Source organism: Puccinia triticina, chromosome 2A (assembly GCF_026914185.1).
Source record: "Puccinia triticina chromosome 2A, complete sequence".
In the NCBI taxonomy this organism is placed as follows: Eukaryota; Fungi; Basidiomycota; class Pucciniomycetes; order Pucciniales; family Pucciniaceae; genus Puccinia; species Puccinia triticina.
In genome coordinates, this window is record NC_070559.1 from 3,816,690 (window position 1) to 3,959,085 (window position 142,396).

The 142,396-nt window shown below is 48.3% G+C and overlaps 14 protein-coding genes across 14 annotated transcripts; 8 read left to right on the forward strand and 6 right to left on the reverse strand.

Annotated features, from left to right (window-relative positions):
• Positions 1-6,722: 6,722 nt before the first annotated feature.
• PtA15_2A387 (uncharacterized protein) lies at positions 6,723-6,968 on the reverse strand (the record flags this gene model as incomplete). Its single annotated transcript, XM_053166403.1, has 1 exon — positions 6,723-6,968. The coding sequence occupies one exon, from the start codon at positions 6,966-6,968 to the stop codon at positions 6,723-6,725; it is 246 nt and encodes an 81-aa protein (XP_053017629.1).
• Positions 6,969-10,935: 3,967 nt separating this feature from the next.
• On the reverse strand, positions 10,936-11,207 carry PtA15_2A388 (uncharacterized protein; the record flags this gene model as incomplete). The annotated part of the gene is made up of 2 exons (XM_053166404.1): positions 10,936-10,963; positions 11,041-11,207. The coding sequence occupies 2 exons, from the start codon at positions 11,205-11,207 to the stop codon at positions 10,936-10,938; spliced, it is 195 nt and encodes a 64-aa protein (XP_053017630.1).
• A 15,640-nt stretch (positions 11,208-26,847) lies between these two features.
• On the reverse strand, positions 26,848-29,741 carry PtA15_2A389 (uncharacterized protein; the record flags this gene model as incomplete). Its single annotated transcript, XM_053166405.1, has 3 exons — positions 26,848-26,945; positions 27,023-27,236; positions 29,733-29,741. The coding sequence occupies 3 exons, from the start codon at positions 29,739-29,741 to the stop codon at positions 26,848-26,850; spliced, it is 321 nt and encodes a 106-aa protein (XP_053017631.1).
• An 8,893-nt stretch (positions 29,742-38,634) lies between these two features.
• PtA15_2A390 (uncharacterized protein) lies at positions 38,635-40,918 on the forward strand (the record flags this gene model as incomplete). Its single annotated transcript, XM_053166407.1, has 4 exons — positions 38,635-38,763; positions 38,888-39,061; positions 39,249-40,640; positions 40,709-40,918. The coding sequence occupies 4 exons, from the start codon at positions 38,635-38,637 to the stop codon at positions 40,916-40,918; spliced, it is 1,905 nt and encodes a 634-aa protein (XP_053017632.1).
• Positions 40,919-42,451: 1,533 nt separating this feature from the next.
• Positions 42,452-43,952, forward strand: PtA15_2A391 (uncharacterized protein; the record flags this gene model as incomplete). Its single annotated transcript, XM_053166408.1, has 5 exons — positions 42,452-42,685; positions 42,766-42,886; positions 42,971-43,442; positions 43,556-43,745; positions 43,824-43,952. 5 exons carry the CDS (start codon positions 42,452-42,454, stop codon positions 43,950-43,952), a joined length of 1,146 nt encoding a protein of 381 aa, XP_053017633.1.
• A 6,458-nt stretch (positions 43,953-50,410) lies between these two features.
• On the forward strand, positions 50,411-52,653 carry PtA15_2A392 (uncharacterized protein; the record flags this gene model as incomplete). The annotated part of the gene is made up of 10 exons (XM_053166409.1): positions 50,411-50,672; positions 50,756-50,999; positions 51,093-51,213; positions 51,289-51,591; positions 51,663-51,750; positions 51,821-51,954; positions 52,035-52,142; positions 52,227-52,339; positions 52,414-52,482; positions 52,575-52,653. The coding sequence occupies 10 exons, from the start codon at positions 50,411-50,413 to the stop codon at positions 52,651-52,653; spliced, it is 1,521 nt and encodes a 506-aa protein (XP_053017634.1).
• A 2,240-nt stretch (positions 52,654-54,893) lies between these two features.
• On the forward strand, positions 54,894-57,104 carry PtA15_2A393 (uncharacterized protein; the record flags this gene model as incomplete). Its single annotated transcript, XM_053166410.1, has 10 exons — positions 54,894-55,173; positions 55,274-55,517; positions 55,618-55,738; positions 55,815-56,114; positions 56,198-56,285; positions 56,369-56,502; positions 56,577-56,684; positions 56,768-56,880; positions 56,945-57,018; positions 57,091-57,104. The coding sequence occupies 10 exons, from the start codon at positions 54,894-54,896 to the stop codon at positions 57,102-57,104; spliced, it is 1,476 nt and encodes a 491-aa protein (XP_053017635.1).
• Positions 57,105-65,764: 8,660 nt separating this feature from the next.
• Positions 65,765-68,483, forward strand: PtA15_2A394 (uncharacterized protein; the record flags this gene model as incomplete). Its single annotated transcript, XM_053166411.1, has 10 exons — positions 65,765-66,032; positions 66,091-66,212; positions 66,276-66,292; positions 66,376-66,985; positions 67,052-67,176; positions 67,249-67,316; positions 67,407-67,902; positions 67,975-68,145; positions 68,273-68,399; positions 68,463-68,483. 10 exons carry the CDS (start codon positions 65,765-65,767, stop codon positions 68,481-68,483), a joined length of 2,025 nt encoding a protein of 674 aa, XP_053017636.1.
• A 10,929-nt stretch (positions 68,484-79,412) lies between these two features.
• Positions 79,413-80,259, forward strand: PtA15_2A395 (uncharacterized protein; the record flags this gene model as incomplete). Its single annotated transcript, XM_053166412.1, has 2 exons — positions 79,413-79,825; positions 79,917-80,259. 2 exons carry the CDS (start codon positions 79,413-79,415, stop codon positions 80,257-80,259), a joined length of 756 nt encoding a protein of 251 aa, XP_053017637.1.
• A 1,115-nt stretch (positions 80,260-81,374) lies between these two features.
• PtA15_2A396 (uncharacterized protein) lies at positions 81,375-83,028 on the forward strand (the record flags this gene model as incomplete). The annotated part of the gene is made up of 4 exons (XM_053166413.1): positions 81,375-82,197; positions 82,290-82,446; positions 82,564-82,894; positions 83,014-83,028. 4 exons carry the CDS (start codon positions 81,375-81,377, stop codon positions 83,026-83,028), a joined length of 1,326 nt encoding a protein of 441 aa, XP_053017638.1.
• Positions 83,029-85,438: 2,410 nt separating this feature from the next.
• Positions 85,439-86,161, reverse strand: PtA15_2A397 (uncharacterized protein; the record flags this gene model as incomplete). The annotated part of the gene is made up of 3 exons (XM_053166414.1): positions 85,439-85,531; positions 85,631-85,764; positions 85,903-86,161. 3 exons carry the CDS (start codon positions 86,159-86,161, stop codon positions 85,439-85,441), a joined length of 486 nt encoding a protein of 161 aa, XP_053017639.1.
• Positions 86,162-87,123: 962 nt separating this feature from the next.
• Positions 87,124-90,911, reverse strand: PtA15_2A398 (uncharacterized protein; the record flags this gene model as incomplete). The annotated part of the gene is made up of 17 exons (XM_053166415.1): positions 87,124-87,257; positions 87,348-87,374; positions 87,463-87,523; positions 87,604-87,732; positions 87,817-88,126; positions 88,216-88,659; positions 88,771-89,038; positions 89,164-89,216; positions 89,283-89,385; positions 89,459-89,468; positions 89,549-89,662; positions 89,767-89,819; positions 89,943-90,060; positions 90,129-90,175; positions 90,258-90,373; positions 90,463-90,628; positions 90,743-90,911. The coding sequence occupies 17 exons, from the start codon at positions 90,909-90,911 to the stop codon at positions 87,124-87,126; spliced, it is 2,322 nt and encodes a 773-aa protein (XP_053017640.1).
• Positions 90,912-139,860: 48,949 nt separating this feature from the next.
• PtA15_2A399 (uncharacterized protein) lies at positions 139,861-140,304 on the reverse strand (the record flags this gene model as incomplete). The annotated part of the gene is made up of 1 exon (XM_053166416.1): positions 139,861-140,304. One exon carries the CDS (start codon positions 140,302-140,304, stop codon positions 139,861-139,863), a length of 444 nt encoding a protein of 147 aa, XP_053017641.1.
• Positions 140,305-141,329: 1,025 nt separating this feature from the next.
• On the forward strand, positions 141,330-142,278 carry PtA15_2A400 (uncharacterized protein; the record flags this gene model as incomplete). Its single annotated transcript, XM_053166419.1, has 4 exons — positions 141,330-141,425; positions 141,495-141,911; positions 141,969-142,121; positions 142,180-142,278. 4 exons carry the CDS (start codon positions 141,330-141,332, stop codon positions 142,276-142,278), a joined length of 765 nt encoding a protein of 254 aa, XP_053017642.1.
• Between the last annotated feature and the right edge of the window lie 118 nt (positions 142,279-142,396).

Sequence of the window (142,396 nt, forward strand, 5' to 3'; positions counted from 1 at the left end):
TGCAGTTTTTGTGAATTAGTGACTTAGCAAGTTCTGCTGTTGGCTCCCAGGCCCACTTCAGACAAGCTGTATCTGATCATAACCATTCAGGGTGTCTCAGGAATTGGGTTGAGGGCAGAGGGTGGAGCAGCCGTGGATCGCTAGTAGCTTGACTATGATTCACAACGGCGGGGCCGAAATTCTGACCTTGTCAGCAACGGAACAGTCCCACAGCAACCACCTGTCACAGAAGTCTACCATAATGAACGGCCGGACATTACGGTGGACATAGACGAGGTTTCCCCCCCCCCCCCCCCCTGGCCTGCGTTTGTAGGGATCAGGTGAATATGAAGGACCTGCAGAAGTTGGCCTATGAAAGGATTGCGGGGCCAACAGGCAATCAGGGCAGTTCAACCCTTCCCCAAATACGGACATACATCAGACCATGACACCATTCTTCTTTCGCGCTTGGCAGGATGTGTTTGGGTGAGTCAAAGGGTGGTGGGGACGTATCCTCACTGTTTGAATGCAAGAAAGGGGAAACATCTCCCAGATGACGTACATGGGTAAACAGTGAGCACAAGATGCTTTCCCTTTGTTTCAGTTCCAAGGGCATGATTGGCCAACACCGGTCATATGACTCATTCTGGGCTGATGAATCTGCGACAGTGGTCCTCTCTGTTGTCTCCCTGATCTGCCTCACTGGTTTGGTTCCTCTCACCCTGCGACATCAATATCCTCAGCATGATCGAGCTTGCCGGCAATATCCATATGTCAAACACAAATCAGGATGATATACGTGGTGTAGACAATGAGATCCATATCAAGACTTGCATCGTGTCTTATCAGCTCCCCTCCGATGTCGTCAGGTCGGCGCACCAACAGTACAACGTTGTGCTTAAGTCAACTTCAGCCAACGTGCCAGCCATTCTATACGACTTCTGCACTCAAGTTTTCTTCAGCGGCCAACTCATCGTTCATCCCGATTCGAGGCCCCCCACGATTCTAGTCGAACGTTTCAGATGGCAGGTCCACCGGGGACACTTTCCACTCGCCCATGAATTTGAGGATACCCACGCCTCTGGTACAGCTTATGTAGTTAAAGTCCATATGAATCCGATCGTCGGTTGTGTGCGGTTCTTTGAAGTTTTTAATCCAGAAATGAAGGTGGTAAGTGTGCTTCTCTTGTTTAGTCAAAACCCTCTGCATTTCTTTTGCTCTTGTTGGCTAGTTTTGATTGCAAGTCGCGGGCACTGACTTGGAACTATAGGGCAAGTGTGGTCACATGAAGCTGTCGGCTACAAATGCCCTGGTACACGAGCGCTTTCAAACTCTTCGCCGGGGGGATACTATAAGGTTCGGTGGGATCACAGCAAATGAATCAAGTAACGGAAGCAGATTACTGGCCATAAGGGTACGCTGTATACACCCGCGGTTTCAGTGCCTTGGAAGGAGGACTGACATATTCTACAGGTTGAGTGTGCCTCAAAGCTTGAAAGAGTTGATAAGACCACCTACCAATTAAGAGCCAACCCAAAGAGACGTTTCAACCTCCGAGTAAGCGATTGGAACAGACCTGCAAGGACGAGACGAGTCCAGCGGAAGAAAATCCATTGTCCTTGATTCCAGGCTCTGGATCCGATAGGCCACAGTAGATCATATCCTGAGTTGCACACATATGCCCGAATACTCCCTTCGCACCCTTGGAATTTGTTCCTGCTCGTCCCGACCCTTGAGATCCATCTTTGTTTGTTCTCTAATTGGTGGCATGTGTCGGCAGCAACAATCACACTGCTGGCTGTTTGAAATTAAGCTTGTGTTGTTGGGCAGCTGCATCTATGTTCTGCTCAATTGTATGATTGAGATCAAGCTTTGATCCTCTGGAGCAGTGCAGTGTCAACTTATGTGAAATAGTATTTGAGCAAACCTCCGCAGGGCAACACCAAAATCATTGGCACAGTGGGTTTACATCTCTTCTGTGTATTTTTCATATCTCACGGAGAATGGGTGGGTAAAGACAGCATCAAAAGAAGAAATTGTTGCCTTATTTACAATTCAGCGATGTGCTCCTTCAGTAAGAATCGGGACAAAGATACATGCGCTCAGGTGCACTCGCAAGTTCTAGTTAACAACATAGGTTTATTTACGTGTAATTTGATGGGGGGTGTGTGGCATAAGAAAGGGAGAAGTAGGTTTCAACGTATTCCAATGATTAAGGAAGTCGGTAGTTATTGCCTGGGCAAGCTGGTATCAGGTGGGGACTTGGACCGAGGCAAGAGAGCAAAGCTTGTCCGGAGACTGGAAGACAGGAGCGAGCATCTTGACCAGAAGTGCGGAAAGGCTACGCCAAATGGTTTCTTTGCAGGTGTGTGACGTTGAAGAGTGCTGCTTGATGATAGAGATTGCCTGAATGAATGACATGCACGTCAACACTCCAGCTATGCGATGATCCCGTGATGTAATGAAGAGTCCGCGAACTCCAGCAAGGATGAAGTAAACAAGGGGCTGGAAGTTCTGCTTCTTCTGATACTTTTGGAGCTTTTGGACTGCTGCTTCGGGGAACTGAGTGTGAAGACCCCCGCGACATTGGGTCTTCACACGAGGGGTTACGGGATCACCTAACCCTAAACCCCCTGCGAGACTCATACATAGACTCGACCCCGCTCTCCCCTAGTCGAGTAGAGATCTGATCTCTCTCGACTAGGTGAGCACCTTTCCTTCTTCTCTTTGTTTTCGATCTGTTTTGTCTGTGTATCTAGCCAGAGAGATCTGATCTCTCTCGACTAGACTTTGAAATACTAGTTACACCGTTTGGAACTAGAACTCAAACGGCTCTCATCTTGTCATCTGCGCCCGTTCTTTGTCGTCTTCAGTGAGGGTTCACAGAACCCTTACACTTTTTTTTTCTCGTTCCAAACAACCAGGATCATTCGGATCCCCCTTCAGTATCGTTACTCGCCGGTCAATCGTGACCTCTTGTTCTCGAATCGTGACCTCTCGTTCCCACACCCGGTCAATCGTGACCTCTCGTTCTCGCACCCGGTCAACTGCGACCATCGTATCGTGGGCGCTCGGCTCCCAACTCATCAATCTTCCCTCAGATCGTTCCCTCTTCTATCGCAACGGCCGGACAGGCCCATGACAACCTGAAACACAAACAGCGAACCCCTCCTGCCCATTACGGACCCCGAGGAAATCCTGCGAGCAGCTCGCCGCCGAGCTCGCCTTGACGCTGCGTTAACTACGACGAACCCTATTTCGGTCCCTCTCCCCTGCTCACCACCGCAGACTCACGCCACCATGCAACACCAGCCGCCAGGAGGCTCAAACTCACAACCCCCACCCAACCCCCCAGACTCAACGGACCAGGGGTTAGAAGGCGAGATGAGCATCACTGAAGCCTTTAAGGCCCTTTTGACCATTCAGAAGAATACCGCTGTACAGTTTCAAGCGGCCCAATTCCAGGCCGAGCGAGCGCAGGCCCGAGCAGAGGAGCAACGCCGTCTTGATGCCGAACGGCTTGCCGCTGTCGAGGAGCAGCGAAGACTGGACAACAAGAGGTTCATGGAGCAACGCCGCATCGATGCCGAACGGATTGCTTCCATCGATGAACAACGTCGACTCGACAACAGCAGGTTCGACGAGCAACGCCGCATCAATGCTGAGAAACTCTCACTCCTGGAAGAAATCGCCAAGAACAGCGTCAATAGACCGGAACAATCCCAAATCTCTGCCACACAGGCAGACGGGCGCATCGACCTCACTTGTTTTCGAACCTCAGACGGCCCCCAATTCAAAGGTCCTTTCCAAGCGGTTGAGCCATTCCTAACCTGGATGCAAGGAGTAAAAATTTTCTTCTCCACCCGCAACGTCTCCCATTCGGACGATAAACGCTTGATCCTGGGCGCACTGATCTCCGAGACTAATCTTCTATCCTACTACGCCAATGTATCGGCTTTGTATGAGGGCAAGACCTGGGACGAATTCAGGAGCTGTTTATTCAAGTTCTGCCTGCCCAAGGACTGGCGCACAGAGCTCCGCCAAACCATTCAACACCTCGAGATGTCGAACTCCGAATCCTTCATGGAATTCAGCGGACGCGCCCGCACTCTGCAAAGTTTAGTCAACTTTGAAAAAGACTCCATCTCCGATTTCGACCTCGCCAAATTCGTTATGTTTGGATTGCCAAACACTCTTAAATCTAAGGTCAAGGACTTTCAACTCCTTGCGGCCCAGAATTTCAGTTATACCAAATTCAAAAGCCGCACAAATGGGTTTTATGCCACGCTTCCACGCCCTAGACCTTCCACCGGCCGAGGACCGACCACATTGGCCTCCAACACATCGAACCAACTGGACCCCAAAGCCTATCTCTGGAGACTTTTCTCGTACCTCGACTCGGTTGGCAAATGCCATTTCTGCAAGAAACACTGTGGGAACTTAGCCGGCGCATGCCCGGGGCCCCAAGAACGACGCATCTTCATTCCACCCTCCTTTGTGGTCCCACCGAAACCGGCGAACTACGTCGCCCCCCGAGCCTGGAAGAATGCCCAAGGACCATCGATTTCATCCGCTGGCAAAGCAACGGGACGACCAGCAGGAGTGGCCGCAGCGAGTGTAGAGGCCCCAGCTCTTGATGAAGCTGGCATATCCGCCGTCGCCATGATTGAAGGACACATGGAAGCCGAAGCACTTAACTATGGGGACGATCCGCTAAGCTTCATCAAACACGACAGGGAAGATTCGGAACCCTCGGACACCAAAGATACCCCGGTAACCGCCGAGACTCTTTCACTGGCCGACGTGCAAATGGCCGACTCCTCGCAATCGGGATATCATGAGGGACTTCTTGAGTTCTTAGACAACCCCTCCGCAGCAGAGGTAGACAACAATGTGTAAACCACGACCCCCCTATCAACGACCACCATCGCCAACCCGGTACCAGCAATCCCACTCGGGATCCTCAATATTCATTCCCTTACACTCCTCTATTCCTACATACCTAGTCTGTTTTAACTCCGCGACCCCGACTCAGCCAACCCCTGTTCCACAAGCCTCCAAACGACCTAACGCCGGCAACGCTGACGGAGGCGTAGGCACCCACAAAAAACCAGCTCCTCAACGATCAGCGGCCTCAACTTCCCATAAATACACACTTCACTCGACACATCCCCTCCGGCGCCCCCCTGTTCATTATCCTCGACCGCCCCACTCGCACTCGACCTCAACCAACCGCTCCCTCCTTTTTATAGGGGGGGAGATTGTGAAGACCCCCGCGACATTGGGTCTTCACACGAGGGGTTACGGGATCACCTAACCCTAAACCCCCTGCGAGACTCATACATAGACTCGACCCCGCTCTCCCCTAGTCGAGTAGAGATCTGATCTCTCTCGACTAGGTGAGCACCTTTCCTTCTTCTCTTTGTTTTCGATCTGTTTTGTCTGTGTATCTAGCCAGAGAGATCTGATCTCTCTCGACTAGACTTTGAAATACTAGTTACACCGTTTGGAACTAGAACTCAAACGGCTCTCGTCTTGTCATCTGCGCCCGTTCTTTGTCGTCTTCAGTGAGGGTTCACAGAACCCTTACACTGAGTCAGAGCCGATGGATCCGGCTTGGTAGGAGAGAGTTGTTTGTCTGAGTTGTTGGTGGAAGCTTGATTGGCACGGGTGTTTGCCTTCTTTTGCGCTGCCGTCAAGGGAGCCTCGCTCAGGGAGTGCGTTTGCATTATGATATAGGCCATCAGAACATCTATGATAACGTTGCGGAAGTCATGAAGGAGATCAACGGAGTGCATGCGCTGGTTGGGCTGAAGAGAACGGTTGCTCTGATCTGAGGGCGGGTCGAAGGTGGATGATGAGTTTTTCAAAGTGTTGAGGTAACGAAGTGCTTCGACGCCCCTTGTGACGTGATCGTCCGTTGGTTGGGAGTTGATTGGTGGCGGGATGAAAAAACTATCAGCCATCAGTTCAACGGAGGCGGCAACAACCTTGGCCCATTCGGCGGTGACGTATTGGGGGGGGTAGTGCAATCGGTACAAGCAACGGACAAGAGTGGACTCCGGGTGTTGAGTTCTTTTGAAAGGGGGAATGAAGGAGCCAGGCGCGAGGTCATTGTTCTTATTGCCGAACTCAGTTAGCAGTGGGAAGTCGAGCAAATCCGGGCAATACCACTGCTCCTGATGAGAGGGGCTGAGGTAGAAGGAGACTGTCAGCTGTTGTAAATCAAGTCGCACCATCGACCAGCAGTCAAACTCACCCAGAGATGTTATTGTCTGGATCCAAGAGGAATAGGAGCAGGAGATGCGTCCCAATTGGAAGGAGGGAGCGGCCAGAGGTGGATTGTGCAGACCCTGGGCGCAGTTTTCGAGCAAATGGGAGAGAGAATTCCAAGTGGCCACATACTTGGACCAGGACGGTTTCAATCCAGCCCACTCCTGAGTGATAGAAACCACTTGTGCTCGGATCTGGTCAGACTTAATGATCGTGAGTTGAGGAAGTGGAGAGGTGGCGGTCTGTTCGGATGATTCAGTTGGACGCTGATCAGTATGAGTTGTGGTCGAATTCGAGGGACTTCTAGCAGCAGGAGTGGGGCCATGCTCAGCCGTAGGAAGCGGGAGGGATTGAGGCTCCCCGGATGTCTGATTCGCTGTAGCGTCTTTGTGAGGCGCGAGGGATAGGGATTGCTGGGGGGCCAAACCGTGTTCGGAAGTAGTTGATCCCTCGGCGGTGGGATTGCTCAATCAAGGGTGTGTGGAAGCGTCTGGTTGCGCACCACCGGGCAGTGTGACTTGAGATGGGTCGTCGTCAGGTCTGGCAAGACGTAGATTTTGGCTAGTTTTGTCGGCAACGGCGTTGGGCTGCTGGTTGCCGAGGGCTGCCCGAAAGGATGGCTCAGCGCCGGCGGGGACCACGTCTTCCCAGGAGAATTGGTCCTTGTCCAGCGAGTCGGTAGGTGGGAGGCCGGCTAGGGTTGTCTGAGGAGTCATGATTGGCGCTAGGGAAGTGCTGGCCGATGCTGGGGTCTTGTCAAGGAGATTGACCACCTTAACCGATTTCTCCTTTGGTCCTCGTTTGATGGGTGGCCGCTTGTGGAATGGCTTCCCCATTGAAACCGCTGTGGTTGAGGGGCTGGTGGGTTGGGCAATTCCGATATCCTCGTCATTGGGGACAATGCCGGTTTGTTCCCATTCTGTAGGGAGAAGGTGGGTGGTGAGTTGCAAGGCATTGAATTGGTGGATCATGAGGATACAGGACGACCCACTTTGTCTGCTCCGTCTGATGGAAAATGCTAGATCTTGAGCTTTGCGTTTGCAGCTACGGGGTAACTTGAGGGCAAGGATTGCTAGAGCTTGTTGCTCGGCAGCTCCAATGCTGCGATCAAACTCATCCACGGTAATCTCCTGGATCTCGGTTGACAGAATGGATTCTTGAGGTTCAAGGGAGGCGGAGGATACCGACGGGAGGTTCTGAAGGGCAAACTGGGAGAATGAAGGTGGGGTGGTCGGAAGCCCCGGATAGTTCTGACGGAGGTCCTGTTCAGCTGATGCAACGCCAAATCAGCTTTGGCACGGCAGGACAAGCAGAAATGGCTGAGATTTGACTTACTGGGAGGTGGAGTGGCAGACAGCCGATCACTGGTAGGAGGGGTGGGTGTAGACTGGTCGGACGGGTTTGATGGAGGGCGATCACTCATGTTGGTGGGTGTGGATTAAATCTGAAGAGGAAGAATGGGTTTGAGAGTGGCGGAATGTGAGGAAAGCAGAGGACAATGAGTGGGCAAAAGAGCGAGGGCAGGGTCAGGAGAACCCGGTATTTATGGGCGACAGAAGAAGGGGGCACTTGTCCTTTGTGGGGCCCCAATTGTATGGGAGCTGTGTGGGGTCACTTTCAACTTCTCCCTTTGAGAAGATGTACAAGAATGTTGGCTTTGGGTGACCAAATACCCCGCTGCTGATGATGGCTTCCCTTATTTGCACATGATGATATGTAATTGGGCAAGCGTGACGCACGCTGAGCATGGGAGATCCGTTCCCACCCCCATGCTCAGCGTGCACAATGTGGCTCCTCCCGGTGATAGGCCAGGGAGAGATCCTTGATCAGGGCAATGATATTGCGGGGTGAGGACGTGACTTGGTTCAAGGGCAGCGCGGCCGGATCTGTGCTGTGGCAGGGTAAATGTAGGGGGAGGACTGAGCATGTATGTAGCACTCGGTGCTGCATGCTCAGTCTTCCAGATGTTCTACCAAACGTCACAGTGGACAACATAGTTGCCTAGATTATCCATAGTGTGACACCTTGGCAGCGTGGCGACGGCTTGGGTCAGCAGGTGGATAGATCTTGAAGTGGTGAATGAGCTCCCTGGGCAGGCGTTGACGGTGGGTCCTGCAGTTGGATCCTTCGGTACGCGGAGAATAGCACAACTTGGGTGTCGAGATGATTCAGGCACGCCTGAAAGCTCATTGGGGTGGGGCCTTGGTAGGCTTGATCTGCCACATGGTTGAGACATCAGGCCCGGCTGATCATTTGGCATTTGTCCACCCTGACGTTCGGCCGAGCGTCATGGTGTGCATCAGATGCCGGCCGGCGTGGACAAGTCACAAGCACATATCACAACCCCGCCACCGATTGTTGGTGCTTCAGCCGATCTCTGTATAACTCTGACGGCCCCACATGACCCTATCAATGCGCACCCACAGCATTATTGGCAGCGGTGCTTGGGTTTGGGAGACACGTGAAGCCGACCCAACTGCATTGCGGAAGGAGCGATGATTGAGCGCAGTGCCTCTGGTGGTGCTTATCAATCATTACTGACACCGATGCGAGACAACCAATGAAACCAGAGGGTTGTGCACCGCACACATTGTGGGCTCCCCACCCTCTTCAGCCATAACATGACCCACCAGCTAGCCAGGAGGTCCCATCTTGAGCGTGTTTGGGTAGAATAGGAAGGGCAGATGAAGACTGGGAATGTGGCCCCGTGTCGGGGACCAATGATTGCTTGTGCAAGCAACCTCACTCCGGTGGTGAAGGGCTGCCCCGGCCAACACCCCAAATTCATGAACCCACACCTCTCGCGTGGCCTGTAAACGCGTGCGCAAAGGAGCAACTCCATCGGCTCTTGGGTGATGAGATGTCATTGCTGTAGGCAGCGAGGGTGATAGGTGCGCCGCAGGAGGGGTGACATCCTGTGCTTGTCCACCCCGACCTTTGGCCAATGGTTGTGGTGGACAGCGTATAGGGCAAGAACCCGGTCATGCCCACAGTGCCCACATGGTTGTCTCCCCCAACGTTCGGCCGGACGTGAGGGTGGACACAAGCAGGGTGGCCTCGGAGTCCTGCCTCTGCCCGAGGGCCATGTAGCAAGGATGGGTGGAAAGTCAGCCTGAGCCTCACTCAGGGGTGACGCGTGTATTGTCATCGTCTCTGAGGGCACTCATAAAGAGGTTACAACTACAAGATTTATATAAAGGGAATTATGAATTATACCGCTTCGTGGAGGCTCCATCCCTGCATGGGACAGCCCTTCAAGTGTCCACCTGCATCATGCCCGTCGATATCACAGCGGGATTTGGAGCTGACCCACTGGGCCCCGCCGGTGGTAGGCCGGTGGAATTTGGCGCTTGGGCGGATGAACTCGTGCCAGTGGTGCTAGTGTGTTGGAAGCAGATATCTTCTAGGTTTTTTGCGATCGTACTGAGGTCTATTGCTGCTACCGTCGACACAGTCTCCTGCTCATAAGTGCTGAGTTTCGACCAGTATTCTTTCCTATAGCAATTGAGCGGCAATCCTCGGGCGACTCCAATGATTCCCTTTGTTGGTTTGAAGTTGCGTCGTGAGCGAGGATACATCTTGGCATGGGTTGCAATCGTTTGGCGGTGCTGTGCCTGGGCTTGGACCATCTTGTTGATGCAGTGGAGGATTGTCGTGAGGTCGTCGCTCCGCCATTCAGGCACAAGGCTGATCGGGTGGTTATTTGGGCCGCCATCTTCTATGTCAGAGCCGCACTCTTTCTGCTCCACGATGTGTGCCAGCGCGATATTTTTGGGAAACAGCTTGTCTACTGCTCCGCATCTGTTTTCCTTGATCTGCGTTTTGCGAGATGATGATTGGTCAATATACAGATTTGCAAGGCCGGGAAAATCTCCTCTCTGGATCTCGGAGTTACTTACCTTCTTCTTCCAGCGTTGGTATTGTCCCTTCGCCGATTTCTCGCCCTTCATCTGATCGTACACGTCAAGCGGCATATCCTGATAGTCCCGCAGCTCTCGTGCTTTAGTCTGGAGCCACCGATGGATGATCGCCGGGGCTTCGCCGGCTTGCGCGTCACTGACTTGGGTTGTTCGGCGAATCCACTCGACAGCCTTGACAGCTAGTAGCTCAACAACTGCTGAATTCCATCCAGAGCTGTCCCCCGGTCCCTTCGCCCATTCAAAGGTCATCCTACTTATGCCCGCGAATGCCAGGGACCTTTCGACATCAGCTTGGGTTTGGGGGCTGATTGGCTTGCAGCCTTTGGCTGCACGTTTGACAACAACCGAAGTGAATGGTGGTGAGACCGCATGGCGCCGTATCTCTTTTTCGGCAGTGGCAACAAAATGGTTGATTTCCGCGGGGCTCTTGCCGGATAGTGCTTCACGAAGTCGATCAAGCTGGGTTATTATAGCCTGACTTCTCTTTTCAACCCAGTATAGATTGGCTAGTCCTTTTTCAGTAGGAGTTCGGGGGTAATCTTGTGGTTTTTCCGGATAGCCAAGGAAAAACTTGACAAATCCTTGGATATCCCGCGAATATTTGTTGCAGTGCTTGGTGAGCGCGCCCTTTTCAGCTATTCCTTTCGCACGACGCCCGGATCGTCGTTTGCCGTTCATCTCCTCTGCTTCCATCCTCCCTTTCCTAGCATTCTCCACTACAAACTTTGGGTCCAATCGTGAGCTATCGCCGACCTCCACTGGTTTATTCTGGGCCTCCCCACGACCACCACCTAAAAAAGAGGCAACAGATCAGCTGACTCGTGCTGTAATTTTAATTGCTGGGTACATTCTCAGATAGGACCTCGACTTGCCCTCAGCATCGGTGTTCATCGCGGATTGACCCTCCGGATTCGTGGCCCTATCTTTAAACTCGGGGACCAGACAATCAACCAGGGCAGAGATCCATTGGACGTCTTGATCAGGACTGGGGGGGGGATCACCCTGCTGATCAGCGGGAGTGGTTGGGTTATTCATCTACGAAGTGTGTATGGCAGTAGTAGGCAGGGCCACCAGAGGCTAGTTCGATGGTGGTGAAGAAGGCCGTGGGATGGATCTGCTTGGGGGGAATGTGTGCCTGTTGTAACTTATAATCCAACCTGAAAAGATCAGAAACGAAGCTGGGGCCCAATGGGGGAATAAATATGTTGCAACTTAGGCGGAACAATGCAATATCTGGATAATTATAAAGTCAAGACACAGTTGCAGCCGAGATACAACAGAAGAAGGAAAGAAGTTGGTCTGGGATCGGGTAGCCCTCGGGAGAAGAGGATGACCTCTTGAAGGCGCCCACCCCTTCTAATTGTGCCCTCCGCGGCTGGCCAAAAAACCTTCCCCGCAGACGCAACTGCTCCCCTTGATCCCTTTCTACAAGGAGTCTTCGACGAGGCTCTCCCAGCCCTTCGGGGACCCACACAGGCACAAACAATCATGATTAGGCACTGAGAAAACAACAAACAGAGGCCATTCATGCAAGGTCACTCACCGCGGTACCCAATCCAACTGCACTGATTGTCTTTGCGGCAATACCGAATGTTCCCCCTATGTTGCGCGTCATAGCTGCATGCCCAATCACCCAATTTGCCTCGACTACCACAGACGCATCATGATCGTCCCTGACCAGACAACAGTTGAGATCGGGATAGTCACCGTATGGATCTTTGAGTCTTTGGAGTTCCTTGAATGGGTTCACAATGAACCACCTCTGCTGAGGTGTTTGGTCAGATTCAAAGATGTGCTCTATCTGACCAAATCTTTGGTCCTTGCCCAAGTGAAACTCCACCATGCTGTTACCTTCATGATGCTCAACTGCCGTGAAGGTCTTGCGGTTGATCTGAAAGCTTTGGAGCACTTCCACCGTGGGATCGAGGTTTTGCATAGCTGGAGTCAACTCAAGTTTGGCTCGTGTGCCTTCTTTTCCGCAGACCGCACGTTTCCACTTTTGCAACGTAGGCTGATCCAGGGTTAATTTGACCGGTGTTTCTGTATCCTCCTCCACACCTTCGGAGGAGTGTAACCCCTGTGTGTTGCGGCGAAGCAAACACAAATTTGAGTTGATATGCCACTTGTGCAACAACGTCCTGGGAATATTGTCTGCAAAACATCAACAGTACATCAGGACCTGTTCCGCGTAGTAACATCGACAGAAATTTACACGAACCAAGGTGATGATTTGTGGTTAACCTCTGTAACATCCCGTTCACCCGCTCCTGCGCCCACGCCGCGGTTGATCGGGGAGGGCCAAACCTCCTGATAACATCGGAGAAGTGCTGGGTAAGATGCAGATTTGGTTTGCTGGTTTTACCAGGCCATCCTTTCTGCAGACAGTTTCGGTAACTCAATATCAAGCTATCAAGCTCTCTGAGATCTCGGACGTGAATGCTCGGAAGAGTCAGGAAATGGGCAATTTTACCCAGTGTGGAGGTTGATTCTAGCAGGGCCAAGATTCGTTGTTCGCTTTCCGGCGTAGCAGCTTCCCCGAGAGACTTTACCCAGAGCGGAATGAGAGCAACAGGATAGTAGACCTTATATAGGATCAACCACTCGGCTGCCTTCAGTGATCCGTGAGTCGCAGAGCCCAAATTGTGAGGCACTCAATCAATCCACGACGGCAGAACAGTATGTAGGATGGTCCTTTGGACAACATCTAGTTCCTCTGGCAGAAGCTTGGGGTGATCCTTATCTTCAGCCGCTGCGACTGAGGCGAGAGTCCCCCTTTGCATACCTGTGACAGTGTAGTCACTGCCGGTCTCTTCATCACTGTTGCTCGGATCCTCATCTGGATTCAATTCGTAAAGTGCCTTCTTCCTTAGGCGCAGCGAATAGGAATGTGTTGATGCCGAATCAGAGCTTTCCCCGGGCCGGGCTCCGGAGGTGCCAGAGGAATCCAAGTGACTAGGAGGGGGGGCACTCGGACCAGCCTCATGAGGTGCACTTGAACGGCTCTTTTTGGTAGGTCTTTCGGCTCTTGGACTTGCGGTTCCCGAATGATCTAGCTTCCTCTTCCCTTTTGACTTTCTCAACACACCAAACCGCTCGTTGAAAGGAGGCTCAGTGTAAGATTTACTGTTCTGCCATGCATCGTCTAGCTCTTGCATGGACTTGAGTTGTGCCCCCGCTGCGGGCAGAGACAGGAACTGCATGCTGTGGTCTTTCAGATCACCCAGGACCAAAGCATGCATCAGTTCCACCGAGCAGTGTTGAATGGGTCGCCAGTAGGGCAACTCGTTCAGGACACTCCACCGCGCGCCCTTCTCTTTGGAGAACCGCTTCCTTTCCGTGAAATTTTCCAATTTCTGCCACTCGGAGGCGTTTTGGAGGTGAACATCATCCGTCCGACGAAGAAACTTGTCGGGATCCTTCTCATCTATTGCTGATTTTGGTAGCAGACAGAAAGAGCAAAACAAGGTCACCGCGTGACTTCCAAATCCGGCAGTCTTACGAAGCGCCGGTAGATCTGCAATGAGCGGGAAAACCGCAACACGGATGGTCCTCCCAACAACAGGAAGACTGGCAGACTGCAATGCAACCCCCTTCCAGAATTCCTTCAGCTCATCAACAAGAGGTTGCAAAACGTGGTTGAGTTGCTCCTGTCTAGGTTCCTTGGGGCCTGGGATAATTCCGAAGAGGAAAATGTTTTCCGGTTTGTATCAATGAGTTGCGGGTAGATTCAGGCAGACTAAAGTGATTGCCCCAACGGTTGTGTGTTTTCCCAGATTCGAGCTTCCTTCCGGGCCAAACCAATCGAGATATAAACTGAAGACAAGGTTCCCAGAAGTTTGTGTAAATTGTCCAGTGCCGTCATCTGAGTTGGGAAATTCGCGCCACACACAACCGTGCCAGACATCTTCCATGGGTTGATCTTCCTGCCAGTTGTTTGCCGCCAGACTGAACTCTAACAAGGCCTCAAAAGAAGGTTCCAGGAGGCGTTGCCGTAACCAAGACTTGAGAGAAACGTAGTTGAATGTTCGAACAGGCGTTTCGTGACTGCTCTGATTGATCTTGTAAAGCGGCTCGTCACAAGTTGGAGTGAGTTTTTGCGACTCAGCCCACTTGCAATAACCTTGTTTAGGTGACAGGTAACGTTCTGTACATTGTTTACCCTTCCCATGTACGGTTGCCATTGGGTACAATTTGAAACAACGTACACAACATACTTGACTGGTCACCTCAGGGTTCAAGCCAAGCCAATGGAATACCGCCTCCTGCGTCTTTGGGATTTGTCGGACGATTGTGCTCGTGTCAATTTTTTTCCGAAGGGCCGAGCTCCATATCTTGCCAAGCAACACAACGTTTTCACGGGCAGCTTGTAAGAAATCCACCGCCCCTGCCTTGCTGAGCCTGTTGGAGAATACCGATGACGCCATTTGGATCATCACTTGTTTGCAAAAGGCCTCATCCAGATAGACTAGTGTTGGATTTGGGGTGCCTCCTGAAACAGAAGTCGAGGCCTGCGGAGCACCCTTCAAATGTCCCCAGGTCAGCTGCCCAATCCTCAACGTCGAAGTCTCGGCAATGCTGATTTGGATTTCTACTCACTAAATCTTGGTTCGAGGGTCCTGAGAAATCTGCTGGTTGAGCCACGGTGCGCCTGGACAGCTCCAGGGCCACTTGCATCTGGTGCTTGTCAAAAACCCTTTTGGACACGACCCTGCCCGCGACAATGACTCCGTCTTCCTCCTCGTGTTGCATGGTCTTGCACCCGGCGGGTTCACAATGACAGACATACTTGGGTGGGTTCACCATACTTTGAATCTATGCTGTGAGTATAGAGGTTTGGAGGGTAAGTAAAATATTTTGACTTGAAAAATATCACAAATTAAAGTCACGCCGGACTGGGATGACCACTGCTGTACTCCTAAAACCACAGTTAATACTTCGGCCAATGCATGTGTGGGCTGTGTTGTAGAAGATTGTACAACCACCACAAACTGCCTAATAGCCACTCAATATGCGCTGCTATGGCCAGCTCCACGGCCTCCGCAAATCTTCGATTCACAAAGCACCCCTGCCCTTGGTCCATCATGCCATTGACACACAGCCAAGGCAGCCTATCTGATGACTTGCTGCCTGCCCGGCTTGGCACATGATTGTGCTCCTCATGTCTCAACACAAACACAATTAAACGTGGGGAGATGAGTTGCACTCGTGTCATCGCAACCTGTCTCCAGGCCAAAACCGCCTTTAACTCCACCAACTCGTCGTTGGCCACTCAACATAGTTGAGTCGCGATGACGAGATTCAGGCCCACTCTAGCTCCCCCACTTGTCCCGGCATTGAAAAGCTGACCTTGTGGAACCCTTGCCTATCGTGTAAGTGTGCTGGACCCGTTCTGATAAGGACGTAATAGGGGTTATGGAGCCAGAGGCGTTTATATTCTCCCGCGCACTAGGGCCTTGTCCCAACATCAGAGAAAGCTCATTCTGCCAACACCAATCCATCACCCATCCACCGTGCCTCTCTACTCATCAGATCGAACTCAGGAAATGAACAACCCTTCTGTGTTCAATCCTAGTCAGCTTCAATGGCTTCGAGAGAAGCAGAAACTTGTTGACTCAGAAATGGACCGCGTCGAAAGGGAATCAGCCACCAACAATAACAACTGGACCAATTGGAACCTTGCTTACCGATTTCAAGGCAAGTTGTACGCAGATGCGCATGGAATGAAGATCCCCCAATGGGCAGTTCCAAATGTGACAGCAACCTGGAACGCAATCAGGATGCAAGCCGGAAGAGGTATGTGCAGCAGAAGACCCACCTCTTCTCAGTGACTGACAGAATCTTCACCCATCCACTTCCCGCCTCCAGGTCCGGTTAACTTTGAGACGGTATCTGCCCCTGAGGGAGTGACACCAGGACGCAGTTGAAGTGTCAATGAACATTTGGAACACTAGGGTGGGGGTGAAGTTCTTTTGTTTATCCAGAAGCAAAGTCCCGCTTTTCTCACCACTTCAAAATCCCCATACAGTGCACAACTGCAAGCAGTCGATAAATTTGTCAATGGGAACCGGAATTAGCGTTGGTTGAATAATGACTTCAAGCATAACATGTCACAAACTCCTCATGTCGCTGCTACATGTGCCAACATGGTGTAGTGCTTGCCAAGTTTCATGTTCACAAGTGATGGAGAGCAAGGCAAATGCATATCTGCAACAGTGTCATGACCAGGAAATTGTATTCTCTATGCTCTCGTGCAGCCGCCTGGCACCCAAGGTGTGCTACCCGGCAACAAGCGAGCTTGTTGTGGTGCCATCGGCTACTTTGTCCCGCTTGGCCGTTTGCCTAGTCAGCTGCGCAGAAGAGCTTGTTGCAGCACTCCACCTGTGTTGTACTTCTCCCCGCCACACAACCTACATACGCATGCCGCACAGCTATCTCAAAACCCAGGCCCATGGGATTGCATTAGCTAAGCTGGCTCCCCTAAGCGCGCGAGCCAGGTCCAGGTGATGGCGTGCATTGCTGACCGTTGGCCTGATCAGAGGACCTTTTTTCAGATCTGACGATCACTAGCTTCATAACATAACCTCTCTGCTTTGAGCTGACTGATCACAAACGCAGGAACCCAACATCTTAAGACAGGTCAGGCAGGGAAGGGTTGTCGTAACCCAGGAGTCCCAGATGCTAGAGGGAGTCCACTGGGCTGGCCGTTTGAGTAACAATTGCCCGACTTCAACAGGACTATGCTGGGTTTCCGGCATGGCTGGGCTGGAGGGCCACTTGTTCAGCTGGGTCCGGGCTTCCAGCGGTGTCTTCTGAAAGGACTCATGGGCAATGTGGAAGAAACAAGAGGCTGCCGGCCAAGGGACTTCCTCTGTTTCAATCTTCAGGTCCAAAAGGCCATAGTAGTTACAGCACAAAAACACGAATGAGCCAACAACAGGTTTCAGGAGCGGTTAACAAGGGCGTGTCCGCCGTCATGTTCGGCCGAACTGGGCGGTGGACATCTGCCAGGGTGCGACACCTCATCAACAACGGCATTCACCGGTTGGTTTACATATTGGGCTGTCACAGTTGACAGTACGCCCATGGTGGCGTGCCCCTGTGTCCACCCTGATGTTCGTCCGGGCGTCAGGGTGGACACCGTGGTACCACTCACCAACCAAGCTCTGCATGCCGGCCGCATGAGGCCAAATCATGACAAACTCCCCCCATTGTGCATATTATGTATGCCTCACCCCTTTCAGTGCTCAAATTGACCACCATCCCTTGTTCCCAACGAGCTCGCACCTTGCCACAAAAATATGATAAATGCCACCTTCCTTGGGGCGTTCCTGCCTCCATCGAATCACCTGCCCTCAATGCCACCATCCAAGCGCAACTTCCTAGACGGCAAGCCCGCGCGTGGAGTTGCTAGATTGAATGCCACGTATTCGACCATCCTCCCAACCTCCAACTCTCCTTGCGCTCGAAGCATGTCCGCTTTCCTCCGAACTCTCCTGAATTTAGTCACTTCCCCTTCAAAAACACCCTCAGTCGATTGGAAGGCCCATCCGTCCGCCCACAGCTTCCACGTTGGGTCTAACTTGCCCAACTCCGTCCTTGTCCACGACATAAACCCAATTCCACCTGAAGCTTTACTTACCAAAACTCAGACTGTCCACCCGACTTTTTGCAAGCTCTTCCATGAGGACCTCTCAAGATCTGAATTCCCCGTTTCTTCTTTTGTCTGGGATCTTCCTTGGGACGGCCACTGGAATCAGCTGTTTGCTCAATTCATCCTCAAGCACTGGCGCAACGCCTACCACGCAGGGGCATTCAAACAGTTCTTTATTGATCCGGCGGAGGCCACAAGCACATCCATCCAACTTGGTCTTCTGCATCGGTGGTTCATTGGTAGACAAGAAGGATTCAGGCTCGGCAAATTTTCTCCAGAAATGAAAACGAAAAAGCGACACTCTGAACACAAGTCCAAGATGCGCATGCAGGTATGCCTCTGCACCTACTCAGGGTTATATTTCTATTAACCTCGCATCTGCTTCATTATAGCTTCAGCAACATCGTCAAGAAAACCTTCATACACTTCCGGTTCTCCCCGCAGTCAAAAACCTTTTTGACAACATCAAAGCTACCTCTGACACCGAAACGACACCCACCAAGACTCTGGTAAAGGTGCCCCTACCTTGGCGATCAGATCAATTTACCGATTTTGCTCAGAAGTTGGGTAGGATATACACCCAGAAGAGGATCACCACTAATGGACGGATTTTTGTACATGCGGTCACCCTCAAGGCTCAAAGACAGCCATCTGGCCCCGCCTCCTCAACCAGCGTCAGAAATGTACCGCGTCACCTCCCGGCCAACTGTTATTCCCCAACATACTGGTCCGCACTATCTGAATCGGACATGCAGCTTCTCAATCCACAGGCTCCGGTCGAATGGCCACACTTAGAAACCATTGGGTAAATTCTGATCACTCCAGTGAGTTGAATACATACAAATCATTCAAGGAGGTTGGTCATCAACATCTGAGCACATTCGTACTGTTCATTTCCTCCAGTTGGTACGCTCAGCCTGCCCCCGCACCGCTACTCAGTTCCACCCCTCTGACAGCGAACCAAAAACAGGAAAACAAAAAAACTTACAACACCAACTCCCCTTTCCGCCTCTGTACCTGAAATATGTTCATCTCCAAAGTTCCTTGAACATAGTAACGATAAACAAAAACCGGATTCGTCTGGCCCAAGCGGTAGAGTCGGTCAATAGCCTGAAATTCACTCGCAGGATTCCAGCTTGGTTCCTGCGACCCACATGTATATTAGCTTGGCCCATGTTCAATCCATTCAATTGTTATGTACCATCAGGTACACATTCTGTGCACATCGGAGATCAATTCCTACCCCTGCCGCTCCGAGGGATGCCAGTAAGACATTGCAACTTCCGTCTGACCAAAATCTTTCGAGGTTCTCATCACGTTGTTGGGGACTCAACTCTCCATTGAGCCAAGCCAGTTGGATTTGATGATTGCTGAGAGCGTGTTCGATGCTGTGAAAAAAGAACTATCATAGTGTGTTACATTACCACTTGTGATGACTGTCCGCTCACATTTGAAGAAATGCCACAAAGTTGGAAAATACTACTGCCTTGGGATGTCGAATTCCGCGGTCTCCGGTTAGGAATGATTGCAGACTGTTCACTAGATGGACAATCTTTCCGGAATCCTGCCATCTCCAGGTCGGTTGGAGCAGCATTGTATGTCGGGCGAAGATGGGATGATTACAGAATTGGTGAATCATTGCCAGTTGACGGAAGAATTCAGAGGGGTTCCACGGCGTCTTGGAAGTCCTCAGCCTTCCGAAACTCTGGATAAAGCTTTGATGCAGTTGCTGTGAGACTTCCTCCCATTGGGCACTGTTCTGGACCAGTATGCCGTTTTCAACCTTTTCCGGCAGCGTCAGCACCACAGCCTTCGTTCTCCTCAAACAGATTGCTTGCATCAATTTTGTCAGACTGTTAATAGCCTCAGGTTCCCCGGCCGCGATTTTTGGTATCAGGCATCGTTTCCAGATTGGTTCTTGGTCCCACGGGGCACACTTCAACATTGCTATCAAGCTTTGCAGGTCGGCCAGGCGGTTTTGGAGTGGTGTCCCCGTTAAAAGTAGTATAAACTGCGCCTGCAGTTGCTGGATGTGATGCGTCCAATGCGAACTTGGATTCCTGATCAGGCTAGAATCATTCCAGGCAATCAGTTTCTCTCCACAGTTGGCAATGAACTTCTTACGCACTGTGCTTCATCCAGTACAATCCTGAACCAAGACAGATTCTGGGACTGAATTGTGGACTGGTCTTGATTCCCCCTCCCTCCAATCATCTCGTAAGTTGTCAGAACGACCATCGACGTCTGCAGATCCGTTCTACTTAGCTTCCTCCGGTTGGGTCCATGGAAAACACAAAAAGAAATTGTCGAATCTGAAAAGTGGATTTTGATTTCATTCTCCCAATTTGATAGGGTGGCAAGGGGGCAAACAATCAGCGTAGCGGCTGAGTGATTTTCCCAGTCGGCCCAATGAAACTCGGCGGCCAAATCGCTCGTCAACAGCACGTAAGCTAGAGTTGTCAATGTCTTGCCGAGACCCATGTCATCAGCAAGAATCGATCCTCGGGATTTGCATTCTTGCCAGTCCCCCAGGTTCACGCGACATTGATGCATGAAGTCACGGAGCCACGCATTAGCAGGGTGATTCCAGAGTGATAATGGGTCAAATGCGGAGGACTCGTTTTTTCTTATGAAATCGAGTGCATCAAGCTGATGCGGCTTCAACTGGGTTCGGCATTGTCGAAGAGCTCCTTCGGCCCATGCTCTTTGTGCTGTCGCATCATCCGCTCGCTGGTTGATGACAAGATGCGGAATGTCAAAGAACACAGCTGGGTTGTAGTTCCAGATTGGTATGAGCTGAATCTGTGCTGCTGCAAAAGCTCGTTGAACCCGGGTGATGTGTTCTTCCCGGCTGAAGACACAACCACGCATCTCGGCCTGGACACCGTTGTTGACCACGAAAGCGCGCAGCTTGATGAGGCCAATATTGGTTGGTGGTATCTCGTTGCAGTTGACGGGAGTAGAGCAAGTCGACACGGGCCCAAGTAAATGACACAGCTGCTCGCTTGCTATCTGGCTCAAATCTCCTATGTATAGTTTTGGTGCGCAGTATACGTGAAGTCGGTGTTGACCTTGTTGAAGAAAGCTGGCTTGTGGTACATGACTATGCGAGGCCGGCAGAGATCCAGATACCGGGGTGATGAACTGGCCGAGACAGAAGGTCCTACTCATTGCTGAGGCACGACGGGATTGCTTATGTCGATGATTGATGAGGATCAGAGCAGGTGGAATCCAATCAGGTTTTTGGTGTGGCTTTGTGATGCCAGCGAAGATCCGACCACTTCCCCAATATCCAGCCCTCACCCAGATACCACAAGTGTGGGCCCACAACCCTTGCATGTTACGGTTCCTTTGAAGCAAGCTTGCAGATATTGATATCCCATGATGTAAGCAAGAGCTGAGTAACATACAGTGAGATATGACTTAAATTCTACGCACACTGATACAGATGGGGGCTCTGGGACTGGCTTTGCTGTCAGGAGTATGGTCAAATTCACCTTTGTCAGGAGAGTCAATCACCCAACCTTTCCCCTCATGTAGGAGCCTAAACAACAGAGCAGTACATGGAAATGAATACCATGGTATATATGTAATTGGTGCTGGGGCAGGGCTAAACTTGAGGAGAGGGCCGCGGAGCCTCATCATAGCGTCCGGTTGCATTTCTGACGGGAGGTACTCAACACCGGTTGATATTGAAAAACTCCTTGTTGGCTATGTTGAGCACAGTTGTTTAACCCGACTGCTACAATCTGCTACAAATTACTTGGCCTAGAACCAACCCGCGACCGCACAGAACCCGGGTGACATATCATGCTCCAGTGCTGTCTTGCCCTCAGAACAGGCGGGCAGTAGCCACAATCCATTGGATGAACACTACATCAGCCACTCAGAAAGTGGCAGATGTCCATGGTTTGGGTTTAATGAATCTTGGTATTGGGTTGGTGTTCATGGGGCAACTCGGGGGTCAGCACCCCGACCTGAGTGGGGTTTCTTGTGGATATTCATACCTCTGGCTGGTCGGCCTAGGGTATCGTGCTGCAACTGGGTTGAGATCCTCAGATATCTAAAAGATTTCAAACAACTGAAAATAATAATTTCTCCGTTTAACCATTTGTATTTACAAGCTAATAGTTAAAGATGAGAAATATAATAGGACAGAAGCTTTTACCTGAAAGCAACACTGGAGGGTGCTTGCTAACACTGGAGGGTGCTTGCTTAGGGCTCTTCTGTCCGGTTGCTTGAGTCTGGGTCTGATGGCGTTAAACGTGAGATCGGGGTCTGTCTGGACGTAAATACGATACTAGAGCCGATCTCTCCGTTAGCTCTTGATCTTACGCCACGCTGCGCTGTTCTGTGTCTTGTACTCACTGAGACAGAGACCAATCAGCGTAGCAGCTTGGTCTTATCCTGTCGGAACGGATGTTCTTGTTGTGAGTCTGTTTGTTGATTGCGCAACGTTCTGAGTCAGTTTTCTTCTGTCTCTTTGTTCTGTCTTAGCTGTGTTTCTTCTGCTTACCGGGCGCTTGGGCTTCCGATAGTCTTACAAGTAGGTCTTGTTTCTTTCTGGGTCCGAGTTGATCCGCAAGAGTTCTATGGCAGAAAGATAAGATCTAGTCAGCCTTATTTCTAAGTCTTCTATAATCTAGCTCTTGGAACATACAAGGTTGGTCTTTCTTGTTTATTTGGCTGGGCTTTGACCTGTGCGGTTCTTGCTGGTTGATCCGCGGCTGCGATCGTCACTACGATGTTCGTCAGCTTATGGTCTGGGGCTCTGTGCTGCAAAAGGGGCTTAATCAGCTTACCTTTCTTAGCTGCTGGGCTTGGTCTGGTTGCGAGCTTCCTTGCGGAATGCTGCGCGTCTGGGGTTAACCGCGCGAGCTTCCTTGCGGGTAGCTGCGGGTGGGGGTCTGGGTCCATAATCCTACAATATCAAGTTGAGCGGTCACAGGAATTCAAAAAATATCCAAATGATAGAGGTAGTGTAACCCCTGACAGAAGCGGTGGATAAGCTGGAGTTTCTTGGAGTTTGTTCTTTCAGGGAGTGTCTCAAAGGTAGTTCATGACCTCTCCTTATTTCTTGGTCAAAGACGGGTCAGCAGTTGAGCTGGTGCCTGTATTTTAGAAATTCTTGGGAAGATTATACTTACAGGATACAGAATTCCAGATGGCTGCATGGGATCACCATCATCTATTTCTTGAATTCTCCCCATGACCACTTAAGCGCATACCATAAGTATGATCCCATCATGCCCTTGATCCAAGTTACACATCAGTTCAACCTCACTTGGGTCTTACTTACAGGTCAACATCAAACCCAGTTCAGACATAAACCATGACAAAATTATAGCTTGGCACTCTCCAGAGAGTGCCACCAATTCCCCCCTGGTGACAAAGACAAAATTTCCTTCATCTTCTTTCACATTGACAACTTAATTGTAGTCGGAAACGTTGAAGTATTTGAGAGTCTATTTTTGCTTCGGTTTCCAAATTCTTCAGCACACAGTCCGGACACACTTCTTGGGATGGACGTTGTGATTTCCAAGGATTCCATCTCCTTCCATTCCACTGTGCTGGGCATTCCTAGTGCTGTGTGCAGTTATGAGTAGCCTGAGTAGTACTCAGGCTAATTTCTCTCTTGTGGGATTGATCCCCACTTTGGGCTGACCCAGGTGCTACCCCTGTAGCCCTCAAGTCACCCCGGTATGGGCTGAGGGGAGTTAGTTCCCTTTTCTCTCTCTTTGCTCCTTTCCCTTGCAGAGGGTTAGGGGCTCCTGGAGGATTAGTCCTCAAAGGAGAGTAGGGTTTGTCTGAAGGGGAAACTGGTTGTTCTTCCTTCAGGCCTTGTAACTCCTAGATAATGTTAGTTTTTCTGATCTTACAAGACCCCAAAAGCTGGAGCCCATCCACAACTGGGCGGGTGGGTGGGGCGAAAAATTTCCTCCGGCTGCTTGACGGCGATCGTCCGGTGTTGAGCTTGAAGCACGGCGATCTGGAAAGCTGCCTGAGTTCCGGCCCGGGCCCTTCTGCCGGTGTATCCCTCCCCTGTGGGTGGGTTTACTGCGGCTGCGCCTCTCCGCGCTTTGTGCGCCGCCTCAACATCACCTCTGCCTCGGAGCGGTGTGTTGCTGGTGGCAGGTTGGGAGTCATTGGGCGCGCCGCTCCATGGACTACGCCCCCATCCACTGCGCTCCTGAAAGCAACCATCCATTCCACTGTGCTGGGCATTCCTAGTGCTGTGTGCAGTTATGAGTAGCCTGAGTAGTACTCAGGCTAATTTCTCTCTTGTGGGATTGATCCCCACTTTGGGCTGACCCAGGTGCTACCCCTGTAGCCCTCAAGTCACCCCGGTACGGGCTGAGGGGAGTTAGTTCCCTTTTCTCTCTCTTTGCTCCTTTCCCTTGCAGAGGGTTAGGGGCTCCTGGAGGATTAGTCCTCAAAGGAGAGTAGGGTTTGTCTGAAGGGGGAACTGGTTGTTCTTCCTTCAGGCCTTGTAACTCCTAGATAATGTTAGGTTTTCTGATCTTACAAGACCCCAAAAGCTGGAGCCCATCCACAACTGGGCGGGTGGGTGGGGCGAAAAATTTCCTCCGGCTGCTTGACGGCGATCGTCCGGTGTTGAGCTTGAAGCACGGCGATCTGGAAAGCTGCCTGAGTTCCGGCCCGGGCCCTTCTGCCGGTGTATCCCTCCCCTGTGGGTGGGTTTACTGCGGCTGCGCCTCTCCGCGCTTTGTGCGCCGCCTCAGCATCACCTCTGCCTCGGAGCGGTGTGTTGCTGGTGGCAGGTTGGGAGTCATTGGGCGCGCCGCTCCATGGACTACGCCCCCATCCACTGCGCTCCTGAAAGCAACCATCCATTCCACTGTGCTGGGCATTCCTAGTGCTGTGTGCAGTTATGAGTAGCCTGAGTAGTAATCAGGCTAATTTCTCTCTTGTGGGATTGATCCCCACTTTGGGCTGACCCAGGTGCTACCCCTGTAGCCCTCAAGTCACCCCGGTATGGGCTGAGGGGAGTTAGTTCCCTTTTCTCTCTCTTTGCTCCTTTCCCTTGCAGAGGGTTAGGGGCTCCTGGAGGATTAGTCCTCAAAGGAGAGTAGGGTTTGTCTGAAGGGGGAACTGGTTGTTCTTCCTTCAGGCCTTGTAACTCCTAGATAATGTTAGGTTTTCTGATCTTACAAGACCCCAAAAGCTGGAGCCCACACCCGTAACTCAGGTGGGGCCTGAGCCTGGCTCCATGCCTAACAATATCCCTCAGCGCGGATCCGTCTTTGCATTGCATCCTCAAACTATGATTCTACTTGAGTAATCAGCTCTTCTAAATCTCTTGGTACCGCTATCACCAGCTGGTCACGGCTCCTGTGTCCGTCTCGTATTCCTCTTGATAGGGCGTCCTCTCTGTTCTCCGCTGACGGGACGCGTTTGGCTACTAGGTTTATCTGGTGCTCAATCAGCATCTTCTGTATGATCTTCCATTCAGAATTCACAAATCTATTGCCTGATTTCCTCCTGTGGATAACCGATTCGGTCGTCAAATTGTCCGTCCAAACTATGAAAGTTTTGCTCCTTTTTGCCCCGATTTTGATTAGCATCAGTAAGCCGAGCCGCACCGCAATAGTTTCCAGGCGGGATCTCCTTTCCTTCTCTGTTTTCTCTAGCAAAACTTCTTCCAGCTTTTCAATAGACCTTAAACGGAATTGGGCCCACTTGCGGCCTATCAGCACGCCTATCCCGAAGCTGGTAGACGCATCGCCCACCCACTCAATTTCGGTCGGGTCGGGGTTAGAGATCAGTCTCGTGGATTCAAACCTGAGCAGGGTCGAGAGCCACTCGTGAAGGTCTTCGTTAACGTCCAGTGGGACCGGGCGGATTGATTTCCGGTCGACCCATTCCATCAGCCATTTATAGAGACTGCAAAGGTAGCAGCGGAGCTGCGGCAGGGCGTAAGTGACGTGGTTCAGTTGTCCAGCTAGTATCTCGACCTGCCCGTATTTGAAACGCGCTCCGAGTTCAAGAAAACTCTCAAGTTGTCCAATACGTATTTTGAGCTTGGCTTCAGGGAGGCGTACTGTCTTCTGGACTCCCTTCCAAATGAAGCCGAGGTATTTCTGCTCGGTTAGGAACGGGGCAAATTTCTCCTTATTAGTCTTAACGCCTAGCTGATCCGATCGTATCACCACATCCTTCATCTCTACCGTTGACCGTGCATCCTTAACGAAGAGGTTGTTGTCGACCCATCGGAAGATTGTGATGATGTCGAATTCTTTCATCATGATTTGCTTCCATGCGTCAGCTGGTCTCCCAAACGAGCCGCAACCCGCTACGCCTCCAAAGGTAATGCGCGTGTTGAGTAGAATTTTGTCGTCGAACGTCCTTACCATCAGGTACGGCCATTGGTCCGGCGCCGTTGGGATTTGCCGGTAGGCTTTTTCCCAGTCGAATATCGCCAACAAGACGGGGTGTTTCAGCTCTCAGATGAATTTCGCCACCGTGTTGAAATCGTCCCAGGTGGTGGTGAAGTCATCCGCGCTCACAAACGAGTTCACTGAGGGTATGTCTTGTCTGCCGTGGGGGAAAGACAAGTCGTTGATTGGACGCAATGATCCGTCGCCGTTTATGACGGCACCCAAAGGGTTGGTACGGAAGAACGGGAAATGTTGATTCACTTCCTCACGGCTGAACGGCCCGAACATCCGTTTGGCGTCGAGTTCCTTCTTGATTGACTCCTCAATCTTCTGTCGCGCTTGAAGCGCCGACTCGTGATTCGGTGGGGTGAAGAAGGGATCCGGTGATTTCACCGTGTGCTGGGGGATGCCCTGGTTGAAGCCATGCACAAACCCGTGCAAAACGTCCTCGAACTGAGGAAGTAATTTCCACTTACTTAGAGTGGTGGTCCACTCAGGGACGTTCATCTCACAGGACACCGCAGTCGGCCACTTTGGGCTAGGAGTCATGGGACTCAAGCAAGGCTTCTTAGCGCTCGAGGGCATCAGGGGGCTATCATTACCGTGGGCCGTCAATCTAGTGTAATTACAAGCGGGCGAGAGCATGATCAGAAAGGTGGGCCCTAGTGACAGCTACTATTCCCAGCGCCATGATAGGGCGGTGGGGTCCTCCCCCACGGGTGACTGGGGGTGGTGGTGGGGGGGCTCAGAACAACATGGAATATGTATGTGGGGGGGGGGGGGGGGGGCGGGTAGCCTACAAATTCCTTCCTCGATGGTCCCTCCTGGTATTGCGGTTGTCGTATGCCGGGTCGTACCGGTTTCCTTTGTACCCCTGGGTGCGAGGGTATCGACCGGAACTTGGGCCGGAGCCGCATTATCCGGCGGGGAGTGGCCTCGTTGCTGTCCCTTCCCGGCCTGTTTGTGCTGGCTGGTGGTCGATTTCGCGGCCTGACTGCCTGTTGTCCCTTGTGTCTCCGGTTTCGAGCCGTCAGTGCCTGTGACAGGGTCCCAGGTCTTCCGAGGGCCGCCCTTGATGTATGGGTTCTCCGTGAAATCCGTTTCGTCAAATTTCCTGCAGCGCGCGATCATCTTCTGGGCGATGGTGTCGTTGAAGACGGAAATGTTGCTGATCGAGATGGATTTGTTCGGCATCTCGATCCGGTGGGCGAATGCATTGGTCCTCACGTTGATGTCGTAGCGGAGTCCAGTCATAAATCCGTGCTGCGTGACAAGCCGGTCGCAGTGTCTCTTGTGGAGGAGGAGCCACCCGGCGAATTTGGGGTAGTTCGCAATCTGGATTAAGGCGGCGTAGAAGCCTTGATGGTTTATCGACCATTCCGCGTATGTCTGCGTGTACTCGCAGGGGTAAGGATAGCCCGTGTACCGATCTTTGTCGACGTTGGTTTCGTCCGCTCGACTTCTCTTTTGAGAATAATGCAAGATTGCTTTGTCTTGCCAGACCTCGTTGAAGATGGTCAATGGGAGGGGGGCTCTGAGCTCGATGAGGTTGTTTTTGAAGAACGGTGTGAATCCAACATTGTGGCTCGCCGGCCTCGCGTCGTCGTCAAAAACTACGCCTTTGGGTGTCGCATCAGTTGTTCTTGCTTGACCTTCCTTGCCTGTCAAGTCGAGGGCTGGGGAGATGATCGCGACAGGGTCTCGACTGGCCAACAGCGTGGGGTGTGCATGTGTCGTTTCGACTGCACGTGAGATAGCTGCTGGTGGAATCTTGGGCTTGGTCAACCCCTCGCATATCGTAAAATAACGCTTGGCCAGCGCTGTATTGCCTGCGTCCTCCGCCGCAAAGGCTCGGTCGGTGAGCCGGTCGATCTTCTGCCTGATCAATTCCTCAATGCTGGGGCCCCCAGTGGTAGTGGGGTGCCCCGCTGCGTCGGCGTCAACCGGATTTGCAGCTGTGTAGGGTAAACAACAGCGCAAACTCAGTCTCGCATCATTCCTCTGGATCCTGGTGTCGGCTGGTTTCACTTACCGGTCCCGTCTTTGCGTGGGTCGTCGAACAGATCACTGCAGAGGCTCGCGAGTGCGTTACCTCCGCTCGAATGGGCTTCCTCACGATTAGCCAATGGGCCTTCCTTTGGGGTTGGTTGTCCTGTTAGAGGCCTCGATTCGGGAGGGGCTTTTGATGACGACCTTGTCGTACGGTTGGTGGGGGCTGTGACCTTGGCCTTCTTCTGCTTCTGGGATTTTGAGGTCAAGGTCTTGGCGATCTCGCGTTGTATCAGTGGCTTGTCCAGGTCGGGGGTGTCTTCTGCGCTTGTTTGTGCCAGTCGTTTGACGTGGTCGGATGCTTCCTTTATCTGGTCCGTCATAGCGAGAGGTGTGACGAAAAATGGCGAAAAATTTCCTCCGGCTGCTTGACGGCGATTGTCCGGTGTTGAGCTTGAAGCACGGCGATCTGGAAAGCTGCCTGAGTTCCGGCCCGGGCCCTTCTGCCGGTGTATCCCTCCCCTGTGGGTGGGTTTACTGCGGCTGCGCCTCTCCGCGCTTTGTGCGCCGCCTCAGCATCACCTCTGCCTCGGAGCGGTGTGTTGCTGGTGGCAGGTTGGGAGTCATTGGGCGCGCCGCTCCATGGACTACGCCCCCATCCACTGCGCTCCTGAAAGCAACCATAACGCAGGAGAAACTCATTGAGAAAGGACTAAACCTGATAGGCTTGTCATATTGCAAACCCGTCAATACTCCTCCATCAATAGCTGTACAACTCAAGCCGGACAATCAACGTGAAAAAGATGAGTTTGCTAGACTTAACATCAACTATTGCACATTCACCGGAATTCTCAACTACCTCTCCTCCTGATCTAGCACCTGCGGTATCAATTCTCTCAAGCTTCAATAACGACCCCGGCATAAACCACTGGAAAGAGGTATTACACTGCTGGAAATATATCAAAGGCACTAAAGATCTACATCTCACACTTTGACCAGATCCCGCGCTTTCAAAATCACTTCAACACTATACCAATGCCACATGGGCGGAAGACCTAGAAACTCGCCTTTCTCGCAGCGGATCAATCTGCTTCTGGAAAAACTGCCCAATAGCATGGAACAGCAAAAGCCAACGCAACATTACCCTATCATCGACTGAAGCCAAACTCAATGCTCTAGCGGATGGAGTACAGGAAAACCAATGGATCAAGTTCCTTGTTGAAGAATTATGGAATGAAACACTAGAACCGACCAACTTTCACATTGATAATAAGGGCCTAGCCAAGAAGCTCAAAAATTTCGGATCCAACTCAAAGACAAAACATCTTGACATCAAGATGAAATGGCTCCGAGATCTGAAAAGCAAAAATGAAATATTGGTAACTCTCATTTCCTCGGAAGACATGATAGCCGATACTTTGACTAAAGCTAGCAACGCGCAGTCACTCCGTCGACTACACACAAAATGCTTCACGGTGCATTACTCACCAAGTTGAGGGGGGTGTTGAAACTCGCCTTGACTTGTGACATGTTCATTCAGTCCGCGCTCTCATTCTGCGCAGTCTGCGCCGCATCAAGTACCGTCATCTTTGACTCATCAACTAAAACCTAATCTTCAAAAGTCTACTCTTCTCTTGCTTCTCCAGATCGCGGGAGATCATCAACATTGAATCGACTCTTCCGCTCATCGGTCCGCTCTTACACTTGTCAATCCTCTACAATCTGCGCTCTCAAAATCAAACAAGATCAAGATTCATCAAGACTTCAATCACTGTCTCTCAACAAGACTCCGAAAGCTTTAACTCGGACAGCCTTTGTAGCTTTCCACTTGGTGAGAAATGCAACTCTGCGTTTCCGGAATTTGATCTGCGCTCTCATTGGTTTATCCTTTGGCTAACTCTGCTCCTTCTTCATTAGTTGACTTCTTTAGATCTTAGCGCTTCTCTTCTTTAGTTCTTATATTGTTGTCCCTAACTTCCTCACTGGGTTTGTCTTTTAATTGTTGTCATTCTCTACTTTCATTCCCCACAACTAATCCTCCTTCTCCATTTCTCAGCTCAACTCAACTACTCGTAACTTCTTCTTTACTCAGTTGTTCTTCTACAGATAGCCATCTGTCTCAGGTTTTTGGTCTTACTTTCACAGAAATTTAGTCACCGGTTCTTTAGACACCACCTCCTTGACATAGATGGACACATCAGTTTCACTTCCGCCCACAATTAATTTGAGTTTCTCAGACTGCTAAGACTCACCCTCACATGTACATACAAAATTTTGTGGTCCGCTCCTCACAATGCCGCGTATTTGGTAATAAAAATTTATTCCTCCCCTTTCAAACTTGGTGTAGCAGAGGTGCAACTTCCTCAGTGCAAAATTGTGCCCCAAGTCACCAAGGACATACAACATGTTGGCTGGTGATTCCCTGTTACCAGCCAGGCGTGAGAATTGTGTGAGTCATGGTTACCAGAGTGGATTTGCACTCTCAACATATCTGTCCCACATCTTGGAGTGGCGGGCAATCTTCCAAAAGGGAATATAGGCGCCTGTATCTAGGTGGGGTTGCGGGTAGTGTCCCCAAGATGACCTTTTTATATTTCTACCATCTTTCTCACTCACCTTTCTTGCCTTTTTTCCCCCACTTGCATCCTCTGTAGTCCCCCAGACCACTTCCCTGTGAATCCAGACTTGATCTCACCACACTTTGTCTGCTATGGGCAATTTCAATAGGTGTGATGATAGAGTATTCAAGCTAGTACAGGATTGGCTTCAGCGATCTAGATGAGGAGCTTCTGGTGTGGACGGCCTGCCAGGCAAAGGTCCTCCGCTTCGTCGCCAACACTTTTCCGCTGCCACAGACACCTATCCTTTGGCGTGCCTTGCACCATACCCAGTCCCATCATTGGGCCGGCTTCAACCGCGTCAACCAGATTGGCCAGCTCGCCCAATACAACATCAACAGGATCAAACACGTCAACTCCAGCCTTGCACCCCGCCTGCGCATTGACGAGTGGGGTCAGCTCCTCTCTCTCTCTCCCTTTACCTTCTCCACTACATCCACACAATTGACCCTCTCTCTCTCTCTCTTCTGATCCCTCCACCCCAAAGGTGCCCTCATGCTTAATACAGATGCAATCTCAGATGTTGCCTAACGCCAAGGGAGACCTTCACACCAACACTAGGGTCAGGGCGCGCATTGCTTATCTGAGGATTCAGACAATTTCTCACTATTCCCATTGGATCCAGGGGAATATTAATCGGCAATGGGCTTTGATTGACAAGCAACTTCAGGACATCCAGGGACGGTGTGGTTCTCACAGGCAAGTGTGAGTGAGCTTTGGAACATCATGTGCTTGTATCTCTACTGAACCATGACTATGTACAGTTTTTCCAAGCTCATACTCAAGCTGGATTCAAACTCATTTGGAGATCAATTCTTCTCTTGGCTTGAGGTGGAGAATATCTGGCCATCCACCAAGCTCAAAGTGATGGCCAAGATGGTGATTATTGCAGAAGAAAATGTGACAAGACCTTTGCCAACGGCCAGCACTGGTTCCCATCAAGCATGAATTTGCAAGTAGTTGTTCCTCAAGTGTGCCTATTTCCCCCAATTTGTACATGTGTAAATAGTTCTTCTCATTGATTCTCCTAGTTTTTGTTGTTGTGACACATCACTTTTGCATTATATTTCACATGCTATTTTACTACAGATTATGTATTTATGGGTTTTGTTTTCTCCCCAACCCAACTATGTACATACACTCATCTATAAATATTAGTCCTCTAGAAATATATTTCCCCTTGGGGGAGTTTTAATCTCATTCTCGCCATATCCTGATATCTCAGCTCTTCATTTGTTAGTGTGAATAGTTTATTTGGTGTAGTGTTTGTTGGGCATGTGTATACTTTTTTTTCCCCCAATGTGTGCGCAATACCAAACCCAACTCTCATTACATAATTGCCAAGATATTCCATGAACTGGGATTTCCTTGCTCTACACGGCGCATTGCAGTTTGTGCAGCAGGATGCCGCGCCTGTGCCGTGCAACAGTTTGCGCAACGTGTGCTTAAAAGAGCTCTGGGATATGGCCATTGGTGGGGAGTGCCCCGTTTGTGGGCGGGCTAACGTCGTCTGCTCCCGTCTGGTGACGTGGAATTAGGACCGTTGGAATTCTTGAGGGGTCTCAAGACGGCTGCATGGTGCTGTTGCAAGGCCTGGCATGGGGCCCGTGTATGGGCGGTATATTGTTGGGTTTCCCCGTCCCCAGACGTGCGGGTGCGCCTGTGGTGTATTATCTTGACTACAGCCATTCCAAAAAAGCTTGGCTCTGTTGGAAGGAATTTTTACCCAAACTTTGTCTTGGATTTGCCAATAATCACTGGCAAGGTTGGACATATGTATATTCATGCCCACCTCATTCTTATATGCAGGGTGCATATACAGCAGCCAGATGCCCTCAATCATCTCCTTCCTTTCATTTTTTCCTAATTCTGAGTTCAGAATCAAGTGATTTGGCTGATTTTACCCTGGATGGCATACTGATCCTGTTCGCAAGGTTGGATGGTGCTGGTCCCAGCGGCCGGCGTGTTTTTTTCCACTACTGAACAGATTGATTGGTGGGATCCTGCAAGCAACTGCGCTCGCAGGTCTGGATATCATGTGTCCAACCTTGATGTTGGATGCACATGCATTGGCAAATCCAGAAGGAATTTCCAGCGGAAATTCCTTCCAAAGAAGCCAAGCTTTTTCGGAATGGCTGTACATGCACTTTCCTCTCCTCTCAGAGCATCTCCAACGGACTCGCTAAAGCGGGACTCGCGACCCCAATTTAGCGAGTCGGGCGAGTTTTCGGGGTCCAACGGACTCGCTATCCGACTCGCCAAACGCCTCCCGAGTCGCCTCAACTCGCCACAGCCCTCCACTTGTGGCGAGTCTGCTCCAACCCGACACTCGGCCCTCGTGGGCCGCACCTCGCACCAGCTCGCACCCCACGCACACTATACCGCACGCTACCTCACCTACCGGCCGATCCTCTTTTCATTCAGTTGGATCTCGCTGCCGATGACCGATCATCAATAGGATGACCGGGCATCGATGCCCATGACCGGTCATCAATAGGATGACCGGGCATCGATGCCCATGACCGGTCATCAATAGGATGACCGGGCATCGATGCCCATGACCGGTCATCAATAGGATGACCGGGCATCGATGCCCATGACCGGTCATCAATAGGATGACCGGGCATCGATGCCCATGACCGGTCATCAATAGGATGACCGGGCATCGATGCCCATGACCGGTCATCAATAGGATGACCGGGCATCGATGCCCATGACCGGTCATCAATAGGATGACCGGGCATCGATGCCCATGACCGGTCATCATTGAGACCGATCACCGGGAATCAAGACTGATGACAGGTCATTGAGACCGATTACCGGGCATCGACACTGATGACCGGTCATCGAAGCCGATGCCCGGGCATCAAGACTGATGACCGGTCATCGAAACCGATGCCCGGGCATCAAGACTGATGACCGGTCATCGAAACCGATGCCCGGGCATCAAGACTGATGACCGGTCATCGAAACCGATGCCCGGGCATCAAGACTGATGACCGGTCATCGAAACCGATGCCCGGGCATCAAGACTGATGGCCGGTCATCAAGACCGGAGACCGGGCATTACGGAACCTCTTTGACTGGAAGGAAGGCCTTCCAGTTGAAGAGGTCACAAAACCTCTTTGACCGGAAGGATTCCTTCCAGTTGAAGAGGTTACAAAACCTCTTCAAGCGGAAGGATTCCTTCCAGTCAAAGAGGTTACAAAACCTCTTCAACCAAAAGGATTCCTTCCAGTCAAAGAGGCTACAGAACCCCTTTGACCATAAGGAATCCCTCCGGTCAAAGAGCTTTTGTAACCTCTTCGCCTGGAAGGAATCCTTCCGCTTGATTTTGAGGGACAGGTACCCGCTCTGTCCCAGTCCGTGGGTGCAGGTGTCCTACTTGGGCTAAAAACAGCTGCGGGTACCCGGGTGCGGTGGGGCCATCTCTAGTTCAGTAAAGGTTGGACTGCGGTGCCACTCTAGTTTGGCTAGATATCCTCTCCTCCTCACAAAAATGATCTGGTTTTTTTTCTTTTTTTGCTTTTCAAAATTCACATGTGCACATGCAAGTGAACTTTTTCACACTTTTCTGATAGTCACCCTGATGTACGCGCATACATTGATGTGGGAATATCACAGGGTGGGCATTTCACAGCAACATGAAAAGTAAAAACTTTGTGTTGAGACGCCACTTGTCCCCCTGATGCACATGGGTACATGAGGGAGACAATATCACAGGCTGAGCCTTTGAAATCTCCATGAAAAGGACACACTGGTCATGGAGCCAAGAAAGGCCTATATTCTGGGTGGGTTCTGGATGAATTCTAGATGAGTTCTGGATGAATTCTAGATGAGTTCTGGATGAATTCTTGGCAAGTTATGGTTTATTTCAGGATAATTTCCAACTGATATCCACAGCTGACTTCCTGTCTGTTTCATACCTATCCAGTATTTTTTTACCAAAGGCCTCCAGCAGGGTTATGGAAAAAAGTTACAGTAGGGCACTACCTGGGGAGTGGAAAAATATCTCCCCTGGTGTCAGTACTTGACTTTTTCACTCAAAGTTTCTGCAGCTATTGATATGAGACTGACTGTTTTAAATTGTTATTGATGTTACTTAGGAGTTGTACCAAGGGCTATATGCATTTATTGCCACAAACAACTTTCAGCAGAACCATTGTCAGGAACAAACTATCTGCATCAACATTCCAATTGCTGTATTGCAGACAATGGAGCAGTCTTTCAACTCAGGCTTGTTAGATTCAACGGCTTGACTAGCAACCAGGCTTGGGTATTTTCTCAAGATACAACTCAAGAGAAATTTGTGAAAGCAATTATAGAGCACAAATATTCATTTGCAATGGCCAACCACAAGGGATTCCAAGAGTTCATGCAATCAGCCCAGCCCAGCTTTGTCATACCCTGACGCAAGGCGGTCTGAACTGATTGCATTAGCATTTTCAATGAAATTAAGCAAGCTGAAATGGCAAAGATGGCCCAGTCCAATATGATCTTGTTAACAACTGAAATGTGGATACTTTGGATCTCCCCACTTATATGGTAATAACTGCCCACTTCATCACCAAGAAGTGGGAAATAACCAAGTGAATCATCAGCTTTTCGCCCATACCACCTCCGCACTCTGGCCACACAATCTCTAAGCAACTGTTCCATGTTCTGAATGAGTGGAAATGCTTGAACAAGCTTGGCTTTGTAACTCTTGATAATGTGTCAAATAATACTGCAGCTATGATCTGATTGCAGTGATTCCCGGGGGCGCAACACTATTGCCCTCGGGGCGCCCCATCCGCCCCGGTGTATAGGTCTTTCTCTCTCTCTTTTCTTTTCTCTTTTCTCTTTGGTTTTCTTTCTTTATTACAACGAACATCCTTCCATGAACTCACCACACTGTGTTCTGCTGTTCGTTGCAACACGCCAGCCCTTGATGTACCATGTGTACCATTAGTTCCCGGGGCGTACAAGCGAGCGAAAAACCATCGGACCACCGGTATTTTTCCTGGCTGGGTTATTTTTTGTAGAAAGACTACTTATACCGGCTAAGGGCCCATGGTGGGAAGTACATAAATATTTATGCAGTGGAGATGGTTGATTCCTCTTGACCACAGCCGGATCAAGGAGGTCTTCATCCAATCACAGCGGGAAGGAGGTCATCATGATCCCGGAGATCCCGGTGCTTTGTGTGCTAGAAACCTGAAGATTAGACAGCAGCTTTGTCAGGCTTTACCTGGCTTTACCTCGAGGGCCCGAACTATGTACACAATAAAGTGAATGTATATTCCTCTTGATGACCGGCCGGTCCCGTCATCGAGAGAAGAATATGCACCGCTGGATGACCTGTGTATGTATTTATACCGGCTATTGAGAGGGAGCCGGAGGGTGGAATTCGCCGGCCGACTTGAGATGCGGGATGGCAGGGGATGGCCGCACACTTCATACGAGCAAGCTTTACGTGGTATGTATTTCGCAGCGTCACGGGTTGAGATTCAAGTTCGGCTGCCTCGCCTTGCCTATTTGTAGCCTACCCAGCGGTTATAACAGGTAACATAACCGCTGGGCATCTCGCTGAGAATGACTCGTTTATCTGTACATATATCTTCGACTCCCGCGTGACCAAGCTAGCCAGGATCGGAGCTTTCGGATATGATGGCCGGGGCTTGGCCCGAGCCAATGTTCAGATATGTACTTGGCTATAAGCGAGGACCGGTAAAACAAGCTCAAACAATCCCCTACGGCCCCCAAGACCAGACAATATGTTGGTCATCTGGCAGAGTAAGGGGCTTACAACGGCTGCCTTTATCAAGTCCGACAACACAACAAGTTGACCAGTTCGGTCAACCTGCCGTTGGATGAGCGGTCGGGGGTCTGCGTGCGGGGTTGCCGGTAACGTGCGCCCCGGGGCCGTACTCACATGTCATCCCCGCCGCCCGGGATCGGAGTCAAGCGGCGCGAGTACAGCATAACCGCTGTGGCAGTGCTTCGAACTCCGCCCGTCGTCTATAAATAGACCAAAGCTTCGGTCTCTGATGAAGCTATATGCCCAGGTTGCTAGTTTCTGGACTCTGGTGTCTTGGGAAGGGAAAATATGCAAAAAACATTCTCTTCAATAGTTGGTAAATCTCGGTAGGAACTACAATAATAAGTCGGCGTAAGATGGATATTGGCCAGACTGGTACAGCAACATAGACCTTCAAGCCGCTTGAGTTATCTATCCTTTTAACGGTCTAGATGTTCTTTGTCTTCGATTGGGGGAAGCATCGTCCCATCAGCTTCAAAGACGGGCTGCCGAGCTGGAGTCAAGAGCTCCCCCTCCCCAGAAAATCTGGGCCATCTCTTCCGGGCCGATATCCTCCATCCTTTTGTCTTTCTCCTTGCCCATTCTCAAATGAATTCCCATCCCTTTTTCCTCATATAATATCATCTACAGTCTGTCATCAGTTAGCTGCCTATCTTCGTTTATTATTCCCATTGTCTTCGCCTTTAAACAACCCTGAGCCCGTCATCTCAATCCTCCAGGCCCAAGAAATTGGACTATAGTCTTGCTACTTTTCCTTCGTCAGTAACCTGTTATTTGAAAAAGATAGTATGAGCTATGGAAGCTGAAGGCCTCTGACATATCCCTTCATTAAACAGATTGTGCTCGACACGGCTAGGACTTAGACTTCGCGACGCTGCTAGGACTTTGGTGAAGACTTCACAAGGTAAACCATCACGCTGCCCTTAGTCTTCCAGTCCTCTTCCGTTTCAATCTGGCATCGAATACGTTTTCTCCTACAAATGGTTCGGCTCGCTTCCATATTCCGTCCCCATAGTATATTTACTTAGTCCATCTTCAAAACGATCACAAATCCCCACTTGGCGCTAACTGGCGCTAAACATATGGCTTCCTGTCACCTGCCTGCCGCTTCCAAATCGTAGCTGAGGAATCCGCTAGGGTGATGCGGATATCAGATCTCACTCCCCAGAATCACCTCATTTTCTTGCTTCCTCCCTATCGGCTTCAAATCCCAAACAGCCCCACGGCCACCATCGACTTTCCCTTTGCCTCATCGCTCAGCTCTGTTCAATTTAGCGAAGGCTCAGTCGGGCCAATCTATATGCGTGTGGATGGATGTTCAGCCAGACAATTCTGGATTTAAAGGTACATCCCGCTCCGAGTTTCGAGGTGACGAGAGTGTCATACATATATCCCGGTCACTGCAACATATAAATATGTTTGTTTGTTATGGAGAAGAAAAGCATGGCCACACTCCAGAGCCATTCACACGCATCTTGTTTTCCTTGTCTTTGCGCCTTTTCGAGCACGTGGATTGGCTGCAAAAGACGCATTTTTACAGCGCAGACCGTATATCTCAAGAATCTTAACTCTTTCCATTCGCTGCAGTTTGAAGTTATTTTTATGTACAGCGTGATACGTAAAAACTATAGACAAGAAAAAGCGTGTCAGCCAAGATATCGCTGGATTTTGAGTTAGTCTAGTTCAGGACTTGCTAGCTCTCATGATGGAGCTATGAAGACACTTGGACGATCACGCAGATATTTGTCTTTTTACTATTTATGTATGACCCAAATTCTTTGCACCGGATCGTGCGATGATGTTTATCAGATGAACCGCCGGCTGGTTTTTCTTTGTTTTGGTGTTTTCCTGTCGACCCATTATATCAACGGGCCAAAGTGCCTATCCTATTGGCAATCGTCACATTCGGCCGGTCGCTTCAGCTACTTGATTTTCTCAATCGGTTGCCACCATAGTTCCATCGCTTTTCCTGCAGCGCTCTGTTTCCCTTTTTCGCCTGCGTCTGATGTTTTGGAGATCTATCGGACAAGACCCAGGCATTTTAGATCATTCCCCTAGTCTAGCCCCCAAAGAAATGTGCCGTATGAAAACTTCATTGAGGCTGTTACTTAGTAGATGGCTGGCCAAGCCATCGGTAGATCACTATTCCTCCTCTTTCTTCCTGGGCCCTTTCCCCTTACTGAATGATTGATCCTATTACTTGAGTGTTAGAGAACTGATGTGGATTTTACTATTTGATTGTTTTTTTGCTTCATCAGATGCACCCGGATCAGCACAGGGCCATAGACAACAGCGACTTTGTGGAGTCGATTCAAGAACCCAATCACTTCCCATCTGGCCGGTCCAGCCGAGCGACTGCTGCATCTGTTTGCACTGACTCTAGCGTCACTGAGCATTGTTGTTCAGAGGAGTACACTCCCAAAGAATCAGAGGTAAGCAAATGTGGCTGCACTTTTTCATCCACAGGGATCCATGCTCTTTGAGAGTGCTGGTTGAGAAACCCAGCAAACTCTGCTCCGACTGCCCTGCCCTCCCCGGGCTTGGATAGACTTGGCATTGATTTTCTTCTTACTCGGAACTAATTAGACTTTTGTTTCTTTCTCATCGGAAATTTTGCAGAAAAAGCTGAGGAGTCTTGTCAATCAGCGCTCGAGATCAATCAAACGTTTCCTTTGGGATGAGCCGCTGGGTCGACCGGTGCCGGCGCGGAACTCGATCGACAGTAAGTTGACCGCCGTTGAGTCGGTCTGTTCCCGGACCCCGTCCGATTCGGCACAGCTCAAGCTCCGATCGGCGCACCGGTCGATCTCCCCGTTCGCTCTTGCCACCTTTGCCGCCGATCCTCACCCGATCTATTCTCAGCCTCCCCAACCACCCCCGACGTGCCCCTTGCCATCACTGCCCGTTGACCTCCCGGCGTCGTCCAGTAATAACTCACCCTCCCCGGCCCAGCCGAGCTTCTCAGCTTCGGCGGCCAGTCTGTCGTCGCTCTCCCGCGGGCCCAAGCCTGCGCTACACTTGCCTCCTCGCCAGCAGTATCCCAGCCTCCCACAGCTGCACTCTCAAGCTAGTCTCCAGAATGTGCATCCATGCATTTCTTACCGTCAGGCTCACCAGCCAGCCGAAGATACTTTCTACGATGATGACCCGTTCGCGGCCGAAAGAATCGTGGTGACCGGGCCCCGTCACCGCCAGGCCAGCTCGGGATGGCCTGATGACGAGTCCGTCGATCCGCTAGGCCCGGTCGCCCGCCACAGCAGGCCGAATTCCGTCTATACGGCTGCATCCGAATCTTGTTATTCTGTCAACACCACCATCGACTCCGGAGTCGTCCCTTCACCCTTTGGTGGATATGTCTTTGCTACCACGCCCCGCACGCAAGGTCCACCCACCTCAATCTCTACCAGTGGCGAAAGTCAGGAGGGAGTGATCACCCCAAGCATCTCCGGCGAAGATGATGAGCTTAGCCAGATCGGAGTACCCCAGCTACACCGACTGACTATGACCTCTCCTGAGGTCCCTTCCCCCAAGGAGCTCCACATTGTCCCCTCTCCTCCTCCGCTTGCCGAGACTTTCAGCTTCGGATTACCCAGTCGATTTGACGGGTTTTTCTTTGGATATCATCGGCGCCCCGATCCGAAGTACCATGCTGGTCCGGCCATGATCCTCAAAGTATCTCCACCTATCAGCTCGACCGCCTTCAGTCCGGGAGAATCAATCCGATTCAAAATCACACTTGCGAACCTTTTTGATCATGTCATCGTCAGTTTTGTCGGCGAATCCAGACTCCTCGGTGAACATAAAATCAAATCTCATCGGTTCCTTAAACATGAAGTCGACCTCGATTCTCCCGGGAAATATGGCTGTTGGGAGGTCCAACGTGGTGTCGACCCTAAGGAATGGCTCGTTCATTTAAAAATCCCGTCCATTTCTAATTGCAACTGTAAAGAGAAATTGGACAAGAATCACTTCGGAGAACTAGATATACCTTCGAGTACGATTAACAACAAAGTGAGGGATCAAATGCCTACAATTCAAAAGGTCGCTTTTTACTGAAACAACAATCTTCACATTTTTAGATCTTTATCGCTTATCATCTGATCATCCGAGGAATCGGAAAACAGAAGAAAGCCGAGAAACCAACTAAGAAAAAGAAGAAATCGAAAGGGGAAGAAAGAGTTAGATTGACAGTAATGGTCAAAAAAGAAAAAACTCCTTATCCAGCAACACTTCCTGAAAAGGTCTGGGTTGCTGGTGAACACAATTATTCGTGTGTATCAATCGAATGAAGGTCTTATGAATTAAACGACTTATAACTGTCAGCTTGTACCTGGCTTGTCTCTTGTTTGAAGAAGAATCTGCATTTGTCTAAAAAGAAGAAGATCACTCGAGGGCTAAGCCTTCAACTGATTGGTTTTGTGATCTGTACCTTCGTCCCAAGCGGTTCTTCTCCATAAATACTTAATACTTGTATGCTCTGTGTCTTCTTTTGGTTTGCATCTCCTCCAGAGTTCTCCCAAATTTCGAAAGAAGAAACGCATAATTTCCCCACTTCAAAGGCACCCTCGTGAGGGGTGATTCTGAGACTCTGGAACCTGGGCATTTTTCTTCGTCTGACTCTGCAGTGAGAGACTGAGACAAGAGCTGCAAGCAAAGGCGCCTCTTTACTGCAGATGCCGCACTTTTGTTCAAATCCTAGCCTAACTATTGTCTTTTTCAAAAACCTTGGTCACTTTTTTGTTCTTTTGTTTTGGTAGATCCTTGCAGATCCCATATTTTTCTTATATACTTCTTGACAGGTGTCAGATGCGGCCCAAGGCTAAATCTCACCTCAGAGCCATTGTCCTCCAGAAGAAAGTGAAGGAGTTGACTTCAGTAAAAAGCGAGTTCATATTTGGAACCAGAGCCAAAATAATACCCCTCCTGCCCCTCCTCATGGTGCTGGACAGCTGCCCTCCGCCTGAACGGAGGGGCCGACGGAGCCCGGGATCGTTACACCAGCTGCAAGGACAAGAGAGATGTGGGATAATTGAGCCCAAAGTTAATCTTAAAACTGAAAATAAACCCATACAATGAAACAAAAAAGAAGAAAAAGTGACCAAGGTTTTTGAAAAAGACAATACATAAATCTCTTGAACGGAGGGGAGGGGGGGCCCTTGTCTCAAATTGGGACGTCAAAACGGGGCCTAATTATAGAAAGAACTATGAAAAGAGAGTTGGTGAGCACAGACCCATTCAGTGCAAAATTCAATGTTTCAGTCTTATTAAGGATTTTTTCTGGAGTGGAAGGAGTTTTGTGAAATGACTCAAATCATGTAGGTTGGACAGGCATATGCTAGCCTTTGACCTCAGCAATTTTATTCCAAAAAATGTTGTTGTGGCAAGGAATCACAGAGGTTTGAATATTCCTCCCAGCCAAACTCAGATTCTTGGCACGCCAAAAAGGGGCAATAGCACGCAAGTCCCTGAACTTTGTGCGGATAGCTCAACAGAGTCAATACTTTTTTTTTTTTTTTAAGTGCAGTTTGTTTTGACATTGCGCACTATGAGGTAAGAACAAGAGATGCCACTCAGGGCTACAAACTTTCCGACCAAAATTTTCAACGTGTTTAAATCATAAGAAAAGGAGAAATGAGAGAGTCAATACTTGCATCAAGTAGAGAGAGAAAGAACTACATGAGTCTGTGACAGGTATCGTAGTCGAGTACAGGTACTCTAGTGGTGTCACAACAAGTCCCTCGAGACTTCGGGCCCCCGGGGGGTAGGCTGAACTCGAGAAGCGAGCCTTGCCTCCTGCCGAGGGCTGTCGGAAACAAGATTTGATGGCCGAGATCGACAGAATGGATGAGCTCGAAGCGATTACGAACGCGCTGGACGAATACCAATCAACGAAACTATTTTCGCTTGATGTAAGACGCGACTTGATTGGCCAAGAAGCGTCGTTTGATAACTCGCAAGAAATCGACACCAATGAGGACCTTCCTGAAAACGTGAAACAGATGGAAGTCGACGAGAAACTGCTCACTACTTTGGATTATGATCTGATTAGTTACGAGGTACCGTTATATCTCCCTCTCTCAACCGCGTTCTGCGACGTGTTAACATGTCGTTCTCATTCCCAAACACTTTTACCTAGTCTTACCTCTCGGCAGTCAAATTCAACTGGGTCGAGGCCGCTGCAAAAGAAAAGTTTATCGCGAGCACGATATTTGAGGAAAAGGGATGGAATTGTTCATACGACGAGATCCAAAGACTGAGTGAGTTGAGCTTCCAGCATCATCAATTTAAAACTGAAGTCGTGCCCCTTAGCAAAAAACCAGTTGAAATTTGATCTCTTGTAGATGTGACCAACTCGGAGTATGAGACTACGCTCAAGGCTTTACAAGCAGCAATTGATGATGATGAAAGCAAGATCTTAGAGATGGCGCAGGAGCTCCAAGACCGATACACGGACGCACAGGCGACGTACAAGCTGAACCGGGCATTGACGAACGATATAGCGGACTTGGAGCTCGAGCTGAACGAGCTCAAGATGAACCAGAAGGAGGACGACATGGAGCTGATGACGATCAGCGAGGCGACTGAGGCCGCCGGAGATTTGGAACGTCAGCTGATGGAATTGGCCTCCAAGCTCTCGGAAAATCACCAGCAGATCCCCAAGTTGAAGGCCCAGTATCCTAAAGAATTCAAGCTCGTCGACCAGCTCAGAGTCGAACGGAACGCGCTTGATAAGGCGGAAGGTGACCGTAGAAGAACCCTGGGTGGAAAGACCAAGAGAAGTTCGATTGCTAAACTGGAATCCGCTCGAACATGGTTCGTTTCAATCCCTGTTGTTAATGTATTTTATGTTTTTATCTGTGTTTTTTTTTTTCAAAAAAAAAAAAAAAACCTCGCTCACTCTATGATTGTGTGGCTTAAACTCTCAGGTTAACCAGTACCACTCAAAGTTACAGGGCCGCGATGGGGATACTATCAATTGACATTTCAGGCTCAAATCCACTATTTCCCAGCAAGTTACACATCAAGTTTGGTCTACGCCATCCGCTAACCGGGACGCTTGTGATTGAATTCGCTGGGTCTCCTGCGCTTGGGACCCTGACCATCTCATCCGCCTATGTGAATGACCGCGCACCATCCTTATCTCTCTCCTGCATTCCAAGCTGACCATCCCATTATTTCTTGTGGTCTGGCTAGCTCGACCAATCTTCTCAGGATATCAGCTCGATTGTCGACCCTCATGTCCGTAATGATGAACTCATCGCTTTGATTATCTCCGTCCAACTCTTCCTGGCCCAGCTCCAATCTTCCCTCCCCGAGAATTGATACACTGCGAAGTACAGATCATCTCTTGCTCCGCTTCGTGATGTACTAGTGCTTTACCCTCTAATACCCTCTCATAAGCTATCCTTATGGATACGGCTGTTGTTACGCTGAAGTCAACCTACTACCATGTATCAACTTCCTCCTCTTCCCCTCTCCGCATCTCCAAGTTCCGTGTTGTAGTTCTGCGCTTACCTCCATAATCACTTGTATTCTTGAAAAACCCATATACTAATGACAATTGTTTCTGGTGTTGTGCTATGTGAAGTGATAACCATCCAAGATACATATTCTATCTGGTGTTGAGTTTTTCCTGTCACATATTGAAGCCCCTCCCCCGGCGTTCCCGAGGTACCATAATGCAGAGGTGACGGGACTTGTGATAAATAAGGCTGCTGCCGACAAGCGCTAATTCTAAATATTAGTCACAAACTTCAAGAGGAGATCCAAGACCAACGCATTAATCAATGACGGGATGCAGAAAGTCTTGCCGTCTTTGGAAGGAAGCACGTTAAGCCCGTTAGGTGTCGCGATTTATTCACTCACACAAGCTCTTCGCGACCCCGAAAGTTGAAACATGCTGAAGCTGACTGCGTATGTTACATAATCCCCCAGCGGACAACACGAACGTTGAGCCTCGCACGAGTGACCGTTAGCTTTCTCCGAGCGGGCTGTTGATTGGTTTTTGACGGTAGATTTTCGGTTAGAGTGCAGCTTGTTGTATTTATTGAGATCTCTTCGCATCGGATTGTGTTACTTTCGCTCTCGCAATCCTGCCCACTGGCGACCCCCCACCCCTCGACCCCCCTCCCGGTATCCGCTCTGAATCGGTTCAGGTCCTCTCGGACTCGATTCACAACCCTCGAGACGCGCCTGTCGCCAACGACGCGTCGCCTGACATCGTCATGACCTCCGCACCCGAACCGAGTCGGCTCCTCGAAACCCGTCTGCCAGCGCCCCCTGCGACTCCAGCGACCGAGGCCACGTCGGCGTCATTCCTCCGATCCCTTCTGGCCCGCCCAGAAAACCAAACCCATGACGGAAAAGTTGTTATGGACACGATGCTAATGTCCTTACTACTTCAGCTCCTGGACAGCGAAGCCGAGCAAAAGCGCATGATCTTACGTACGATGGAAGAAATGCGCCAGACCATGCAGGAGATGAAACTCGCGATGGCGGACCTTCGCGAGCTACCAGGACGCGTCACAACCATCGAGGCAGGACAATTGACGCGAAAACAACCCGCAACGGTCAAATCCTACGCGTCGACTGCAGCTAAGCCGAAAGCCCCGCCCCCCCCTCCGACCAAGACTGAGATGACAGCGGCTCGGCCGGGCCTGACAATCATTCACGCCCGAGCGGGCACCACACCACTGAAGGAAGTAGACGCTGAAATCGTTGTCCGGAAAGCGAACGAGGTCCTCGACAAGATGAACGCCAACGTCCAGGGCGAGAAGGTTACGGTTAAGGCCGTCCGGTTCCTGCCATCTGGTGACGTGTCCTTCTACTCGAAAAACCGCCAACACAAAGAGTGGCTGATGCGCAACAAACATGAGTGGAGCAAGCAGGTTCACCCCGACTTAGAAGCGTCGCCAAGCACATATTCGGTCCTGGCCCACGGGATTCCCCGGACATTCAACGTCGACGCGGCAGCGAGTAAGATCGCCATCGCTGCGGACAACAACAATTTTGGTTCAGAAAAAATCTTCAGGATCCGATGGCTGGGAGGCTCCAGGGACCCGACGGACCCTCGGCAGGCCGGTACCATTGTTATATCTTTCACTGACCCTGCAACCGCTGACCTATTGGTTAAACAGCGAGGATTATTTTTGAGTGGCTGCTTTCATAGGGCCGAACGATTCAAGAAATTGCCGCCGCAGTGTTTCAAATGCCTGGAAATGGGCCACTTTGGCAAATGGTGCCGGGCTGACCCGAAGTGCGGTAAATGCGGAGCTAAGCACGAGACTCGGGACTGCCAGGAGGCAGCAAGCTCAGGAGGAAAGCTGTGTGTGATCTGTAAGGACGCCGGCAAGGGGAAGGGAGTTTGGGAAACCCACACGCCTTTTGATAAGGCGTGTGAGGTGAAACGGGCATGGCTACTTTCTAAAAATCACCTCCGCAATGAATAATATAGGCCCAATACTAACCCCTGTTGTTCCTAGTTCCTCAGTTGTAGATACTCATCGTTTTGTGCCAAGCAATAAAGACTTCGTGCCCTCTTCTATTGTGCAGTTGAACTGCCATAATAGCCGAGCAACAACCTACAGTATTCTCAACACTGAGCTTAGCTCGGTGGTTTCTCTTATTATTCAAGAACCTTGGGTCAATCCGCTGACTTGTCTTCCTCCCGACCACGAGGCTTGGTGGACCTTTTGTAGCCCGGAACATCGACCAACAGATCTCAAGGACAAGCACCGGACGGTGACTTACGTTCGGAAGTCAATTGCCTCTCAGGACATTAATGTCCTGGGAGGCAGCGGTAAGTTTTTTATTGCCTTAGAGTTAACCTTGCTGACAGGGACCCGATTGAGGGTTTTGAATGCGTACAATCCACCAGGCACAACCGAGGGAGTCGACCGGATCAGGAGCTGGCTGGAAGTCGCCAACGACCGGCGCGTGGCATCGGTCATTGGTTTGGACTCCAACCTCCACCACCGATCTTGGAACCCACCGGGCTACACACACGCCCATAAAGAGGCGAAGGCTTTAGTTCAGATGTGCGGCAGACATGGGTTTAGGCTGATTTCTGAAAAGGACGCCCCCACATTCATTTCCAGTCGGGGATCGAGGACTACTATCGACCTCACGTGGTCAAATTTCCGCGCCTCCCAGTTAATCCTCCGTACGCTGACCTCCTCGGACAACCACGGGTCAGATCACCAGAAGCTCATCACGGAGCTACGAGACTCCCCACCGGCACCGGTATACCGGGTGGCGGCCCCCAGGCCGGCGGAGCTGGACCGAGAGAGTTTACGGGAAACGGCACGGGACACACTCAACCGGCTAAGTTCCCTTTCACCACATCTAAGCATTGACGAGACTGAGGAGAGGCTGACTTCGGGGCTACTCGACGCCTGGCTGGCTCAGGGAAAACGGAAACGAGTCGACCACGCCAAGATCAAAAAATGGTGGGACAAGGAGATCCTCGGGCCCTTGGTTAAGATACGAAATAAGTGCCGGCGCCTTTTAGTCATGGCCCCTACACAGGTCAATACTGACCGTTTCAATTATTGGAACGACAGGTTCCGCGGAGAGGTTAACAGGCTCAAACAACAGCATTGGCGGAACTTTCTGGCTTCGACCAACGCAACAACGGTCTTTCAGGCCCTACATTTCACCAAACCAAGGAGCGGGGGAGGCGTTCTCCCACTGCGCAACTCGATCGGCGGCTTCACCTCAAACAAGGAGGAGCAGGCGGCGCTCCTCTTCGCCGGCACTTCGGTTGTTGAAAGCACATGTGATCTGTCGGATGTTCCCCCAGCGGAACCCTCCTCTTTTGTGGTGTACCCCCCCATCACGGGCGAGGAGGTGGCAGGGGTCCTTAGTAGACTGGCAAAGAAAAAGGCCGCAGGCCCGGATCGCATCCCAAATGAAGTTCTCACGATTCTGGCACCCAAGATTGCTGACCCCCTTGCTTCCTTCTTTAATAGGTGCATCAGGGAGGATTGCTTCCCCACCGGGTGGCGCACCGCCACCACCGTCATCATCCGGAAATTTGGAAAGCCTGACTACACCGTTCCAGGGGCGTATCGACCAATTGCCCTACTCAGTTCCACCAGTAAGGTGTTCGAGACCGTCCTTGCTGACCGTCTCACTTTCTGGGCAGAATCCAACACCATCATCCCCGACGGACACTCCGGAGGTCGTCGAGGGAAGGGGTGTGACGACGCGCTGATGGCGCTTACAATGTGGGTGAAGAGAAAGTGGAGGGAAGGTAAAACGGTCTCGGCCCTCTTCCTCGACGTGAAGTCGGCCTATCCATCGGTCGACCCCCGGCGCCTCGTGCACTCTCTTCGACGAAAAGGATGCCCGACGTACCTTTGGAAGATCATAGCACGATTCTTGGAGGGTCGCCGCACAAAGCTGCGGCTGGCGGACTTTGAATCAGCTGAGTTTAAGATTGAGAAGGGACTCCCGCAGGGTTCCCCCTTATCAGTCATTCTGTACATACTTTACAACTCTGATTTACTGATCAAAGAGTTTTGTTTTGACAGGGACGAAGTCTCCCTGGGCTTCATAGATGACGTGGTCCATCTTGTGGCGGGGAAAACTGCCGAGGGGGCCAGGACGGGTCTCATGACGCTAGCGGAGGCTTCACTTCGGTGGGGCAAAAGCCACGGAGCTATTTTTGACAGCCGGAAAGCTCAATACGTGGCTTTTACCCACGCCAGATCGGCTAAGTTACCTTTTGTGTTTGACGGTCAAATCTTGGAGCCCCAACGGGAGGTCAAATGGCTGGGCCTCTGGCTGGATGAGAAGCTGACCTTCAGTAGACAGCTAACTCAGGTGAAAAAGAAAGCTGACGACACGATGGGACAGCTTCTGAAAATAGGCAGTTCGTCCTGGGGGGTGAGGGAGCAAGAGCGAGGGCTGCTGATCTCGGCTGTCCTTGTCCCTAGGGCCCTCTACGGGGTACAAGTCTGGTTCACCTCCAGCAATAAGGCGAAAGTGACGGCACTGCTCGGGCAGATTGAGCACTCGGCGGCCCGGTTCGCGTTGGGGGCATTAAAATCCACGCCGATTAAATATCTCGATAAGTACCGGCCTTTTAGGAGTATTGTGCAGACGGCCACAAATCGGATAAACAACTTCTTCCTCTCGAAGCTAACCAGGTTTGCGTACAGACCTTCGGCGATTGAGCAACAGATCAGAACGGAACTGGCGTGGCAGGCTAGGTCATTCCCCAGCCCGGCGCATGCGGCCATCACGCGCGAGGCCTTGGCGCCCTTGGCGACAAAGCGGCTTGAGGAGATCAACTTCTTCTTTGAATCCCACCCCCCTTGGAGTCTAGGACGGAAATTGGAATTGGTGGTCGACAGGGTCAACAAACAAGAGGCTAAAAGATCGATTTCTTCTATGCTCAACTCATTGAATCCTAAGTCTGACTTGGTTATTTTTACGGATGGATCAGCCCACCCGGAGGAAGGGTTAGGAGCGGCGGCAGTGACGGGGGATGGCTTGTCGAGCAGGCTCGCTTTCTTGGGCCCTCAAGGCACGGCTTCCAACTTCGAATGCGAATTGGTGGGCATCAGGCTTGGGCTAGAATTGGGGCGCATGGCACAACTCCCGATCTCAGGCGCTCGGGTTATCATTTTAACGGACAGTCAAGCCGCGATTGAACGGCTAAAGTACCCTAGGGCCCCCAAACCGGGCCAATACCTTGTTTCTCAGATTCAGGAAATAGCTGACGCCATCCCACCGTCGACACAGGTGGTGATCCGATGGTGTCCGGGTCACATAGGGATTGAAGGAAATGAGATGGCGGATAGGAAGGCGGCGGAGGCCCGGAACCCCGTCTTTCTCGACGAATCCATCAAGGGCAGCGCGACAGCGGTAAGATCTTCGCTGACCCGGAAAGAGAAGCTATGGCGGAAGTCGCCGCGCACGGCCTTCGACGCTCAGGCCGCTCTGCACCAGCTACGATCAGGTCACGTCCCACTAAACGCTCACCAGTTCAAATGCAAGAAGGCTCCATATCCGATATGCTCGACGTGTGGGGTCGTAGAATCAGTTGATCATTATCTTGTTTCCTGTTCCAGGTTCCGCGGGGCAAGATCGAGTGCAAGAAGGATCCTCTATGCTGAAAGGATCAGGGAATTGTCGGCCAGAACCCTCCTCCATGACGCGAGAGCATTTAAGGCAACAGAAACATTCATCCGAACCTCGGCCAGACTCCCCCAGTTCCGCAGGGTAGAGGACGCCGAGGGAACCCACCAATGATCTCCTCAAGACGGCAACCTCACCGAACCCCTGGATCTTTCCTCCCCCCTTTTCTTCCCTCTTTTTCCCTTTTCTCATTTCTCATCTCTCAACACCATACATTAAAATAAATGGCGGTACCCTCCACAGAAATTTAGTTGTTCTTCTCCTCTCTATTTACATAGATACTGTTGTCACTCTTCGACAGTCTTTGTCAGTCAGATGAATATGCATAGTGCGCAATGTTAAACCAAATCTGCACTAAAAAAAAAAAAAAAAAAAAAAAAAAAGACCTACTCCAACAGCACCCCTGCAAAGACGAATAGTTTTGAAGGTTCAGGACGCCGATACATACATTGCATAAATACCAGTACCGAACCTAATTCCTATTTGAAATTGACGCTGAGCGTGAGTGATGTCTGATCAGGTCTGATCTATGTATCACCACTAAAACAAATTTGCAGCCTCCAAAGTCCCCCCTCCGAGACTGTTTGAATCGGATTATCAATAGTTAAATCTCGAGAGACTTGCAACCAGACCAGATGAGGCTCATCATCGGCGGGATCCCGTGGTACCTTTTGGTTTGCCTGCATGGCAGTTATGTCGCGGCTGACACGGCATCCTTACGACAGAAACTCGCCGCTTTGAGAATTGATGCCGTTTTCCCTCAAGACCCAGATTATGAAAAGGTTTCTGCCGCTTATAACAAGAGATTCACTTACAAGCCGGCTGCTATAGTATTCCCCCACAACGCGACCGAAGTGGCTAATGCGGTGAAAGTCGGTGTAGCAGAAAAGATACCTGGTAGAGTTGATTCACATCATCTATTCATATCCTTTCAAGTACCTTTTACGCTCACAATCCTGAATCTCCTCCTTTAAAAACAGTATCGCCTCGCTCGGGTGGACATTCATATGCCGCATATGGTCTGGCCGGGAAAAACGGTGCTTTGGTCATTGACCTGGAACGGCTCAAACATATTTCCGTGGATAAAGCGAGTGGGCAAGCTTTGATTGGTGCGGGAAGTAGGCTTGGCGATATTGCCCTCGGCTTGAACGATCACGGTGGACGGGCCATACCGCATGGGACCTGCCCCCACGTTGGACTGGGTGGTCATGCCGCCTTCGGAGGGTGAGTTGTTGATATATATATTTTCCCCTGGAAATAGAGCAAGCAGAATACATTTTGGTGGGTGAAGACACCTGATTATTCCTCAATCTTCAGCTATGGTTTCTCCAGCCGAATGTGGGGCCTGACACTAGACCAAATAACTGAGCATGAAATCGTCTTAGCAAACGGCACAATTGTTACTTCTTCCGCAACAGTCAATCCGGATCTTTTTTGGGTTTGCCAGGTGCTACGTTATGCTTCAGTCTAAACGATGAAGCTGATGTTTTTCCATCCCCGTATGTAAATTAAGGCTTTGAGGGGCGCGGGTTCATCTTTCGGGATCATGACCGCAATGCGTTTTCGCACCCAACCTGCCCCAAGCCAGGCCACCAACTTTGTCTATGAGTGGACCTTGGATGTTGGAGAATTCAGCAACGCGTTAATCCAACTACAAATCTTCTGTATGTCCGAATTGCCCGCTCAACTTGGCTTAGAATCCAATTTGGGAAAAGGTGAAGGTGGCTCTGGTAAGTTGTACTTGGATTTGACAGGGGTTTGGTACGGGGCGGAAAATGTCCTTGCCAATGTTATTCGACCTTTCCTATCTCAGATGGTGAGCCGAAATTTTGGATGATGGAAAAAATGCATGACTATTTAATACGATATGAACTTTTTTTTATGTAGCCCACTCCGGCTAAGAAGTCAGTTAAAACTACGAGCTGGATTGCCAGCCTCAAAGGGACAGCCGACGGCCAACCTCTATCTACATCAGGCATGCTTCCAGAAACATATTCCATTCTGATTGCAGGGGTCAATATTGAAAATTGTTTGGGTCTGTGTAGGTGTGGACCTCAGAAAAGAACATGATATGTTTTATGCCAAAAGTCTAACAACCCCTCAATCGACACCCATGTCCAACTCTTCGATCCTTGCATTCTCCAAGTATCTGGCCAATCAAGGACACAAATCTAACACGGTGAGAAGATCCCATGCTATCGCATCAAAAGGTTACAAAAAGGGCAAAAGCTCATGTGGTCACTGGTCCAAATTCCCTAGGACTGGTTTGTACAGTTCGAACTCTATGGCGGCAAGAATTCCGCGGTGACAGCTGTTGGAGAAGATGAAACCGCTTTTGCTCAGCGCTCAATCCTGTTCACAATCCAGGTCAGTCGTCCCCCCGCTGTTCAACAAGCTTCACCACTTGATAGTTATGGATATTTCAACCGTGCCGCCATCTCCATCGATAAGTTTTACGCCTCGTCCAAAAATGCTTCTCTACCCTACCCCGCAGAGGGGTTTACTCTACTGGACAACATGGTGGATATCATTGTGAACAACAACCCCTCAGGTTGGAGTTACGGGTAAGTCGATGCTAAGTTCACGCTTCCAATACATGAAATTCAGTTTGTCTTTCTTGCTCAATATTTGTCTTTAGGGCTTATGCAAATTATGTCGATGATCGACTTTCTTCTTCGCAATGGAAATCCCAATATTACAAAAAGCAGTTACGTATCATGTCCAGTTCTTGGCATTTTCAACCTTTTCATGAGAGCCTGCTAACTTGGTGATATTGTGTCATTGTGTTTCAACGATTAGTTATCAACGTCTAACACAAATCAAACGTGCTTATGACCCTCGAAATGTTTTTTCTCTCCCTCAAAGTATCACGGAGTGAATATTATTCTGTTTATCTTTGTACAACAACCATCGAGCTTAACAAAGCCTCACTGTGAGAGCCCCGAAGGGGCAGCCCCGCAGGGTCTCTGTCTCACAGAGAGGGAGGTCGCACTTCGTGCGAGGCGCTTCGCGCCCCTGCCCCCCGGCAGGCGGAGGGACTTGTGCTAAGCTCGAACAACCATAGATCCGCTCAGTACTCAAACAAAAAATAAACTCCAACAATAAACGCATATTGTTCAGTGAGAGAACTGAGAGAACTTCTTCTGGAAATTGTATTCCAGAAAATTCATTAGGACTTTTGAGCTAACTTTGAAAATTGGCAATTGAAACAAAATAAGAAACACTTCTATCGATTTGGACGCGGGTATCGGTTGGCGCACGGGGACCTGGTCGTTTTTCCCCCCCATCAACTTCCTAGTGCCGCACCCGGCACCGCCTGGTGGATACCAGCGGTCCTTAAGGCTGGCAGTGGTACCACAGGTACCGCTGGCGGTTACCGTGCTACATGCACTGGCCGAGGCAAACTTAACACAAGTCCCTCCCTGTGCTTGTGGGGCGTAAGCACCCCGACCCACCCAGACGCTTCGCGCCTCCTTGGAGAGGCTTAGACAAGCTCGTGGCCGAGGCGAGTGTGTTGATGCACGCCGTCCGGTCAACAAGACTGCACAGTCATCATAGCCAGAACCTCTTGTCGATGCATTCTTCCGGGCCATCTCCATCTTCGAAACTTTCCGGCCATCCAGAGGGCTGCGCACTCCGACACTCGCCGCAGTCGCGGCATCGACCTTCCGGACGAGAGTCCGGGCGGAGACCGGGTCAATCCATAGCTTCTTTGTCACTCGCACACCTGGGTCACAACACTGACCGTGCAATCTGGGAGCCCCGCGGAATCATGAGACCCGAAAAAATACTGCGCCGCGCTCTCAACGGCCGCGATCGAGACTACAGTGACCCCGCCATGTAAGCATTCACGATGTAAGCATAATCACGATGTAAGCATAGCATAAATCTAGATTTCCCGCAACCATTCTCTTGGTTTTGCTGGGATTTTACCTCGATAAGAAGCATACTGCGATGTAAGCATAGGATTTTTGTCCACCATCCTTATGCTTACATGGCGGGGTCACTGTACAGTGACCCCGCCATGTAAGCATTCACGATGTAAGCATAATCACGATGTAAGCATAGCATAAATCTAGATTTCCCGCAACCATTCTCTTGGTTTTGCTGGGATTTTACCTCGATAAGAAGCATACTGCAATGTAAGCATAGGATTTTTGTCCACCATCCTTATGCTTACATGGCGGGGTCACTGTATTCAATCTCGATGGCGTCGAGATGGCCGGGAAGAAACCATCTCGATGGTCGAGACGTTCCCGCCATCGAGACTACAGCTCTGACATCGAGTGCAGTCTCCATGGCTGGGGCGGTCCTGCTTTTCGGCCAAAACCATGTCCCTAGTACCCGGCCGCACTGCCGCGTGTGATACATTTCCTTTCTTGAATTGAGAATGGAAACGACCGGAGTCACATTTCCCCCCACCTTTCCACCCAAGTCATGACTGACCATGGCGCCGCGTCGCCCATGTGTTGCATTGCCTCCCCCGACCCGTGGCGATGCTGAGGAAATGGTGGTTGTCGAGTGTCGAGTCCAGACCTTTACACCGCCACAGTATCATGAGACGGTCACTTCGGCACCCCAGACCACTGAGATCGCAATGCATGTACATTTGTTTTAAAAAGTGAGATTTGACCTATGGCGTTGCACTAAAAACATCACACTGTAAAGCCAACAGGCCAAAACACAACTGCGTGAAACGTGTACATAGAACGGTCACCGGCCTCGGCTTGCCACCTCTCGCCACACCTCGGAATCGAACATGGTGTTTATGTATTGCTTAAGTGTTATGTCGTTTAAAGTTGACTGATGGAATCCGTGGGACAAGTGTTGAGCCCTTTTGAGCCATGGCTGGCATGCTTGTTCTTGGTATCGTGTAAGTATGTATTTATCGACAAGGAGTATACACATGCTCATTGCCCACGATGAGACCGACGAGGGATCTCATTGATTGCCAATCTCTTCTTATAATGGGCGGGTTTATACAAACCCTCCTACATCAACCCATCTTGAGATCTCCGCTCTTCATTCTCAACGTCAAAGGTATTAACTGAGCAGTCAAAATATTCTTTCCGCATACAGATGCTCGCGCATTTCTCTGGTGGATATAAATCTCGGGCAATGAATCAGGACCGAAGCCGGCTGGTGAAGCTCGCGATCACGGCCTGTGTTGTCCCGGCCTACCTGGGTGGATATCTCGTGACAGCGGACACGGCCTCCTTGCGGTCGAAATTTTCCACTCTGGGGATCGATGCCGTCTTCCCCGGCGACTCGGATTACGACAAGTTTGCGGCTTCCTTCAACCGACGGCTGTCCTACAAGCCGGCCGCCATCGCATTCCCCAACAATACTGACGCCGTTGCTAGCGCGGTCAAACTGGGTGTCCAAGAGAAACTACGTCGTAAGTTTGCAGTTGATCAGCATGTGCCATGGATTTGTTTCGAAATTTGAATAGTCAATGTTTGAGCTCTAAAAGTCATTTCCCTGTGCTGTTTAACCAGTATCTGCCCGCTCTGGTGGTCATTCATACGCTGCCTACGGCCTCAGCGGGACAGATGGCGCACTGGTCATCGATCTCCAACGAATGAAGCAGGTTTCTGTCGACAGCTCAAACGGGGAAGCCGTGATTGGAACTGGAATCAGACTCGGGGACATTGCCCTCGCTCTAAATGACCAGGGCGGCAGAGCTCTGCCGCATGGCCTGTGCCCGTTGGTCGGTCTGGGTGGTCATGCCGCCTTCGGCGGGTAGGTGTTTTGACAGTCTACTTCAATGATGCTCCCAAGAAAAGAAGGAAAAAACAATCGTTAAGTAGAGTCTGAAAATGCGCTATTCAACCATTCCCAGCTACGGCTTCACTAGCCGACAATGGGGCTTGACATTAGATAAAATTATTTCACATGAGGTTGTGTTGGGCGACGGCTCGATCGTTACTGCTTCGAAGACTTCCAATCCCGACCTTTTTTGGGTGCGTATGCCTATGGAAGTTTTTTGTCAGAGGCTTTCCCCCTGACACTTCCATGTGGCTTGTTGGTTGATCGCAGGCTCTCCGGGGATCCGGCGCATCCTACGGGATTATGACCGCGATTCGCTTCCAGACCGAAACGGCGCCTAGGGAAGCTACCGACTTCGGCATCCAATGGAACCTGAACGAGGAAGACTTCGGCCAGACATTGATAAAATTGCAGACCTTTTGCATGTCAGATGTGCCTGCCCAACTCGGCATGACCGTCAACCTTCGGAAGAGCAAGGAAAGCGGGAAGCTGCTGTTCGATTTCGCCGGCGCTTGGTACGGCGAGGCTAGCGCTTTTGCCGGTGTGGTCCAGCCCTTTTTGTCCCAGATGGTAAGCTGAAAATTTCATCAAGCGATGGCTCAGCCTCTAAAGTGCTGGATCTAACGGGATGGATCGCCCTTTGGTCTGTGAAGCCTCCACCCACCCACAACTCAGTTAAGACAACGGATTGGATCACGAGCTTATCACGGATACTCGGGGGCCAAGCTCTCTCCACAGCAAGCAAGTTCAGAAATCCCGATGTCTCAAGACACAGTGAAGTCAACCTAACTCCATTTTTTCATCTTAAAAATTGTGTGGTGCAGATGTGGATCTTGCAGAAGAACACGACACGTTCTACGCCAAGAGCCTAACAACCCCTGCATCAGCGCCAATGTCGAACTCGTCGATCGCCGCATTTTCCAAGGTCCTGGCCACTCAGGGCCTCCAATCCAAAACGGTAAGCACCCTATTCTAGTACCACAGCCCGCCAACTGCAAAATACACGAAGCTTAAGTAGCGGAAATACGACAGGACTGGTTTGTGCAATTCGAGCTTTACGGCGGGAAGAATTCGGCGATAACTGCCGTTCGGCCAGATGAGACGGCCTTTGCCCAGCGTTCAATCTTGTTTACCATCCAGGTGAGGCGGTCTTCTCACCGTGTACAAGAAGCATGATCAGTCAATACTCATTGTCTTTTTTGGAAACCATCTTGACACTTAAGTTTTACTCCCGGTCCAGTAATTACTCTCCGCCCTATCCCGCCGAAGGCTTCACTCTGCTGGACAGCATGGTGGACAGCATTGTGGCCAACAATCCGTCGGGGTGGGGATACGGGTCAGTGGTGCTCCTGCAAGTTTCCCGATCCGAGGTATTTGGGTGCTGACGAAGCTTCCCATAGGGCCTACGCCAATTATGTTGATGAGCGTCTTTCTCCCTCACAATGGAAATCTCAATACTACAACAACCAGTTCAGTCTTCCCCCTCTTGCGTATGGTTGGATAGCTGATTTTGCATGCTGACCCCCTCAATCCACATTCTCCGTAGTTATGAACGTCTGACTCAAATCAAAGGGGTCTATGACCCACAAAATGTATTTTCGTACCCCCAAAGTATCACAACGTAAGCCAGATTTGAGTATATGAACACACGTAAATATTTATCTATCATCCAAATGGACTATGTACTATCCTGTGTGACCAAAAATATTCAAATGTCTCTGTGCAATGTCAGCAGAACACCTCCACCCAACAGTACCAGACGGAATGATTCCAGTAAACTCAAGAACAACGTCTTTGGGATGCTGCTTTATCCATGCTTGTTTGTGATGCCGTCTCTGTTCTGGGGATGATAGCACCATGGTAAATATTTGTTTGAATTTGGCTATTGTACTATTTAATTTCTGTGTATGTGAGCAGCATTTGTACAATTGAATTCAAGAGTCTCACTGACTCAATTCAGGAGACTGTGAATTGATTGGGCCCACCCCCACATGTGAGAAGTAGTCAGTTGACATGAGTTGAGATGGAAGTTCTTTTTCTTTTCTCCTCCTGCGGGGTTTACAGTGCCCCCCACGACTTCTCAACTACCCCGCACCTGCAAAAAAAAATTTGAACTTTGAACAATGTGTTCAAAGTCACCAGACATGTATCACATGTAGACTATACATTTTTGAGCCCTGCAGACGTAGGAGAACTCAAAAATATAACTTTGAAGTCTATGCAATGCCTCAAAAAAAAGTTTAATTTTTTTCAGATGCAAAATTTGGAACAGCTGGTTTTAAGACCATAGTATGTGGTTACAGACATGTACTATGGACTTATAGAATATTTATTATGTATTTAGAGATTAAATTATCTATGTACATACATGCTACAGGTGTAGGTATTTATGTGAATACAAGGGGAAGCCCCCAAATTTGGGGTTCCAGAGGGTGTTAAAGTTATAGGGGTTTGTAAATCACAGGAGGTGAAAGGCAAAAGGGTAATGTGACAGCTCATAGGAAACGGATTAAATTTTTCAAAACTTTGATGTTGCAATTCCTGGGTGACTGTCTGCATAACAGAAACCAAAATTAGTGCAAACTGGTGAAATAAATTCAAGTTTTTTGAAGAAACCAAAATTAGTGCAAACTGGTGAAATAAATTCAAGTTTTTTGAAGAAGAAACAAAATTTGTGCTGGAAAGACAATTGTTGGGGAAATATTGATGAGGGAAATTCATAAACTCTGAACATGAGAAGAAATTGATTTCAAATGCGCTTTAAAGGCAGTCCAGACTTGTCTGGGTCAGATAAGAAAGGAATGTGAGGGATAGCTACAGAATCATTAACTCTGTTACCTGATATGACTCTTGCGTGAATCACATTTGGACCCAAGTTTTCCACAATCAACCTGGTTCCATTACAAAGTCCCATTGTCCAATCAAGGTTCCTGAGCATTATTATTGGCACTCCACATTTCAGTTGAAGAATATGAGGTGGGGACCCTGAGATGTTCAACCCTTTGATATACTCTTGCAAATATAGGTTTTGGGGATCATCTTGCACAGAATCAAAGCTTGTGTAAGCTCTTCCCTGAGATGGAATGGATTCTAGAATTCTAGAGTTGATTTGTTTTAAATAAATATTCTTGCAGTCTTATGAGATGATTCAAATTTTGCTCCTGAGAACCCCCATGAATGACCATAGAAGTAGGTGGGTTGATTTTGCTGTTTTATTGAGTGATACCTTCACATCTCCAATGGATAAAAGAAAATTCTGAAATTGAAGATCACCTGATGCACACATATTGGCTGGAAGTTAGATGATATTTTGTTGAAATTATCTCCAGCAGTAAGAGTTGACAATGCTTGCATCAAAAATCTGGGGACATGTTCCCTTCCACACCACTGGTAAAACCTGATGTAAATAACCTCCAAGTACAATTACCCTGCCACCAAAGGGTTGATCTGAATCCATCAAGTATTGGAGTAATCTGTCTCAGTGTTTACCAATTCAAGGGCATTTCTATGTGTCATTGGGGCTTCATCCCAAATGATAAGCTTTGATTGCCTCAACACATCAGCCTTTTGAGAATGTTTTGTGATTGAATAAACTGAATTTTGCAGAAGCTTTTGAGGAATTCCAAAATTCAACTGAGCAGTCCTGCCGTATTGCATTTTCATAGCTGCAATTCCTGTGGGTTCAGAGAGAATACAAATTAAGATGGTATGGTTGGGAAAATGAGAGCTCACCACTTCCTGCACCTGTGATAGCAACTATTTGGGTTGATCTGAAATTTTCCAGTAAGCAGTTGTATCAGAAGGTCTTTCCAGATACCCCTGGACCATCATTAAAGAAGCAAGCAGGTTGTTCTGAATAACATGCATTGATGATCTGATCAAAGGCTGATCTCTGCTGATTATTCAAATGATTTGCATTGTCAATTTGAGATATCCACATGTTGAAGACCATTTTGTAAAAGGATTGGATTGATCAATTCAATCATCTGATTTGTCATGAGTGCATCATCTTGAAATTCCTGATGGATCTCCAGTCTTCAGTCATGTAAGGAAGAATTCCATAAACACAGAGGGTATGAAGGTTGAAATGTTGCTATAAGTATGCCAAATAAATTTTGCAAATAAGTTGGCATCATTGTTTCATTTGCTTCAGCCATTGTGGCTTTCAAATAATGATCATTTTCCAACAGACCCTGGGCCAAAGAAGCTGAACAAAAACTGTTATAAATTTATCTTCAAAATTTACAAAGATCCTCAAGAGAGGTTGCACCAGTGACATGATTGAGTATTAGCCGTAAATGCCATCTTTCTGAATCAGAAGGATAAACTGCAGAAATTCTACCAATTCAAAAACCCCTCTGCCTTGGCTTCCATTCTTTGCTTGTGGGGTGCCATGTATAGTACTGGACGTCAAAACAAATTATAGAGAGATAAGTTGCAGATGGTTTGCAAGAGAAAATCCTCCAGCATGCTTCTGGAGCTGCTACCCATCAAGAATTTCTGAATCTAGTCACCCCATCAATATCTTCTTCAACATCCAAGGCTGATTTATCAGAATATTTGTACAGGTATTTGACTGCACAAATTTCTACATTGATGTGACAGTGAAATTTGGCAGATAAGTATGAATTGGAGGGCATGACCCAGCAGTTGTCAATGATAAAGTGGTTATTTCCTCTTGAGATTTTTGGTTCATTGTAAATTATCCTGTAAAACTGGTAAGAATTTTCATTCATTAGAATTTCAGAGGTGTTGATTTTGGGATTGTTGTTGTGGGTGTTGTTGAAATTCCATTTGATTTGGTTTTCTTGCATAATGTTTGGGAAAATGAAAATCTGGATTAGAAAACCCTCTTGAAAATTGTTGTGATGGAATGGGAAAATGAAAATCAGGGTTATAAACCCTTCTTGAAGTGTGTTGTGATGGTATGTATTCTCTAAAGTGGCTGGTCTGATGATTACCAAAGTGGCTGGTCTGTTGATTATCAAAGTGGCGGGTCTGTTGATTACCAAAGTTGTTGTCAAAAATTGATCCTGTCCTGGTAGTTTTGTGTACATGAAGATTATTGAGATCATTATAAATATGGGAAATATTGTTAAACCACCTCTTTTTTGGTATTGTGAAAAGAAAATGAAGGGTAAGAAGATGCTGCAAAATGATGTTGTGTTTCTCTGAATCTAGCTTGCTGTTCCGCAGCATAATCTCTTCTCAATTGTTCATTTTATTGTTGCATTTTTGCGATGAAAAAAGCAAAGGATTATAATCAGAACAGGGAAGTTAATTGAGGTGTGATGAGGAGAATAGTAGTGGGTGGTGTCTGATGAGTGGATTGGTTGGGGGGAACTAACAGCACATTGTGTTGATTTTTTTGTTTATATAGTGTGTTAAATTGAAGGTTCAGATGGGTACAATCAGCCATTTTCAAGGTTATAGATGTGTAACCAAGTCTGATGAAGCTGATTGCTTCAACAGACTTAGTTGTTGGTGTGAAGCCAAGTCTGATGAAGCAGAATTTTTGTGGAAGTGGTTATCAATGACATTGAAGACAATTACCCAGGTGTGGATATCTGTCCAAGCAATCTGCACATCCCCAAGGGAACACTGAACAGAGTCAAAGCAAGTCCGTTGAACGGAGTCCAGGGATGGAGTATAAATTTATGGGGTCCTTCCAGCAGACTTGGAGTTGTCCACTCAGTCTTGATGGCCGCAGTCCTCCAGAGAGCGCAAGTATGCCTTGCTGAGGAGGTGTGAAGCGGCTCCAACTTCCTTCGCCCAATGGCTGGTATACACCCAACAATCTGCTTGAATGGACTGGGTTATAGATGTCTCACCCTGTCTGTTCAAGCAAAAAGAAAATTGACACCGGCGTTACATGCATACTGACACCCGCGTTACTTGCATAGACAGATTTTGTACAGGATATCAACGCCGGCGTTACTTGCATAGACAGATTTTGTATGGGTTTGTTTGGCCCCCAGACCCTATTCCTTTAGTTATATGTAGATAATGAGGATTGATAAGACCCCTTTGTATGGCAGCCTTGTTTTGTGCATTTTGAAAAGAAAATGAAAGGGAAGAAAATGCTGCAACAGATCATTTCCTTTCTCTGAATGTACTTTGCCATTATGCTGCATAAGCTCTTCTCAAATGTTCAATGGATTTTTGCATTTTTGCAATGAAAAATGAAAAGATTTGAGAATCAGAATAGGGAATTTAATTGAGGTGTGAATTGATGAGTGGGACAGTATACTCATCAAAGTGGGTGGTGTCTGATCGTCAGTTGTTGGAGTGTATGTAGCCAAGCCTGATAAAGCAGATTGCTTCAACAGACTCAGTTGTTGGGGTGCAGCTGAGTCTGATGAAGCAGATTTGTAACAGAAGTGGTTATCAATGTGTTCACTTTTACCGGTGACACATCTGGAAGCAAGTCCGTTCAAGCATCCGGTGCTGAACGGAGTCTCTTACACCAGGGAAGAAAGTGAGTGCCAGACCGTAATTTTTGTCTTGAAGTCTGCCAGATATGAGCCATTTCCCCATGTGCAAATGAGTTGTGGGTTGGCCATGTGTTTATACTCAACTAATACTGATCTTATCTGTATCAAATCTTGTTGGATTTGGTGAGTTAGACTTGTATAATGGCTTTCTCCACTCCACCACCATTACACACACATATTCTCCACTGACTGGTGTGTACCGGCCAGGAATTTGAGACAACCTCCAATTGATTACTGTGTTGCATGGCCATCAAGTGGAGAAAACCTCCGTGTAATGACTGGTTTAGATGGCCATCAGGTGGAGTGATTCCCAACTCCATGATGCTGTGTAATGGCCATGAAGTGCATCCATCCTCCAGTTGATGAACATGTATCCCAGCATTTGAGCAGAGACATCCTTCACCCAATGACTGTTGTGTATGGCCATTGAGTTAATGGATTCTCATATCAAAAACTGGTGTATACTGGCCATTGAGTGGAGATGTCCTCCACTTGATTACACATTAATGGGCTTTGAAACACCCAGCTAAATGACCAGTACATGATTTTCATCAAGCAGGGACTTTCTCATATTGAAGAACCAGGAAGAATTATATATTGCGCTGGGGAAGTCCCGGATCAATGCTCAGTACATGCTGATGCTGGCCATCCAGCTGGGCTTTGGAGAGCTAGGTGGCCATTATATACTGCCTCGCGAGCTTGGGAAGGCCTGCTCAATGACCAGTATGTGCTGTTCATCGGGCTAGGGCCTCTATGTGATGACCATCAGGTACTGGTCATTGGATTTGGGTTTGGCGAGGCTGCAGATTGATGTCCACTGCAATTGTCCACCATAACGTACGGCCGAGCCTTGCGGTGGACAAATTACAGGGGTCCCCGAGTCGGGGGAGCCCTATTGCGATGACCAGCACTTATTTGGCTTCGGGGACGCAGCAGATTAATGTACACTGCACTTGTCCACCGTAACGTACGGCCGAACGATGCGGTGGACAAATGAAAGGGGTCCCCGAGTCAGGGGAGCTCTATTGTGATGACCAGCAAGTACTGATCATCGCGCCAGCATTTCTGATCTTTTGAGGCAGTACACACTGCCCGTCAAGCTCAGAAAAGCTCAAATGGATGGCCAGCATGTGGTGGCCATTGAGAGGCAAATTTTCCAGCGCGATGAACAGCACCCACTGTTCACATTGAGTCTGGGTAAATGTGTGATATTTTTGGAAATTTCCACCCCAACATTCGCCCAAACATGAGCGTGGACATTAAAACAGAAAAAAAACCCTCACCTGGGAAACAGGGGGATGCTAAGCCAATCTGTGTTTCCCCACGCGTCCATAGTTCAATTGTGCCAACCTTCAAACCCACATACACAAATTGTTTCAACACTTTTCCTCGCAAATTTTGTGGCACTCCTGCTGGCCCATGACCAATCATTTTGAGTGGTCTGGATACAGCCTGACCGCAGTGCAGAAGTCTCAACTGACAGCAGGTGCTACATCAGCACCATGTTATGAGAGAAATCAACACCATGTTGTTGCATCATAGACATGGATACCTGTGATGAAATAATGCTACACCAAAGAAAATTAATGGAAAATGGTTGGTGAAGAAAAGATACAAGATGATCAATCTACAAGACAAATGGTTCTAACCACACTGGGATATGCATGGGGATTTAAGCATTTATTGGATGACTTCCTGTCAAGATCTGCGGGTCTCCCAGAAGTGATCTAGAGCCCAAAAATCTAGACGCTCCTGCAAAAATTCAGAATTTTTGGGTCTAACTCAAAAGCTGTGAAGGTTCCAGATGTGACAGGAAGTCCTCCACTGTTCACTTTTGAGTTCTAAGACCAGCTGTTGAATTATTTTTCCAGCTTGTTCCAGAAGCAAGGGAATATTAATGCACCTGTTAATATCCACCAATCTACCCCTTTTCCCTTCAGAAGCTTTATTTAGGATTCTAGACAACATTTTTTGGTCAGTTGTAGTTAAATTTACAAAATTGTACTATTTTTAGTCATGTACTAGGCAAGATGCATATTCCAAAATGAACAGCTATCAGCTATCGGCACTGAAAAATTACAAAATTATGTTTCATCCCTTGGTAAAAATGGTAGGGAAAACTGAATCCGCTATTTTCACATTTAATATTGCTTGGAGTACAATTGCATATGAAACAGGTCTTCTTAGCTTTGGTGCGGTAAGGGTTTGATACTTGAAGAACAGAAATATTATGTCAAACCACTTTCCTCCCAATTTGATATGGGAATTGACATGTCAGAAATATGCCACAAGGATTCATCCACCAGTGTGCAGATCCTCTGAATTTGCTATATCTCACAAGTATGTTCCATAATGTGATTTTATGTGTGTTTTGAATGAAAAAATCTGCAATTCAAAAAAATACCTGGCAGTTGGCTAAGGATATGTTTGAGGATAAAGATTCATACATTCTTGGCAAAGTTTGTGTGCAATGAAGATCACTTCTGCAATTGTAATAATGATGAAACAAACACAAAACTTCGACAGAGAGATGCTTGTGGGTTGGCATTGAGTTATAGATCATTTCACAAACACTTGACCTACAGTTACACTGGTATTGGGAAGAAAGTGAACAAATAATTAAATTTAACATTGAACTCACATCAGACTAACTTACATACAAAATTACGGCCTGGCACTCTCTAGAGAGTGCAACACTTTCTTCCCTGGTGTTACAGACATGCAGTACGGATGGGTTGAACGGATTCTGTTAAACTTACAGGCACGCCGTACAAAGTTGTGGGCGTGCCGCGTTGCCATCCCGTTCCAGAAGACTGGCACACATATTTCAGAGACACAAAGCTGGCTGCTGAGCCTTGAGGGAGTCCGTTCAAGCAGTCTGATTTGAACTGCAATGGTGATGTCTCACCCAAAGCTGCTTGAACCTGCTTGAACGGACTCCTTAATACAAAAAGAGCTTTGACGCCGGCGTTACATGCATACCAACGCCGGCGTTACTCGCATGACATAAATTTGTACAGGATATCGACGCCGGCGTTACTCGCATGACAGATAACTGTACAGGTTTGTTTGGCCCCCAGAGGCTATTCCTTTAGTTATATGTAGATGTAGATGTACCTCCTTAGTTATTGATGATTGCCATATCCATCAGTACACTCTTTGGAATGTGGCAATGTGAAGAATATTTCTTCATTGCTCTCTTGGCAGCGAGTCCAGTGAAATTTCAATGACTTTGGACTATTATCATGCATGTTACCAGGTCTGGTTGGTGAAATGTGACATTTGCATCAAAAAATGGGCCAAAAAGAGCCCAGCATCAGCCCACTTTTAAAAGAACTTTTGGAAAAAAAATCTCGGAACCCCCCTGTAGGGGTAGTTGAGAAGTCGTGGGGGGCACTGTATTGCCAGGGGGTGAGTTGATGTGCTCCGAAGCCCGCTGTGCAGCCTGCCTGCACCCCTAGCGCCCCGGGGCGGCTGCGGACGAGACACTACTTGGCACAGCCCGGCCGGGCAGCGGGATCCAAGGAGGAGGATGATGTGGGAGTTGCGGGATGCCGATGGGCTCTGGTTTGAACTTTGGTGTCAGTGGGTTGGTGCATTGACTGCACAGAATCAGACGGCTGTCAGTGCCACGCTATTTTTATTTTATTTTATTTTTTGCTTTCTTCACTTTCCCATCCTCCTCCGATTCCTGCCTTTCCCGCCGACAGCCGAGCCGCCGCCGCCATGCAGGCCCTCCAGAACATCCTCCACCGCTCCAGGGAACACTCCGCCGGCCAGCCCTCCGAGCCCCCGCCGAAGACACTCAAGCCACCGATGCCCGCCTACGCCCTCGCCGCCGAAGCCTCCTCAGACGCCTCCTCCTCCTCCTCCTCCCACAATACCCTCCACGCCGTCAAGGTCGTCTGCCGCCTCAGACCCCGTCTGCCCGACGAATCCACCGCCGACCAGTCCGTCGTCCAGGTCCTCAACAACACCCAGATCAGGATCACCGGTCAGTCCTCATACCACCCACCACCCTGTAAACCCTCTGCTGACCGCCGCCCCTGCAGACCCTCTGAAACATCTCGTCAACCGCTTCGATTTCTCCGCTTGTTACGACGAAAAGAGCGGCCAACATGACATTTACGCCGGCCAAGTACAGGACATGGTCAACAAAATCTTCGAGGGCATAGTCAGTCACCCATCCGCTGTTGCCCACATCAAGAGACTGACGATCCTTTTTGTAAACATACAGACTGCGACAATCTTCACGTTGGTCAATTAGAAACTTCCTTGTTCCTCTGCCGACAAGGATTGCTGATATGATTCCTGAACATGGTGCGCATCCCCTCAAGTTTCGGATGCACGGGATCGGGGAAGACACACACACTGCAGGGCTCGGCGAGCGACCCGGGGATCACGCCACGCGCGGTGCGGACGATCTTCGAGCGGGTGGAAGCGCTGAAGACGAGTGCGGGGAGCGGGACGGGGAGCTACCAGGTCTCGATCTCGTGCTTCGAGATCTGGAAGGACAAGGTCTGGGACCTGCTGGTCCAGGGCGGCACGGCGACGACCCGGGATGTCGGCCGGGGAGACCTGCCGATCCGCGAAGCCGCCAACGGCCAGATCTTCATCCCCCATCTCCGCCACGTCACCATCAAGAGCATCCCCCAGTTCGAGAAACTCTACGCCCAGGTCATGCGCTTCCGCTCCGTCTCCAGCACCAAACTCAACCACACCTCCTCCCGCTCCCACGCCATCCTCTCCATCCATGTCGACCATCTCCCCCCCGACGGCGCCCCCCCAACCCATCTCGGTAAATGCGTCCTCATCGACTTGGCCGGCAGCGAAAACAACAAGAAAACGGGCAACGAAAACAACAAAGAGCGCATGAAGGAATCCGTGGAGATCAACCAGAGCTTACTGGCCCTGCGCAAGGTCGTCCGGTCCCTGAACACGGGCGACGTGAGCTCCTCTGTTCAAAATCTCCAAGCGCGAACATGCTGTTGATTGACCTCGCTTTGGTTGCAGCATCGGATTCCGTATCGGGATTCCAAGCTAACGAGGATCCTGAGCGATAGTCTGGGAGGCACGTCTGCCGGCCTAGTGATCTGCAACATCGCCCCGGTGGCCTCACAGTACCGAGACACGATCAAGTCAGTCTTTTGCCCCCGCTCCCCGTGCTCCTGCTTTTCCTTATTGACCATGGCTTGTTTTGCATATTACAGCACCTTGACCTTTGGCAGCCACTCGCGAAACGTGGAGAATAAAGTGGCCCACCAGGCGCTTGAAGCCCGTAAGCACAAATCCAGGTTTTCTTTTCAAGAGACATGCCCGACCAAGCAGCAGAGAAAGCTTACAAGCGGAGTGATGGGCGATCATCCAGTAGACCGGAAGTTCCTGCTGCCCTCGATCTCGCTCTACCAACACCACTCGAAATCCGTCCCGAGTCTATCGTCCACGCAGCCGGGCACGACGGAGCCGATCCGGAGCCCGATCAAGCTGACATGGGCGCGGCGGCCGTCGGTGGATGCGTTTTCGAAGCTGCCGTTCCCGCACACGCCCTCGAAGCCTTCCTCGAAGACGCCGAGCGGGAATGCGGGGGTTGGGGCGGTGAACAGTCTGAGCGTGCGGACGCGCAAGCTGTCCGGCTGCTTCGCCTCGCCCGCCAAGCCCGCCTCCACCCCGCGCAAACTTAGCTTCAGACCCGCCCAGCCGCCCGGCCTCCCCGCCCACTCGCCCCCCGCCGCCGCGTCGACGCCTGAGCGCGCCCTCCTGCTCGACGCCGACCTCGACAAACGCGTCGAGGAAGCCATGCGGAAGAACCTCGACTCGATCGTCCAGAGCCGCGTCGACATCCTCCTCCAAGCAAAGCTCAACGAGTCCGTCTCTCCCTCCCCTCCCCTCCACACACACACACAAACACTCACCACTAAGTACCTTCGTTTTGGCAGGACGAGTCTGGCCTCCGCTCGCCCGCTCCTCGACGCTTCCACCCTCTGCGACAGCCCGGGCCCCGCCGCCGGCTCGCCGACGACAACCCTCCAAGGCCCCCATCCGCCCTACCACAAGCCCGAGGATGGCGACGGCCTGGAAGAGCGGATCTGCCATCTCGAGCAACAGTTGTCAGTCATTCCTGCTCCCCCCCTGACCCCCCCCCCCCCCCCCCCCCCCCCCCCACGCGATGCACGTCTGGATGGAGGAGAAGCTGACTGTGGGCTGTTTCGCCCGCCCCGTCTTCGGTTGGCATAGGCAGCGTGAGCATCAGCAACTTACTCCAGTCCGTCTCCACCTCTTCCCGCCCGAAATCCGAAACCAAAATCCCGCGCCCGTCGGTCCAGTAGCCCGTCGTGTCCCCGGCCCCTTCTTCCCGGCCCCCGTACGTCCGCCTGCCCGCCTTCGGCCTCCTACTCGCACACTCATCCCCTTCTGTTTTGGCCAGGGCTTGGTCGAGGCGTGCTGATTCTTTGCCGCCGCCCTCCCCCGTCTCGTTCCCTGTCCGTCTTACCTGGCTGTTCTGTTGCGCCCTTCTCTCCCGCATCCGGCGCTCTTGTGGCCCGTTTTGCGCCTGCTCAAGGGGCAAAGGAGCGGCCAGTTTGTGCATGTTTGGGGCGGGTCGGGTTGTGTTAAAGTGTTGTTTATCGTCTCTGCTGTCTGTGCTGTGTCTGTCTCGCTGTATTTGTCTCGGAAGCTACAGCTGTGTCTCTCTTTTCTGGGTCTTCCGGTTCTGCTCTCCTTCCCTGCTACATTCCCTCCCGCTTCCTCCCCCCATTTCGTCCTTCTGATACACATACACACACGTCCTTGCTCTGTTTGTCCGCTTTTTTGGGGGGCACATGCACATCTTTCTCTAAACTTTGATGATCGTTTGTCTAACCAAGTGTGTTTTGTTAGCTGTTGTTGTTTAGAAAAACTCGGACATTAAACTTTCATCTTGTCTTTAATAAGCTCCAGTCTCATTAGATAATCACGTCTCGTCTCTCATTCATTATTAATTTGTTGTTATGTATCCACTGTGGACTCTTTTTTTCTCTGGGGTTTTGGGTGTTAGGGTCTACCGCTTATAATTTGGCTCGCATTTCTATTAGGCTACACCCATAGATGCATAAATAGATGCATAGATCTTATTTTGATTCATATGTATTTGGTCAGCTAAAATCAGGTGTTTAGATTTAGACAAACACGAGCAATCATGCATAGAAATGATAGAAACACTCTCATGCTTGCAAGCTTGCGGTAAGCCTATCCAATTACAGAGGGTCTGAAGTTAAGTTAGCCTTTGGCCCAGTAGCCGCGAGGGACGTGGTTAAAGTCTGCCACACTGGGAGATACCGGGTCCCCCCTGACTTACAAACAAAGGCCCGCGCGGCTATTGGCCGATGGCTTGCCGGACATCGGAGTGTGTCCTCGAGAGACTCGTGTTAAGTTAGGGAGGCTACCATTAGCCTAAGTAAGCCTCTCGAACGGAGGGACCCCCACGTCCCGAAGGGTTCGGAGGTCGCGCTTCGCGCCAGCCCAGGCTGTTGTACCAGGGCCCTCCGGAGTCCGAAGTGGGGGACTTGTGTTAAGTTAGGGGATAACACTAGTCCCCCATTCCGGAGGGCCCTGCACAGCCTGGGCCGGCGCAAGCGCGACCCCTCTGCCAACGGTGGGCCGCTACGCTAAACTAGCGGTAGCGGCCGCTATCTGATAGTGTAGTATCAGGTAATTTCCAGAGATATTTGGGAGTTTCAGTTGAAGCTGAAATAATCTAAATTACTGGAGAGTTCAGTGGTTTTTTCTGCCTTGAGATTCATGGTAGTTTTAGCGTCAACTACAAGGCGTTAAACTGTTCCTTAGCGTAGAATTTTTTCGCTATCCAAATTTTCTTTCCATTTCAGCTCAGTTTTTTTCCTGCTACACTACGCTACACTTGCATACTTTACTCTGCTACACTTGCATACTTTACCCCGCTACACTGCAGACTGAACTACGCTATACTGACTATTGTAGTTGCTCTAACTTACCAATCTAAGACCCGCTACCTCGGATTCAGCGCACAATGTATCAGGTGCTGTGATCTCCGCAGCGGGCACATGCGGGTGATTAAGAATCGGAATCGAACCCGCGTGTCTTCAAAAGGTTATCATGTCAGAATCACCCGTCCTGACTGCTATGCTATGTCAACTTGCTTATCACTCCAGTCACTCAATTACGAACCAATCGTCTACATGATTCATATCAGTAGTTGTGTTCTGTGGCTCAAATTGGGTATGTACGTTTGTACATGTGTAGATACATAATATTCCATTCCCACTTAGCCGCTGCGGGGAGGTCTGGCAGGGGGTTTCCAGCATGCGGTCCCTTGCGGGTTGCGCGTGGCTCAATGCACCACCACACCTTGGTTGACGCTGCGGAGGGCACCGCAATGCTCTCTCTTAGTCATCTGCTCACTATGGAGAGTCCTGGAAGTCAGGGAGTAACTTCACCAGACTCTTGTGTGTGGTTCGGGGGAGGATTGGTCCCCAATCCTTTGTGCTGCGCTCTTGTGGTTCTTCTCTTTTTTAAAGTCCCCTGGGAGTGGGGAATCGACAGGGAGAAGTTCCTGAGGGAGGAGAAGGCAGTGGACCGGATCCTCCCGGAGCAGAAAGTCCCCGGAGGGTGAGGGCAAAGGCGCTAGACCCCACGCGTGAGCGTGAGTGCCTAGTCCTCGTTTAGACTTGTGTAGGGCGGGTGGGCAGTCGCGAAAAGGCTTTGATCCAAGAGGGGTAGACTAGAAGGGACTCGGGAATGGGAGGCTCGGAGAGGAAAGAGCGGGCTCGAGGAGTCTCAGACCCCGAGAGTTCTGAGGGGATGCAGGCAACCTCCCCAGGTCCCTGTAAAGCCCTGTACGCCGCTATCTCCGCCGTCGCTACATGTACATGGCCGCACTACGTGCTTGTGGCTTGGCGTGTACAGGGAGGGGCTGGACAGTTCGATGGACTCCACCGACCTCCCGTGTAACAAGAACAAACCAGGGGAGGCCCCTGAGGCTGACACACGAATGGAGTGAAAAAATAAGTGCGCAAAGCCAGGTTTGCTCACCTTGTTCTCTCACCCCTTCGCTCACCTCGTTCTCTCACCCCTTTGCTCACCTTGTTCTCTCACCCCTCTCGCTCACCTTTGTAAGCTGTCAAGTAGAGCTAACAACTCGCTTGAAACCAATCTTGCAGGCAAGAGATTCAAGAGCAAGACCCGAGAAGCAGCAGCAGCATCAAATCGAAAGACTTCAAACAACGGTAAGCAGATAGACAACTCAAATTCCAAGTGGACTGATCACTGACTTCAAATGACCAGACAATATCGGCGACGCTCTCCTATCGCATCATCTAAGCTAGGCCAAATCAAGGTTAAAAACCTGGCCCAAGTATCAAGTAAGTTATCATGCTATTACCACTGTTAGCGATGCAGCAGACCCGCTAACAGAAAACCCAATTGTTCAACTCCGCTCGCTCACATCTCCTCGTTTACCTCTGCTTGCTCACATCTCCTCGCTCACCTCCGCTTGCTCAAATCTGCTAGCTCACCTCCAATCTCTCAAGTCTGCCTGCTCACGTCCGTTCGCTCGACCAGCTAAGGTTAAGTTCATTGAAAAACTTGCAAACTGCTAAACTCAAATTCTTTTCTTATGATACACTGCTAATGGCTAGCTATTCCCTTCTTGCAATTCACCTCATCTACTGAATCTTAGAAGCAAAAAAGGCACCAAGACCAGGATGACGAGGGCCCACAACAAGCGGTATGATGTACTTTTCCTTACTTACATCAACAAGTTGCTGACTTACCTCCTCCCGTTTTCTTCTTCTACTTTGATCCATTCTCTGCCAATTGTTTTTGATACCATTATTCTACTTGGTGGTATGTTGGATGTCGGTGGTTGAAAATCCTACTGGTGACCGGCATATCACACAGGAACCATAATGCTTCAAAGCGACTGTCAAAGAATCGGAACAAAGCAAAGAAAAAAGCTGAGGAGCATGCGGCTTTCCAACAAAAAGCTATAGGCATTGATACACCCGAACGACTCCACAATGCATTTCGATGGCAGCGTGTCAAGTTCCGGCTTCTCAATCTTTATCCTTTGATCCCACTGGACAAAAAAAATGATCCAACTCGTCCACCTACCAACAAAGAGATCGCAGCAGCCGCCAAAACCGTCAGGGATTCCTTCTTTCTCTTAAGATCTGGCTGATCGGTGATACGGGACCCCTTAGATAAAACTTCACTTATTGCTATAATTGAATTCACGCCTTGGAATGAGTTAACCCCTGAAGAAATCGACAACTTAAACTTCCTTTCCACTTTTCTACACAACTCAAAAAAGTTTATAAACAAGGTTTCTTCTTCTAAACGATTCTGGGGTGGCCTCATGTGGGCCATTGGCTGGAGGAAATCATATGACTTCATGCAAATCATCGGCAGATATATCAAAAAATTTACTCCTGCCAAAGCAAAAGCTTATAATGCTCATTTTGAACAGTCCTCCCGTGCTGGAAAGATTATTGGAGACTATTTTAAACAGCTTGGTTCGGTTCCTTTTGCATCAAATCAAGATATCATGAAAAAATACAACCTTCCTTCTTTTGACTCCCTTTCTTTCGGTGAAAAACCCAAGGATTCTGATTGTTCCCCCCATATTACTTTCACTACAAATGGTTTTTTCAATGCTCCCCATACCGATAAAAAAGATGTCTCTGAATACGCCTTTGCCTTATTTCTTCCTACTTTCTCTGCTACTGGTGCTTTAGCTCCTCCCAATTCTCAGTATGATGTTACTTCTGGCCCTTTTGTCTTTCCCAATTACAAAATTGGTCTCAATTTTGATTATCAGCATGGTATAGTTAAAATGATATGGAAGGCCAACCGATATAAACATTGTACCTTAAAGCCTTCCCCTAGTTCTGTCTTCACCCGCCTTGGAATGTCACTCCAAATTAACTTTCAACTTCTAAACGCTTGTAAAAAGAACATCAAAGGCCATTACAAAGATTTCCGTCATTACTTTGGTGATCATTTTTATTACATGTTCCGTAGTTTAGGAAAAGCTGCTTTGTTAGCTACTACTTTGTTATACTTCATTCTTTTTTCCTTCATCAGCATGTTTCCATGAAAAATTTCACATTATATCTCCATGAAAAATTTCACTTACTATAATTACTCATTGGTTCAACTTCAAGTTAACACAAGACACACAAAATAAATCCATTTTGCAAATTTGGGCTGAAGAGGATCAACTTAAAACTTGCTTTGACCCAGTTCAGTGAAAACTGAAAGGGTTCAATTTGAAAAGGCTGGAATATTGTTGGGGAAATTTGTTTCTGTTTGCATATCATTCAACTCATTTTAAGATCTTTTGATTTGTATGTATGCTTTATTTGGGAGGAAATCAATTGTGGAACCAAACTCTTGGTGGTACTGAATTGGATCAGATTGATAATTAATTTTGACAATGATGGGTAACACCAATACTGGTGTCACAAATCAGCAAGAAACAGAAGACATATAAACCAGAAACAAAGTCCATATGTTTCTTCAATAAACTATTGTATTAATGCTCTTTAGGCTGAAAATTATAGCAAGAAAATGGCTAATTTTTTGGTGTGGTAAATAAAACCATAATTTCAGAATCTGTTGACTCATTTCATATTATTATTTCTTTTGAAATTTACACAACTTCCTGAATCCTGATTATTGTGCCAAAACAAGATAAATAAAAATGGTTCATCAGATAAATGAATAAAGTGGTTGAACTCATGGAAATCTGGTTTTGTGGATGAACTCCTGTCAAACCTGTGGGCAAAGCCCAATTTTTCTGCAAATATCTAGAGAAGAACTATATTGGTAAAAATTTAATGGAAAGAATTTTTTACATAAAACCATAAACAGCAATTTTGGCTGGGAGATTTCACTTTAAGTTTTATGCAGGCTGACATCTCCCAGCCAAAATTGGTCTTATGATTTTATGTAAACCGTGACATATGCAATTTTGAACATCATAAAGGTAACCAGATCCAATTGAAATTCGATGTAGAATGGATTTCATATGCATGCAGCATGCATATTCTGGCTTACTTGGTACTTACCACTCATATGGGAACCCGCACAAACATCCAAAAAACCATCCAACAGATAAAAAACTTTGTTACCCAATACCATCCCTCGTACTCTAAAAATACTTTATAACACTGAAAGAAACATTTGATCATTAACAAAACAATCAAATCCATATTCTCTTGAAAAAATGTCTAAGCAAACAACTCCAATCCCAACGTCAAACCAAGGAGGATATCAAAGTGATACAAGCCAGCAGTTAACACGTCGTTCCTCAAGAGTTACAACTCCTGTCCAGCGGTCTGGAATGGTCCGGCAATCCTCAGATTCACGTTGTTCAATCAACCAAATTGGTCCAAATATTCAGTCGAAAAAGCGAAAGGATCCTCAATCTGATTCCAAAGGTGGCTCCCCAAGTGCACCTGTTTCTCGAAATAAAAAGGCCAAGACAACTACAAATAAAAATCCGGAAGCATCCCAGTCCTCCGTGAAAAGTACAGCCGAAACGTCTAAGAATAAGCAGCCGGTGATTGATCTTGCTCAAGACTCCAATGGCGAAAATTCTAAAGCTCGGAAGAAAGGAAGGGACAGCACCTATGACAAACCACTGCTGTTTTTTGGTGCTCCTTACCGTCTCCCAAACGATGTAAGTCCTTATTTAACATAAAAGGTTCAAAATTATATCTAATTATCATCATTTCCAGAGCGCCGATGAAGGACCACAAACGTATGACTGCTTGTGGTGTAAGAAGCCTATCCGAGTCTCCCGGGGTACCTTGTCGAATCTAAAAACCCACTGTGACAGATCTTCTCAAGAAGGAAGGTGCCCAGTTGGATGTCGAAATCGCCATAAAGCAATTGCTGATGGAGATAAGCTTCCACCAACAGTGGATGAGTTACGGATACAGCACAAAAACAAAAGGAAAACTGGAAAGATTACCAACCATTTTGCTCGAGTAGAAAAATTCAATAATGTTACGCTCAACCAGATCATTACAATGTGGCTTGTTCGTCAAGCACTCCCTTGGAATCGTGTCGAAGACACATATCTCCGTGCCGCATTCAACTACTGTGAAGCATCGGCGATCTTGTTCAAGCGCAAGTGGGCAGCTACTTCGGCAAGAGAGTTATACTTGGAATTACAAGATTCTATGTTGAACCGCTTGAAAGTGCGTATTTTATTCAAAGTTTTCCCTTTTCAAGTTGGGATTGTGTATTGAATCTTTTTGTGATAAATTACTAGGCTTCCAATAGCAAGTTCAATCTGGTACATGATGTATGGACAACCAAAGGCAACCGCCATGGTTTTATTGGTGCTTCTGTTTCATTTATCGACAATCAGTGGAATTATGTAGTACTCCATTTGAGTATGAAATTAGTTGCCTGGCATCATAAGGGAAGCTTGTTGGCCGAACCAATTGTCAACATCTTGAAAAAGCACAATCTTCAGAATAAAATAAGTTCTTTTCAACAGTTTTCTGCTGACGTATAAATGCAAAAAAAAACTAATTTATCTTCTTTGCATTAATTTACATGCTTTGCCAGACTACAGATTCAGGATCAAACAATAATACCATGGCCGAAAAGATGCACAGTAAATTGCGCCTCATAGGGAGCGATCTTGAATGGGATTATGCAACGATGCATATCAAATGCTTTTGTCATAAGATGGCGTTGGTGGTCAATGCGGGTTTGTGGGAGTTGGGTATTGAAGCTCCACCTCCACCAAAAGTCAAGAAAGCGTTCCTTGGTTCTTTTCCCTTTCCCGATATAATGGAGAAAATAGCGGAAGAAGATGAAGAAAACGCCAACGATGAGAATAAGGTGGTCGACAGCGAATCCGATGGAGAAAACAATCCAAAGGAGCTTGACGAATACGAGGAAGATATGGTTGATGAAGACGATGAGCCAGATGAGCAAGAGGAAGAAGAACAGACCGATCCAAAGTATATGTCAAGAAATAAAAATACAAAATCAGCCGCTAATCAAAACAAATCTAACGAGTTGAACGAATTAACCAAGGCGGTGAGAATACTTTTCAATTTTATGTATAAAAAAAACTGTACTGATTTTATTTTTGATACTAGTTGGATTTTGTGATACTGAAAATAACTGGCTCTAGCGCATGGAGGCAGGAATTTGAGCGACGTGCTGCTGGAAAAGGATTGCAAACTCTGATTGCTGGTTATGGGATTCGTTGGAATATCAAGTATGAAAGTAGAAGGCGTGCATATGAAGCAAGAGATGTATGTCATAAAACTCAGACAGATTTGAATACTTTATTCACATATTATTTTGCAGGTTATTGATGAAATGCTCCGTGCCAAGTATGTCAAATTTCAAGAGAAAATTGCCCGAGAAAGCCATAAAGACAATCGCAAAAAGTATGGTCACTTCAACGAGATACAATTTGCCAAAAAGGAGTGGCTGCTGATTGCTCAATTAAATGACGAGTTAGAAGTGAGAAATTTTTCAACTCTTATCCAATTTACTTAGTTTGTTTTGTTGATGTTATTTTTTTTCAGCCTTTTGACCGTCTTACAAAGATGATGGAAGGTGATGGTCCTACCGGTCCTTATGTTCTTCCAAACTATTTTCAAACCATTTCTGATTTGAAGAACAAGGATGAGCGATGTGGGCGAGATGATGCATTGCATCCAATGTACATCAAGATGATTGAAAAATTAAAGGTTTACAAAGACGAGGCACTAGGATGTGAAACTTTGGTAATGGCGACTCTCCTTCACCCTAGTTTTCGGTTAAAATTATTATCCAAGTGCTGGCCGGAAAAAAGCGGGGAGGCTCAAGCTTTGTTGGAGCGACACTTTGCGGCGAGGGAAGCTTTGTTAAAAAGAGAAAGTGACGACATTGAGGTTTTGGACGAAGATAAAGAAAAGCCCAAGGAAGTTGTTAACAAAAATATCTTTGACGAATTCAATTCTACTGCGGCGGCTGCAGAAAGCAAGGAACTCGAGCTCTACCTCAAGAACATGGATTGTTTTGCAGCCCCAAATTCCAAGGATCCCGTGAGTGCTTTGATATGGTGGAAGGTATGTTTCTATTTGAATTTACTTGATTTCAAAGTTTTACGACTCATGAAATTCCATATGTGACTTTCAGGATCATTCAAGCACGTTCCCTGTCCTATCATCGTTAGCAAAGGACTACCTAGGTTGTTCTGCATCATCTTGCGCGGCCAAGCGTACATTTTCTTCGGCTGCCGATGTCTGCACCAGTGGTCGGGGAAGATTGATACCACGAACGATAGAACAATGTGTCAGTAGTCATATGTGGCTCAAAGCGGGATTGAAAATCACTGGAAAATTTGAAAAGGCGCAAAACATTGTCACGGCTTTCACCAACCATTTTGATAAAGATCTATAGAAAGCAAGTAAATGAATTTTTCATTTTGTTTTTGCTCAATTAATCAAAAAAATAAATAAACATGTGCTTCCTATTCCTAATTTCTTTCCCATCTCAAAAAATACACGATATCACACATTCCCTCAAAATCTATCACATATACACGACTTAGATTACCAAGTAGAAAAAATATTGAATACAACAACTATACGCCTTTGGCTTTATCAAATAAAGTTATTCAACTTTCTCTGTCAAGTTCTTGACACTACATCTCCCCCATGACAGAACCCAGTGAACTGATGCAAAAACTCCACTGAATTGCGCTACACTTCCGCTAAACTGTGCTAAAACTCAGCTAAACTATGCTACACATGAGCTAAACTGACGCTAACTTGGGTGCTACATTAATAACTACTGTAGCTGAAAAAAACTACACCGTTTTTTAGTGTAGCTGATGATTGTGCTACACTGAAAGGTAGCGTAGCTGATGATTGCGCTACACTGAAAGGTAGTGTAGCTGATGATTGCGCTACACTGAAAAGTAGTGCAGCTGATACCTACGCTACGCTGACTAAACAGCATCTATCGATGAAAGATGTTAGCGTTAGTTCTCTTATTTAGGTCTAAACTAACGCTACGCTACCAGTTTTTTTTTAAATAATTTATTTTGTTAGTTTTTAGTTGGCTAAAATTGGCGCTACAGGTAACTTTTGTGTAGATTAGCGTAAAAATACTACACTAAACTACGCTAAAAACTAAAAGTAGTGTAGCGGCCCACCGTTGCCTCTGCAGTGATGTCGAAAATCAATTTTCCAGCTAGGAGTAGGTAAAGGAAAGAGGAGCATTGCTTTCAAAACTTGAGGAATCACGTTCCGGTCAGTGTGACCAAATCAACTCACTGTAGTTTTAAATGTCCACCGCTCGATCAATCCGCATCCCTCGATCAGTCCGCTCTTCCAGTTCCTTCAATCGGTGCTTTTGGCCTTGGTCAGTCGCCGCGAGTACAAACAGTTTTTCGCTCCGCAGGATTGTCAGACGACTTTCGGACTTGCAGGTGCCAGAGTTGCAGTAGCCTACTTGAGGCCCATAGACAAACGTAAACATCACACTTCACATGTAACTTAGGGTCTTTCCTTTTTTACATTCTGATCAAACGAAGAGTTATGATTGTCTGCACGTGGCCATACCTAACTTATCCAATCCCCACCCTCCTACCCGTGGAGTGGTAACCGTAAAACACTGGTCGCAGTGCGCCGACCGGAGGCGGGACAGCGCCCCTCCTCAAAAAAACAGAGGGTCGTTTATGTTAACCGCTACGACTCCGAGGAAGGGAGAGACTCGCCGAAGTTATTGAAGCCCCCAAAGCTGCAGTGCCACCTCTTGCCAGGGCTAGCGGCGATACCAAGCGACGCATCTTACATGAGCGGCAACCGCATCGCACCCGGTTAATCGTGTTACCTGTACATACACGGTAGATTTTGTTGCAAACTCTCTTTCGTCTCGAAAGCTCCATAATTATTTGTTTCTCTTTTTTTCTAAACCTGGTGGAGTTTGCGCATACATAGCGCCGGCTGCTGGAGCCGCTCGCATTAACGCAGGCAAGAGCATTTGTTCGGGGTGGAGAGATGTTTACTACATCGTCCAGGAAAAGTCTCCAGCTAGGACTGAGTGGAACGAGCTGAACCTTTGGTGGGCGTTTGTACGCGCTTTCTTTCCGAGACCTCAGCATCGCCAACTCGCGACTATTTGTACTCAATATTGGGGAGAGCAGCACTGAGTCCTGTATGGCTCACAGGCATTCTTATTTAACAGCGGTGCTTCCCCCTAGAGTAGCATTCGCAATCATCCCTCCCCCATCCCTAGCAGAGAATACCACTACAATCTCCGACAAACCCTTCGAGCCTCTCAACCCCCACCTTCCAAGTTTCCCTTAGCCTCTAGCTTACAATCTCCGCGCTCCATGACAACCTCTAAGAAAGACGTGAAAATCGCGAAGAATTTGCCTTCGATGAAGGGGAAGATGCGTAAGGTCCAGGAGGACGAATCTGACTCAGACGAGTCCTTCCACTGTTGCGGACGGCCTGAGGATCTGCTTGAAGATGCGCGCTCCTTAATGGAAAAACCTGAACCGCAGACGAACGAAGTTCATGTGCCAGATGACCAAGCCTACTATCTCTATTCCGCTGGCCTTGAAAGGCTGAATTCCCCCAGCGGCAGCAATGGTCCCAAACGGCGATCCCTCCCATCTATTCACGAGTCCGAAGCAACTTCATCGGTCTACTCCGCGGATACCGACTCCACCCGGATCGGAAGCCCTCTCCTCATCATCAAGACTGGCGAGGTAGTCGTGCAACCCTCTGTGCCCGAGATAAGGTAAATAATACGCTAGCCCCTCCCGCGTGGGGCATAGCCCACCGACTATGTTTTCGAGATTACTAACCCGTTCTTTCGGGGATGTCAACAGTCCTCTTCGCTTGGAATTCGCCCACCCGAATAGCCCACCTACCGGCACGGTCAAGCCAAGAAGCAAGCCGAAATGGACGATCCAAATCCCCCGGCCCCGAAGCTTCATCAGAATGGCGATCAGTCCCACCGACGATTCTCCGCGAAGTCCCCGGCATCCTTTGTCAGCCCTGCAAGCCTCCTCAGCCCCCCTCACGCCACCTACCCCGTCCCCACTCCCATCCATAATCTCTCGTCGTCGCCGCGGGATGATCCTCAATCCGAATAGCCTTCCCGACGAGTTGAAGGAATTGGCCGAAACTCAATGCTCAGATCTAGTCCTCCAAACCAACAACCCAGCTTGAATTATTTGATTCTTTACTCCTGGCCATCATCTTAACTCCCAGCTAAATAACTTTCGGCTTTCTGTGCCGCTCACTTTCTTCTCGTCATCACGCTAGCTTCCTTAAGATACATTACGTCTTTCTGTTCCGCTCACTTTATCATGGTCATCAGGTTAACAGTCAGTTACCTAAGAATACTTTTCGTCTTTCTGTTCTGCTCACCGTACATCGTGTTCGCCACGTATATCTTCAATTCGTCTTTCTGTTCCGCTCACCTTCCATCGTGTTCGCCACCTAGATCTTGAATTATTCCTTCTGTTCCGCTCACTTTCAAATCCACGTGAAAGATATTCCTTACATTATTCATAACTGCATATTTATATCTGTTAATTATCGAAATCTGTGCAGCTTAAGCTTGAAAATGCATGTACCATCAGCTTCACAGGTCATGTCGTCAAGAAATAAACAGCAAATCCCTCAGAAATTTGAGCAGCTACATCAGCTTTATCAAGTAATCATCAGTAGTCCCAAACCCGCCATCTCTCTTTTCTTTACCTGTAAAGGGTCATCGCATATGGTAACAAGGAAATAGTGTGTCTTACGTTCTGAATATTACAGTCTAGGTATCATCAATCAACGCCATCTAGGCAGAGAAATCTTGCTCTGGTCACAAGAGTTGCTATCTTTCCAGATGACTGTGCGAGAACTTGTGAGATTCACACTCCTCATTTCTATCCAAGGAATCATGCATTGCAAGTTGAAAGGAGCCGTAAAATATTATCAGCACGAGGCCAAGACCTCGTGTGCCAGAGCTTCCAACGTGAACCTCCCAATACATTTTGAGGAAACTCGCTGAGTCTGAAAAAGAAGATTCCAGACTTGATTTTTCAATGATTATTGCAATGCAATCTGTGGACAGCTTCATTCACAGTTTGGATGACTGCGTAAGAGCAGCTCCTCCGCGTTTGGTGGGTCAAAAGAGGAAACCGAGAATCGCCCCGAGACACCCGAGATCGTCGGAGTCGGGTTTCTAGGCCGTCCCTCTCCCCCCGTGGCTGAAGTTCTGAAGTGTGTTGATCGAGAAGAAACAAGCACCACTTCCGAGCGAAACACATCTGGAGAGATGACTTCCAAGGATGGAAAGGGTCAGTACCTCCTCCACGTCTAATTCACCTCCAGTAGCCAGACTGACCGGAGGGAGGCCTCTGCCCAACGAACTCATATCCGTAGAGATCGAACTAACTCACCCCGAGGACGCGATCTCAGCCGTCAAATTCGACCCAACTAATCCAGACTTGCTGTTGGTTTCATCCTGGGATAAGACCGTCAAGCTATATAATCTCTCAAACGCATCACCCACCGAGCCAATCAGCGTCTATCCCCACCCATCTCCTGTGCTGGATGTATGTTTCGGCACGGGCAAAAACGCTGGAAGAGGGTACACGGCTAGCTTGGACAGAGGAGTCCGAGAGATCGACCTGCAGCCGTCTGCCCCCACGCCGAACCCTGCAAACCCCAACTCGATCCCCAATTCAAATTCCAGACCGAACCGGGTGATCTCAACACATCAAGATGCAGTGAAATGTGTACATTATTCCTCGGAATTCGATATCCTGATCACCGGATCATGGGACCGATCGGTCATGCTCCAAGACCCCAAAGCATCCTCAAATAAACAATACCCCAACCAAATCTGTAGCCTAACCCTGCCCAACCTACCCGCAAAAGTCTACAGTTTGGATTCTTCCAAGGACAAGTTGGTCGTCGCCATGGGTAATCGCAGGATTTGGATTTGGGATCTAGCTAAACTGTCTGAAGCGGTTGAGAAAGTAAACCAGATCAACAAAAATCCTAATCTTGCTGCCACTGAAACTGTCATTCCACCACCCCCTCTGCAAGAACGAGAAAGCTCATTGAAATTCATGACTCGCTTGATCAAATGCATGCCCCCTGGAGATGGTCAGCATGCATTCTTCACCTTGAACTCAGTCCTCCCCAAGTTGCAGAGGACCAGTCTTAAGTATTTCTTTTTCCCTTCTCTCTAACAACAGGTTACGCATCAGGTTCAATTGAAGGCAGGGTGGCTGTCGACTTTTTTGATACCTCAGCAGAGTCACAGGCCAAGAAATATGCTTTCAAATGTCATCGTCAAGCGATCGATGGGGTCGATACAATTTATCCGGTGAACGCACTGGCATTTCATCCCACGTGAGTATTCCTTTTTTTCAGACCTAAAACACTTCTGTTGCCCTAACGTATCTAGAAGCTCGGAAAACGAATACTCGCCTGATTCCTTGGTTTCTGTGACCGTATGCCCGGGAATAGACACGGAACGTTTGCGACTGGAGGAGGAGATGGAATCGTATCCATTTGGGACTCAGCAGCAAAGAAGCGGCTTAGACAGCTCCCGAAATACCCCGGTTCGATCACCTCACTCGCGTTCAATTCGGATGGAAGCAAACTAGCGATCGGGTGCTCGGTTCTCGAGGAGGAGAATCCTGCCAACAACCCTGCTGCTGATGACGATCACTCCAACGAGAGGGGCGCCGATCTTGAAAATAAGGAGGCTTCTCATAATCCTGATAAAAAGAACAGCTCTCATTTCAACTCTTTGAAAAATTGCGTTTTCGTTCGGAACGTTATCGATGATTGTAAAGTAAGCATCCTACCCGCCTCCTTGACCTGCCAGCTCTTGATCTTTTTACTGATGAATACTCCCCTTCACCTCAATGTTTCTACTGTTAAACTCTTATCATCCACGCGTCGTCATAAAAGCCACGAACCAAGTAATCAAACACGACACTCAAACCGATGTGGAACTTGATTAACACAGATAATGAACACAAGCAATGACATAGCATCCTTTCTTTTTCTTGTGTGATAATCAAGCAAAAATGTTGTTTTTGAACAAACGTGGACACTTTTGCCAACTTGGTTCTGTAGGGGAAAGCTAAATTTTGGGTGCCTGGGAAGCTGTGGTAGATTGATATGACAAGAATCAGTGGGTGAAACCAACTTGGGAACACATAAAGTGACAGTTGATATGTTGGTGATGGAAAGGGGATTGTCAAACTGTCTTAACTTTTATAATAAGCATAACATGTTACATGGGTTGTGTTTGAAATTGTGGTTAAACTGGAACCCATGATTTAGACTCCCAATTAGTTCTAAATCCTAAACCTTATCTGGTGATGAAAGACTAAAGTTGATTGCCATAAGTTTTACCATACAATGAAATTTGAAATTAAGCTTTAGGCAGAAAGCAAGTTGGAAGTAGTTTCTTGCGGGTTCTTGTTTGCTGGTGGAAATCTAATCTCAATCTGTTTTCACCAAAAAGGCTTGATCCTTCCTTCCGCAACCAGCAAATAAGGTTTCACTGCAAAAAAAACTTGGTCAACTGCTTTCAGTTGACATGCAGAGAACTCAAGCCAAGCTGCCATTGTAACTCCACCTGAATGCACAAGTGTCTTTGTTGGCACAGTCACTGTGCAAGGTGCACAGTGACTGTGCATTAAAGCTTGGGTTGAGTCAAACCTTGAGTAAGGCTGGTGTAACACCACAAGCTTCCTCAGAGTTACCACATGTCAACTGCTCACAGTTGACACAGTTTTTTTTGCAGTGTTTAGGCTGTCCTTCTTTAGACAGAACCAATTTGAGCGAACAGGAAGTATTCCAATGCAGCCTAAACCTTGAAAATAGCTTTAGATTCAGCTTTCACCAGGAAATAAGGTTTAGGAATTGCCTCCCAATCAACAAAAATTCCAATGAAACAGCATCCACATTGATTGAAGGAGAAGGCTTGCTTCTCTGAATTTCTGCCAGTTACTACTTTCCTGGCACCCCCAAATTGATAGTTTCTTTTTTTGAATAAATCTTCTACAGAATTCCTGGCCAGCAGTGACAATACTTTGGTTTTGTCAGTACTATGCTAGTTAGGGCCAATTTGTTGTAGCACAGGAGGCTTGTATTGACAGCCACCTTTGAAACACTGTTTCTGTGAGAAATGGGGCTTCTGTTAGCATCCAATGCATCCTCAGTAGGTACACAGTCTCATTAATGAGAGTTCCAATCAACCAACACCAATATGATTGATTGAATTTTAAATGAAGCATACATAGCTGGTTTCTCAAGCTTTTCTCCAGCCACATCATTTCTGTATTAATATAACATCAACCATGTTGAGACTCCCTGCCCAGAATTTGAAGCAACTAAACATAACTTTACTGGACATGACATTGACAGGTTTATCTTACCCCAGTTTGAAAAGGCTTGCCCAAAGATGTGTTTACATCTTGAATGTTTCTGGACATGTCTTGAGAAGAAGTATATCTGTAACTTTAAGCGAACTTAGCTAAGTCCCTCAATTGGAGGCGCGCGAGCGCTGTCGCAAAGCAACCCTCCAAAGGAGGGACTTGCACCCTACCTTGCAAAACAGTAGGCAGCAGAAATCCCATTCGGCTGGGGAAAATTTTCAAAATCTTCAACTCTTGATGTCTTGACTCAAGTAAAAGCCATTGAAAATCTGAGCAGACAGATTTGTCCGCCTACATCTGCCCTTTCACTTTCCATCTTCCTGAGGTCGGATCCCTCCAAAAACACTCTTGAATCCCAAATGAAACAAAAAGGAGTTCATGGGTTTTGGGAGGGCATTGTTCAAACAGGCCTTGGTCAAAGCCATACTTTTGACACCTGTCAAAACCTAGCAGCTCTTATTTTTTTTTAAAAAAATCAAGCTCATGTGTTACAGGTAAAAGAAAGATACCAGCAGACAGCCATGCTTCTTGGCTATCTCTTGAAGCAGCTGACTTGGCCCCAGCTGTCCTTGCGTATCCTCAATGGAGGGACAAGAAGGCTGAACAGACATCTGCTGCCTACTCTTTTGCAAGGTAGGTCATAAGTCCCTCCTTTGGAGGGTTGCTTTGCAACAGCGCTTGCGCGCCTCCGATTGAGGGACTTAGCTAAGTTCAATCTGTAAGCAGCTTTGGAAGTTAGGGTTGAGAAATTGTGAAGCATTCTTTACAAAGGCTGTATACATGTGAAATCATCTTTTGTTTTACAATTTTCACAAAGAGAAATGGACTATTTATACAGGGAAAAAATATTTGTGGGTACATGTAAAAATGCTCATGGATTTGTGAAAGCTCAACAAATGTGGTCTACCACAGCTTTTGAAAGGCAATGCAGTTCCTGCAAGGTTTCATCAATTATTTCTATTTGGATTCCTGACATTTCCACAGCGGTTCTTTTTGTAGTCAGCAAAGGTTTGTATGGAATAGCTGTTTGGCTTTACTGGCTGTTGACAGGTGGTAACAAATACAGAACATATGTAGGAGTTAGCATTGCCAGAAACACCTATTTCAGAATAGCTCAATAAGAGTTAATCAAAGCCTACCTTTCCAAGCTTGTACTTTGCGTCACAGCATTGACCATTCTGTGCAATTTGCCCATCAAATAAGAACTTATCACAGTCATAGGTAGGCGTGCGATTAGCATCACCAGCCGTTCCCCTAACATTGGCAACATAAACTACACAAGGATGACCAGGATGGAATAATTAGTAAACATATCCTCATCATTCAGATTGTCAGTTCAAAGAAGCCACACATAGACTCTTGAACTCATAGACTCTTGAACTGAACAGACAACTGTGCCTGCACGACTTACTTCCATATTGGTCTACAGTGGCGCCTTTTGGCCGCGGTTGTATTAATCTTATACAAAAACCTGCTGGTCCAAACCTGGGGTCATTTTTAGGACAAACGAAGGGAGGTGGTAGTCGAACTTGAGGTAAAGGTTTGACGTTTCCGTGAATTCCATTCGCATCCGGATCCGTCACCGGCGTGAAAGCATCCGCTGCGAAGATTCCCCTGAAAACGGCGAGCGAGTGTACCATGAAAGCTATCAATAAGGTGGGACTGTGCATGGTGAGGCCTTAGGAGCACTTGGTAGTATTGATTTCGAGTTTGTATATTCAGAAATGAAGAGGTTAGGTTGTGAAAGCGAGAATAAGAGTAGATGTTGCAAACAGGCTACAGCAGGTTTTATCGCTTGGGAGATGAGGATGATAAGCTAACCTCGATGGCTCAAAACAGTCGTCTTTTATATTCCCGATGGCTACCCTTGTCTCGCCCTAAATCTAATGGGACCTCCTGCTTTGTTGTCAGAAACGTTATTCACAGTACTTAGTTGCCGAAGAGGGTTTTGTCTTCGTCAACCAGGTTACCAGAGGTTTACTCCACCTGCGATGTCGCGGTCACCTATTATTGATCTAGAATAAGCTTTCGGTTGTCCGAACTTCGAAGCTCCGACAGGATCCCCAAAGGAGCCGGCGGTATTCATCGAGCCGTTGCAGCTACTTTACCGACGAAAGACCCCGGTTGAGATGTTGTTCCAGGAGTTCCCGGTCGGCATTGCATCCACACCAGTTGATGTAAGAAATCTCCTACCGAGGTATGTATCCAACTTCTTGGGGGAAAAAAACACAGCATTTCCCCCACTCAAGGCTACCATAATGAGGCTGAAACTCGGGCGCCTTGAACAGTAGGGACTTGTCATATAGTTGTGCCAAGTCCGATGGTGTTTACACATTGTGCACCATGAGTTGCAATTGCACTTGACGCTATGAAGACACAGGGCGCAGACTCGCAGTACCTTCCTGCCTTTCCGCCATACACCCGCGCTAAGAATGCTCATTGGCGTCGAGATTGTGAGTGTCTGGGGATGTAGCTTAGTGGCCGGAGATAGCCTACGGAAAGGCCTTATAGTTGGCGGTCCAATCAACGCGCAAACAACAAGACAAGAAGGGATCAAGAAAATGGATATCAAAACAATCCGAGGGAATCAACGACCTAAGAGAAAATACACGGATGGGCGTCTGCCAAGAGTTTATCTCCGATGTCGGCTATCCTGGGTAGGACCGCCGGCAGCACTTGGCCCTGTTCTTCGTTGGACGTCTGAAGCCTCAATTCCCGCCTCCGCTTGTATCCGTTCAATCTCATCTAACAGAGGTTTGTATTCGGCTGCACAACAAACATCCACCACACAAAAAAAGGACGACAATGGGTCAGTTTCCCCGTACCCTGTGAGCGGCTGTAAGGTCGGATACTCACAATATCTGTCTTCGGCATGCGAGAACCCTAGTGAAGTCACAAACGTAGATCATTGAACGGCGTTAATAAGGTCAAGGAGTGAAAAGCACATTCTGGGTATCAGTGCGAAGCTTACCGTCGCGTCGGAGCTCCTTCCCACGATGTTGAGATGTTTCATGCGCCTTTTGCGTCCAATACTAAGTTCAATTAGGGGATGGATAGTCAGTGATGATATGTTGACGATTCAAGTGTGTTCAAGTGTGACCGAATCATGTACCTCGCGCGTCCGATCGTAGAACAACTTCAGAGTTTCTCCCGGAAGCGGCGTGCTCATGACCTCTTCGGCAGACCGTTCAGAAGACTTGGCCACGCCCATAAAAGCTTCCACTTTTTTCTTCAGCTCTTCCTAAAAGAAATAAAAATGGAGACAAAGCCGATAAGCGACCGGGAAGTGATGGATCTCTCTTCTTGTCCATGTGATCTGCTTAACTTGTTCTAGTTGGGTTGCAAGCACATCAGCAACCTCTGCAGGATCTTCCACGATCGGAATCTGCTCTTGCTCGCGTTCAAGTTTTTCAAGGTTCTCGGCCTCTTCACTGTGGCTCTCACTCTCACTACTGCTTCCCTCCGAGCCTGAGTCTTCATCGTCGTCGCTTCCACTTTCGGACTCGTCAAACCATTCGTGGTTATGGATATCATCGTCGCGCAGACAGCTATACCGGTCCAACTTATCCAATGCTAACGAGTAAAATGATTGGAGGGTATATTCTTTATCTCCTGATTCGTAGATCCCGCCATAGCTTTTTTCGACCAACAATGGAGGATATCAGGGATTAGGTAAGATTGGTGCAAAACCCCGTCAGTGCGAACCCATGTAAAAAGACTCAACATATATAAGGTATTTTTCAGGATAGCTAGCATAGGGTTGAATCTTGCCAGTGGGATTGTCTTGTCAGGATCTTCTTCATCGTGTGATGAATCTTGAATCTCTGCTGCGCCGACAACTTGATTCTCAACAGATTTGGTAGGTTCATTCGATTTGGTGGCTGTCGAATTGGCCTTCAACTTGGATCTCGCGATCTCATCTCTGATAAGTTGTTCAGCTTTCAATCTAGCTTCTTCGAGTCTGTCTTCTTCGTCCAGTTCCATGGCTTCATCGTCCTCTTGGATCGCTTCTACTTCCATACCGTGATCGTCTCCCTTTTCATTAATTTGTTCTTGGTTTTTTGCGCTCTTTTTCTTTCCATTTGCTCCATCTTTGCCCTTTTTCTTTTTGGGCCTTTTCAAATTCAACGTCATCCATCGCCCGGTACCTGAGAGTTGGTAAGCATACCTGGCCAACAAATAAAGATGATTCCGGAATTAAATGGGTGATTGCAACATGAAAGCTCAAAACTTTGGCGTCGGGCCAATCTCAGAGCAAGAGAAGGAAATAGAGACCAACAGATCATTGTAAAACTCGCTAACCAGACCTTCTTCGTTATCTTCTAAATCCAAGACACCGCCGAATCCAACAGCCATGGTTTTATTGACCCAATTGACCATTGTTGAGCCACTCCTTAAGCTGGGCACCTGACCCACCCGTTTGCGTTTTTCCCATTTCAGCTTTTTTAACCAATCCGGATTGGTGGGATCCAGCTTGAGGAAGAAAGTATCGTCGAGTGCGACTCCTTTGGCCTTTGATTTAGTAACATAAATCTTCGAATAACCCCCTATAAGCAAGTTCAGAGCTCATTGTCAATGATTGTACATCCAAAATGCTGTGAGATCGATGTTACGACAGGTTGCGCAGTTTAAATCCCGGTTGGCAAATGATGTAATGGGGATGTTGACTTGCCGTGTAAGATAATTCCTTCAGGGATCGAAAGTAGTGAGAAACCTGAGCGGGGACTGAGAGAAGGGTAGGATCATCAATTACTCAAGAACGCTTTGACTAGAAAAGGTAGAGATAGACACCTCGGCCATCGCTCGTTGTCGCGCGATGTGATCTGCTGCCACTTGTATTCCATCATATCGAAAAACCACAGATCACTGAGATAATTCGTCCGAACTCCAACGTCTGATTAAAAGCACAATGGATCAATGCAAAGACTTGAGGAGGTGGCCAATAATGTGTGCCACACGTTACTTACCATGAAAGCCCTACTTGCTCAGAGAGATTCACAGGTCTGAAAGGTTAGCGGGGCCCGGGAGCGGGAAGCGGACAAATTCAAGTTGCTTACGCCGACAAGGATGATCCATTGTTTCCATACGACCATCCGATGTCCACTTCTTGCTGACGGCTGCACTTTAGTTTCGATTCTTTCCCATGAATGACTCGTCAGGTCAAAACACCACTGAAAGACGGAGGCGTATCCCAACCGCACAAAACAAACGCGCCGAGAGGACTGGTTAGTTTCCAGTTTGACGACTGACGCGAGTAGATCAAAGGAAGACTTGCCATGTCTCTGTAGTGATGAAACGTGGTTTGGTTGGACGATGCGAATTCCCCGCCTGGTTAATTCCGCGTCCACATAATCAAATCAACAGTCAGAATACGTCTCTGGGCGCAAAAATCTTGGTTAGAAATGAGCATAGGAGAATAGGCATGAATAGATAAAAAAAGGTTTGACAGACCGAAAAGCCATAGTTTCCCACCACCACCAGGCGTGGCGACCATTTGGTGAGTTGATCTAGGGCCTGGAAAGGTAGGAGAACTGTACCTTCTCCATTCATTTTTGTCAGGAGAATACCTCTGAATAGAAGAAATTGTTGCCCGTCAGCAGCTGGTCTTCATCAGTATCATTTAAATCTTCAACTGACATAAAGATCATTGTAGAAATGTGCGGTGGTGCCGTTAAAGAATTCCCCTGTCATAGAAAAAGAATGGGTTTAGACTGTTCCGTTTTTTAATATTTTGTTCGTTCAGCTAGTCGTGTGGATAGTACATACCGCCGAATAGCCAGATGTAAGGTTGATTTGGATCGGGAGTGAATGAAGCATTGGCTCTTCGACTAGGCGGGCCGTCGATCACGTCTTCAGTGACTTTATGTTCTGCTTCCCATTTCCTATTCAAATGGCAAACAACAAGTCCATCAGACTCGTGTACACTTTTTCGAAAAAAAAAACAAAAGATCGATTGGAGGAATTACTCAACGCTCTGAACTCTTCTAAGGTGGTCAGAAGGTCTTCCTCGTCCGCTGCAGCCTCGAGCGCCAACTGTTTCTTGGACTTCTGCTCGACTTTCTTTGCCTGCTTCTCCTTCTTCGACGCTTTCACCGCCGCCTTGTTGCTGGCCTTGGCTTTCTTTGCCTTGCCCATCTCTGTGATGTAAGAAGAACCAAAATATCGGCTGTCAGTCTTCGGTGGATTTTGTCACACTCGTCTCCTTGATCTGACCTTGTGGTTTCACATAATCATTGATGATGATGGCTTACCGATATGAAGAAATTTTCCAAGGCTGGTCCCCAACGCGGAGTGTGACAGAGTGTGACCAGGATGTCCTGGTGGAGTGGGTGGGCAGAAACTGGCTGTCACAGCTCTGTCACTCGGGAAATTGGGGAAATCTCCACCTTTCGAGCTTGATCTTCCAACCGATTTATCCATTCGACTACAGTATCGACAATCACTCCTTTCGTCCACCACGTTCCGAACCTTCACCGTCCATCCAATCAATCAAACCAATCCCTTTCGAGTCGCCGTACCGCATCGCTAAGCAAAATCCAGCAAACCCATGAGCAGCTCTTTTTCAGGACCTTTCAACCAATCCTAACCAGCGACATCCTTTTCAGTTTCCTTATCGTTTTTCAAACCAAGTTCTGGCAGATCCAAACGTTGTCTAGCCACGTCTTGGGGTCCAATCGTATTCGAACATAGAATTTTCACATGTATGTACAGCTTGAACCAATTTTTGTATTGACCACCTTTGGGTTTTTGACTTTGTGAACAGCATGAAGCAAACAATTTTGTGTATGGACCATTGACTGAAATAATAGGGGGTTTCAAAGTTGGCCAGATGCGACTTGCATGCACTTTTGCAAGTTGGTGTTCAAGTTCATTCTTGAACACCAAGTTTCAAAATTGTATGCAAGCTACACTGGAGGACTTCCCTTTGATTTAGTACAGCTGTGTAAAGTCAGATTTGGCCCTTGTAAAGCCAGATTTTTACACCCTGGTTTTACACGCACTTTTCAGCGGCTAGATCAAACCAGAACATCCCTCTCAATGGCCGGTACAGACCGGTCATTGAGAGTACACAACCCTCCCAATAGCTGGTCTGTACCGGCCATCCAGAGTACACAACCCTCTCGATGCCCGGTACAGACCAATTGTCAAGGGGACTCAACCCTCTCAATGCCCGGTACAGACCGGCCATCAAGAGTACACAACCTTGATTCCCGGTCTGTACCGGTCATTGAGAGGATTCAACCCTTGTGATGCCTGGTATAGACCGGCCATCAAGAGTACGCAACCCTCTAGATGCCCGGTTGAGATTGGTCATCAAGAGTACACAACCCTCTTGATGGCCGGTATAGACCGGTCATTGCAAGGACATAGCCCACTCGATGACCGGCCTGTACAATGAGAGGACACATCCCTCTTGATGGCTGGTACAGACCGGCCATCAAGAGAGAGGGCACCACCCTCTGGCAGATCTGTGCCGGTCATCAAGAGGACACAACCCTCTCAATGGCCGGTACAGACCGGTCATCGAGGGGGTACATCTGTACCAGCCATCGGGAGGCTTGAGTCCTCTCAATGACCGGCGTTGTGTCCTCTTGATGTCCTACCCACCGGTCATCAAGAATGACTGGTACAGAGGACACATCTGTACCGGTCATTGAGAGGACAATGTACCCTCTCAATGACCGGTCCGTACCGGCCATCAAGAGGAGTTGGTACTCTTGATGACCAGTCTGTAACGGCCATTGAGAGGGATGTGTCCTCTCGAGGTACAGGCTGGTCATTGAGTGGGCTGTGTCCTCTTGATGACTGGTCTATACCAGCCATTGAGTGGGCTGTGTCCTCTTGATGACTGGTCTATACCGGCCATTGAGTGGGCTGTGTCCTCTCAATGACCAGTCTATACTGGCTATTGAGAGGGTTGTGTACTCTTGATGACCGGTTTAACAATGAGGGATGAGGCCCGAGTTGCTGGAATACCTGGGGTTGTAAGTCTGGCAGGTATTCTGGAATCTCAAGCCTGAGGAAAAGCTTCTAAAGCTAAAAATTACAAGGTAAGTCAGATCTGGCTTTACATGTGCCAGATCTGACTTTACACGGCTGTGTAAATCAAAGGGAAGTCCTCCACTGTACTACATCCCCTAAGCCTGGTTGAATGTTTTTTTGAAATTTGGTGTTCAATAAAAGCCTTGAACACCAACTTGCAAAAGTGCTTGAAAGTTGTGCATGGCCAACATTGAATCCCCCTTTACTGACTGATCAAATTCTTTCACCCACAGCTGCTTTTTCAGGACTTCACCGGATTGGTCCACAACTAAGCACACACTCAAATAATTCAACTTGCAATTCTCAAGACAATTCACAGCTCCTTCTTGTTCAGCCAATCTCACAGCTCAAATCCTTCCACTTGAATTCAATCACTAGTCCTCAAAAAATCTGCTTCACAGCATGTATTCCTTCAACTAACTATTGAACCAATTGTCTGATGTAGTCTTTAGTGTAAAAAGCTGTTCTTTGCCTTTGATTTTTGACCATCAAATTCTTAATATCACCAAATGTAACCAAAATGCCCACCAAGTTTGAACAGAAGGTCCTATGAATCCCAAATCTACATTGCAACTATTTTTCCAGAAGTGTTGAATTTCAGTCTTGTTCCTCCTCATCCCCAAAATCCCTACACTATTTCCTCACACCATTCCATCCTTTTTTATCCTCCTCTATGGGCTTGTTTTCAGATCAAAGTTATCCAACACTTATGTTGCCCCCTTTCTATGTGGTCTGTCTTTTATTCATGGTCATTCTTCTTTCTTACTGATCTTGTAGACTTTGATCCCTGCTCAGATTAGACTGTCAGCTTTCCTTGTTTACTGCTTACTAGCGTTTAAGGGCGGCTACGCCACCCCGTGATCGCTGGTGTAAATTCATTCACCATTAACTTAAGACACTTCCTAAAACGTTGCCTTTATGGTATGCCAAGGTGGCATCCTCCTCCAACCAGAATACGCGGATCGCCGGAGTTGGATTTTATAGAGCTGGTCGGATAGGTGCGCAGAGGGCGTTGATGAAACTTCTGAAAAGAAACTCAATTTCCCATTTTTGTGGGATCAATTGCGTCCGGGAAGACTCGGAGGCACGCCGGAAAAGGTGTCAGCCTGGAGAAGAGCTAGGGAAATGGCTCGGGGTGATTTTAAGAGTTCTGAAAAGAACCTTAGGTAACCGTTTTCAAGTGATCGATTGCATGTGGAAAGATGAAAATGGAAGAAAAAGGGGAGGGGGATGTGGGCGAAGGTGGGAGGGGAAAAGGAAATTAAATAACAGAGTCTGGCTTGAATTGAAGTATGGGGAAAAGTATAAAAGGAGGCAGCGAGTCGATGATTGCTGGTCATTGCTTGGCTCTTGCTCGGCGCCAATTGCTTAAAGAGCCAAGCGATCCAGGTGCATTGGGACCTGTATTTTTTTGGGGGGGTGGGGGAAGGGAGAAATGCTGCCTTTTTTTTTGTTGGTGGGCGCGGCGGTCCGCTTAATGTTAAACTGTTAATCCTCTAGATTGCGCGCATCTCTGATGGGGATATCAATGTACCTTTTGACATGTTACACTGAGTTGAGAAGTTTCAAATTCATTATTATTTTATTCATTATTATTCTCAAACCACAAGTTGATGCCATGTACATAGTCTATTTAACCATAGCCTAGTCCGAAGCAATCAACCCATTGGTTCTCTCCCTCTTTTTCTGCCCTTGAGCCGATCCAGTGAGAAAACCCTCCTCTCACTGTCCAGCATATTCTTGCCGCATCTCCGCCCCCTTTTTGGGTTCTCCGGTGTGGTGGACAAAACGGTAGTCAGCTTCAAATTTCGAGATCAGCCCTCAAGATCCTCAAGATCAAGACCCAAGCTTCAAGGCCCAACCCTCAAGATTGCCTCAGTTTCTCTCAGATTCCTTTTCTTCCTCCTTTCCCACTCTCTTCATTTTTCACTTCCAACTCCTCCCCCTTCTCACTCACTTATCTTCACATTTCTTGGTCCTAACACAGATTATCTGTGGGTTTATTTTGTTATTTTGATTTGCTTGTTTTTGTTTCTTCTGGCTCTGTTTCCCTCTCTTTTCCTCTCTGTCAGGTTTTTGATTTTTCTGGATTATTTTCTTCTCTCACTCTTCCATTTATCATGTCTCACCTATTTGTCTGTTTTCTGCTTCATTTTTGTGTTGTGTTTCCTTTCTTCTTTTCTGTTGTCTTTGGTGTGTGCGCGCGCACGGCGCGCGAGGAGATGATGACATGCTTGTGACAGGCCTCCAGGAATCCAAGTTCCCGGCGAACTTGGAGGATAGGAGGCCATAGCATCCTGTTCTGATCCAAGTCAGGGGTTATCAATAAGATCAATCTTTTTCCCGAGTCCCGAGTCCAAAGAGTCCGAATCCCAGAGTCCCTACCAGAATCCACCTTCCCAACAAACCCAAACCGCCTCCGAGGATCCAAACCCCGGCAAAACAAATCAAAACCACTCCACAACAGCTATCACCTCGAATCAACGGTGGGCCGCTACGCTAAACTAGCGGTAGCGGCCGCTATCTGATAGTGTAGTATCAGGTAATTTCCAGAGATATTTGGGAGTTTCAGTTGAAGCTGAAATAATCTAAATTACTGGAGAGTTCAGTGGTTTTTTCTGCCTTGAGATTCATGGTAGTTTTAGCGTCAACTACAAGGCGTTAAACTGTTCCTTAGCGTAGAATTTTTTCGCTATCCAAATTTTCTTTCCATTTCAGCTCAGTTTTTTTCCTGCTACACTACGCTACACTTGCATACTTTACTCTGCTACACTTGCATACTTTACCCCGCTACACTGCAGACTGAACTACGCTACACTGACTATTGTAGTTGCTCTAACTTACCAATCTAAGACCCGCTACCTCGGATTCAGCGCACAATGTATCAGGTGCTGTGATCTCCGCAGCGGGCACATGCGGGTGATTAAGAATCGGAATCGAACCCGCGTGTCTTCAAAAGGTTATCATGTCAGAATCACCCGTCCTGACTGCTATGCTATGTCAACTTGCTTATCACTCCAGTCACTCAATTACGAACCAATCGTCTACATGATTCATATCAGTAGTTGTGTTCTGTGGCTCAAATTGGGTATGTACGTTTGTACATGTGTAGATACATAATATTCCATTCCCACTTAGCCGCTGCGGGGAGGTCTGGCAGGGGGTTTCCAGCATGCGGTCCCTTGCGGGTTGCGCGTGGCTCAATGCACCACCACACCTTGGTTGACGCTGCGGAGGGCACCGCAATGCTCTCTCTTAGTCATCTGCTCACTATGGAGAGTCCTGGAAGTCAGGGAGTAACTTCACCAGACTCTTGTGTGTGGTTCGGGGGAGGATTGGTCCCCAATCCTTTGTGCTGCGCTCTTGTGGTTCTTCTCTTTTTTAAAGTCCCCTGGGAGTGGGGAATCGACAGGGAGAAGTTCCTGAGGGAGGAGAAGGCAGTGGACCGGATCCTCCCGGAGCAGAAAGTCCCCGGAGGGTGAGGGCAAAGGCGCTAGACCCCACGCGTGAGCGTGAGTGCCTAGTCCTCGTTTAGACTTGTGTAGGGCGGGTGGGCAGTCGCGAAAAGGCTTTGATCCAAGAGGGGTAGACTAGAAGGGACTCGGGAATGGGAGGCTCGGAGAGGAAAGAGCGGGCTCGAGGAGTCTCAGACCCCGAGAGTTCTGAGGGGATGCAGGCAACCTCCCCAGGTCCCTGTAAAGCCCTGTACGCCGCTATCTCCGCCGTCGCTACATGTACATGGCCGCACTACGTGCTTGTGGCTTGGCGTGTACAGGGAGGGGCTGGACAGTTCGATGGACTCCACCGACCTCCCGTGTAACAAGAACAAACCAGGGGAGGCCCCTGAGGCTGACACACGAATGGAGTGAAAAAATAAGTGCGCAAAGCCAGGTTTGCTCACCTTGTTCTCTCACCCCTTCGCTCACCTCGTTCTCTCACCCCTTTGCTCACCTTGTTCTCTCACCCCTCTCGCTCACCTTTGTAAGCTGTCAAGTAGAGCTAACAACTCGCTTGAAACCAATCTTGCAGGCAAGAGATTCAAGAGCAAGACCCGAGAAGCAGCAGCAGCATCAAATCGAAAGACTTCAAACAACGGTAAGCAGATAGACAACTCAAATTCCAAGTGGACTGATCACTGACTTCAAATGACCAGACAATATCGGCGACGCTCTCCTATCGCATCATCTAAGCTAGGCCAAATCAAGGTTAAAAACCTGGCCCAAGTATCAAGTAAGTTATCATGCTATTACCACTGTTAGCGATGCAGCAGACCCGCTAACAGAAAACCCAATTGTTCAACTCCGCTCGCTCACATCTCCTCGTTTACCTCTGCTTGCTCACATCTCCTCGCTCACCTCCGCTTGCTCAAATCTGCTAGCTCACCTCCAATCTCTCAAGTCTGCCTGCTCACGTCCGTTCGCTCGACCAGCTAAGGTTAAGTTCATTGAAAAACTTGCAAACTGCTAAACTCAAATTCTTTTCTTATGATACACTGCTAATGGCTAGCTATTCCCTTCTTGCAATTCACCTCATCTACTGAATCTTAGAAGCAAAAAAGGCACCAAGACCAGGATGACGAGGGCCCACAACAAGCGGTATGATGTACTTTTCCTTACTTACATCAACAAGTTGCTGACTTACCTCCTCCCGTTTTCTTCTTCTACTTTGATCCATTCTCTGCCAATTGTTTTTGATACCATTATTCTACTTGGTGGTATGTTGGATGTCGGTGGTTGAAAATCCTACTGGTGACCGGCATATCACACAGGAACCATAATGCTTCAAAGCGACTGTCAAAGAATCGGAACAAAGCAAAGAAAAAAGCTGAGGAGCATGCGGCTTTCCAACAAAAAGCTATAGGCATTGATACACCCGAACGACTCCACAATGCATTTCGATGGCAGCGTGTCAAGTTCCGGCTTCTCAATCTTTATCCTTTGATCCCACTGGACAAAAAAAATGATCCAACTCGTCCACCTACCAACAAAGAGATCGCAGCAGCCGCCAAAACCGTCAGGGATTCCTTCTTTCTCTTAAGATCTGGCTGATCGGTGATACGGGACCCCTTAGATAAAACTTCACTTATTGCTATAATTGAATTCACGCCTTGGAATGAGTTAACCCCTGAAGAAATCGACAACTTAAACTTCCTTTCCACTTTTCTACACAACTCAAAAAAGTTTATAAACAAGGTTTCTTCTTCTAAACGATTCTGGGGTGGCCTCATGTGGGCCATTGGCTGGAGGAAATCATATGACTTCATGCAAATCATCGGCAGATATATCAAAAAATTTACTCCTGCCAAAGCAAAAGCTTATAATGCTCATTTTGAACAGTCCTCCCGTGCTGGAAAGATTATTGGAGACTATTTTAAACAGCTTGGTTCGGTTCCTTTTGCATCAAATCAAGATATCATGAAAAAATACAACCTTCCTTCTTTTGACTCCCTTTCTTTTGGTGAAAAACCCAAGGATTCTGATTGTTCCCCCCATATTACTTTCACTACAAATGGTTTTTTCAATGCTCCCCATACCGATAAAAAAGATGTCTCTGAATACGCCTTTGCCTTATTTCTTCCTACTTTCTCTGCTACTGGTGCTTTAGCTCCTCCCAATTCTCAGTATGATGTTACTTCTGGCCCTTTTGTCTTTCCCAATTACAAAATTGGTCTCAATTTTGATTATCAGCATGGTATAGTTAAAATGATATGGAAGGCCAACCGATATAAACATTGTACCTTAAAGCCTTCCCCTAGTTCTGTCTTCACCCGCCTTGGAATGTCACTCCAAATTAACTTTCAACTTCTAAACGCTTGTAAAAAGAACATCAAAGGCCATTACAAAGATTTCCGTCATTACTTTGGTGATCATTTTTATTACATGTTCCGTAGTTTAGGAAAAGCTGCTTTGTTAGCTACTACTTTGTTATACTTCATTCTTTTTTCCTTCATCAGCATGTTTCCATGAAAAATTTCACATTATATCTCCATGAAAAATTTCACTTACTATAATTACTCATTGGTTCAACTTCAAGTTAACACAAGACACACAAAATAAATCCATTTTGCAAATTTGGGCTGAAGAGGATCAACTTAAAACTTGCTTTGACCCAGTTCAGTGAAAACTGAAAGGGTTCAATTTGAAAAGGCTGGAATATTGTTGGGGAAATTTGTTTCTGTTTGCATATCATTCAACTCATTTTAAGATCTTTTGATTTGTATGTATGCTTTATTTGGGAGGAAATCAATTGTGGAACCAAACTCTTGGTGGTACTGAATTGGATCAGATTGATAATTAATTTTGACAATGATGGGTAACACCAATACTGGTGTCACAAATCAGCAAGAAACAGAAGACATATAAACCAGAAACAAAGTCCATATGTTTCTTCAATAAACTATTGTATTAATGCTCTTTAGGCTGAAAATTATAGCAAGAAAATGGCTAATTTTTTGGTGTGGTAAATAAAACCATAATTTCAGAATCTGTTGACTCATTTCATATTATTATTTCTTTTGAAATTTACACAACTTCCTGAATCCTGATTATTGTGCCAAAACAAGATAAATAAAAATGGTTCATCAGATAAATGAATAAAGTGGTTGAACTCATGGAAATCTGGTTTTGTGGATGAACTCCTGTCAAACCTGTGGGCAAAGCCCAATTTTTCTGCAAATATCTAGAGAAGAACTATATTGGTAAAAATTTAATGGAAAGAATTTTTTACATAAAACCATAAACAGCAATTTTGGCTGGGAGATTTCACTTTAAGTTTTATGCAGGCTGACATCTCCCAGCCAAAATTGGTCTTATGATTTTATGTAAACCGTGACATATGCAATTTTGAACATCATAAAGGTAACCAGATCCAATTGAAATTCGATGTAGAATGGATTTCATATGCATGCAGCATGCATATTCTGGCTTACTTGGTACTTACCACTCATATGGGAACCCGCACAAACATCCAAAAAACCATCCAACAGATAAAAAACTTTGTTACCCAATACCATCCCTCGTACTCTAAAAATACTTTATAACACTGAAAGAAACATTTGATCATTAACAAAACAATCAAATCCATATTCTCTTGAAAAAATGTCTAAGCAAACAACTCCAATCCCAACGTCAAACCAAGGAGGATATCAAAGTGATACAAGCCAGCAGTTAACACGTCGTTCCTCAAGAGTTACAACTCCTGTCCAGCGGTCTGGAATGGTCCGGCAATCCTCAGATTCACGTTGTTCAATCAACCAAATTGGTCCAAATATTCAGTCGAAAAAGCGAAAGGATCCTCAATCTGATTCCAAAGGTGGCTCCCCAAGTGCACCTGTTTCTCGAAATAAAAAGGCCAAGACAACTACAAATAAAAATCCGGAAGCATCCCAGTCCTCCGTGAAAAGTACAGCCGAAACGTCTAAGAATAAGCAGCCGGTGATTGATCTTGCTCAAGACTCCAATGGCGAAAATTCTAAAGCTCGGAAGAAAGGAAGGGACAGCACCTATGACAAACCACTGCTGTTTTTTGGTGCTCCTTACCGTCTCCCAAACGATGTAAGTCCTTATTTAACATAAAAGGTTCAAAATTATATCTAATTATCATCATTTCCAGAGCGCCGATGAAGGACCACAAACGTATGACTGCTTGTGGTGTAAGAAGCCTATCCGAGTCTCCCGGGGTACCTTGTCGAATCTAAAAACCCACTGTGACAGATCTTCTCAAGAAGGAAGGTGCCCAGTTGGATGTCGAAATCGCCATAAAGCAATTGCTGATGGAGATAAGCTTCCACCAACAGTGGATGAGTTACGGATACAGCACAAAAACAAAAGGAAAACTGGAAAGATTACCAACCATTTTGCTCGAGTAGAAAAATTCAATAATGTTACGCTCAACCAGATCATTACAATGTGGCTTGTTCGTCAAGCACTCCCTTGGAATCGTGTCGAAGACACATATCTCCGTGCCGCATTCAACTACTGTGAAGCATCGGCGATCTTGTTCAAGCGCAAGTGGGCAGCTACTTCGGCAAGAGAGTTATACTTGGAATTACAAGATTCTATGTTGAACCGCTTGAAAGTGCGTATTTTATTCAAAGTTTTCCCTTTTCAAGTTGGGATTGTGTATTGAATCTTTTTGTGATAAATTACTAGGCTTCCAATAGCAAGTTCAATCTGGTACATGATGTATGGACAACCAAAGGCAACCGCCATGGTTTTATTGGTGCTTCTGTTTCATTTATCGACAATCAGTGGAATTATGTAGTACTCCATTTGAGTATGAAATTAGTTGCCTGGCATCATAAGGGAAGCTTGTTGGCCGAACCAATTGTCAACATCTTGAAAAAGCACAATCTTCAGAATAAAATAAGTTCTTTTCAACAGTTTTCTGCTGACGTATAAATGCAAAAAAAAACTAATTTATCTTCTTTGCATTAATTTACATGCTTTGCCAGACTACAGATTCAGGATCAAACAATAATACCATGGCCGAAAAGATGCACAGTAAATTGCGCCTCATAGGGAGCGATCTTGAATGGGATTATGCAACGATGCATATCAAATGCTTTTGTCATAAGATGGCGTTGGTGGTCAATGCGGGTTTGTGGGAGTTGGGTATTGAAGCTCCACCTCCACCAAAAGTCAAGAAAGCGTTCCTTGGTTCTTTTCCCTTTCCCGATATAATGGAGAAAATAGCGGAAGAAGATGAAGAAAACGCCAACGATGAGAATAAGGTGGTCGACAGCGAATCCGATGGAGAAAACAATCCAAAGGAGCTTGACGAATACGAGGAAGATATGGTTGATGAAGACGATGAGCCAGATGAGCAAGAGGAAGAAGAACAGACCGATCCAAAGTATATGTCAAGAAATAAAAATACAAAATCAGCCGCTAATCAAAACAAATCTAACGAGTTGAACGAATTAACCAAGGCGGTGAGAATACTTTTCAATTTTATGTATAAAAAAAACTGTACTGATTTTATTTTTGATACTAGTTGGATTTTGTGATACTGAAAATAACTGGCTCTAGCGCATGGAGGCAGGAATTTGAGCGACGTGCTGCTGGAAAAGGATTGCAAACTCTGATTGCTGGTTATGGGATTCGTTGGAATATCAAGTATGAAAGTAGAAGGCGTGCATATGAAGCAAGAGATGTATGTCATAAAACTCAGACAGATTTGAATACTTTATTCACATATTATTTTGCAGGTTATTGATGAAATGCTCCGTGCCAAGTATGTCAAATTTCAAGAGAAAATTGCCCGAGAAAGCCATAAAGACAATCGCAAAAAGTATGGTCACTTCAACGAGATACAATTTGCCAAAAAGGAGTGGCTGCTGATTGCTCAATTAAATGACGAGTTAGAAGTGAGAAATTTTTCAACTCTTATCCAATTTACTTAGTTTGTTTTGTTGATGTTATTTTTTTTCAGCCTTTTGACCGTCTTACAAAGATGATGGAAGGTGATGGTCCTACCGGTCCTTATGTTCTTCCAAACTATTTTCAAACCATTTCTGATTTGAAGAACAAGGATGAGCGATGTGGGCGAGATGATGCATTGCATCCAATGTACATCAAGATGATTGAAAAATTAAAGGTTTACAAAGACGAGGCACTAGGATGTGAAACTTTGGTAATGGCGACTCTCCTTCACCCTAGTTTTCGGTTAAAATTATTATCCAAGTGCTGGCCGGAAAAAAGCGGGGAGGCTCAAGCTTTGTTGGAGCGACACTTTGCGGCGAGGGAAGCTTTGTTAAAAAGAGAAAGTGACGACATTGAGGTTTTGGACGAAGATAAAGAAAAGCCCAAGGAAGTTGTTAACAAAAATATCTTTGACGAATTCAATTCTACTGCGGCGGCTGCAGAAAGCAAGGAACTCGAGCTCTACCTCAAGAACATGGATTGTTTTGCAGCCCCAAATTCCAAGGATCCCGTGAGTGCTTTGATATGGTGGAAGGTATGTTTCTATTTGAATTTACTTGATTTCAAAGTTTTACGACTCATGAAATTCCATATGTGACTTTCAGGATCATTCAAGCACGTTCCCTGTCCTATCATCGTTAGCAAAGGACTACCTAGGTTGTTCTGCATCATCTTGCGCGGCCAAGCGTACATTTTCTTCGGCTGCCGATGTCTGCACCAGTGGTCGGGGAAGATTGATACCACGAACGATAGAACAATGTGTCAGTAGTCATATGTGGCTCAAAGCGGGATTGAAAATCACTGGAAAATTTGAAAAGGCGCAAAACATTGTCACGGCTTTCACCAACCATTTTGATAAAGATCTATAGAAAGCACCGCTAAACTGTGCTAAAACTCAGCTAAACTATGCTACACATGAGCTAAACTGACGCTAACTTGGGTGCTACATTAATAACTACTGTAGCTAAAAAAAACTACACCGTTTTTTAGTGTAGCTGATGATTGTGCTACACTGAAAGGTAGCGTAGCTGATGATTGCGCTACACTGAAAGGTAGTGTAGCTGATGATTGCGCTACACTGAAAAGTAGTGCAGCTGATACCTACGCTACGCTGACTAAACAGCATCTATCGATGAAAGATGTTAGCGTTAGTTCTCTTATTTAGGTCTAAACTAACGCTACGCTACCAGTTTTTTTTTAAATAATTTATTTTGTTAGTTTTTAGTTGGCTAAAATTGGCGCTACAGGTAACTTTTGTGTAGATTAGCGTAAAAATACTACACTAAACTACGCTAAAAACTAAAAGTAGTGTAGCGGCCCACCGTTGCTCGAATCCCCTACAACTCTTTTCCGGACCATCCGTGAGGGCAGTCACTCGACACCTTTTCCCCTCCCAGCGCTGCCGCCGGCCTAGCACCGGACGGAGCTCCATATTTGGTCCCCCGAGCCGGGATCGAACCAGCGACCTCAAGATTTACAGTCTCGCACTGTGGTTTTGAGGCGTTTGGCGGTTATAAATTTCTTTTTTTTCCTTCTCCTTTTTGATTCCCATCCGTTCAAATCACAGAATCCTAGCTGAATCAGCTTTGATTCTTTTCCAAATCACCTCTCGAGCATTCGCGACACGAGGCACGGATTCCTTTGAGGCGCTGACGGTGCCTCAGAGCCATCTCTCATTCCTTGCCGCCCCACTTCGTCGCAGGAGCCGCTCTAGTCCTTGTTTTAAAGGATCAAGACGTTTCAGGCTCCCATTTCTTTATTTCTTTCTTTTTTTTTCCTTAGGTGTTCAGTCGCGGGGCATAGGAGTAGCAGAAGTAAGTCCCCTCCACTTAGTAGCACCTCCAAAGCACTACTTCCTTGTCAAAGCATTATTGCCACCGCTGTGAGCCGCCCCTCGATTTCCGCTTGTTTCTCTCATCAGAACTGCCCTCAAGATGGACGGTGTCATTGCAGATCCTCCTCGCGCGAGGATGGTCAAAATCAAACCTCAAGATAAGGCGTTGAAGTTCTCGGGCTCGGACGTCGAGCAGTTTCTCGATGACTACGAGCTGGCAGCAGAGTTGGATGGTGCGTCCGACTATGATAAGGCTTGGCAAATCGGCGCCTTCGTTGAGTCTGGAGAGACCCAAACAATCCTAGCGACTCTTGATGGCTACAAGCCTCCAGATTGGACAAAGCTCAAGGCCGCAATGTTGAGTTACTGGGTGGATGTCGATAAAGCCCTTTTCACCGAGCGCGACGTTGGAACATTGGTGGATCAGTGGGTCCAGAAAGGAGGTGTATCTTTGGTTTCAGATTATCACGCTTTTCGCAAGGCGTGGGATCCCGTTCAAGCGTATCTCGTCTCGAAAAGTCACGTCGAGTCGGCCGAAGAACTTAAGAAACCATTTTATCAGGCGTTCTCTGATGGTTTTCAGTCTCGTATCCGGGATCAGCTGATCAAGGACAACACACTGATCGTAACTTCGGATAATCGGGCCCGTCTTCCGTCTTTCAAGATTCTTCGGAACGCGGTGGACACCGTAATGAAAGGTCAAATTTCCCTGACCTTCGAGGACACAAGGTCGTCGGCCCCAGTTTCGTCTCCCTTCCAAGTATCTAACGATGTCATGAAGAAAATGGGCGAAGAGAAACGACCCACAATTCCACCTGCCGCTCCTAAGAGCGATCCTTCGATGGAAGAACTCACCAGGATGTTTAAAGCGTTTGAACAATACATGAAGAAGGAGGGTGGTAAGGCCTTGACGTCAGCTGTGCACCCACCGTTAGTCTGCTACTACTGCCACCGTGATAATCATGGGACCGCGCGTTGTCAGGAGCTGGTCAAGGACAAGGAGGCGGGCTTGGTGGAGCAGAGAGGCACCAACTTTTTCCTCCCGAACGGTGCCCTTATCCCCTTTGATCGCAGTCGCCCGATTCGGCACGTAGTTGCTTCATATCAGCCGTCGTCATCAACGGCGCCGCCCAGACATCGACCCCTACTCGGAGTTCTTCTAATGCGGTGTCATCTGACTATAAGACGAGCTGCGGATTGCTGCAGCCCTGGTACCCACCAGCGGTTACTTCCCAGTCTTTCGCTGGGGCTTATGAGGCCAATCCCGCTGGAAGGAAGCGACATGAGGAGCCTCGAACTCACAAGGCCCCCCTGGTGCCGTCTAGTCACTCGAAGCGGCCGTTACGTAAGGCGACTGGTTTTCCGGCGGACCCGGAGAAGGCAAATGTGGAAGAAGAGACGGAGCTTTTCAATCGGATCATGAACAAGCCGGACCTGTCGAATTCCTCGCAGAGAGAGGCGCCGGTGCGACCGGCCACCCCGCTGAAGGCAGCGGCACCCCCCAAGGTCAGATTTGAACGGGAGGTTTCTCGAGATCACCCTGACGCGGTGGAAGGCGTTCTTAGGAAAATTTCGGATTTACCAGTTTCGATGACGGTAGCGGAAATCTGCTCAATCTCCCCGGCCGTAGCAGACGGCATGAAGAAATGGGTGGCTCGACGTTGTGTGGAGGTGGGCCCGGAGGATTTGAAGGTCCACTCTGGGACTTTGGCCAAAGGAACCGAATTCGCGGAGTCGACACCGGATCCTAACCTGTACTCCTGTCCGTTGGGTTACCTCGCATGTTTGGTCGGAGCTGGGGAGCACCCGGCGTCTCCTTTGATCGATTCGGGCTCCCAGCTGAACATTATCTCGGATGCAATGGCAAAGCGTTTCAACCTAACACCACGGGTCAACTTTTCCTCCGCCGTCTACGGCATCAACAATCAAGCCTGTGAGTTGATTGGAGTGGCGGAGGACGTCCCAATTTGGGTAGGGAGGAGCATCGTGGGCTCGTGCCATTTTTGGATCACGCGTCAAGACAGCCCATTTATTCTGGGCCGGCCATTCTTGATTGACTTCGAAGCCACTTTATTGTTCTCTCCCTCAGGAGGGGAGAGGATCATCCTTCCGGACCCCAAAGGCCGCAACATCGAATTCTTGCTTTGTCCAACGGAGAGGGGACGATGGGAGCGGGAATTTCCGGCTTATGGAAAGAAGGCGGTCATGACGCATTGCGGGCGGATCGTGGAGTTGCCCGAGGGATCGCCTGATCCATCTTTTTTATGAGGGGAGTTGATCCGTTAGTCGGCAGTCTGGCGTCTCGAATTCTGTTTGATGGATCAACTCCCCCTCTAGAGACTTCAATTTCAAATCCTAGTTTTGTTCTTTCCGATTCACCGCCGTGCACTTCAGTTCCGATCTTAGAAAACACTAAAAACCAAAAACATCAGCAAAACGAAAAAACTACCAAAAACATCCCACTTTCCGATTTCTATTCTCCGTTTCGTTTACCCACCAAATCCGTCTTATTTGATCCTTCAAGAAGGGCTCGACACGCCCGCAATTCTAGCGCGACGGGGCTCGGCAAGCAGGGTTTTTCCGTGGGGGCACAGAATCCAGAAGTAAGTCCCCTTCCCTGTATGCACCCCCGGGTAGATACTACCGCACTTTCAAAAACATTACCATGTGCCACACACGTGAGCGATCGGTCGGAATTTTGCTTTCTCCCCGCTCTAGGCACATCATCCTCCCGCACCATCTCGGCGCATCAACCTCGTCTCCGAAAAGAGACTAAACTATTCTCCGATCCTTCTCTCCGCAATGAGAATAAACTAGTGTCGTACTTTGTGGCCCTCCGCGACAAGGTTAAACTAGGCCTGTCTGCAATGACCCTCCGCAATGAGGCTAAACTTCCAAGCCTCCGCGACAAGGATAAACTAAAGATCCTCCGCAATGAGGTGAAACTATTCGCTTCAAGTATGGAAATTCGGGTGGATGTGGAGGAACAAGGTGTACCGTGGAGGAATCGGAGACTAGAAGTAAGTTCTCTCCGATTATGCACCTCCGGGCGTGATGCTCCAAACGTTGTTGAAGCTCTACCTTGTGCCACTTTCGTGAGCCGTTCTCCGCCATCCGGGTTTTCTTACGCAGACAAGGTTCCTTTCGAGGATTTTTTGGAGCTACGGACGTGGAGCTTGCTCCAGAGCTGCCTTGGTGCTCATTCTCAATCCGTGCTCTTGGGCGCCTGGAAAGCCGGAGAATTCGCGGTATTCGCGACGAAGTACAAACCGGTCTCTCGGAAAGTCAAGCCTATCAATCAGCCAATGCCGCAATCTCTCAACCCCCCACTCCGGAGGCCTCCCCTATCTCGAGATCCTTACCAACCTCTTCCTCGCTCGTTGGCGGGCCCTTTCCTTCCAAAGGGGCGCGTCACCGCCGATTTTCTCCAAGTAGTGAATTTTGGGCCAGATGGCTGGCTTTGGCCGGACGAATTGAACCTCATCAAGAACGTTTTAGCCGAGCGTAACCAGTCGATCGCTTTTGATGAGTCGGAGCGTGGGCTGCTCAAGGAGTCGTACGGACTTCCCTACATAATCCCGGTCGTCGAACACGAGCCCTGGCAGAAGAAGCGCATCCCAATACCCGCGGCGAAGCTGGACGAGTACACCAGGATCCTGAGGGAGCGAGTCCGCACCGGGTTGTACGAGCAATCCACCTCGTCGTATTCGAGCCCGGTGTTCTGCGTCCTCAAATCAAACGGGAAGCTCAGGATCGTCCATGATCTTCAACCTCTGAACAAGGTTACCGTAAAGGACGCCGGAGTTCCCCCGGCTACCAAAGATTTTGTTGAGTCTTTCTCAGGTCGGGTTTGCTACGGGCTTGGGGATATCTTGGGCGGTTACGATGAGCGCGCCCTTGATCCAATCTCACGCCCTTTGGCGACTTTTGATACGCCTCTGGGCCGGTTCCAGCTGACGCGCCTCCCGCAGGGCGCCACCAACTCTGTCGCTGTCTATCAAGCGCAGATGATGTGGGTCCTGCAGGAGGAGATTCTGGATCACGCCGGGGTATTCATCGATGATGGGGGCATCAAGGGCCCCGTTTCGGATTACAATAACGAAGTTCTGTCGTGGCATCCTGGGGTACGGCGCTTTGTGTGGGAATACGCTACTACCCTGGAATGGGTGCTCTTTCGGATTAAGGAGGCGGGGTTGACGGTGTCCGCCACGAAACTAGCGGCTTGTGTGCCGGCTCTGGAGATCGTCGGCCACGTCGTGTGCAAGGAGGGCCGTCGAATGGCGAAGAGCAAGATTAACAAGATCCTGAGCTGGCCAACTCCATCGGACGCGACTGAGGTCCGCGGGTTTTTAGGAGTAGTCGTGTACGTGCGGATATTTATCCCCGCGCTTTCACAAATTTGTGTTCCCCTTCGGCGGCTGACTCGTAAGTACGCTCCATTTGTCTGGACCGAGGATTGCGAGGTCGCTTTCCAGCGACTTAAAGCGGTCGTGGGTAGGGACATTGTGTTGGCAAAGGTGGCGTACGGACCCGACGCGGGGAAGCTCAAACTTGCCGTTGACTCTAGCTATCACGCCGTAGGGGCCGTTCTTACTCAACAAGATGCTAGTGGCGCCGACAGACCGGCCCTTTACGAATCTCTGCTGTTCTCCGACGTCGAATCGCGCTACTCCCAGCCTAAACTGGAGCTTTGCGGTGTTGCGCGGATTCTCAAGAAGCTGCAGATTGTCTTGTGGGGGCAGCACTTCGAGCTCCTCGTCGACGCGCAGTCCCTCGTGCAAATGATCAACGCGCCCAGTCTACCCAACGCTCCGATGACGCGCTGGGTTTCTTTTATCCATCTTTTCTCTTTTGACATCTCTCACCGTCCGGGTAAATCTTTTACCATGCCAGACGGACTGTCTCGAAGACCGCAAGGCGACGGCGATTCCGACCCACCTTCATCAGAGTTCGACGAGGAGGCACCTGTCATCCGGCCTGTGTCGTCTTTCTCGGTTACCGAGCCGCCACCTTACATTGGCTTCCAAGAGGGTTTCTGGCGGCAGTTGGAGGACTAACTCAGGACGTTGGAACGACCCGATGGGCTAGACGCGGTGGCTTATCAGGCGCTGAGGAGGAAAGCCTTCGATTTCTTTGTGCAGGCGGGACGTCTCATGAAAAGAGGGAGTCCGTTGCCCAGAATTGTGGTCACCCTTCCGAGCAAGCAGGAAGAGATTCTTCGTCGTCTACACAAGGATCTCGGCCACAGGGGCTCGGCGGAAACCTATCGGCGAGTGGCAGAGCGTTTTTGGTGGCCGGCGTTGAAGAGGTCGGTTCAGTTCTGGTGCCGAAGCTGCGAGTCCTGCCAGAAGAGGGACTTGCGACGGCCAATGGAAAGGCGCTACCCGACGGGCGAGCGCACACTGTTTGTTCGAGTTTCCATGGACGTCGTACACATCAAGGCTAGCGGCGCGAAGTACCTTATCGTCGCACGTGACGATTTTTTGGGCTGGGTGGAAGCGAAATTCCTGAACAACATCACCTCTGAGGCTGTCGCTGCGTTCCTTCAAGAGCACTGGACCATGCGATACGGTCTGGCGCGCTCATACTCAACTGACGGTGGGTCAGAATTTGGTGGGGCTCTGGCGGATATGCTCCGGTCTTTGCCGGGCCAGCATTGGGTGTCAACGCCGTATTATCCCGAAGCGCAGGGCATGGTCGAGCGAGGGCACGCGCCTCTCAAGGCAGCCCTAGTCAAGTTAGCGGGAGAGTCCGGCAAGAACTGTCGAAAGTTCTTACCGTTCGTGCTGTTCGCGGATCGCATCTCCACCAAGCGCACAACCGGTTACTCCCCGTACGAGCTGGTGTTTGGACAGCGCGCCGCTCTTCCCATTGATCTGGACATCAAGTCTTTCCTCGGTGTGGACTGGGAGGAGGTGCGCAATACCTCTGACCTGCTAGTGGCGCGGTCGAAGCAACTCGAGCGCAGTGAAGATTCCCGGCGAGTTGCTTATGACCGAATGATGAAGTCTTGGGCCGAAGCTATCAGATACTGGCAAGATCGGAGCTCGGATCGGCTGCGCGATTCCCTCATTCCCGGAACGCTAGTCCTTGCTTACAATCGGTCGTTGGAGGTCCAGTGGGGCCAGCTCTTTGCCCATAAATGGAACGGGCCCTATCGGATCGTCAAGCAGGTCGAGGGCGGCTCTTATGTCCTTTCGGAGCTTGATGGAACGGAACTCAAGCGTCGGTTCGCGGCGGATCAGGTCAAGCGGTACTTTCCGCGCGGGGGCATTACTGACCAGAAGTAAGTCCCCCTCCTTAGTATGCACCTCGGGTCCTACTACTCCGTTTGTTGTAAGCATTACTTTAGCCACTGTCGTGAGCCATGCGCGGGACCCGTTTGCTTTTCTTCCTTCAGTTTACGGCGAGGAACGGGGCAGTCTAGGGACAGACTGTAAATGGTGGGGTGATGTGGTGGCCAAAACGGTAGTCAGCTTCAAATTTCGAGATCAGCCCTCAAGATCCTCAAGATCAAGACCCAAGCTTCAAGGCCCAACCCTCAAGATTCCCTCAGTTTCTCTCAGATTCATTTTCTTCCTCCTTTCCCACTCTCTTCATTTTTCACTTCCAACTCCTCCCCCTTCTCACTCACTTATCTTCACATTTCTTGGTCCTAACACAGATTATCTGTGGGTTTATTTTGTTATTTTGATTTGCTTGTTTTTGTTTCTTCTGGCTCTGTTTCCCTCTCTTTTCCTCTCTGTCAGGTTTTTTATTTTTCTGGATTATTTTCTTCTCTCACTCTTCCATTTATCATGTCTCACCTATTTGTCTGTTTTCTGCTTCATTTTTGTGTTGTGTTTCCTTTCTTCTTTTCTGTTGTCTTTGGTGTGTGCGCGCGCACGGCGCGCGAGGAGATGATGACATGCTTGTGACAGGCCTCCAGGAATCCAAGTTCCCGGCGAACTTGGAGGATAGGAGGCCATAGCATCCTGTTCTGATCCAAGTCAGGGGTTATCAATAAGATCAATCTTTTTCCCGAGTCCCGAGTCCGAAGAGTCCGAATCCCAGAGTCCCTGCCAGAATCCACCTTCCCAACAAACCCAAACCGCCGCCGAGGATCCAAACCCCGGCGAAACAAATCAAAACCACTCCACAACAGCTATCACCTCGAATCCCCTACAACTCTTTTCCGGACCATCCGTGAGGGCAGTCACTCGACACCTTTTCCCCTCCCAGCGCTGCCGCCGGCCTAGCACCGGACGGAGCTCCATACCGGTCAAAAACTTAACAAGAAGCTCCCACGCTGCCAACGTTGATGCAACTATGAACATTCTTTCTCCAATTATCAAAGATTCCTCTTTTGCAAGCCAAGTTTAATAGCTTAGAAAAATTTGTCTTTGATCAAATAGTTAAATGTTTTCACAAAACTACCCGCGCAACTAATTTGAGTGGTTAAATCAAATTTACTTATATATCAAAATTCACAATAAATTTTCAAAGGTATGCTTAATAGTTTTTTCTTCTTCAAAAATCAGTCCTTTTTACTAATTTTTGTGAGAATTACAGCTTGAGTGAACGGCGTTGAACTCACAAATTGAGCAAGACGTTGGGAGTCTCTAAAACTGCGGAATCAGGTGAGCAAACGCAAACCTTTTCCGCAGCTAATAATCAAGCACAGCAGTGTTGTGAAACTGAATTCATCTCACTGATGTAAACAGATCCAGCACTTGCCAGCAAGATTAGGCACATGGAAAATCCCGGCCAGCAATCCCTCATCAAGAGAATCTCAGCTAGCACCAAAGGTAAGCGGCCGAGTTCTCAAGATGAGTTGACCAGATAGTAGCTAACGCTCTATCTTTTTGATCCTAGACAAAACTTTTGAAGACAACCAGACTAACCGCCCCAATACCGCTCAAAGAGCGGGAAAAATGGTTGGTAAGAGTGTTGCGTTGCAATGTCAAAAAGTGGAAACAAAAGGCCTTAGCTGATGCATTGCTGCCTGGTTGCAGATCACATTGCTCAACTACTGCACTGTTTCACTGAAGCTAATTGAAGGACAACTCAAGTCAAAAGACTAGATTGAGTAAGGCTGAGCTAAAATACTGAAGAGGAAAGAAATGAAACAACAAGACTGACAGTGGCACATTCTACTCTCACAAATCTTCATCTAACAGATAGTGCTTGGATCTTTTGTTTTCTTTCTTTCTTTTATTCTTTCTCTCTCAATCTAGTAGAGAGCGGCTCTGGTTCTGCTCTTAGGTAAATCTCAGATCCTTAGTTTCTTTCCAATAGGGAGGTTCACAATTGCATTTTTGGTTGCTGGTGGCTCCATAAAATGTTGCTTGCTGGTGCACAATTTGGGCCATAAAATTACCACCAGAAATGGTAAAACTTTTCTGGTCATCCAGCAGGGACCAGCAAAATTTTAGACTCATGAGTGAACAGACCGGCACCCCTTCAATACCAGTCATCACCTGGAATGCATACCTCCATCCGATGGCCGGTGATCAACACGGGTCATCGGGTTGAGTACACACTCAACTCTTCCCCAACACCGGTGATTGGACACAGGTAAGGATTGCCAAGTGAACCCGGGTACCCGCGGCGGGTGCGGGTACCGCCGCTGTTTTTTAGCAATTCTGGACACCCGCGATCCCACCCGGCACCCGCGGGTGTTTTTCGCGGGTACCGCGGGTACTTGCAGGGAAGAAATGTGCCTTCTTGATGACCAATGTGTGCCGGTCATTGAGAGGGAGGTGTGCCTTCTTGATGACCGGTGTGGGCCGGTCATCAAGAGGGAGGGTGCCTTCTCGATGACCGGTGTGTGCCGGTCATCGAGAGGGCTGAGTGAGACCCTCTCAATGACTGGTCTCTGCCGGTCATCGAGAGGGTTGTGCACCTTCTCGATGACCAATGTGTGCCGGTAATCGAGAGGGAGGTGTGCCTTCTCAATGACTGGTGTGTGCCGGTCATCAAGGGGGTTGTGTAGCCCTCTCAATGACCAGCACCAACCGGTCATTGAGGGCCTCAAGAGGTGCTGCAGCACCTTGATCCAAAATACAGTGGCGGGTGTTGACCACGGGTACCCGGGTACCTGGGTTTTTTTTGCCAAATTCCAACACCCGCACCCGCACCCGGCACCCGCCGTAAGGCCGCGGGTGCCAGGTACCGCCAAACGGGTATCACTTGGCGATCCTTAGACACAGGCACACACCCCACTCAATGACCAACCCGGTCATCCAGTGGATACACACTCCACTCCATGACCAATTACCCGGTCATCAAGTGCACATACACTCCACTCAATGGCCAGACCGGGTCATCAAGTGGGTACAGTGTACACACTCCACTCGATGACCCAATTGGGTCATCCGTACCGACTCGATGGCTGGACCGGCTTATTGAGTGGACACATACACTCCACTCGATGGCCGGACCGGGTCATCAAGTGGATACACCTCCACTCAATGACCAACCCGGTCATTGAGTGGATAACTACTCCACCGATGGCCGGATCGGTCATTGAGTGGACACATACACTCCACTCGATGACCCGGTCCGGTCATCAAGTGGATAACTACTCCACTCAATGACCCAGTCCGGCCATTGAGTGGATAACTACTCCACTCAATGACCCGGTCCGGCCATCGAGTGGATAACTGTTCCACTCAATGACCCGGTCTGGCCATTGAGTGGATAACTACTCCACTCAATGGCCAATCCAGTCATTGGTGGAGTAATCCACTTGATGGCTGATCCGGTCATTGGTGGAGTAATCCACTTGATGGCCAGATCAGGTCATCAATTGGAGTGTATGTGTCCACTCAATGATTTGGTCTGGCCATTGAGTCGGTACGGATGACCCAATCTGGTCATTGAGGGGAGTGTGTACCCACTCAATGACCCGGTCCGGCCATTGAGTGGAGTAGTTATTCTCGATGACTGGTAGTGGTGATCCACTCAATGACCCAAAGGTCATCAAGTGGGGTATGTATCCACCCGATGACCGGGTTGATCATTGAGTGGAGTGCATGTACATATGGATGTTGGCTGACCCAATGATTGGCCTTTCATCGGAGGTGTATGATAAATACATGCATGATGGCCAGTCTTGACCCGCCCGGGTTCAGTGTGATGGGCACCAGTACGTTTCTGTTGCTCAGCCAGCATAAAATCCTCCTGGTGTGAGGTTAAAAAATTTGATTGCGCAGCGTGCGCATCTCTATTGGTGAGGTGATAAAATGTTGCTGGTGAAATCCAATTGTGAACCCCCCTAATAAAGTAAAATGTAAATACAATTACTACAAAGTCTCATTGGAAAAAAACTCTCTTATTTCTTTGAATTCTTTCAATTTTAACCTCTGTTCTTTATTTTAGTAGACTGATATGCATATGATTTGTAGAATTAAACAAGAGTTTCCAGAGGCAAGAGGATCTGGATCTGGTTGGGATTCAATGACAGCTTCCTGGTGAGAAGAACTAAGAGCAACTCCACCGCGGGTGCTATCTGACATTTAGCTCCAAGGATGACAAATTTGAGGGCCACCCGGGTTGCTATCTGGGGTTTTAGGAGCCTCAGAAGCTCAGGTGGTGCCAAACATAGCAACACCTGAGCTCCCAAATAGCTCCTGTGACATCTCACCACCCCCTCCCCCCCCACACACACACCCAAACCCCACCCACTACTGCACTTGGGGCTTGGTGAAAGCTGAGTTTAGCTCTCAGGATAGCTCCCACACAGTGGGTGCCGCAGTAGGTTGCAGCAGCTTGGGAGCTAAACATGGCAAACTTTTAGCACTGCCGAAAGCTCCTGCGGTGGAGTTGCTCTAAATGGTGTGGTATTGGCTAGGAAATACACTGCAACATAAATAATGGAGAAAATGCTTTGACATGTTTTGCCATGTATTTCTTAACCAATACCAGACCATTCAGCTCTTCTAGTTTGTTTGATCCCCCAGGAATCTGTTGCCAAATCCAAACCAGAACCAGATCCACTTGCCTCCAGAAACTCCTGTTTGATTCTACAAATAGGTGTATGTATATTGGATGACAGCCTGTCAATTCTGGGAGTCTCCCAGAAAATAATTTAGACTTCCCAAATGTAAAAGGCTCAATATCTGGTGCTGTCATCCTGCTTCTGTATATTTCACACCTGAGCCTCTAAAAAGCCAGGACAGGCCAGGATTCAAATTGTAATGAACCATACAGATTGGACACTGAGAGGCTATGTAGCATCCTCTGCTTGATGACCTGTCTGTTTGGGTCATCAAGAGGATAGGATACTCCCTTAATGACTAGTCTCTCCCGCTTGTCAAGAGGAGTACACTACCCTCTTGATATCCAGCCCAGATTGCATTTAGGGCAGTGCTTTCTGCTCTTGATAGCCAGTAAAACTGGCCATCAATGGGAGTAAATACTCCCCTCAGCATTTCCCTTGATAATTTACACATTGGTCATCAAGGGGGACATGTGTTCTGCTCTGCATGGCCAGTCCTTGAGAGTGAAAAAAACTGTAATGCTATCCTCTTGATGACCGGTGTAGGCTGGTCATCAAGAGTATTGTGTATGTGCTCCCCTCAATGGCCGGAACCAACTGGTCATAGAGGGGAGTTGGATTGTCCTTGAGGTGATATTGGGTGTGATGTGTAGATCTCCAACCAGAGGACATCATTTTCAGAATTTTGATGGAACCCTTGTGTAAATTAAGACTGAGGAAAATTCTGGATTTTCCTTCTAACTGGACATCTGCGAGGGCCCCAGAACCAATTGGACCCATTGGTCTATCAAAATCAAGAAAAGAGTTGAAAATTAGTGAAAAGGAATGAATTTTGAAGAAAAAGAAAGAAAAACTATTGACCAGACCTTTGAAGATGCATCTCAAATTTTGATGTATAAGTAAACTTGATTTAATAACTGAAATTGGTTGTGTGGGTGGTTTTTGTGACAAAATTTAACTAATTTGTCAGAATTTTGGCCTTCTTCTCCACTCACATCCTCTTTCCTTTTTCCATCACTAATGAGTGATGCACAACCCCCCCCCCCCCCCCTTTACAAATCCTCATTTTCCATCACATTGTGTGATATATCTCTTTTATCCATCAATAAGTTCTGAAGTTATCTTTCCATTAATGATTTTTAATGTCTCCACTTTTCCATTGAAAAGTGTCAATGCCTCCTTTCATGTATTGAGTTTATCTTTAGCATATGTGTATTGTTTTCTCCATCTCAAGTGAGATGTTTTGTTTGTTGTTGTCTTCTAGGCCCCCTTTGGATCTTGTAAGGGGGCTCTCCAGTTGTCTCCACACCACGGAGCGCCCCCAACCGCGGTTTGATGTGGGACCCAATGTGGATACAACACCCGCAACCCCACCCTGAAGTTTTGGTGTCACCCAGAGTGAGAGTGATCACAAGCTGCGGTTGGCACAACCTCCCACGTGCAGGGCCCCCGTTTGGAGAACTACTCATGTTGGCCTGCCGTGGGCGCCGCAGTGCAGCTCCAGTGAGCATCTTGAGGCTGGGAAGTCAAAAAACACATGCCAGTCCTGACTTGAACCCAGGCCATACCAAGGCCTTGAAAACAGGGAGTAATCACTACACCATGACACATGTTCATGATGTAACTTCCAATAATGCCGCCTTAGAATAACAAGTTCATGTTTTCCCCAAATCTTGTCAGAGGGCAAGTCAAGCATTAAGATCCGTTTTTTTTTTTTTTTGTAAATTCTCATCTATGTACCCTCTTTCCATAGATGGAAAGAGACACTGAAAAATCATCTTTTTTTGTTTCATTTCTTGGTTGGTCCAACATGGCCTCAACTGGAGAAAAACTTTGGGCCGCTGTGTAGATCAATTCTGGAACATGTGTCAAATTGTCCACAGAGCAATCAGTGCGGCGCACAGGCGGTGCAGAAGCGGTGCGGAAAGGAGCAGAGCGGAGTGCACAACTGAAGGCAGAAGCGCGCGGAGCTCAACGACGGAACTGGACTCAGACTAAGCAGGTCAGTGCGGACTGAATAGCGGAGGTGGTGATTGGGGGAAGCTGTGGAAGCCAGAAGGGTGGCTTGTGGGATCCTGACATCATAGGCTAGACAGGGGTGTGCAAGCTAGAGAGAGAGGATTTTGATGGTGATCAAAAGCAAGTGGCGGAGACAACAGGAGTTGGTGTGAGAGCGGAGCTTGGCGGATGACGTGTGTGTGTGTATAGCACTTGGAGGATGACAAGTGTGCGCGTGTGAATGGAGTGTGTGGGAGGCGGTGTGGAACTCCTACCGTGCCAGGCGGTAGGCAGTTGGTCGAGGGGATGTTGCTGAGTGAGCTGCCCTCGTGGGTGGTCCGGCAAATGAGATGAGGATCAAAATGTGATAGCGTTGGGGGTGGATTTTTGAGAGACGACGGGGATGGAATACCGTCGGCGGGTTTGGTGGATGAAAAGATGAGAGAAGAATCAGGAAAGGATGCCGGGGATACTGCCTGTGATGATCAAGATGATAGGGATACGGGCCACTTGGCCAAGGATCAGGAGGGTACTGGGGATACTGCCAGTGGATCAGAAAGATGATGGAATTTCTCATGGATCAGAGCAAGTCCCATGTTGTCCCATCCTCCAAGTTCAAACTTGAACTTGGACTCTGGGGAGTGACATGTCACAGGACATGTCATCACATCCCTAACTACAAAACAAAACCACCAGGAAAGAAAAGAAAACAAAACCCAACAAACAACAAGCAGAAGAAAAGAATAAACAAAGCTTAAAGAGGAAACCAAACAGGATAAAGTGAAGAAATAAAACATCATGATAAACCCACATAGTACATGTGTTAGGACCAAGAAAGGAAAAGAGAAACTGGGAGGGATCCAGAATCTTGAGGCTGTGAGAAAGTGACGGAAGGGATCATCTTGAGGATGAATCTTGAGGATCTTGAGGCTGAAGGGTCTTGAGAGGCTGGATAATTCTTCTCTTGAGGATTTTCTGATGAGTGATCTAAAATCTTGAAATCTTGATCTTGAGGCCCTGTACCAGTTTGACCACCACAGCGGGTGGAGGATATTTTTTAGTTCTCTTCCTTTTCTCTATAAAAACACAGTGGGGAGGGAGGATTCTGCATCATACTCCCCACAGACTCTCTTTTTACAGTTTTACTTTACTTTTTGGATTGATGTGCTTCTTTTACTTTGTGTACTAGAGGCCAAGGCGGCTGCGCCGCTGCAGGGGAAAAATGCACAACATGACCCACACTGAAAACCACAACCTTCTCAAAAACTCTGGAAAATGATGGCCTCACTCTTAGTTGTCATCCCAGTTGTGTCATCAACTTACCCATTCCTCAAGGAATCACTTCAAGCTACACATCATAACAAGTTAATCCAGCTTTGATTTTAAACCTTTAAACCCAATTCCAGTTAGACCCTAAGGCCAACAGTAAGACTCAAAGTCAAGTGCACTTCAGGGCTTCCATTAGACTCTCCTTCATTGAATAAATTTTTACTAAAACAGTCATTTAGTCATTTGAATTCAGTCAACAGGTAAATTTTTACAAATATGTTTTGAATAATCCATAGCTCTCAAGGTCCATAAGACACAATTGTAATGAGAAAATTCTTAGGAATCTTGAGCTTGTAACATGGCAATTGAAAAAAAAGCTTAATCTGATTCAAATACACCAAATATCCTGCCAGAAATAATCTAATAAAACAACCTCAGGTTAATATAGAAGACATATCTCAAAGTGTAAGGTTACTTTCACACATAGAAAACAGATCAACCCTTGTTAATCTTCACCCCCGCTAAGCTTCCGTAAAACCAAGCGTGATGACCTAAAAGTGACGTTCCTAGGCCAAACACCATTTCAATGCCAGCTGGTATAACAAAGTCAATTATAAACCTGGGATTGTGATTCTGATTAAATCAATTAGACAAGTTTGGATCAAGGACGGCATCAAGTTGACTCACATTGACTTGGTGCTTGAGATTAATCACATAGATTGGCCCATGGTTGGGCAAATCACCTGGAAGAGTAGCGAGCTATAGAAGTCATCGGTAAGGACAGTCCCGGCGATTGTTTGTTGTTGATTGTTCAGAGGGACAGTAAGGACACAGGACGGCCAGTACAAGAGTTAAAGAAAGGTAGTAGGTTATTGTTTGGCCACCAGGAAAAAAACAGTGGTGGGCCATCTTTTGGGCGGTCCGTTCAAGGCCACCAAAAAAAAAAGGAGGAGGGGATGTTTGCTTGATCAAATGGTCTTCTACCCCCCGAGTTAAAAGGAAGACAAGGGCCCTGTACGCTGTCGTGCGGTGGATTGTTTGGCTGAGAGAGAAAAGGAGAGGGGGGCGGACGCCAGTTGTCCGGTTGACTGGTTGGTTGAAGAAGGAAAAAAAGGGTCCGGCGTTGTATTAATAGGAGACAGGGGACCGTTGTTTGTTCATTGTGCGAGCCATGGAAGAAAGAGAAAGGGGGGCCAGTTGGAGGGCGGGTCCAATCAAGATAAAAAAAAAGCGAGTATAGTGAGGTTGTCTGTCTGGTTGTATTCTGAGCTGTAAGAAGGGAGAAAGGGGCCGGGGCCGTTGGTTGTCCAACAGTCCAATCCAAGCTGCACAAAAAACTTACGAGGGCGGGGGACTGGTTGTTTGTCCACTCAATTGTCCCACCCAAGCAATCAGGGAAAACGACGAAGCCCTGGCGAGGTAGAATGACCTGGGGAGATCCGATATTGAACCTATTGTACTGGAGACAAAATGAGATCAGGCGGGCGTAGTTTTTTTGCTTGGCTCTTCGTCCTATGAAGTCCAAAAGGCGGCGAGGGGGGCAGGGAGTGCGAGAAGGCTGAGGCCTTGGGGTTGCTGGTTTGACGGCAAGAGATAGTGAGGGTTCGGAGCTGGTTGATTTTCTAATTGGTGTGGCTGGTGATCTGTGCTGTTGAGTTGTAGTTGGTGCCGCGCAGGTGAAAAATCCATGGGCGGCGTGGCGGTACGATTGTTGTCAAGGATAAATGTATGTATCAGGGCAGAGTCGAGGGCTTGAGGCAAGCTTGCTGGTGGAACACATATAAAAGGGGGTGACCTTGTGGTTGGATAATCCCCAGGGCGTCCTCTGCCGCTGTACTTCCAGCGTGCGGTTTGCCCTCAACCCCCTCCGCTGTTGCACTTGCGCAGTTTGAGGGGCTCTACTCGGTGGCCCCCCTTTGCATAATGCCTTCAATGCGGCGCACTGGGAGTCATCCTCTCACCATTTTTTAACCCTTCTAGACAGGGATGGATGGTGGACCACGGTGCATCAGCTTTCTGATGTTAGGTGGCTGGGTGCAGATTATTGTTCTGTTTTTCTTTTTTAATTGTAGTCTTTTTTTTGTTGATTTAGGCATTTGTAGAGGGAAAACCCTTCATTTTTTTTTCTGGAAGTTGTAGAGGGGAAACCCTTGATTTTTTTTGTGATTTTTTGTGATTTGTAGGGCAAACCCTTGAATTTTTGTTTTGTGATTCCAAGGCTTTAATAAACTTGGATGTGCGGACTTGCTTTATGTGTTACGGTTGTGCTTGCTTTACGGCTGTTTTCTTGCAGTTTTGAGGAGTTATCTTCTTTATGCGGCGGAGCTTTATTTTACAGTTTACGTCTGCAGAGCTTTATTATTCTACGTGCTTTACTCTATTTATCCCACTCAGAGCCATACAACGTGGCGGAGCTGCGGAGCGGAGTTTCTCCAGATCACACGACTTTACCTGGGAATCATCTTGGAGCGGCGGAGTCCTGCCAATTCTACGCAGTGATCACTTTTGTTCACCACACCACGGCTCAGGGACAGCCTTGGTTGGCTGGGTTGCATGCCCAACAGTGTCTCAACCATGGGGTTCTGTCAACTGCGTCGACATGGCATGTCAGCTGGGTTGGCCCGCCTGCGGAGCTGCATGGGTTTTGCCAAAGGGAGCCTGATTGATCCTCAACACCAATCCAACCCAGTGGTCAAAATCTGGGCGGAGAGGTTGGGGTCCACCTGGGCCAACCTGTCTGAAATCGCGCTGTTGGGCCCACATCAACCAAGGGTGGGCCGCTACGCTACACTACGCTACAGGGCCACTTAGCGTTAGCGTAGCGGCAAAAAGCGCCCGCCCATTTTGAGTAGCGTTAGCGCGCTGTTAGCAACGCTACGCTGCGCTACGTTTCAGCGGCGCTAACAGCGCGCCAATTGTTTGTTAGTGTTAGCGCGCCGCTACAGTCACTACGCTGCGCTACAGCGCTTTTAGCGGAAAAAAAGGCCTTTTTTTCAGCTAAAAGCACTGTGGCGCACCGTAGCGCGCGCTCTTTTGCGCCCTGCTTGTGTAGCGTTAGCGCAATTGCGCGCATCTGCGCTAACGCTACGCTAATAGCTAAATTAGCTGCGCACCCTTTGGGCGTAGCGTTAGCGCAGAGAAGGCGCAATTCCGCTAACGCTACGCTAAAATTTACCGGAATTCCGCTACGCTACGCCACGCTAATGCTACGGTTAGCGTAGCTGGCCCACCGTTGCATCAACCCAAGCTTGAATTTGAGTGGTGTTTTACATATGCCTGCTCCTGATATTTGAAATATGATCATCAATTCAGAGCTTCTTCCAACCTTGCCACCCTTGGCAGCTCCTTGATCCTATCCCTGGTCTCTTCAGGATAGCCCCCCCCACACTTTTTTGTAAAACCCCTGCGCCGTAGGTGCCGCGGATTTCACAAGCCTTTCACAAAACCTGACTTTGACCCCTTATAGTACTACCTCCCCGCCCACTCCTAGCTCAGCATAGATCCCAACTGACTAGATATCTCTCCTGAGATAGGTGAGCTTCCCATTTCTTCTCATGCTCTCTTTCCATTCTTGATCCTACCCAGTTGTACATAAGGAGAGATCCTGACTGACTAGATATCTCTCCTGAGCTAGACGTGCAATACAAGCCCCATGTTGGTATCAGAACCCATTGAGACCCTTGTCTATCTCTGTGCCAACTCCCTAGCCCAGTGAAGAGCTTTGGCTCTTACACCTTTCTAGCATTCTTTTGTCCAAGCTAAATCTCAACATAATTGACCAAGGACAAATTTTTCTAAGCTATAAAACCTGGCTTGCAAAAAGGAATCCTCAATAATTGGAGAAATCACCTTTAGAGATTGCCAAGTGGACCTGGGTACCTGCAATTTTTTTTTTGCAAATTTCTGACCCCCATACACATATACAACACCCGCAGGCCAAAGACTAGCACAGTGGTATTCGAGGTGTTTTTTGGGCCTTTTGAATACTGATTCGTCAAATATTTGAGTATTCGGAGATATTTGACGGAAAAACTTCCAAAATACATTAAAAACACCAAAAAATTACATTTGTTGTGTTTTTGACTTCTTTTGGCCCATTTCTGGGCCATAAATTTTTGAGGAGGTCATACGTCAAAAATATAATGGTGCCAAAGACGCCTACAATATTGCCAGAGGCATATCTCATAATGGCGGACGCACTATTCAGAGTGCCAGACACACTTTTGATAGTGGCGGACGCACTTTTGATAGTGGCGGACACACTTTTGATAGTGACGGACACACTTTTGATAGTGACGGACACACTTTTGATAGTGACGGTATGGACTCCTGTCGGGTCTGAGCCAAGGCAGTCGGTGGAGGGGATGGTGCTGAGTGCTGCCCTCTTTGGTGGTCCTGCGAAAAGTATTGGGAAAATTTGAACAAAGTGATAGCGGTTGGGGGGGGGGATTTTTTGGTGAGAGGGAACAAGGGGATGGAATACCCTCGGCGGTTTTGGTTGGTCAGAAAAGATCAGGAAAGAGGAACTCGGAGGGAAGCCAGCGCGTTTGTCGGGATATCTGGAGGTGATCAGCTGAAGGGAGAAACTTAGAAGACTCGGGTACTCAAAACTCAGAAATATGCGGAGATGGATCAACGCGATCCCGGGATCAATAAACTCTCAAAAGCTCTGATGATATCTTTCTGGGGGGGGGAGAGAGTACCATGCGGATCCCTCCTCCAAGTTCAGCTGAACTTGGATTCAGGCCCGCGACATGCCGCGCGACAAGCCCTTGTGCCCGCCGCGCCCTTACAGCTAGGATGAGAAGATGAGACAAACAACAAAACAAGACCAACCCTCCTCCAAATAAACCTGTCCAATGCACGCAAGGAAGAAACAGAAAAGAAAAGACATGTGTAAAAGGAAGGTAAATAGAGGAGTCAAAAACAAAACCAAACAACAAAAGAAAAGGAAGAAAGAAAGAGAAAGAGAAAGGGAAAGAAAGGAGAAACCGGGGAAGAAATGAGAACAGGAGCCTAAAACAAAGTCTTGAGGGTGTTGTGCGCGCCGTGCCGTCGGGTGTTGGGGTCTTGATGATCTTGAAACCTTTATCCCGGTGTCCTGATCCTGTGTACGCGCCAGAACTCCACATCCCCATCCCATTTGCAGTCTGTCCCTAGACTGCGCGTCGCCTCTCTGATACCTGCTGCTGAACCAAGGTAGAAAACCGGAAAAGAGTGGCTCACAGAGTGGCATGTAATGCTTTTGACGGCGTGTAGAGATGCCCGGAGATGCATACACATGGGAGGACTTACTTTTGTCCTTGCCCCTCCTCGCGCGAGTAGTACTTCTTGACCTGATCGGCCGCAAATCGCCGCTTGAGTTTGGTGCCGTCCAGCTCGGCCAGAATGTAAGAGCCTCCTTGGACCTGGCGGATGATGCGGTAGGGCACGTTCCATTTATTTGCGAACAGCTGACCCCATTGCGTCTCTAATGACCGGTTGTAAGCCATAACCATTGCTCCCGGCTCAAGCGCCTCTTGAAGACGGTCAGAGCACTTGTCAGCCCAATAGCGTACCAAATCACCCCTCGCCTCCATCATTTTCCGATACGCGATACCCCGCGTTTCCTCACTTCACTCGAGCTGCAGTGACCTGGCCGCTAGAAGATCCGACGTGGTGCGTACTGACTCCCAATCAACACCAAGATAAGATTCCATTTCTAAGTCAATAGGCAAGACAGCCCTCTGCCCAAAAACCAGTTCGTACGGGGAATAGCCAGTAGTGCGCTTGGTCGAAATCCTGTCTGCAAAGAGAACCAACAGAAGGAACTTGCGGCAATTCTTGCCACTCTTGCCGGCTAGCTTAACCAACGCCGACTTCAGTGGCGCATTCCCCTGTCCCTCAGGGTAATAGGGGGTGGAAACGCGGTGTTGGCCGGGTAAGGACTGAAGCATCTCCGCCAGTGAGCCTCCAAATTCTTAGCCGCCGTCTGTCAAGTACAATTGCGCGGGCCCGTACCGCATGTTCCAATGCTCCTGAAGAAAAGAGGCCACTGCCTCAGAAGTCAAATTGTTCAAAATCTTAGCTTCTACCCAGCCGGAGAAGTCGTCGCGCGCCACTATAAGGTACTTAGCGCCGCTGGCCTTCAGATGCACCACGTCCATGGCCACCCGCCCAAAAACAGTCAATTCTCCAGTTGGGTAGCGCTGCTCTAAAGGCCTTCAAAGACTGCGCCTCTGACAGGTGTCACAACTTTGACACCAGCGCGCCACAGATTGTTTCAGCGATGGCCACCAAAAGCGCTTGGTGATCCTCCGATAAGTCTCTGTCACCCCTCGGTGACCCAATTCCTTGTGTAGCTGGCGAGGGACTTCTTCCTGTTTGGCGGGGATGGTGATGACGATCCGAGGCAGAGGGCTTCCCCTCTTCATCAGTCTGCCCCCCTGAACAAAGAACTCTACGGACTTCCTCTTCAGCGCACAAAATTCCTCCGTCCCCATGCCCTCTGGCCTGATTAACGTGGATAGAAACAACTCCATCTGGCGCCAGTAACCGTCTTGGTAGCCAGTGTACTCGTCCTTCAGAGCCGAAAAAGCAAAAGCGGGTTGAATCAAGGGAGCATCCTCGTCAAAATTGGAAGGAGGGTCAGACTCCTCGTCGCCTTGTGGGTGGCGTGATAGACCGTCAGGCATGGTGAATGATTTACCGGGGCAATGGACAATGTTGAACGAGAACAACTGTATGAACAAAACCCACCGCGTCATTGGCGCATTTGGCAAACTCGGGGCATTGATCATCTGGATCAGGGACTGAGCGTCTACTTGCAGCTCAAAATGCTGGCCCCACAGGACCTTTTGTAGTTTCTTCAAGATCCGTGTGACGCCGCATAACTCCAGTTTGGCCTGTGAATACCTTGACTCTACATCCGAAAAGAGAAGGGACTCGTAGAGCGCCGGATGATTCCAGCCATTAGAATCCTCTTGCGTAAGCACCGCACCAGCAGCGTGGAAACTGGAGTCCACCGCAAGCTTGAGTCTCCCAGCGCCCGGACCGTAATCAATCTTAACCAAGACTATATCTTTTCCAACCAGCTTTTTTAGTTCCTGAAACGCTAGCTCACAGTCTTCCGTCCAACTCCATTCGGAATCCTTATGCGTCAATCGGCGGAGAGGAAGGCAAATCTCGGACAGTGACGGAATAAAAATCCGCACGTAGACCACGACCCTGAGGAATCCTCGCACTTCCGTGGCGCTGATTGGAGTCGGCCACGAGAGGATTTTGTTAACCTTGCTGGCGGCCATCTTGCGGCCTTCCTTGCAAACAACGTGACCTACAATCTCTAAGGCCGGAACGCACGCTGCGAGTTTAGATGCGGAAACAGTCAAGCCCGACTCTTCAATCCTGAATAAGATACGCTCCAAGGTTTTGGCGTATTCCCAGATGAACCTCCTAATCCCAGGGTGCCAAGGGACTAGCTCGTTGTTATAATCAGATTTTGGACCCTTAATACCCCCATCGTCAATAAAAATCCCGGCATTCTCTGGAATTTTGGCTTGAAGGATCCACATCATCTGCGCCTGATACACGGCGACAGAGTTTGTGGCTAGCCCCCTGGGGCAACCAAGTGAGCTGGAACCGCCCCAGGGGCGTGTCAAATGTTGTGCGGGGTCTAGATATGGGATCCAGGGCACGCTTGTCGTAGCCGCCCATAATGTTGCCAAGCCCATAACAAGCCCGGCCGGAGAAAGACTCCACGAATTCCTCTGTTGCCGGCGGAACTCCGGCGTCGCGTACCGTTACCTTATAGAGGGGCTGTAAATCATGGACCACGCGCAGTTTACCGTTTCCCTTAAGGACGCAAAAGACCGGACTAGAGTATGACAAAGTTGATTGCTCATAAAGACCGGTGCGGACGCGCTCCCTAATAAGCCTCGTACATTCTTCAAGTTTGGCAGCTGGGATGGGAATCTTCGTTTTCTGCCAAGGTTCATGCTTGACAACTGGTATAATATACGGGAGGCCGTAGGCCCCGCTCCTTTTCATTGAAAGCTATCGACCGGTTTCTTTCTGCTAAGACATTCTTGATCAGATTTAGCTTGTCCGGAAAGAGCCAACCCACCGGCCAGAAATTTACAACAGCAAGCCGCTCCTGAGTAACTCGTCCTTTTGGGACAAATGGTCCGGCTAGCGCGTGAGAGAGTCCTTGGTAGGGGTCACAAGAAAGAGGCAGCCAACAAAGAGGGGGGTTCAAACCCTGTGGCATGGCTTGATTCACGGGCTTGACTTTCTTGGCCACGGGCTTGTACTTGGCCGCAAACGCCAAATGCTTGCCCGCTGCCCATGCCTCCAGCAAATTGGTTCGCGCCTGAGATACAAGTCCGGCCTCCAGCAAAAGGCTTGTCCGATGCTCCGCTTGGTCCTCAAACGCCACTTTGTCTGCAAAAGAAAATCGAAAAGGTGGCCGGTTGCTCACAAGTGTGGCACAAGATAGAGGTTTCGACGATATAGGAGCATCACGCCTTGGAGGTGCATATTTGTGGTAACTTACTTTCACGCCATATGCCCTCCACGACGTTCCGAACATTACAACTCCTCCTTCACATTCCATTCGAGAAGAGCATAGTTTAAGCTCGTTGCGGAGCTCCGCTCTGCATGCCGCGCCTTTTGTCGCTCCAGGTCCTGAAAGAAAAGCGCCAGAATCCGGGGTGTGGCTCACCAGAGTGGCACGCTCTTCGCGGAGACAATCGGGGGTTGAATCTTGAGACTTCTCTTGAGACGCGAGTTGAGAGCTTGCGCGAACTTAACACAAGGTCCCAGCCTCCTGCGGGCCGTGCAGCATTTGGCTGGTCGCGAAGCGACCCCTCCTGGAGGGAGGGACTTGCATACTAAAACACCTTTCTGGCGTGAGCGTTTTCCGAGGTTTGGCTGGGAGCGCCCTTGTTTGCATCACCCCACCTTCAATACTCAACGTATCATTTCTAGGTTTCAGTACATCATACATGTGCATGTTCTTGATTTTTCCATATTTTTTTAATGCAAAATCACAATTACTTCTAGTGTTTTTTTTTTTTTTGAAGTTCAAGATTTTGAACTTCAATTCTTGTCCCCCATATGACAAGGGCCGAGCGCAGTCACACTACAAAGATAAATATGCTTAAGAGCAATCTAGATGATGAAACTACCGACAAGCTCATATCACACAGTAACTTCTGTAAACCGCATACATCCGATCAACCATCCGATCAGCCAATCAAAATACTCAAACTGGACACTCAGCCGTACGTACATAAATAGGCCATTCCGAAATGCTCCCGCCGCCCGACCGACCGGCCGACCTGACAACCGAGGCATCAAAGGTAACCTACATTTGTGAGGTAATGAATTCACTGAAGATGTCCCCGAAGCAATTTCTCCTCGCTTTTGTGGAGCAAGATGAAATCGGCATAGTAAGTAGGCGTCGGCTTTGGTCAGATGCTGGCTAGGACTCCATGAGGATCCTTCTTGAGGCAATTGGGACGATGATTTGCTCTCAAGAATCTGGCCAAACAAACTGGAGTGATTTCATTCTTGGCGAGGCATGTGTTTTTCAGAGGCAGGCATCTTGATTGAGCAATTCATCACTAATCATTTGATTTTTTGCATTTCGACACCGTCAATGGTCAGCTTTATGAAGATGGCCAACCAGTACGACATCTGCTGCATCTCGCCAAAATCTAACAGAACAAATAAAAAAGAGGTGGTAGATGTTTATAGCATTTCAACACCGTCAATGGTCAGCTTTATGAAGATGGCCAACCAGTACGACATCTGCTGCATCTCGCCAAAATCTAACAGAACAAATAAAAAAGAGGTGGTAGATGTTTATAGGAACGGTTTCAAAGTGATGCAAGCAGACATTAAGAAAGGGAGCGCAAAGATGAACCGATTACGTCCTGCGACTACCCTCCACCACGAAACAATCGATGACACAGAAGAACTTGATAACAATGATCAAGTTCACGACAAAGAAGAGGATGTTGCTGTGTGAGTCTCTTCAGGGACATGTATGTTACTTTCAGGTTTGTTTGATGCGGTTTCAGGTGGTTTGGGCTGATGATCTGGTACATGTTTGGTTGGTCTGACCTTGTTTCTGGGTATGGCTGTTGACGCCTCCTCTCCGGGTACGGGTACGGGTACAGTTAAGAGGGCCTTTGTTAATTTTCATTAGCTCTTCTCTATGTAGTTCCTCTTTCGTTAATTATAGCTAGTCATCAATATGACATGATGTTCTTCATTATAATGTGACCGCTTAATTAACTGGGATGATTTATTTTGAATTTCTTGTTATCCGTTTTCAAAAATGAAGGAATGGAATAACAACCACCAAAAAAAAACAGAAAAATCACGAACATGATAAGCAGTCAGAAAAACAAACCAACAAGAAATGGTGACGAGTAGTACAGAAGCAAGAAGGAAAAGCCTTTAAAATGGCCTCTATATCACGCCACGCTCACGCGAGCTTGGTGTTCTAGTGGATAAGCCTCTCTGGTGAGACTGGGCTGCCGCCCAGACCCGCTCACCACGAGTGTTGGCTTAGTTAAGCTCGGAGCTTGCGGAGGGTTCCCGTGATGGGGCTGAGGCCTCCTTGTGATGAAACAAGGATAGTTTATTCTCTTCTTGGAGACTAAGATCCAGACTTGAGGGGTTGACGGTACTGGAAAAGAAAAGAGGCAAATAGGGGCGGCTCACAGCGTGGCATGTAATGTTTTTGACGCGCGTAGAGATGCCCGGAGGTGCACAATGGATGGGACTTACTTCCGTCTCTCTAGTGCTCCGCGAAATACCCCTTTCCTCCTCTCCCTCACCTCTTCTAGTGTACAACTGAGACTTGAAACTGAAATAAAACTGAGAGCCAATCTTCTTTTTGCTGATTTTGATTATCTGGGAAATCGCGCTCCCATCAACCAGAACCAGTCAAGCACAGCGAGACCTCGATGTTGCGGCCCGCAGCGTCCGGAACGATGAGCTTCTCGCCAGATTGCGATGAAAACGCCAAAGTTGCTGCTACATCCATCAAGAAAGGTCGACCGAGAATCAACGGCCCGTCCATTTTCGTAATCCAGAAATGACACGTCTTGACCAAAGTTTTGCTGATCCGTATCTGAACGTCTTCGGTCACTCCCATCAGCTCGCATGCTTGGTTGTTGATGCCATAGACCGCCGACGTGAAATTCACTCGCGGACTTAGATTGAATTGCGTAGCCATTGTATCAGAGATCAGATTAAGCTGTGAACCAGAGTCCACGAGAGGGGAAGCCGAAGCTTTGTCGTCGCCAATGAAGCACGGAAGATGGCCCAGTGGGCACGAATAGAGGTTCGGATCCAACCCCAAATCGCGGTTGGAGACCTCGACCAAAGTACCAGAGTTCACCTTAAGCTCCTCACTTCCCACCTCGACTCGACGCCTCGACACCCACTTCTTCATTCCTTCGGCTATAGAGGGTGAAATAGCCATGAGTTCGGAGACAGTGATGTCCGGAACTTTCAGAATCGATATCTTCTTCAGCACGCCGTCCACCGCGTTTGGATGCTTGCGCGAGACCTCCCGTTCAAAGCGTACTTTCGGGCTTGCGGATTTTGCGGGTGGGGCTGAGGCCAAAGGGGTGTCAGCCGCCAATTCAGAGGGATCTTCGCGCCCTGTACCTCGCTCAAACAGGATCAGCTCCTCATCCATGGCGCTCCTGTCCTCCGGAACCGGTGGGGTCGGAGCCCTTTGAAGGGGCCGCTTCGCGGCACTATAAGGAACTGATGGAGCCTTAAAGGGTTTAGGGTCCTCGTGTCTCTTCCTTCCTGCGGGATCAGCCTCATAAACGCCCAAAAATGACTGTGACGACACGGCTGGGGGGTACCACGGTTGAAGCGACCCACAGCCGACCTTGGATCCCGGAGACGACTCCACGGTGGCTTGATTTGTTGTTTGCCTAGAGGGTTGGAACAAAGCCACCACATGGCGTATGGGTCTACTCGAATCCCACGGGATCAGAGCTCCGTTCGGAAGGGAGAAATTTGTGCCTTTCTGTTCGACGAGTTTGTCGTCCTTGTCCTTCTGCAGTTCGAAACAGCGAGCCGTACCGTGGCCTTCTCGGTGACAGTAAAAGCAAACCAACGGAGGTCTCGACCCCTGTGCTTGCTGAGGCCGATCGGACGCGAACTTCTGTTCTAACTTCTGCTCAAAAGACTCGAACATTTTTGTCAAGTCCTCCATAGAGGGAATCAGCTTTTCCTTCTGAGGAACATCCTTAGTGCGCCGCTCGACACCCATCTTCTTCATCACTTCGTTGGACTCCTTCATAGACGACGATGCTACTGGCTTGGTGCTTTTTGAATCCTCAAAGATCAAGGCTGTCTGTCTTTTCATGACTTCATTGATAGTCATCTTGAGCACGTCAAATTTCGGCAACTTGAAGCGCTTATCCGCCGTTGTAATCATCGCGTCATCCTTAAACAGTTGGTCCCTAATTCTCTCTTGAACGCCAGCCGAAAAAGACTGATAGAAGTCGTTACGGATCTCTTTGACAGACTCGATGTGTCCTTTTGCGACGAGGTAGGATTGTATAGGCTCCCATTCCTTGCGGAGTGCCTGATAATCGGAGACTGACGACACTCCTCCTCGAGCTACCCAGTCCTCCTTAAGGGCTTTGATGTCGCTAGTCGTGAATTTTGCGGAATCGATATCTTCCCAATACGACAGCATAGAAGCCTTCAACTTGGGCCAGTCTGGGGGTTCGTAGCCTTCCAGAGTCTCCAGAACGTCCAATGAGCTATCATCGACAAAGAAAAAGAGCTGTTTGGCCATGTCTCGTCCCGAGGCCTTGTCCAAACAAGCCGCCACCTGATACTGGCTCAGAAACCTCTCGACATTAGTCCCGTCAAACTTCAGGCTCTTGCCATGCGGTGGCTTGATCTTGACGGATTTGACAACTTCCGATTCGGCCATGGCGCTCCGGAAAATTTTCAGACTGGAAATAGCAACAGAGGCGAACGAAAGGGCGGCTCACAGCGTGGCAAGTAATGTTTTGACGCGTGTAGAGATACCCTGGAGGTGCACAATGGATGGGACTTACTTCTGTCTCTCCTATGCCCCGCGGCTGAACACCCTAAAAAAATAACAACAAAACTCGTGTTGAACTTGATCCTCAAACAAGAATCCAAAGACGTCTTTGGCTAAGTCCACGGTCGATTGTGATAACAAAAAGAAACAAAATTTGAAGAAATCCAGCCTAAGACCACCAGCCCGTCTCGAAATCCTGAGGCAAGACTGTAAATCTTGAGGTTGCTGGTTTGATCCCGGCTTGGGGGACCAAATATGGACTCCTGTCGGGTCTGAGCCGAGGCAGTCGGTGGAGGGGATGGTGCTGAGTGCTGCCCTCTTTGGTGGTCCTGCGAAAAGTATTGGGAAAATTCGAACAAAGTGATAGCAGTTGGGGGGGGGGGGATTTTTTGGTGAGAGGGAACAAGGGGATGGAATACCCTCGGCGGTTTTGGTTGGTCAGAAAAGATCAGGAAAGAGGAACTCGGAGGGAAGCCAGCGCGTTTGTTGGGATATCTGGAGGTGATCAGCTGAAGGGAGAAACTTAGAAGACTCGGGTACTCAAAACTCAGAAATATGCGGAGATGGATCAACGCGATCCCGGGATCAATAAACTCTCAAAAGCTCTGATGATATCTTTCTGGGGGGGGGAGAGAGTACCATGCGGATCCCTCCTCCAAGTTCAGCTGAACTTGGATTCAGGCCCGCGACATGCCGCGCGACAAGCCCTTGTGCCCGCCGCGCCCTTACAGCTAGGATGAGAAGATGAGACAAACAACAAAACAAGACCAACCCTCCTCCAAATAAACCTGTCCAATGCACGCAAGGAAGAAACAGAAAAGAAAAGACATGTGTAAAAGGAAGGTAAATAGAGGAGTCAAAAACAAAACCAAACAACAAAAGAAAAGGAAGAAAGAAAGAGAAAGAGAAAGGGAAAGAAAGGAGAAACCGGGGAAGAAATGAGAACAGGAGCCTAAAACAAAGTCTTGAGGGTGTTGTGCGCGCCGTGCCGTCGGGTGTTGGGGTCTTGATGATCTTGAAACCTTTATCCCGGTGTCCTGATCCTGTGTACGCGCCAGAACTCCACAACGGACACACTTTTGATAGTGGCAGACGCAGCGTAGCGCGCGCTCTTTTGCGCCCTGCGTGCTTAGCATTAGCGCAATTGCGCGTATCTGTGCTAACGCTACTGTAAAATCTAAAATGTATCTGTGCTAACGCTATGCTAAAAGCTAAAATAGCTTTTCACCCTGTGCGCGTAGCGTCAGCGCAGATGTGCGCGTAGCGTCAGCGCAGATGTGCGCGTAGCGTCAGCGCAGATGTGCGCGTAGCGTCAGCGCAGATGTGCGCATAGTGCAGCGCAGATGCGCACAATTGTGATAACGCTACGCTAAAAAAGAGCGCATCTGCGCTGCGCTACACTACACTAAAAGCTATGGTTAGCGTATCTGACCCACTTTTGGGCCTTTTCAAACTCATCTGGGGCCTTTGGGCCCCAGAAAAGCTTGCATTGGCCCTCCACGCGCCCCTTTGACCCATTATTCAAATTTATTCGAATATTTGAGCTTAAATTTGCCCAGGCATCATTTGACTCAAATCAAATACAAATACAAATACTCGAATTGATTTGATTTGATGTGCTAGTCTTTGCTGCAGGCGGGTACCAGCGGTACTTTTGGCAGGTACCACAGGTACCACTTATGATTTACCCTTGACAGCAGGTCTGTGCCGGCCTTTGAGGTTGTTAGTGTAGTCTCTTTATGACTGGTACATCCTGATCATTGAGAGTGTAGGCAACCCTCTCAAGGACCAGCACAGACCAGTCATTGAGCTCAACCCCCACCCTCCACCATCAAAAAACAAAATAACAAATAACAGGAGGTGCATGGGATGACCGGTCATTTGATCATTGATCAACCGGTCATCAATAGGATGGCCAGTCAATGATAGGATGACCCATCATTTTTCAACCGTTCATCAATGGGATGACAAGTCCTTGATAGCATGACGTGTCATCAAAGACTGGTCCTTGGATAGGCCAACTGGACATCAATAGACCGCCAAATGTCAGGAAAAATGGTCATTGGATAGAGTTCTATCTTGCGGCATTGCCTGTGGGTACCTGTCAGACCCTTCTGACAGCGGGTATTACCTGCAGGTACCCCGGTCCTGGTGCCATTTTGCTCAAATTCATGCACACAGACCTGTACATGGACCCGCCTGTAGGTACCTGTGGCTATGTATTGGAACATCAGACACTGTTTTCTGTTGCCTGCAGTGCAAATTTGCAATTTTTGATGTGTTTTCACTGCCTGCTAAAATTTAGGATGGATTTTGGCTTTGATTTTTTCATTTATTATCATTTGCGTCACATGTCATTCAACTTATTCTGATTCTTCATGATTTTTTTGGAATAGTATTAAAGATTTTCCAAAATTGTCATTTAATGAAAGAAAATTTATAATTTTTTGGATTTTCCAAATACTTTTTATTTTTTTATATTCACTCTTCTACAGTCATTTCACACACCCATTGTCCAATCCTCATGACTTCAATTCTGCTGGTTGGGCTTCTTAAATGAGCTTCTGGGGGTTCAGATATATCTGTCAAGGTACTGTACATCATTCAGCCTCAGGGACTTGTTGTTGGTTGCTACTCATTGCTCCAGTCTTTGAATGTTCGGCAACAAGAGCTAGTCTCTCTCACGGGGTAGTGAGGCTGCAACTACAGCGCCGTAGATACAGCGCTTCCTTTAAGGTGCTGCATCAAAGCTTTAAGTACCTAGGAGCTTTTTCTTTTGGTCACTGTACTGTAAGATTACTGCAGGCTGTAAGTACATCGCATCCTTTTGGCTACAATGCTTTTGCATTATGCGGGGCCGTATTACTACTGATGCGGTGCTGTCCTTGCTGTACCCTGGCGCTCTTTAGATACTGCGGCGCTGTAATGAAAGCGCATCTTTTTACGCGCATGAGGTTAATCCTCAGCGTGCTGTTATTGTCTCATTTATTCTCAGGTTTTTATGTTTTTTCTTTTTATACTAAGGCCCCGTTTGGACGCCCAGTGTGATATTATAAATTGCATAATAAATTTCATAACACCCAAAATGAATTCCAAGTGTCATAAACCAATTATCCCACCAATAAATTTATCATATGTATGTTTGGCGCATCTGCTCAATAAATTTTATAGTGCCCGCTTATTGCAAGACTTTTTGGCAAATAAAACTCCATTTGGTGTCATACACGCTCATCACCCTTGCCATGGCACAACCCAACATGCTTCAAAAACAAAAACAGCACCAGCTCCAACAAAAGAGGATGGCGCTATTCATCATTATACTCATTGGCCTCCGTCAGTGGTCCAAGACAATCAAGCAGCCTTACAACAATAGCATCTTAACAGGTGATGCATACGTCAGACACATCTTGAATGGCAACCAACTACGGGCTCAGGCAATGTTCCAAATCTCAATTGATGTGTTCAGGATTTTCTCGGATGAGCTTCTATCAATCAACTGTGAACCGGTCTCAAAGCTAGTCAGCATGGACGAACAATTGGCTATCTTCTTATACATTGTTGGACAAAACGCGACCAACAGGCAAACTCAAGACCGATTCCAGCACAGTGGCGAAACAATCTCTCGAATCTTTCATCATGTGATTTACCTCTTTCTCCAGCTCCAGAGCAAGTATATTGTTTCTCCCCGTCGCAATGTCACACATGAATCTATCCTCGACAACCCAAAATTTGCACCATTTTTTGAAGGATGTATCGGGGCAATGGATGGATGCCATGTCCCAGCAAGCGTACCAGAACAAATGGCCGGCCCGTATCGTAATTGCAAGGGTGGTTTATCTCAGAACGTTCTTGGGGTTGTCGACTTTGACATGAAATTCACGTACATGATGGTTGGATGGGAGGGATCTGCTCATGACTCACGGGTTCTTGGAAGCGCGATGGCTGAGGACTTCAAAATACCAAGTGACTCTTTCTACCTTGCTGACGCTGGCTACTCCCTCTCTAAGGGGATCCTTGTTCCGTACCGTGGGGTTCGTTATCACCTGCGTGAAACTGCACAGGCTGGAAACAGGTATGATTAATAGCTTAGCTCACAGTTTGGATTGGTCTAGTAACTGATCAAGATCACTTTATCAGGCCAGCGAACAAGGAAGAGCTCTATAATCTCAGACATTTAATGCTTTGGAATGTTGTTGAGCGAACATTTGGCACATGGAAGAAATGATTCCCGATCCTGGTCCACCCGTTGGGATACAGCTTGCGAACTCAAGGAGACCTGGTACTTGCTCTGGCAGTTGTCCACAATATGATCATCGAACACAACGGCCAGTCGGAGTATTTTGATGACCCAAACTATGCAGGGGATCCACCCGATGACAATGAGATCCCCAACAAAGAAGACAATACTGCGAATGAATCAAACGCCTCTACCCGAGCTCAGCAGCGAGCAGAACTCAAGAAATGGCGTGATTCGATTGCTTCTAACATGTGGGAACAATACCTCAACTACCTTGAAGAACGACGGTGTGAATGAGCACCAGACAGATCGGTATCAATCAAACAGACAAATTAGTATTGACCAACAAATACAGATCAGTTTCAATTGAAAAACACAAAGATAGGGAGCCTGTTTGTCTATTTTTATTTATGTAGTCCAAGCAGACAAAAGGGGATTGTTTTATTTGTGATTCCAAGCAGAAAAAAGGAGATTGTTTTTTTCATCACTAGTTTTATTTGTGATTCAAAGAAGAGGATTGTGATCAGAGAGAATGGTAATTGGATAGATCAATGAAAATAAAGACAAGCATTTGTAATTATACTTCTTTGTTTAGACTGAGAGAAAAAACCAGTGACAGTGATTGATGAGAACAAAGACCAGGGGTACTAGTTGGCCGAGGACATCTGACTATCTATTTGTTTTTCTAACCAGGCCTGCGCATGGTCATTTGAACGGATTGCTAGAAAAGTGGAGGCATTGGATTCGTTCTTCAAGACATCAAAACCTGCTACAAGCTCCTCAAGGCTCAGATGGTCAGCAAAATGATCTTGGAATTTTTCCATCGCTCTCATTGCTATTGAGGATTCTGCATCTTTGGGCTGAGGGTTGGAAGCCAAAAATGCCTCCGCCAGACGATTGATTGAGTTCTCAGACCAATCTCCAGAGGTTACCCGATGACGGCGGGGAGGTCAAACACCGGGACGCTGAGTACTAGTCTGAGTAGGTCTATTTCTAACATTGGCGTCCTCAGCTGGGTCTTGATTGTCACCAGTCGGAGCGTCCTCTTCAGGTGCATCAATGAGCTCGGTCCCTGACGTCCGACGCAAAACACCACTGGCCGTGTTTCCCTCAAAAATAACCTGATAGTCGCTGTACTCGGGGAAGGGGGTATTCTTGAAGCGCTTCGCATTGGGGTGTGACTAAGAAAAAATCATTAACATCCATCAAGGTTGTCCTACTGTGCAGGTATTGAATGAAGACCTACCACTAAGAAAGAGTTCCAGACCTCCTTGGAGGCTGTGACCATGCACTCAGCCTCGTTCCAACCAAATCCACTTGCCCCTTTGCAAGCAGAGAAGGCATCCCAAACCTTCTTGAAGGACTGACTGAATTTGGACTTGACCTTTGCAACGGTGAATTTGACTCCGGGGAACTCCTTCGCAAGCTCAATGGCAACTGATTGATGTACCTTGGGTTTGAAACCGGCTTCGCCTCTCTTTCCTGACTCGACTGCTTTGACATACATTTCAATAGCACTGCATTCCATACCAGCAGTCCATATGAGGTTCTTGGTCTTATCCTTCTTGGGACTATCTTCAGGTTGCGACTGGTGAATTTGAGATTGAGAGCCTGGATTTTGGGTTGATCCAGGGTGTTCAGTGCAAGTGGCCTGAGTAAGTTTCTGAGACTGAGTTGCCGGAGTCGCTGACGATACCGGAGTAGCTGGAGTGTTCTGCTGTTTTTGAGGCTTTCGACGGCGGTTAGGAGTGGCAATGACACTGGGAGGCTTGGATTGATGAGTAGGCTGAGAAGATCTTTGTCAACCCATGTTGTCTTGTGGTGATGATAGACAGTGTGGGACTTGTCAAAAAGAGGCCAGCGGGCTGAATATCACCCAGAAATACAGGTCAGGACCTATATTTCTGGAATGGCAGGGGATATAAATTTTCTGTGATACGGCGTAATGAATTTTACAATATCATTGGCCGTCCCGAACACATATAAATTTGGTGTTATACCCCAAGCACCCCCGGTTATAAGTCGCGCAATTTATAACCAAAATTGGGGCGTCCAAACGGGGCCTAAGATTATATATATATATATATATATATATATATACGGACCTACTTTGCGCAGCAGCAAAAAACTCTTCGCGCACAGAATCGACCGTCCCCCGATGTTGATCCCGCTGTGCGTGCAAGCAGAGAAATACTTTGCGCACAGCGACTTCCCCCGAAAGAAGGAGGGGATTTTTCCCAAATTTTTTTTGATGGATCAAAAGAGGGGGTCTTAACTGCCCTCTCCAAAAAATATTAGATGTTTTGGAGGTGTCCTTGTCATGTAAAAAAAAATCATAATATTAATCCAAAAAAAGGCACCCGCTACCCCGATAGCCCACCCCGGGGACTTTTCACCGCTCAGACTTCAGCGGTCGGGTACCCAGCCCCTCGAAAAGAAAGTTTGAGGGGCAGCAACTCCGGGCCCGGCTATCCCCCAGCCGCCGTGCCAATGGCCCGCACAGGCCATCGAGTGGAGTTACACACTCCCCCAATGACCGGCCAGCACCTGTGTGCATGTGGCACAAATTGCCGGTCATCGAGGGGGTGTTCACTTGGACCCGGTCATTGAGGGAAGTATGTACTCCTCTCAATGACCGGCACGGACCCGGTCATCAAGAGGAGTGAACACCCCCTCGATGACCGGAACGGACCCGGTCATCGAGAGGAGTACATATTGTGTTTTGAAAAAAGCTTGGACACTTTTCCAAAATCAGTTCTGCACCGGAAAGTCCAAAAGCTACACTTATGGGGTCTGGGAGGCACTGGTAGCTGGGTATGAGTAGAATCTGTGAGTGAACCCCATTTTTGGCATACATCAAGTGAAGTTGGTGTTTTTGTGATGGAGGGGGGGATTAACCAAATGTCCAAGAATTATTCAAAACACAATACTTCCCTCGGTGACCGGGCCCGTTCCGGTACCGGGTCCGTTCCGGCTCACCTCGATCGAGAGGAGTGAACACCCCCTCAATGACCGGGCCCGTTCCGGTCATCGAGGGGAGTGTTCACTCCTCTCGACAACCGGAGCAACCAGGTCACCAAGAGGAGTACGTACTCCTCCGAGAATGCCCGGGACGTTCCGGTCATCGAGAGGAGTACACCCTCGATGACCCGATTGCTCCGGTCGTCAAGAGAAGTGAACATTCCCCTCGATGACCGGAACGGGCCCGGTCATCGAGAGGATTACATACCCCCCTCGATGACCCGATTGCTCCGGTCATCGAGAGGAGTGAACACTTCCCTCGATGACCGGAACGGACCCGGTCATCGAGGGAAGTATGTACTCCTCTCGATGACCGGCACGGACCCGGTCATCGAGAGGAGTGAACACCCCCCTCGATGACCGGAACGGACTCGGTCATCGAGGGAAGGATTTATTCCTCTCGATGACCGGAATGTTCCGGTCATCGAGAGGGGAATATGTATGTACGTACTCCCCTTGACGGCCCAGTTGCTCCGGTTGTCGAGAGGAGTGAACACTCCCCTCGTGACCAGAACGTCATCGAGGGAAGTTTGTACTCCTGTCGATGACCTACTCCTGTCGATGACCTACTCCTGTCGATGACCTACTCCTGTCGATGACCTACTCCTGTCGATGACCTACTCCTGTCGATGACCGAAACAGAGTGGCCATCGAGAGGAGTACATGATCCCCTCAATGACCGGTAGTCTGTGCTGGCCGGTCATCGGGGAGCGTGTAACTCCGCTCGATGGCCTGTGCCGGCCATCGGCACGGCACGGCGGCTGGGAGTTAGCCGGAGCCGCTGCCCCTCGAACTTTCTTTTCGAGGGGCTGCATACCCGACCGCTTGAGTTTTGGCAGGTCAAAATTCCCCGGGGTGGGTTATCGGGGCAGGGGGAGCTTATTTTTTGGATTCATATTATAAAAAAATTTACATGATGGAGGACACCTCCAAAAAATCCAAGATTTTTTGGAGGGGGCAAGCAAGACCCCCTCTTTTGATCCATCAAAAAAAAATCCAGAAAAACTCCCTCCTTCTTTCGGGGGAAGTCGCTGTGCGCGAAGTATTTTTTGGCTTGCGCGCACAGCGGGCTTGACGTCGGGGGACGGTATATATATATATATATATATATATATATATATATATATATATTTAGCTCCTACTGGGGAGCTGGCTGACAGCTCCAAAGAAGGAGGTTCAAATCACGATCAAAGAAAAATCAAGTGTTGATTAGAACTTTCTATACGAATTAGAAGCCGGTCAGGCCAGTGAAAATTTATTTATGTACGTCTTGAGTGGGCAAAATTGTAGCAGATTCTGCGGCGTGGAGGAAAAGGGAGGTTCTATTTGAGTCTAATCGGAAAAGGATCGGATTCTACTTCTAGCAGGCAGCCGAAACAAAATCATGAGCTCAAACTATCTGCAAGATCGTTCCTTCAGAGGCATGTGTGAATCAAACAGACTTGAACCTACTCTGTGTACAGGACCCCGCGTCGGAGACGGTTGTGGCTTCTTAGGATCGAGCGTATTGCTCATATTGCGGTGTTGTGATGGTGTATTTCAACTTAACATTCCGAGGCTGTCGTCTTACTGAGGCGAGGGGGGTTATTTCGGAACCCTCTTCTAAGAGAACTAGGGAATAAACGGGTTCGTCGTTCACTTGCAGCATGAGGTTTACCTTGTAGGGTAACGGGTTGTTGGCTTGAATCACCCAATGTTTGTCGTTCCCCACCTGTGTTACATAAAGTTCGGTCTCGACATACTTGCATGTGCCGAATAAGGTTGAGCAAAATTCGGTTTTGAGGTCAGTGTCTTTCCATTCGTGTGTGAATGATGATACTCCGTCTCCGTGTGTGATTGGTGATAGTAATGGAACGCATAGGCCTAAAAGCGCGAAGAGGACGAGGAATTGGGTGAATGCAATACTGGTCCTCATCTCCAAATTGAAGCCAAACATATTAGAGCGTTAAGTTACAATGCGGGTAAAGCAATATTAACAAACTTGAAAGGTCGCTGTTCCATGACCCGCAGGGTCATGGGTTCGCCCGGAGGGCGGGGTGCCCGAAGGGCTGAGGAATACAGGGAAGGGCAAGTGTGTCCATGCCCCCGAAGGGGGCATGCCTACAGCTCAGGCTGTGAATCTCGGTGGATGGGGTACAACTGTATGTAATAGTTTCTTTGAGGCTGCACATTACGGTGTCTCAGCGATCTTGGCTCAGGTGAGATTTGGTACTCTCGTGTTTATCTCGGGGCTCTCACTTCGTGACCAGGCTCATGAGTCCGCGTTTATAGATGTTCTCAGCAACACCCGGTTGACTCTTGGTATTCTCAATGTGATTACATATCAACCCGATTTTTTTTTCTCTGGATTCTTGACTCTCAGTTAATCTCGGTTCTCGCATTTGATGACTCAGTGCCATGAGGAGCTACAGACCCAGGTAGGGTGCATTTTAAAGGCCCACTTAGGGCTATCTGTAAGTGGTGAGACAGGCAAAATAGGTCACACTGCCCTGGCCCAGTTGTGGGTTAGGGTTTTCTGTGACCGCCCAGCCTGTGGGTTTGCTACTAGCTGAAACCGGAGGAAATATATAAATAAGTATAATACAGGGCCAAAATATTCCTCAGCATGCGCTTGCCTTCTCGGCTACATGTGTCAGTGGTCATGCTGCACGTGTCAGTGGTAATGCATAAAAAACGTACAGCCCCATAGTGCTGGAAACGCGCCTCAGAAGCAGTGATCAGAAGAGGTATCATTGTCATTACTAAGTGGGCTGTTTATACAACCGGTGGACAGAAGGGTGCCAGTGTTCCGCTGCCCCCTCAGCTCCGTGCTTCATTACCAAGTGGACCATTGTCAGGTGTGTCTACCAGCAACGTGGCCCACCTCCGTGCCACGTGTCGGTGGTAACCAGATATTCCAAAGGGTATTTAAAGAGTCCCATGCTCGACCAAGCTGAGCCTCATCCCGATAGCAAAGCATCAATGGGAGCTTCAACAACATCCCCTGCGAGTCCAATGGGCGGCCGCCGTCCCTCCCATCCCATGTACGTTATGGGTCCTTTTGACATCATCGAGATTGTAAGCTGTAATCCACTTCTCCTTCCCCCTGCACGCACCCAGCATGCTCATCTATAACATTCATCACAGGGAAACCATGTTATTGCTCCCGGAGCTTCCTATGGGCAGTTGAACTACTTAACATCTATTGTCTACAACAATCCGGATGCGCAGGGTGGGCAAGAGAATGTCATCGTTGACTTATCAGGCTACGGGTCTCGATCCACAAGCCTGGCCCAAGACCGAGTTTATCAACTCGCCGGTCGGTTCGTGGGGCCAAACAATGGGGGAGACCCAATAATCTTCTACGAACAGGCTCTCACCCTTCATATTGGTGAGAGCTCCGCATTCTTGAATAGCCAGTCAATCTCGCTTTTGGCGGGCAAGGTGGCTGTATTTGGCTTTGGGGTGGTGAGCCAACGTGAGGAGGTGAAGGCGGTGGAAATTAACAATGCACCCCAAACAAACTTGCATGTCACCTTGAGACACACCAATTACCACGTCATTGTAAGTTTATCTCTTTTCCATCCTGATTCCGTCGACGCTGAATCCTTGGCCTTTTAGAAACGCGAGAGGGTAGAGTTCGAGACCACCTATGTTGTCCCTGGCAACGCTATATTGCGCAACACCTTTGGTCTGTTGCAAATCGGTCGGGAGGCCCTGATTGTTGGGTACATGGGGGGTTTTGACCCCCAGAAACATACCTGGGTAGTCGATGTGAGTTTTCAAACTTCACATCCACATAAATTGGGCCCTGATGGAGCTTTGGTATTAGGCGCTGCTTATATCGATGTCGTCAGGGCCGCAAACCCGTGTGAACGGATCTCCTGCCAATGCGGTTGGGCAACTTGACACCCGCCGACCTCATTTGTAAGTCACGCCATCTTAATTTTCACAATGGCGGTGGATTTGACCCATGCCTGCCAGGAAACGAATTGGCAATATGGCTGCGTCAGGCTCAGACTCAGCCAACTTTCAAGATCAAATAAGAG